Below are 144,179 nucleotides of genomic sequence, written 5' to 3'. Positions count from 1 at the left end.
CTTAATGTAGGATCAGCCTAGAGCATCCCTGACAAGTGCTTGTCCAGCCTCTGCCAGTGAGGGGGAGCTCACCCCCCCCAGGTAGCTTGTTCCACTGTCGAACAATTCTTTCTGTAATTTTTTCTCCCTGATATCTAGTCGGTACCTTTCCTCCCACGATTTAAACCCATTATTTCTAGTCCTATCTTCTGCTGCCAACAAGAACAGCTCCCTGCCCTCCTCTAAGTGACAGCCCTTCAAAAACTTTAAGAGAGCAATCATGTCCCCCCTCAACCTCCTCCAGACTAAACATTCCCAACTCCCTCAGCCTTTCCTCGTAGGGTTTGGTCTCCAGGCCCCGATCATCCTCGTCACTATCCTCTGCACCCGCTCCATTCTGTCCACATCTTTTTTGAAGTGAGGCCTCCAGAACTGCACATAATACTCCAGGTGCCGCTTGACCAATTCAGTGTACAGCGGAACTATGACATCTTGTCTGTTGCTGAATGTACCTAGAAGATGTGGTTCCCAGGACCTCTCAGTCCCTAGTTAAGACATTGGAGGTGGGTGCTAGGAACAACATTTCTTATCATTCCCGACACCTGGAGCACTGAAACCATGTTGTAGGGCATCACCCGTTTTTCCCTTATGGCTGCTACCACCACCATCAGGTAAACTTGGGTGTAGGGAAAGATAGCAGCAGTGGCAGTAGAATGGGCTGGTGTTGGTGTGCTCATTTCAAGAACACTCTGAACATCGGGATGAGTTTGTGCTTGATTTGCCTTCTGGACCCTCCTTTCTTTCTGAAACTCAGGGCCGCCTTTAATTAACAGTTCAGTGATTGCTGTTCCTGTGTAGGCTGTGTGACAAAATATGAGCAGATGTGTTTGGTTTCCTTGCTGTCTGTGTTTCGTAAATTTAGAATGAATCTGGGAGAATGCCGGAGAATAGTCTGAAAGCACATGATACTGTTCTATAGTTGAAGCAAAGCAGGTCTGACTTTTTAAGCTGGGAATCCCCCTGGGAACGACATGTAAGCCATTCAGAGCTCCTTAGGAGAAGAGCGGGGTATAAGTGTAATAAATAAATGAGGGAAAGATGTTTCCTTTCTCTCTTAAATGACTTCATCTGGGCAAGATCCTAATACTTTCCCCCACCTGCCCAGTTTTAGGTGAATAATGTTGTCTTATTCATTCTTTCTCCCACCTTCACTTTCTGGCTCTTACAGTAGTATTTCTGTGAACACATGAAGCTGCCTTATACTGAATCAGACCATCAAGATCCATCAAAGTCAGTATTGTCTACTCAGACCATCAGCGGCTCTCCAGGGTCTCAGGCAGAGGTCTTTCACATCACCTACTTGCCTAGTCCCTTTAACTCAGGGGTGGGGAACCTTTTTCCTGCCAAAGGCCATTTGCACATTTATAACATCATTCGGGGGCCATTCCAGGTGTAGATCTCCTGGTGGGGGGAGAGAGGCTAGGGTTGCCAGGTCTCCGGCCACTACCTGGAGGTTGGCAACCCCAGGGGATGCCGTGCAGAGAAGGCCTGGAGGGCGGCTCCGCTTCCCCAGTCCTCCCCCCTCCCAGGCGGAAGGGCAGCCAGCGGTGGGCCTGAGCAAACAAGGCGCCAGGGGGGCGCAGCCCACGGTCGATCGGCAAGGGAGAAAGGGAGGAAGGAAGGAAAACAGAGAAAGGAAAAGGGAGAGAGGGAGAAAGAAATGGAAAGAGGGGGAGAAAGAAAAGGACGGAGGGAGACAAAGAAAGAGAGGGAGAGAGAAAAGCCTTCCCCCCCACACTCACACACCTGCCGGCCCCACGCAACCTGGCCCCAGGCTCCATGCCTCCCCCCCCCCCAGAGTCCACAAAAGGCCCCCTGAAGCCCAATCGGCTCCTGCATGCATGCTCTGCCGCCGGGAGCCGCGGGCCTCTTTTCCCCCTTCCCTCTCGCTGCTCAACAGCCGACAGGCAGCGAGAGGGGCTTACAGTGTGCCCTGGCGTTCCTGCACGCTGCGGCTATAGGGGGCAGCCTTGGGGGAAGCGTCCCTCCCCCTCCTCTTGCCGACCAACAGCCATCAGTCGGCGAGAGGAGGTCCAAAGGGTGCCGCAGCACCCCTGCAAGCCGTGGCCCCAGGAACACCCTCAGGGAGGGCCACCCTGCACCATGCCTCCGCGGCAGGGTCCCGGAGCTCCCGAGGACCACAAAAAATGTCCTCAGGGGCCGCATACAGCCCTCGGGCCTGAGGTTCCCCATCCCTGCTTTAACTGGAGGTGCCAGGGATTGTACCTGGGACCTTCTTCATGCCAAGCAGAGACTGTACCACTGAGCCACAGCCCCAGTGTGTTTTCATGACACATTGTACCCAGCATCTTTTTCTCATATGGTAGCACGACAACTGGGAACCCAGCTCTCCCCCCCTCCCCCATTAAGCCCAAACTAGAAACCTATCTGGTTTTAGTGGGAGAACATACTTCTGTCTTTTATTTTTACAAACGTCTTTGTCAAGCATCTTAATCCCAACCTGGAGAGATTGCATGCTTTGGAATTTGCTGGCAACACACCATCTCCTTCAAGCTTTTTATATGGTCCGTATCACAAACCAGTTCTTTTAGGAATTGGTACAAAACAGCCCGGATTTGGCAGGCTCTTCTCCAGGGAGGCCAAGGGCTAAGCTAGCATAAAAATGGATTCTTTCCGATAGGCAGTCTGATCTTTCCAGGTCGGGATTAAGATGTTCAACAAAGCATTAAGGCTTCATTAACCCTACCTGGCTTGTGAACAGAGAATTCAGACCTTAGTACTGCCAGTCTCTTTACTGAATCTACAAACATTCCCTTAATAAGGAGTATGTTCTAAACTTTTTTTTAAGAGAGGAATTCTACAGAGAATCTCAAGCTTAGTGATGCAGACAAGGGGAAAAATGCTTATTGGAACAATGTTGTGATATATATAATTATAACACTGAATTCCAGTGGCAGCTCAACCACCCACTGGTTGGTCACATGAGACTTAGTTCTATGGATTTCATGAGGTCCTTGGGCTAGAAAAGATCATTGTGTCCCTACCTTGAGGCTGGCATGTGAGTCCTCTTCAAGTTAACCCTGAGATGCAGTTTGACACTTGCCTGGTCAGCTGTGTCTGAATAGCAGTTGCCCTTTAGCAGACTGATGAGTATGTTGGTTGGATCAAAATAAGAGGTTGCTATTATGATCTAGTGGTTTCTTTGGTATCTTGCTGTTTCCTATGAACCTTTATCTACTTGAAGTGACTGCACATATGTGTATTTCTCTCAGGTCAAGCTCTAACTTCATTTCCCCCCCAGCTCTGTATGCTGAAAAGCATAGGTACATTTGCCTGTAGAAACCTAACAGCCTAATCTTTACTTAGAAGAAATAACCATTAACTTTAGAGAGAATTACTCCAAAGTGTAACTTTTTAGGATCGTTGCCTTAGTTGGATAGAAAATGTGTGTTCTCTGTGAACAAAAGAACAACGTGTGGGAATCATAGATGAAAATGCGTCCGTTTCTTTTCAGTAATGTGTATTATGTCAAGCTTAGTTTTGAGCTAAGGTCACCAGAGCTGTGTACCATGTATGGCATGTTCCATATTGAGATAGTTGTGTTTGATAAAGATGAAGAGTACCGAGGGAAAGTAGCCAGTGTTCTGTAGTGGCTAGAGAGTCTGAGTAAGATCTGGGGGTCCCAGGTTTGAATCCCCACTCTGCCATGGAAACTTTTTGCCAGTCACACACACTCATCCTAATCTATGTTGCAAGGTTTTTGTGTGGGGTAAAAAGGAGGAGAGGAGAACAATGTAAGCGGCTTTGGGTCTCCATTATGGAGGAAGGTGGGATATAAATGAAGTAAACAAAGAATATAGTAAAAAAATATTCACAGTGTTTCGCGTACAGGAAGAAGTTTCTCTATACTATCTTCAGTAAGTGGCAAAGTACCGTACTTCTTTTCCCTTACTTCCTCCATATATCTTTTGCATCATCTTGGGATTTGTTGAATTTTAACAGAGCAAAGTGTTGCAGGTCTTAGAGGCTAAAGTGGTGAACACCTTTAGTTGATTGGGTATGCTGATGTTAGTAGCAATTGCTGGGAAATTTGAATTGCCAGGGAGAGAGGGCTATAAAAAGTCTAATAAAATGAATAAATAAATACATTCTAAAAAGGAAAAAAAATACTTTCTTTGTGAATATATGTGATGAGGAGCTGTTCTTGAGTTCAGTATTGACGATCTTGTGTTTGTTTGTTTTTTGCATGTTCACTTTTCTCCCCAACCAGTGCTGTTCTCGCAGCTCCGCGTATTTTATGCTTTTAATTTTTAAATTGAAGGGAGGCTTATTTGCAAATGGAATGTTATGTTCTATGAACATTATGACCTGCCTTGGGAATCTAGTCAAAAACAGGATTCGGATCCAGTTAAGGAAAATGTATCCATGCATGAATAAGCAGAGGAGAAGAAAGTTTTCTTGAGTTGCCATTGATTATAGAATCCCCCCCCCCCCTCAATGTGTTGGGTAATAGTAATGCTCTTAACAACTGTTAGAATTTGTTACAACTCCTTGAAAGGAGACTCTGAACCAAACGCACGTAGCCTTTAATTGTGTGTGTACTACTCCTATTCTGTAATCCACTGCTAAGCTTTATTAATTTAGCAGGGCCCTTAATCTGTGCTGAATGTAAGCCAGAAGCGTCGGCTCATTCATACATCGACCATTGCAGCAACACCAAAAGGAAGCTGAAAAATAATGGGAAGGGGAGAGGAGAAGATTGGTGGAGACGGTCTGGGTGGTCCTGTTTGCTAAGCTTGAAATTAAAACCTGTGCTTGTCCGGCCTTAATTATCCACCGAGTAGTAGAATAAGAGCACTTGCTGTGTGTTTCAGATGAAGTTATCCAGGACCAGATAGAGTCCAGGTGCAGTAAACAATGGCTTGTGATGCTTTCCATCATCTTCTGCAGAGCCTTCTGATTAAAAGCTGCTGATGGCTTTAGATGATCGATTGTGTGCAGGATTTTTATGCATTTGTTTTTGAAGACCAATATAATTGTGCATTTAGCTGCTGCTAAAAATGACTGACAGTGTGATCTTTAGGCTTTGTCCTACTGAAGATAATTGTGAGCAGTTTTAAAATTTTACTATGCAATATTTTTAGTTGATTAAGAAAAAAAATTGTTCTGCCTTTGACCAAACCTGAATAAATTTACGTTTCCAACACTGAAGAGCTCTCTTGGGACCTACAGTGCATCAATACCATTTCTTGTGTATAGAAAACTTACAGTTTAGTAAACTGAAGTTACCACTCAGAAGGAAAGGTCGTCTTTAGTATTTTATCTCTGGGAGGCTGGAATATAAAATATTTCCTATTTGAGTAACCTATCGAAGCCAAAATGGCTTTGCAATGAACAAATTCCATCAATATTACGGGAGATCCAGATTTTAAAAAGGCTTCCACATCACTTCAAAAACTAGACAGTGTTCAGACATTTAAAAAGTGCTCATGTAATCAAGTAGCCAGAAAAATGGGTGGAAGGCTCCCTGGGCTAAGCTCAGTGACTGAGACAGCAATAGAAAAATATTTTCAATTCCTGGGTGAATTACTGGCCTCTGAGTCTGGCTGCAGTCCTGTATAGGGCTGAATGAAGATTTCCAAATTCCTCAGTGACCGGTTACAAGCTGTGACTTTTTCTAATGTTAGGCGCAAATTTGGACACTATCCGATGTTTTGCATTTACTACCCAATAAAAATCATGTCCTAACTGGTCTTAATTTTTATTGTCTGCAAATGGTCATCCTGGCTTTATTTTTTATTTTCTGATTGAGCATATTAGTGTGCCAGATACGTTTCCAATAAACAAAAATCCGTTTGTCTTGGTGAATGAATCCACAGAGTGATGAGCAAAAGAGCCAATCAACACCCCGGTCCAAAACATGCTTACTTGAAAGTTTCAATTGATTTCAGTGGAACAGCTTAAATGACCATGCTTAGGCTTGCAGTTTCTCAAGGAGGATGTTTGACATGCTTTTGTCAAAGAATAGGGTTGGATGGGGCAGCGCAGGCCCGCTTGCGAAAGCAATAGCACAGGGGCCGCAGCAGCACATGGCGCTTCATGTTTTTTAGTGAAGTGACAGTGTGCACATGGAGCAGTCTGATGTACAGCAGCAGATGGTTTACATGGTTTTATTGAATATGCTTTTGAAATTGTATCAGAAGAAATAACTTGTGCTGTTTTGAATACCCCCAAGTAGATCAGGAGGGTACAGTCACTTTCACTTAGCGCAAGCAGACAATGAGGAGTAATTCCTGCTCTTCTGCTTGCACTAGGGATGTTGCACACACAGCTTCGATAGGCTCCAGCCCACTATCTTAGGAGATGTGGCAGCACCACATTACAACCACTGAAATTGAAGAGCAGGGAGCCTTTTTAGGATGTGGCAGTTTGGCTGGAGCTGCTGTTTGATGCTTGAGCATGTTCCCATGTTAACCAAATATTAGCATGAGCAGACTGATTTGAAACTGCAACCACCTGTTTCTTGGAGTGGGGTCAGAATTGCAGGGTTGCATCTGTAATCGAATGAAAACTTAACAGGTTGGATCCTATAAATGCAAGGGCACTCAACAGATGCAGCTCTTTAGTGTTTCCGTCAGCTACCTCCTGAGCTCTAAAAAGCCAATGCTCAGAGTAATGGCAGCCCTGTGAGCAAGATGTGATGGGGCACAGGGGAGGGCAATGAAGTAGGGTGGCATTGCCCCTGCTCACTCCTTGGCTGATAGAGTTCCTATTGATGCAAAAAGTTCCATTGGTGCAAGGGGGAGAAGGAGGTGATGTCATCCATGGGGTTCCCATAACTCTAAGCATTAGCCTTTGGGAGGACTCGAGAGGGTGCTGAGAAAAAGTGGAGATGAGAAAGATCCACAAGCACCGTCCACTCCTGTTTCGTAGGATCCAGTCCGTAGCTTTGCTATATATTTATTCTGTTGATATCTTTGCTGTGATGATTCAGCAAGAGTTGGCTATACTTACATATTGTGTCTGCTTGTGTGGGTGTCAGCATTTCTGTACAACTATTTGAATTGTTTTGGTTCCCTATGAACGCACTTTTTCGGACAGCATGGAATGTAGACCGTAGAATGAGGTAGAATTAAGCTGCCTTGTGTTGCAAGTGCCAGGAGTAAATTTGCTTTTATCTACAGGAAATCAGATGCTGGCGTTAGATAAGATATTCTTGCAGAGAAAATGTACATGTGAGCTAATTGCTAATTATGCAGCCAATTTGCTGTTACATTTTTTTGCCTTGGACTTACAATCTTCAGACTATTTCAAGAGAAACAGGGTTAGTTCAGATGTAATGTTTTGATTTTTCCAAACTACAGTTGAGATTCTCATGCCCCTTCTGTTTTTGGAGGGAGGATTCTGTCATTTACCATTATAGGCATATTGAACAAACAGTGGTTTCTCTGGAATTCAAATCGTGGTCTGATTGTCATGCAAAAAATGGTTTAAACAAACCACAGTTTGTGTGGAAACCAGATTGCTAAACTGAAATTACAGTTTACTGATAAAGAGGGCACGATGGAGAGAATCCGAGAACATTGGGGTTTGTGTCTGTGGAGGTATTACATTGGGGGTAATTTAAACCTTATGGGGTCACCATAAGCCGATGGCACACAAACACATGTTGACTGTTACATGTGAATCGAGACACTCAAAACACTTTTCTCTTGCATGGGAAGTACTACCATATAAGAAAAGCATCATTTGTAGTAACCATTCCTGCAGGTGTCAAGCTTGAAAAATATAAATAGCCTTTAGTAGTTTTCCTTCTAAGGGTCTCCTCATACAAGACAAACTTCCTGCATAGATTATCATATCCATACATGAAACTGTGCATACCTTGTGTATAAACACTTAAATGTGACAAACAAATATATCTGTTTTGCCACATTTGCCCAGCATAAGAGTGCAGCATCTCCTGTTGCTTGTATGTGTACCATGTACACTGATTAGACCGTCAGACATTTAAACACATGGAATTGGTGCAGTTTCCATCACTGCCCCTGTAAGAAGGACAAATGTAAAGTTCTGCATTTAGGTAGGAAAAATCAAATGCATAATTATAGGATGGGGGAGACTTGTCTGAGCAGTAGTGTGTGTGAAAAGGATCTTGGGGTCTTAGTAGACCAAACACTGAACACGAGTCAGCAGTGTGATGCGGTAGCTAAAAAGGCAAATGCAATCTTGGGCTGCATTAACAGAAGTATAGTGTCCAGATCACGTGAAGTGATGGTATTGCTTTACTCTGCTCTGGTTAGACCTCACCTAGAATATTGTGTTCAGTTTTGGGCACCACAATTTAAGAAAGATGTAGATAAGCTGGAACGTGTCCAGAGGAGGGCAACAAAGATTGTGAGGGGTCTGGAGACCAAGTCCTATGAGGAAAGGTTGAAGGAGCTGGGTATGTTTAGCCTGAAAAGGAGAAGACTGAGAGGGGATATGATAACCATCTTCTTGTACTTGAAGAGGTGTCATATAGAGGATGGTGCCGAGTTGTTTTCTGTTGCCCCAGAAAGTCGGACCAGAACCAACGGGTTAAAATTAAATCAGAAGAGTTTCCATCTAGACATTAGGAAGAATTTTCTAACAGAGCGGTTCCTCGGTGGAACAGGCTTCCTCGGGAGGTGGTAAACTCTCCTTCCCTGGAGGATTTTAAGCAGAGGCTAGATGGCCATCTGTCAGCAATGCTGATTCTATGAACTTAGACAGTTCATGAGAAGGAGAGCATCTTGGGCATCTTCTGGGCACTGGGAGTGGGGGGGAGGTAGTTGTGAATTTCCTGCATTGTGCAGGGGGTTGGACTAGATGACCCTGGTGGTCCCTTCCAAATCTATGATTCTATGACTTTTGCACAACTCCTTATTTCCTCTCCCTGCAGAAGCTTAGGCTGTGTACATTTAATTGGAATGAACATCAGATCTTTAGATCTGGAAAACAGTAGCATAATAGCTGTGTTAGAATCATTATTAAAGTTTGAAGGTATCTGATGGCTTAAACTTTTTATATATCACTATTTGCAGGAGCTAGCTCAAAAAAGATTTAGATAAAAACATTTGGATAATCTTTAGATGCAGGAGAGCATGGGCAATATTAGATTTAAAGCTTTTGTAACTAATTAATTTATGCATATGTCCATTGGGTAAGTCAGTGAATAGATTCCAAATGCTTAGTTTTTTTTCTGCTTAGCCATTATGTAGAAATCTTAAAAGAAACCATCAGGTTAGGAAAAAAACAGATGTTTAAGATTTAATTATTAAGTCTTGTTGTATTTATGTGTAAAATATTTAATTATCAAGTATTCAGCAGTGGATTAAAAGGATATTCTGCGTAGAGAACTAGCCTAGAAATTTGTTTAGCTTTGGGACCATCTTTTTCTTTTTGGAAACTGAAGAAAGTATTTTTCCCCAAAAAAAGTAATAGTAGAAGCATTTTAAAATATTAGAGCCTTAGAGTGAAAAGGATTAGTAGCTCACGCAGGGACTTTAGAGAAGAGTTGTAGAGTGAATGGGATTATTAACATGTGTGGATAAGCTGCCTTAAAATCAACCTGCTTGTTAGGAGATTCGAATATAAATAGATTTGCTGGGTTTTAAAATGGTCCCTGAAGTCAGAGCTGATCTTGATGGTATTGAACTTGGGATTTTTTGTTTTGTTTAACTGCAGTGTCGATGAGCTGTATTTAATAGTTGATTAATTGTGCTGCTTGTGCTCAGCTTGTGGTTTTCCCCCACTTTAAAATTTGAATTATGGCCACACAGTGGTGCTGTTGCACTGTACAAAATATCTTTTTTTAAACTTAAAGAACTAGCAACTAAGCCGCAGTACATATTCAGCTAAAGCCCAACTCCTTACCTCTGTTCTCTCACTTTTCTATTAAGTGCTGCCTCTGACTACTTGTTACCAGGCAAACAAACTTGGAGTAAAAGTCCCCAATGCATTGTTATGCAAAGATCAGCGTGCTATTTTGTTTGGGAGGAAGCTTTGAACTGCATTAGTATTGGCTAATAATGACCAACCTAAAAAGAGGACTTGGTTAACAAGCAGCAGAATGTGCTAAATGTTAACGTTCTTTGTTTGAGGCCTTTGTTAGTCCTGTGTTACTTGTGCCACAAACACTTGGAACAAAGCAATGTCTTAAGAATAATGCAAGATATAATGAGAGGTTTGATTGCAAGAAAGAGACTTTTAATAAAGAAAGGATTGGATCCTCCATATCCAATCTCCAAAGGTTGTTTCTTTCATAAGAATATAAGAAGTCCTGCTGAATCAGACCAGTGGTCCATCTAGTCCAGTGTCCTGTCTCACAAAGTGGCCAATCAGTTCCTCTGGAGGTCCCTAACAGGACACAGAGAGGCCTTCCCCCGATGTTGCCTCCTAACACTAGTATTCAGAGATTTCCTGCCTCTGATTGTAGAGGTTTCCTCCACCCGCAAGGAGCCTTCTGCTGATCCAAGCCTCTTGGATCAGCAGATGACTTCTTGCGCCAGAGAAGAGAGATGCCTGTAGCAGTTGTGGGGGTCCACTTTAGGGCTTCTCCAAGGTAAACTGGTGGATATCTAAAGAGGTGCATTATCCCATATTCCTGTTCCTTGCTGGCTACTTAAAAACAGGTTTTCTTACATATTGGTTATCCTGTCTGTTATTTTTGGAAGGATAAGTTATGGTACCATATAGAGATTTCCCATTTTTAGTCATCATTTAATCTCTTCTGCCTGACACATGCACACATTTTCAGTGATAATGATTCTGGGCCAGTGCATCACTTGGTGTCTTCAATACACAAGGGTCCATACACTGGGAGCCAAGTATTGTTTTCTACTAGCCAACTGTCAATTCTAGCACAGTATTGCTTGTAATTATAATGGTATATCTGGTATAATGGTAAGCAGTCACTGTGTATAATTAAGCCTAACCATCTAACATTATAGGCAACAAGGCTAGGAATCTCTTCTGCTTATGGCCTTGAAGAGCTGTTGCCAGTCAGAGTAGACTTGCATAGATGGGCTAATGGTCTGACTTTATATGTATGGTAGTTCCTTAAGTGCAATAGACCATAAATGTTTGCTTCTTTGACATCCTCCTCTTTGCATCCCCACTCCCCCAAATCTACCACCTTACCTTGCTTCATGACAATGCCATCTCTCGTTCCAGACACAGTCCAGCATTGAGATAACTTCCTGGTAGATTGTTCACCATGTTATTTAGTGGAAGGACTGTATTTGGATTTTATGCTTAGGCACCAGAGCATCTTTCTTTGTGTACAGGTTGAGTATCCCTTATTCGAAATGCTTGGGACCAGAAGTGTTCCATATTTCGGATCTTTCCATATTTTGGAATATTTGCATATATGTAGTGAGCTGTCTTGGGGATGGGACCAAAGACTAAACATGAAATTCATTTATGTTTTATATACACCTTATACACATAGCCTGAAGGTAATTTTATACAATATTTTAAATAATTATATGCATATGGAAGGCGCCTGCAAACCACCTCTGTTAGTCTCTTGCCATGAAAACCCCAAAAGGGGTCGCCATAAGTCGGCTGCGACTTGAAGGCACTTTACACACACACACATGCATATAGGGCATTGTGGGGAACCTGCCGTTGTGTGACCGGTCTGCACATTATTATTACCCTTTGTGGGCCCTCAAAAAGTTTTGGATTTTGGATATTAGAATTCCATATATGGGATCCTCAAATTTACTTCATTTATAGTCCACCTATCTGGTTTTCTTAGCTGGGAGCCGCTTGTTAGAGTATCTTAGTCTTCCTGCATATAGGCTTGAATTTAGAGGCACGTTTGCTAGCTCTTTCTCTCTTTCCCTTGTCAGTTGTCTTCCACCAGCATTCCACACCTTCTGCTCTCCCCCGCTGTGGAATTCTTGGCTTACCTTTAAAGGAAGGCAATAGCTGCTACTGCCCATGCTCAGGAGAGAGCACCAATGATAACTGGAAAAAATGTTGAATAGGGTCCCCAATATTGTCTCATCAGGCCATCACCACTCCATGTAGTCATTCCATTTTAACGATTAATTGACTGAAATCTTTCAGTTGTCCTTCATTTACTGCTGTTCAATTTCATTTGGGTTGGCTTTGGGTTGGCACCAGGTTCTGATATTATGGAAGAAGGAGAAAAATTTCTCTCTGTCCACCACCTCCGCCCTCTTCTAAGCCCATGACTGGTTATCCTTGTCTGCACCTTTTCCAGCTCTATAATATCTATATTGAAATGTGGTGATGAGCGGTACATGTTATTGCAAATGTGTTTGGCCAAGATCTATACAAGGGCATTATGGTACTGGCCATTTTGTTTCAATCTCTTTCCTAGCAACCCCAGCAAAGAATTTATTTTTAGCCATTGCTGTGCACTGAGTCAACATTTTCATTCAGCTATCTACCGCAGTCCCAAGACTATTTCCTAGTTGGTCACCCCAGTTCAGCCCCATTGATGCATATGTAAAGTTAGGAAGTTTTGCCCCAATGTTTTATCACTTTTCACCTACGTTAACTTTATTTGCTATGTTATTGTCCACTCACCTCATTTGGAGAGATCCTTTTTGCTTTTCATCATCCTGAATAACTCAGTGTCATCTACAAACCTGGCAGGCAGCTGCTCACCGAGATACCAGATCATGTATGAACAAATTAATAATTCCAGTTTGAATACATCTAAGTGCAAGCAAGCTTGGATGATTCAAGGCAATTGGGGCAGGAAGATTGCTTGATATCCTAATTTGTTTATCTTTTTTCCCAACTCCCTAGGGTCGCTCTAAATCTGAAGAGGGGCCAGCATGGAGTATATTGCGAGACGACTTCATGATGGGAGCCTCGATGAAAGACTGGGACAAGGAGAGTGATGGGGAAGGCAACATTGGTCAAGATGGGGAAATCAAACAGGAGAGAAAGTGACTTGGACCAACAAAATTGAAAGTGTGTATATTTTTGTCAAATAGGGTTTTTTTTTTCATCCAGGCAGCCTTATTCTACAAAAGCAAAGACTTGCTAAATGTTGAGGGAAAACTGTTTTAACAAAGGATTGTCTAACAATCGTGAAATCTTGTGGTATTTCCTCACTAATTATACCTAATTTTTAATAGATTTCCAAAACATTTTGTATAATCAAAACTGACACCTTCCCAATCAGAAAGGAGAAGGTTTGGCCAAGGTCATTGTAAGTTTAAATTCTGGTTAATGTGCTCACCTTTTCACTTTGATGTTTGCAATTGGTTTAGGTTTTAATCAGTTTATCCCAGTTTCTACAATAAATATTGGAATACCAGAAACATGTATGAAATTATCCATCTCTTATAGACATTTGATTTCTTTTTGCTTAGAAAGGCTTTGCTTGTACTAAAGTGACCATTAATGTGACGGCTTTGTTCTCTAAGCGATGATAGGGGTTGGAGACGACCACGGAAAGTCACTTTAAAAGAGAGAAAGAAATGGAGACATGCCATATCATTTTTGTATGCATATGAGAGAGGAGGGACATAGGACTGGGAAATTTGGGGGAAAGTTCCAATAGAAAAAGGTGTTCACACTGAAAATTGCAGGCATTAAATGTTTTATCTTCGGAAGAGAAAAGGAAAAGAATGGATTGGTGGATCTTTAGGAAACGATAACCGTTTGGGGCCTCTGAAAAATTTGGGGTGGGTAGGGCTCAGGACAGTGCTTTTTGCTACCCAGGGCCTGCAAGGGGATTCAGGGCTTGCTTTTTTTTCCTGCAACCCCAGTGCCTTCACAGGAGCTTGTTTGGGCTCAGTAGCTGAGCCACATTCACATGGGCTCCTGAGCCAAAAGGCTCCCTCAACCCTGGGATGGGTTTGGGATTGAAGGGCAGGAGGATGAACAAGGTCGCTAGCCTTTGCCTGGTTTGAACTCCTCTTGGGTTTTCGCTTTGGCTGAGGGGATGCTACTTGTTTCTTTTTAGCCTGCCAAATATCCTCTCCCAGCTGTCTGAGAGATTGTGCCTGCGTGCTGCTCTCTGATTCTAGGGTTGCCTCCTATGCCAGGGGCCTTCCTGTGCCCTTTGGCTACTTTCCCGAGTGCTACAAAAGACTACAGGTAGTCTCCTTGAACGCACCATCAGATGCTCTATTGCAGTGATCCCCAGCATGGCACCCACTGATGGGTTTCCTGGTGCTAAGTTGCTTAATTCCCCAAAGTAAAGAGCCAATCCTGGCTTTCCTCTCATTAATTTCTACTGCCTTCCATGTACCTGCCTTTTGGCTTGTTCATGAGAAGTGGCTACTGAGGGGGCCAAGGAAGAAATTCTGACAGATCCTCTGTTGCAGTTCATCCTTAAGACAGATGGGATAGCAGTTACATCAGGCAAGGACTAGGGAGACTCAGTTTCAGTTCCCTACTCAGCCACGAGGCTTGCTGGGGAAGTCTTGGGCCAGTCACACTTCACATCACAGGGCTGTTGTGAAGGAGATGGTATGAAATGTACATTGCTTTGAGTTCATTGGTAAAAGGGTAGGATAGAAATGTAATGGATACGAAGGAGTTCAAAAGACCAGTGCCTTTGCATGTGCAGTATTACCACCAATGTTGCTGACACTTATTGTTCTGTATAAAATGTGGCTTAAAAATTATTTACTGACCATCATCATATATTTAAATGAATTGGACTGTCACATTGTACTAATGCTACAGACTGCATACCCCAGATTGGCAAGCTGGAATTTTTGGATGGAGGGTTCAGTAAGTTATTTGGAAGTGGAGTTTGTTCCCAGGTGTTCTTTATAGCTGCCTGAAAACAGCCTCTTCCATCTGTTTTGAGCTGCGTAAGAAATTTACTCATAAAGAAGCCACTGTTGAATGCAAGGGAGACCAATTATTCCTCCCTATGATACTTCTTTGATGCGCTTAATGCATGTTAAAAGGTAAAGGTCCCGTGTGCAAGCACCAGGTAATTCCTGACCCATGGGGTGATGTCACATCCCGACGTTTCCAAGGCAGACTTTGTTTTTGGGGTGGTTTGCCAGTGCCTTCCCCAGTTATCTTTCCATTACCCCCAGCAAGCTGGGTACTCATTTCACCGACCTTTGAAGGGTGGAAGGTGAGTCAACCTTGAGCCGGCTACCTGAAACCGACTTCGGTCGGGATCGAACTTAGGTCGTGAGCAGAGCTTTTGGCTGCAGTACTGCAACTTAACACTCTGTGCCACGGGGCTCCGTAATGCATGTTAAGGGTGGGTTAATCTTCCTCATTCCCAGGGCATGTAGGGAAAATTATATTGAACATCTGGATGGCATGGTAAGTTGCTAGCTATTGCAGAGTGCTTCTCTTACACCAGATGCAGACTTTTTTTTAAATTTGTGATTTATACTTTTAACTAAAGGCTGGTGGCAGGTTGCAACAGTTCTCATAACCAAAAGAATGAACAGAAACAACAATACAATATAAATACCTTTAATGGCATAATACAGTTTTAAAATACGGGTGAAATCAGGTTAAAAATTGGGATGTAGTTCATTCCTTGGTGTTATAGTCTGTCTTCTGACTGAGTTCCCATTGAGTAGCAGCTGTCAGCAGGAATCTAGTCACGTTTCCTGTGATGTCAGTATCCCGATCTGATAGAAACAGCTGAAATGTAAAACATCAGACTAAAAAGCCACACAATGTTGATACCAGAATATAAAATACTGACCACCCTAGGGCAGCCCAAATTAACAGTGCAATTCTAAGCAAAGTTATAGATTTCTAAATCCATTGAAATCAATGAGCTGAGAAGGGGGTAACTGTGCTGAGGATTGTATAGACAGCGAGGTCTTGTGTCTTTTAACTAGAGCCAGGGAGGAGGGAGTGCTATGAAGGCCTCTTGGCAGTCTTGCCCTATGGATTTAAATGGATAATATGGTTAAAAGGGACACACTGAGATTTGGAGGTCAGGAAGACAAAGCAGGGGACTCCCAGTAATGTAGCTGTCTATGAGGTAAATTCTTTTGGAAAAATAATTAAAGTAAGCACTTGCTTAAATATGGATTATGTTGTTAAAAAAACAAAGCTTTTCAGAACACAGATATGGTTTTTTAAAATATATAATTTTTAAAACAAATACAAATATACCACACGTACAACTTACACTCCTTTTACCACAAGATCCTCCTCCAATAATAAACAGAGGCGGAGCTGATTCATAACTTTACACATACAAATGATTCTGAACACAGGTACGTTGACAAAGTCTGCCAAAAAAGATGCAGCCATCAACCAGCAAATATTTCCATGCCCTCAGTCAGCCAAAGACCCTTTCAAATAAAACAGCTATCCAAAAGCCCTTTTCCAAAGGGCTAGGAGCAGTGATAGAACATGTTCTTGAACAAACAGTGGCACTATCAGAAGGGCTGGACACAATTGGTTCATAAATTCATACAGGGAAGCATAGTCCTTCAGAACATTTATAGTTAAAATTTATGGTAGCACAAGCTGAAGTTCCATGCGTGTAGTGTCAGTACTATATACCAAGTTCACAGTGTCTGCCAGTGACTGCCAATGTGGTACTTATAAATACCATAGCACTCACCAATGTATTTTCTGGCACCCACTTCCCCCCCCCCCCAAAGAACTGGAAACCAAGGGGTGTATATTTCTCTAGTATTTTCATCTCTGTGCTCTTTCCCACACTCTTCATCCAAATCCTGCCCCAAGTATGCATCTCTCAGCTAATATCAGTAGATATGGCCACAGAATCTCCCCTTAAGGAAATCCATACCCTTCTTTTGGAGCCACAATGTAACATTTTATGACGTACCGGCAACAACAGAGAGGTACATGGACAAGATCTTTATGAAACTGTTACTATCCTGCTCCTCTGCTATCACGGAGAGTTGGAGGGCGTCAAGCTGAGGAGGTCAGAAATAATCTCTTTAAAGGGACCCCTCCCTTGCCTGATGACCCAATACTCTCTCATATCAAGGTTACCTCTCTGAAGTTGGGGTGGGTGGGCTTGTGGTAGTGAGGGATTTGATCATTAGGAATATAGACAGCGAGGTCTGTGACTGGCATTTTGATAGCATGGTGATTTGCCTGCTGGGTACAAAGGTTGCGGGCATCACATGCTGTATAGATAGGCTGATAGTTAATTGGGGGAGGAGTCAGCCGTCCTATTATGTGACGTTTGTACTGCTTAATGTGTCATATCAATATTTATGCTATACTTCAGTTCTTTCTGGTGGTTCCAGACTTCTAAAATCCTAATACGTTGGTTATTTAATATCCCATTTTGTTGATCATACTGACTTTGTGGAATCCGCCTTGAGTCTCTGTGAGAAAGGCGGACTATAAATAATATAAATAAATAAAAACAAAACCTGAAAACCAATAAGTCTGCAGGTCCAGATGATATACACATGAGGGTTCTTAAAGAACTCGGATATGAAACTTGATCTGCTCATAACTAGAAGTAACTTGTTGGCGTTGCTACAATTAGCCTGTGTTCAGGTGATTGGAAAATAGCAAACGTCACCCCAATTTTTAAAGGGTCCAGAGGGGGTCAGGAAATTACAGACCAGTTATCCTGACATTTGTTCCAGGTAAATTAGTAGAAACATATTAGAGAATTATTAAGCATATTGAGCAACAAAACCTGCTGAGGGAAAATCAGCATGACTTCTGCAAAGGGAAGCCTGCCTCACCAACCTCTTGGAATTCTTTGAGCACTTTAGCAAGCATGTGGATAAGGGGGATCCAGTAGGCATCATTTCATGCATGTGAATTCTCATACAGCCCCATGGCAGTCCTAGACACCCCAATCTGTTGTCGCCACACACCACTCCATAGTCAGTTGTTTAAATAAAGCATGAACACACCCATCAGTCAGTGATTTAGAAACACTTTAAAAAAACTTACCATTTGGTGTCCTTTGTGGAGCTGTGTTTTAGCATAGCTTTGTGGGAGTTGTAATCCTCCCTCCTATGTGAAATTTAATGACCAAAACATCCATTACCCTCGGAGGGAATTGATTCAGCCTACTATGCAGATGCCAAACTGGCCAAGAAGCAGAAGGAAATGCAAAGTGTTTGGCAGCTGCTCAAGTTGGATGGCAGAGGGAAGACATTTGAAGTTTGCCCACGAGTTTTTGCAGATGTGCAAAACAGTTTGTTCATCTGCTGATCATATTCACGGTGAATTTTGTTGGATGTGTATATTATCTGGACTTTCCCAGTGCCATAGTACAGAACTCTGTTTTCTTCAGTTGTACATTCACTAAACATATATTCATAATAACATGGATTCATAATAATGTTAAAGTGTGTCAACATATAGGAGGAATTGAGTAAAGGAAAGAAAATCTAGCTCATAACTACTAGAATGGTTATTGTGAGTCCTATCCAAGCATCTGGAATTTATTGTAGCCCAATTCTTCAAGGAGAACTTAAAGCAAAGAGATGAGTTGTTTACAATTTTCAAGCTGATTTGAGTGTTAAGCATATTAAATACCCAAGGACCCATTAGTTCATGGCCTGATGTCTGTTAGCATACAAGAAGACATAGAGCTAAAATAACATGCAGGAAAACTACTAAATTGAACACACCTTTAGATTTGGACATGTGTGTAATCGTAATAAGAACCTCAAATAGGAGTAGCCGGTTTCATAAACCCAGTTTCACAAACTCCCTGGCCAAACTGCTCCATCCATGATGGCACTGCTGTTCTCCTCCCCATGGGCCTTGGTGGGGGAGGGCTGGTTCCTGGACTTAGGGTTTCCAGGTCCTCCCTGGCCACCAGCAGGGGATGTGGGGGTAGGGTTGCCAGATCCAGTTTGGGAAACTTCTGGAGATCTGGGGATGGAGCCTGGGGAGAACAGGGATCTTAGTGAGCACAATGCCACAAAGTCCACCCTCCAAAGCATCCATTTTCTCCAGGGGAACTGATCTGCGTAGTGTGGAGATGAGCTGTAATTCCAGGGAATCCTCAGGTCCCACCTGGAGGCTGGCATTCCTACCTGGATTGAACAATCTGTGTTAAAGGAGATAATATTCTAAAAGTATCGTGCTATAAATACTGAAGAGAGTATTTGCCAGTGAACATGGAAGCTGAGTGGAAACGCTTGTCATTCTTGGGCCTCACTCTCAGCTGCCTAGCACCCTACCCAGTACTAAAGGAGAAGCCATTTTGAGATAATCCTCTGTTTTGGAATTGGGAAGGATTCTGGGCAGCTCACTGTAGAAGAACAGAGAGGTAAGTGAAGTAGCAGCTTTGGGAAACTGGAATGGAGTTACAGATAGTCCAAAGGCCACCTTTTTTTGCCATCAAGTCGCAGCCGTATTATGGTGACCCCAAAGGGTTTTCAAGGCAAGAGACGTTCAGAGGTGGTTTGCCCTTGCCCGGTGCTGTGTCATGACCCTGGTATTCCTTGGAGGTCTCCCATCCAAATACTAACCAGGTCTGACACTGCTTAGCTTCCGAGATCAGGCTAGCCTGGGCTACCCAGATCAGGGCTCCAGAGACCACTAGTAGTCTAGAATTTGGTGCTAACCAAAGCATAAAAAATTGCAGATGTACTTCATTTACACACTTTCCCCCACAGGCTTTAAATCAGAATATTTGTACAAGTTAACGGCCCTTAGTCAGGGACAAGATTTGTGGCCCCAAAAAAGGGCATGTGGGTTTATAAAGCTTTATAAATTGTCACCAAGTGTAAGGCTTTGATTAGTTGAAGAAGACTGGCTGGCTAATGATTTGGACCCAAGGTTTCTCACGTCTCTGTCCCACATACAATTGGGGCTGGAAATTCTGCATTTTATCTCACCTTTATAGCAGTTGCACATTATGAAACCAGTCCTGGGTGTTCCTGTGCTGAGCCAATTTAGTACCAATTTTCTAAGGAGTAATAGGCTGTGTAAAATGTAATTATTTGTCTACTACTGTCAGCCATTACTATTTAAAATCCTGCAGTTATGATACAATCATGTGAATGCCAGCCCATTCCTCTTCCTAATTAACCTGCTTTCATCATCCTAATAAAGTTATCCACATGGCAATGTATAATTTAGATTAATTTGTTTCTCCCTGCAAGACATGTTATTTAAATTGTCAGATTTTCCAGCAAGATAACATGGGCTGTGAGTGACAATAAATGTAGATATTATGTTACCAGCAAAAAGCCAAAGCGTGAAAGAAAGCCAGATGAATACCACTGGGCCAGGATCTAGGTGCAAAGAACAAAACAGACAGCATTTTTAAAGTCATACATTTGGAAATTAAACATGCATTTGGAAGGCAATAATATATCCAGCTTTTCTGCACAATAAGGACCTAACAGGTAAAACAGCATAATAAAATACATCATAGAACCAATTAAAACAGCCAATATATTAAAAGGACAACAAACTAAAACACAAGAAAGGAAGGAGGGATCATTGCGGAAACACCAGGCTAAACAAAAATGTCTTCACCCACTGGTGGAAGGCAAAAATAGAAGAGGACAAACAAATATCCCTGGGGAAGGAGGTCCATAATTTTTGGTGCCATGACCAAGAAAGCCCTGTCTTGATTTGCCACCCATCTAGCCTCAAAAAGCAGAGGCACCTAAAGCAGGGCCTGAGGCTGACTATAGCAGTCAGGTAGGTACATATGGGAATAGGCAGTCCTTGAAGTATGCTGATCTCAAAATTTACAGGGCTTTAAAGGTCAATATCAGCACCTTGAATTGGGCCCAGAAACAATTTGGGAGCCAGTGTTGATGGGACAGGACTGGAGTGATCCTGACTGCAGCATTCTGTACCAAAAGTGAAGTTTCCAAATACTGTTCAAGGGCAGCCCAATGTAGAGCACATTGCAGTAATCTAATCTAGGTGTTATCAGGGCATGCACAAGAGTGGCCAGATATTTTCTGATATTTTCAGGAAAGGCTGCAGCTGGCTAATCTGTTGAAGCTGATAAAGGACAATCCTGGCTACAAGTGCTTATCCACTAGTAGGCCTGGGTTGAACAGCCCCTCCCCCCTAGCTATGGACCTGCTCCTTCAAGGTGAGTGCCACTCCATCGAGAGGAGGAAGCACCTCAAATCCCAGTTCAGTCCTTCCATTCGCCAAGAGCACTTCTGTCTTGTCAAGATTAAACTTCAGATTATTAGCCATCATCCATCCCAATATGGCCTCTAGGCACCAGTTCATGATTCCTATAACCTCCCTGGGATCAGACAGAAGCGCAAGGCAGATCTGGGTGTCTTCTACTTATTGGTGGCATGACTTCACCCAGTGACTCCATATAAATGTTAAAAATCACAGGGATAAGATGGAATGCTGTAGGACTGTGTAGGCCAAAGGCCAAGGAGTGAGACAGCATGTATGCAGCGACACCTGACATCTACCATCCGGGTGGGAGCCAAATCGCTGCAAAACAGTCCCTCCCAATCCAAAAGGTGACCCAGAAGGATACTGTGCTTGATGGTATCCAAAGCTGAGAAGTCCAGGAGAATCAACAGGGTAACACTCCCACTGTCTCTCTCCTGACGCAGGTGACCCATCAGAGCAATCAAAGCTGTTTCAGTCCAATATATAGGGGTGGGCTTGGCCTCATCACCTGCCTCTAGCCGTATCTTCACAGTCTCCAGTGGGCTGATCAGTGGGCCCATAACCTTCCCAGGAGACTGACAAAGGCAAAGCTACCCTCCCAGCCTCAGGAAAGCCAGACAACCCAAAGAAGCACCAGGGGATGCTAGGGCACCCTGCAGCAGCTGCACGAAGAATGGTTTTTAATTCTTTTTAAATGCATAGTTTACACAATATTTACATACGTACATATGTGCTGTCAAGTCGCGACTGACTTATGGCTACCCCAGCAAAGGGCTTTCAAGGCAAGTGAGAAGCTGAGGTAGTTTGTCATTGCTCTCCTTGATGGACTCTAAATGAAGTACTGACCCTGCTTAGCTTCCGCAATCTGACAAGATCAGTGTATAACTAATTAACTCTAGCTTCCCCAGCCTAGGTTTGCCAGGTCCCTCTTCGTCACCGGCGGGAGATTTATGGGGTGGAGCCTGAGGAGGGCGGGGTTTGGGGAGGGGAGGGACTTCAATGCCATAGAGTTCAACTGCCAAAGCCATTTTTCTCCAGGTGATCTGATCTCTATCGACTGGAGATCAGTTGAATTAGCAGGACATCTCCTGCTACTACCTGGCAGTTGGCAACCCTACCCCAGCCCCAGATAAAGTGTTCCAGGATATGCTTCAGGATATGCTTCAAACAAACCTCTCTGTGTTAATTAGACCCTAGACACTGTGGGGAAAACATGTATCAGTATATCTAATTCTCAACATGGCCAAATCTGTGGATACTTAAATCTAGAGAGTGGAGCCATGAACAGGCCAGGAGGCTGCCTTCCCATACAATTTTATGTAATGCATATCATTTATGTGTACAGTGCATATCTTTAAAGGAAACAATTCAGCATAGAGAAAAAAAAATAATAATGGGGTTGAAAGTAGAAGCAAAACTTGAAATGGCTACTTCGGGGTGTTAACAGCCTTAACAGCTCAATCCTAAGTAGTGTTATACCATTCTTTGTCCACTGAAGAGTGTAACTTTGCTTAGGATTTCACAGTAATCGGTCATGTCCATCCCCACAGTCTCTGGCAACGATGCCTATGGTAATAGCAGTACCGTGTCAAGTTATTGCTGCCACAAGAAGTAGAAAACACAGACCAGGCTCTGCTGGGCCACACATTGCTTGATTGCTTCCTTAGGCATGGAAGAACTGGAGAACTTCATTGTTTCCACGCAAATACGCTCTGAAAGAACCGAAATTTCTTTCTGATAAAATAAAGTTTTAAAAAAATGTATATTGCAATAGAGGTGCTATGTTAAGCTCATCCTGCAATTAAAATTGTGTTTCCACAATTCCTGATTCAGCAAAAATATTAGTTTCCTCAGCCAAAACAGGTTATGTTCTGGAATAATCAAGTTATTTTGGCAAGAAGTCAAGTACCTTCAAACCCTTGTGTTTTGTCTATCTCTGAAGCTAGGAGATGTGTAAATTTAGCCCATTTACCCCTGTTCCAGCCCACTGGCGGACAGTCAGACTAAAGATTGAAGACACATATAGTATGGATTGTGCTTTCTTCCTAATGGCCAACCAGACTGAAATTGTACTAATTGTACTAATAATAAGTATAGCTGAAGATGGTGAGTGGGAAAATGAGAAGGAAGCAGGGGGAGGTGAGGATATAGAGGCTGTCAGGAAAGGATACAGGGAAAAATGAGCCCCCCCCCCCCATAAGTCCTTGCAGGTTCCCCACCATGCTACTGGGCCTGGAAATTGGCATTGCACTACAGGGCCCAGCGACTGCCACCATGCTACTGGGCCTGGAAACTGGCATTGCACTACAGGGCCAGAGTTTTCCCAAGAAAGGACGCCAGGGGGAGGGAAGGAGGGAAAGCTGAAGACAGGGGGGAAGTAATGCTGGGATGGCTGATAGGTGAAAAAGAAGCAGATCTATGGGGGCTTTCAAGCAATGGAAAGAAGAAATAGTGGGGGAGGGGAATGTAATGCCCCCTGCAACTCTTTGCTGGTCCCCCACTTCTCTTTACTAAAAGTCCATGAGATGCATGATAACTGTCATTCTTAGTTGGCTGGTGTTTTACAATAAAATGGCATGTTGCATTTTCTCTTCTGATGGAGTTCAATTTTCATTTTGAGTCAATGGATAAATGTAGGATATAGACAATGTGCTCCTTGGGGTAGAAGCCAGTTTGGTTTTCTGTTGAGAATCTGGAAAAGGGCCAGGTAATACACAGGCTAGATAAAGTATGGTTCTATATGTGGTAGTGAGCAGAGACAATGGAGGGAGAGCATACTTTACCTCCCTGCACCCCAGCATACTTACATACTGTGGTGCAGCATCAACAGTTGGCCAAATCCAATGTGAGTAAACGGTGTGCATGTGATTCATTTATATATTTAATCTTAGAGCTCATAATACCCTATGGTGTTGAGTATTATTATACCACTCCATGGCCAGATGCCTATTGGCATTACAATTGGGTCAAGTGTGCTGGATGAGCGGGCAGTAAGATTCTCCCCCACACATAGGGCTGCGTATTTCTTGAAAGGGTCCACTGTAACTCCCGAAGTGTTTATTTGTTTAACACATTTATCTACCACTTTTCTCTGAAGATCAGGCACAATGTGGTTTGCACATAAAAATTTAACACAGTCCATATCCAGATTAAAACACCACACAGAAAAACAAACAAGCAGAGAGCCAGCCCTTGAGAACTGAACACAATATTCAACAAACCATGAGACCACCCTGGGTGTCAACAATTAAACACCATGAAAGTTTAATTTAAGCAACCCTGGTTTGCAGAACATCCTGAACTGCTTACTCCTTTTGCCTTCTGCAAAGGCTTAGTGATGAGACACTGCCAACTAGAAATTATTTATCCTTCTAATCCTAACATCTTGCTTTTACGTTGTTCGGAATCCTTGTAAATAAATAACCTGCAGTTAAGAGTTGATTATTTCTGTTCTAGAGAATTCTGGCAATCTTATTTCGCCAGACCACAAGTGCATATAAAGCACAGTTTACACCCACTTCGAAACAAAATAATAATATTTAATACATTACAGCTTATATTCACCTTACAAATACAGGACAGGTTTCCAGGTAAAGACCTGTTTCAAGTCATTTCTTCATCCAGTATGTTGCCGGTAACATTATAAGGTATTCATGCTTCAGAGATGCTTTTAAAATGACATTGTGCTGCCTGTTTATTCTCCACAGATTTCCAATGTGCTGGAACTCTGGAGCACATTTTAAGATGACGGAAGTTAACTGAGATGGATTAGAAAGCTAAAAATTAGGCCCAATAACAACATTCTAACTTTCCTGATTCTGCAGTCTACTCCTTTGCCATTGGAACTGTTGCTGATTTTCGACACTGAACTAATAAATCTTAGCTGCTAACAACTATTTAATAACCACGATCTTGCAATTTTTTGAAATACTTAAGCAGTACAAATAATGGATCTGTTCTCAGTATCTGGGCAGTTCTTAAGAACATAACCTCCAATATTTGAAACCAATATGTTTGGTCCTACCATAGATGGAAGCACCATGATCAATCAGTCATTTAAAAAAAATATTTAACTTGCTGGGAAATAGTTAAATACCAATGACACCACAATTTTATTATGCTTATTTTAAAGACAAACGTAATGAAAGATTTTGAATTGAGACAGATTAATAAATTTTAATCTCCTAAATCCTTACCCTTGATATTTAAATGAATCCTAGATATTTAAATGAGTCCTTTCCTATTTCGAAATTCAGTAACAACTTGTATAGTGAAGAGAATATTCATCTCTTCAACTATTAGCCATGAATTCTTCCTTGAGTGATAGTTAACTCTAATTTATTTGAGGAAACAAATTCTTGTAAAAAGAAATGTCTTGCCTTGGAGGTATTGAATGTTTTGTAATATAGTGTTGCTCTCATCCCAATTTCATCTCCGATGATAAAGCTACCATTTATCGCCAATATTGTTTTCTCGGTTGCAGAGGCCTTTAAGACTACCATCTAAATTAAATTTCAGATTTCTTAAAACCGATGCCAGTGGGGAAATACCCAGAGTTAATTTGTTTCTGTATTTCTCCCTGGATTTTAATAATTTAAGAAGTATAACCTTCTGCACAAGTAGCTTATCCTTTTGATCAGTTTCCAACCATGGGAAAACATCCAAAGATTGCCCCTAAACATTATGCTTGGAGAAACAGGTCCTCTACAAATGGGAGTGTTGGAGAGATGCAATTGTGTGCCTATTTAACTATTTAACTGTTGAACTGTTTTCCTTGATGAAGATAATAGAAACTCATTGGGAATTGTTATTGTGACTAACTGGCTAATTGGTTTTGCCTGTTGCATAGGTACTGCTGTTGACCATTTGCAACATAACACAGACCTTCTCAGATTGTGCTTTATCCCAATAAGTGAAAGTGGTCCAGGGAAAAGTTTTGAACTGCTGAAATTCACGCTTTAGTCCCTTGATTTGAGATTCAGCACCATCACTAGCCATATCCTACCTCTGCATTAGATTGAAAGGCGTCACAATATGTCATTTCAAAGTTCAGCACTTAGAGGTTAACCACTGATGGGGGAAGGCAAAGCCACATCCAGTACCCACCACATGCACATGATGATTGTGCATTATGCACATTTCAGTGCTCATCAATACTGTCAGTTTACAGCACTGATCACCTCCCAAGGGCGAAATGCAAGCACCGTCCCTCAATAAAGTGATTAGCATTAAAAAACAACCACTGATAACTCTGGTCATCTATTTAGTGATGAGAGGAACTATGGTCTATCTGCCCTTTTATAGTTGGATCAGGTCAATAGTGCTATAATGTAGGATGTAGTCGATCAAGAATAAAATTATAGACAATTGATACAAAATCAATAAAAACCACTAAAACCTAAAACAGGAGCAGCACTAAAAGAATAGAAACAGATGTGATCCAAACTCAGCACTGTCATTGCCAGGAGCAAAATTGCACTTCTGCTCTTATTTGAAGAACCCAGAGCCAGGAATGGAGTCTTTCTTGCTCTTTGGCACATCCACGGTATCTTTCCTGCTCCTCAGCACATCTGGGTTCACATGAAATAGGCAGATTGCAGAATCAGCTATTTAGGAACATTGTTCCAGTGAAGTATTTTATTTCATTTACTTCATTTGTACCCTGCCTTTTGCCCCAAAGGGAACCCAAAGTAATCTACCCTATGAGGTAGGTTAGCCTGAGAGTTTATGACTAGCCCAAGGTCGCCCAGCAACCTTCCATGGCAGATTGGGGATTCAAACCTTTGGTCTTCCAGATCCTATGAACCACTACACCACACGGGATCTCCAGTTTACCACATTTCCAAATGTTAAGACAAATGTCTCTTTTTAACAGAAGTCAGCAACACCTTTACACTCAACAACATATATTTTCTTAATTTTGTTCCTTGACTTTGGGTTCCTAATGGCAATGGTTTGCAGGCAATAAAGGCAATTTTGCCATATCACATGGACTGGAATAAACATGAGATTTTGAATAAGGGACAGCTGAGAGATAACCTTAAGCATGGGTGGCCTTTGCAGCTGTTTACCCACTTTATTTTAAAGGTGGATTAATTTTGGAATGCTATACAATAATCTCCAAGGATTCTAAACTGAATCAGTTGAACAGCTGAATGAAAGTGAAATGACTACGTTTTTTTCCCTTAATGTGTGTGTTGTGGTGATTCTGAAAGACCCCTCTGTTTTGACAAAGCAAAGTCAGTGCTGCACAATTCCAGATTTCAGTGCAGAGGACAAAATATAGAGAGGTTTTAAAGCTGATCCTTGGTTATATCTAAGATTAAATTGCAAAAATAGGGGGGGAACTGTGTTTGTTACTCATTTACCGGTACTCCAGAATAACTATGGTATTGTTATCAACAAAGGAAAAACACCATATTTTTAATGCAGAGATTTATCTTTGTTACACATGTTTAGGACACAGGCATATTTAATTGTTTATAGCAGTATGTAGAACCAATAAGCTTGCCAAAAGTTAATACCAGATTCACACAATTTATAGACTGCCTGTAAAGTAATCCTGGTGAAAGTTTCACAATTTTCTTGGACTGTATCAAGTAAGGAGGACCGATCTAACAAATTCAACTGACAGGCCATTTTTGCATGATCAATTTTGATGCTCACTCACAGCTCTTTTTAAAAATGCGACTTTAAAAATGCCTATTCATGGTCCCGGCGCAAAAGGAGAAATTCCACCCCCCCACTTGCCTGCTCCTTCGTTCCTGTTTGCATAGCCATTAGCATGTGCGCAGCTAACGCACCACTATTGTTTTGCATGGTTCCTTCAGGGGATTTTTCTGGGCTTCGGCGGAGCAAACACAAAAGATTGCATTATGGGGGCCCTTAATTAATGCGAAGCAGGTATGCGCTGGCTTTGCAGTCACTTCCGGAATGATGGTTCTGTGGGAAAAAGTCAAAAAAATATGCGGGGCACTTCAGCCTGGAACGCGCTGCTAATTACCATGCAAAAATGGCCACAGACATTTCCTTTATTCATCTGCAACCAGATCATCCACCACTGCAACCATAACCAGGTTGGAAACCTGATTGAAGAAAGTCAAGGGAAGGATCCCTATTCTCCCCTTCAAGGTTGCTGAAGGATTGAATACCCAGCTAGAGTCAGCTGAGATAAAATAGATTGACTAGTATCTTCCATCCTGGCTTCAGTCACACATGCCAAGTTAATGTCCTTCTCCACAATCAAATTGTAGAGTATGGACACTGGGTTTTTAACAGATTTGTTGTTTAATAATATTAAGTTCCCATTTGTGTGTGGGGGGCGGGGATGGGGTGGTGGCAGTTCAGGAGAGTCTCTTTATCCATAAATGGAAGGATGGCCCTGGGATTAGATTTTGAGCAGTTTGCCCATAACTCCCTCTGAATTGTTGCCTACCAAACTCTTCCCACCATGATTCTGCACGAGATGCTATCATCATTGTCAAATGGAAAGCCCTTTTATATCATTAGTATCCATCTCCAAGTAAACTACCCACTGAACCAGCACAACCCTTTAAAAATCCATTTGCAACTCAATAATCTTAGGCACTCAAAAACCTATGGACTCCCACTCATAGGAATGCCAGTATTTTCTTACCCAAGGCTCGATCTCATGTTGGAGAGACTCTCTGGCACCACCTTAGTGGAGAAACTGGGATAAAGAGGCAGCCCAGCCTAGAATGGGATCAACTCAGAGCTGCATCTGTGGCCACTTCTGGTTCTGTACTATACTGCAGCAGCTCATAAGCAGAAATGTATGAAGGAGCTCTTACACTGCATATTGTACTGGAGGGCTGTGTTGCTCAACAAGCAAAGCTATCGCTGCTAAAGAAGGGAGGGAAATAAATGCAATATCTTCTTATGCTGGTACCACTGCCCATGGTGTCAGGCCGTAATGTCCTGTTGCCTGACCTCTCACTCTGTTGCCTCTTTTTAAGCATTATTGCTCTTGGTTTCCAGCCCCATGGCACAGAGTGGTAAGCTGCAGTACTGCAGTCCAAGCTCTGCTCACAACCTGAGTTCGATACCAACGGAAGTCGGTTTCAGGTAGCCGGCTCAAGGTTGACTCAGCCTTCCATCCTTCCGAGGTTGGTAAAATGAGTTCCCGGCTTGCTGGGGGTAAAGGGAAGATGACTGGGGAAGGCACTGGCAAACCACCCCGCAAACAAAGTCTGCCTAGTAAACGTCGAGATGTGACATCACCCCATGGGTCAGGAATGACCCGGTGCTTGCACAGGGGACCATTACCTTTTTAAGGTTTCCAGAAGTCAAGAGCAAGGGGAAAGGGGTATAATTTCTACCTTCTGGGGTTTATTCTATTGTTTATTCTAGTGGTTTAGCCAGAGCCAGCATGGTGTAGTAGTGGTTAAGAGCGGTGGTTTGGAGCGGTGAACTCTAATCTGGAGAACCGGGTTTGATTCCCCACTCCTCCGCATGAGCAGCGGACGCTAATCTGGTGAACCAGGTTGGTTTCCCCACTCCTACATATGAAGCCAGATGGGTGACCTTGGGCTAGTCACAGCTCTCTTAGAGCTCTCTCAGCCCCACTTACCTCACAGGGCGTCTGCTGTTGGGAGGGGAAGGGAAGGTGATTGTAAGCCGGTTTGATTCTTCTGAATTGGTAGAGAAAGTGGGCACATAAAAACCAACTCTTCTTCTCCTCCTCCTTTTTCTTCTTCCTTTCCTCAACAAACTGTTACCTTGCTCGCAAAAGCTGGACTTTTTGCAAAGACTATATTGTTAACAGATTTCAGCAATTAGAATGTTCATGAGCATTCCATGACAACATACGGACACCGCCAATGTCTGGAGAGGCTTCAAGAGTGCTGCAAAATTCCGACACAGACTATTATAAGCTAGTAAAAAGGCTTTATTATAATAATTTCGGAGCTTTTATTTTTACAAAGGGCTTTTGCAGTCCTAGCATTTAACTTTCAAGAGTGGGACAGAGAAAGGACAAACTAAATGAATCTTGAAGAACATTGACAAGTTCAAATCCCTTTTGGAACTGTAACCACCTTGCTGCAAGAATGGAAATTGTGCAATTGTTTGAATGCTCGTCATCATGGAGCAGTTTATGAAAATTACCTCTTAAATTCCAAAACATATTTCTCCTCCAGCAAACGTCTTTATAGTGTAGGAAACATGGCAATCCATCTCACGTAATGGTTTGGTCGTCAGCAGTTTCAGAAAGATTATTACCTTTTTTATTTTACACAGTGTATTTGCATTTAACAATGTAAAAAGAAACCACAAGATGGTTAAAAATCCTGATCACAATTGTTTAAGCTAAGAGGAAACATAAAATCCTTTTTCTCAGTGAAGTAAGTTTCCAGGAGTTCCCCCGTTCTTGTCATAAATGGTTAAACAGTTTGTGGTTCCCCCCACTTAAAAAAAAAAAAAAAAAAAAAAAAACACCATTGCATTTGCCTGGAAGTATGAAACAGATAAATTGTGTTCTGTTTTTGGATGAAGTGACCAAATTATCTTTGCTTCAGGGTGGAACTACACATTATCTTAGATAATGCGTGAGCCAAAAAATTAATTCCGGTGGGGGGAGGCTTGCAGTAGACAATTGGTATGAGAGAGGGGTGCAGCTCACTCCTGAATCCATGGATTCTCTCCCGGCCAATGCCTCCCCCCGACTTGTTTTTGCCCAAGCCAGAAGGGCAACCAACCCATCACCCCAAATCCAGACCTACAGGAGCATGTGCAGAGGAAGGGCAGCATGCAGAGAAAGGATTATGTATCCCTTCCCATCCACCAGTTTTCCCCTGCCTGTACTCCTCAGACCCTTTGTTTTATGAGGGAACAATTTGTTTCCCCTGTAACATCTACTACTGTCCTCCTTCACAATGTACCTAATATTATTTGATAGTTTCAGTACCCTTCATATGCAGAACACAAGGAAGTGGCTCCTGTCCTGTCTGGACAGGCTGAACCTCAACCATGCAACACTGTCCTCCCTCACCCTGCATTCTTGCATCTTTTGTGTCTATTTAGACCTTAAAAATCACTTAAACCAATAGCTGCAGCTGGCCTGCATGGTGACCACAATATCTGAAAGGGTGGACAGCTGCAATTACTGGAGCTCAGAGTGGCATACATGGGTAGGTGAGATAGGTTAAGCTTAGGGTGACCAACCTCCAGTTGGGGCCTGGAGTTGTCCTGGAATTACCACTGATCTCCAGAACAGAGAAAAGTTTCCCTGGAGGAAATGGCAACTTTGGAGGGTGAGCTCTATGGCATTTCATCCCTGCTGAGCTCCCCCCCCCCCCCACAAAAAACCCACCTTTCTCAGGCAGGGCCGCTGAATCTCCAGGAATTTCCCAAGCGAGAGTAGACAGATGAGAGAGACTGGCCCACAGCCACCCACTGAGACATGGCTGAATGGAGATGGAACCTGGCTCTCCCAGGTTCTAACCACTCTAACCATTATAAAACACTTCACAGTGGGTAGCCGTGTTAGTCTGTCTGCAGTAGTAGGAAAGAGCAAGAGTCCAATAGCACCTTAAAGACTAACAAAAATATTTTCTGGCAGGGTATGAGCTTTCGTGAGCCACAGCTTTCGTGAGCCACAGCTCACTTCTTCAGAAGTGATCTGAAATATTTTTGTTAGTCTTTAAAGTGCTACTGGACTCTTGCTCTTTTCTACCATTATAAAACACTGGCTCTCACAGCCATAGCGAAGCTACCTTGTGGGATTCACTGCATGTTGCCCACAGCCTTATGTTTGTGATGGCTCCAAGGTTCCGTGTCTGTCAAGGAAGGATGATTCGCATTGATGGCTTAACTTGTACAATGTACGGGCTTTTATACTCATTTACCAGGTGATAGTATAAGAACATAAGAAAAGCCATGCTGGATCAGATCAAAGCCCATCAAGTCCAGCAGTCTGTTCACACAGTGGCCAACCAGGTGCCTCTAGGAAGCCCACAAGCAAGACGACTGCAGCAGCACCATCCTGCCAAAGCAGCTAATATGATAGGCATGCTCCTCTGATACTGGAGAGAATAGGTATGCATCCTGACTAGTATTCCTTTTGACTAGTAGCCATGGATAGCCCTATCCTCCATGAACATGTCCACTCCCCTCTTAAAGCCTTCCAAGTTGGCAGCCATCACCACAGCATGGGGCAGGGAGTTCCACAATTTAATTATGCATTGTGAGGAGAAATAATTCCTTTTCTCAAACTCGGTATCCCAAAGCATCCCCAGCTGGTGACTTTGATAGTCTTTGTTTTCTGACGCTGGCAGCCCTGCCTCTAACATGCCTGACAACATGATTCTAGGACATCACCACCCTTGACAATGGCCAGATCTGTCAGTAGTTCTGAGTCGCTTGGGAAGTTAGCTGCAGAGAGGTTTCTCTCTCTCTTGGAACAGAGACAAATCCAGACACTTGAAAATGAGTCACATTTGGGAAAGTTTTACAGGCTGTAAGTACAGTACGTCCCAATGCTCTCTAGTGTAAAGAGTGAAAATTAGTCATCTGGGACAGTGACCAAGTACGACAACATGAAACGGGCTTGGGCTGTAGGAAAAGGAGGAGCCGAGTTCTTTCTTGTTTTGTCAAATTATGAATGGTCACGGAGGAATTAAATCCCAAAAAAATCAAGAGGCAAAATGCCCAATTCATCAGGCATCTTTGATAAACTAGCATCTTGGCCTCAAAATCCATGCCACGATAAATGTTTCAGGCTCAACGCTCCCTCTGTTTTTCTCCACATACAGAGGATCATCTGTGGTAGCTAATGTTTCCAGTTACCCGATGGCAAAGGTACAGCCTGGAGTTAACACAAAAGTGGGAGGGGCCCAGAGATAGAACAGGGTGCCTGAAATCCAATTATATCCCGAGCTTACGGTATGCCCGGCCTACAGTTTGTGACTCACTAGCAATATACCATGGGCTTGATAAACTGCCTCGTTTTGTCGCCTGCCCCAGTCTGCTGAAAGAGAACGGTTTTCAACCATCTGGCAGACGACATTACATGGCTGGTTGGCTGTGTTTGGCAAGCTGTTCAAGCCCTGCTGCTGGTTGATAGTTACCAGGAATCTTTGCCTGCCTTAGGTAATCGTTAAACAGTTGACAGAGTAGTGGTGGACATTGTAAATTGGAGGGATATTCAGTGGAAAAAAAATCTAATTTCCCTCTCTGATGCAGATTAGAACTCACAGCTGAGCTCCTGGATAAATATGGGCAAATCACTAGCAGTGCTATCCTAAACAGAGTTACATACCGTTCTTTATTTATGAGTTTAGAAGGGTGTAGCTCTGATTATGGTTACATTGTAGGACTCCGCCCTTGGGGCTTAGCCCACAAATTTTCAAGTTTCTTTTGCATCCTCCCTAGGTTGCAGACGAACAGTAGGGCTGTTTTTTTAAATTGATTTTAGTGTCCCCATGATAATAACACTCTAGCCATGTTTAGATGTTTGACTGCATGTTCAGGGAAACAAGATTATCCTGTCTCTTCAAATTCAGCCGAATATCTTCAGTGAGCACCTATGAGAGTTCCTACCTGCTATTGGGACCAACTCTTATCGGCTTGGTTTTCTGACTTACAAAGACCTGGCCCATTCCCTTGTACACAAAGAAGCAGAAGAATATCTGAAGAGAGCATCTGTCCATCACAATTTACTCAAGAGAGCTACCATACAGGATTAAGCCATTACATGATGGCTGTTGCAGCCACACAAGAACAGTACCCATGGGCTGAACTTTTGCTGATATAACTGAGTTTGTTTAGAATGCTGTTGAAGATAATTTTTTTTCATTGGATGCTAATTTCTGCAAGTCATGGACAGCAATACAGATTCACAAGAAACTAGTTTATACTAGGCCAATAGTTCTTCTGATTTGCTCATTTTCGCATTACCCAGACTCAGCTGATCTGGCCACACTGATCCATGCTTCTGCAACCTCACTGATGGATTACTGCAATGTGCTCTACGTGGGGCTGCCCTTGAAGACAACTGGGAAACTACAGCTAGTCCAGAATGCAGCAGCCCAACAGTTGTCAAGGGCTAGCTACCGGGAACATATGTAGCCCATTATAAAACAGCTACTCTGGTTGCAAGTCTCATTCTGAGTTCAATTCAAGGTGCTGGTTATGACCTTTAAAGCCCTTCACAACCTGGGACCCACATATTTGAAGGGCCATCTGCTTCCGTATGTCCCTGTGCACCAGTTGTGGTCATCAGACAGCCATCTGTTGGCTATCTCACCACTTAGGGTGAATCATCTGATGTTGACCAGAGCTGGGGCCATTTCCATCATGGCTCCGGCTCTGTGGAATGGGCTCCCTGAAGAGGTGAGGGGGGGCTCTCCCTGGAAATTTTCAGGAGGCACCTGTTTGCCAGGGCTTTCGAGGGGGTTTAAATGGCAGGCATCTTTTAAGAGGGGAGAGGAGGGGAAGGAATTTGGGGCTTGCTATTTTATCTTTGGTTTTAGCTGGGGATGCTTTAACTATTGCTGTAAGCTGCCTTGAACCAAGAGAAAAAGTGGGATAAAGTATTTTATTAAATAACAAACAATAAATCCCAAAAGGAAATCCAGTTGTTTGTCCTAGAATGATACCACATGATGCTTTCTCATCCTTTTTCATCAGTGCACCGAGGTTGTAGACTTCATTTATTTATATCCTGCTTTTGCCCCAATGGGAACCTGAAGCAGCTTACATTGTCCCTCCTACCTCCATTCTGTCATCACAACAACCTTGTGAGGCAGGTTAGGCTAACATAACAACTGGACCAAGATCATCCATTGAGTTTCCACAGCAGGCTGAGGCCTCCCAGATCCTAGTCCAGTATACTACACTACACCGGCTCTTCTAGATATAAGGTTAAAAAATGATTGTGGAACTGGGGTGAACTGGCCATTATGACCACTGGGAAAATGTCAGTTGCCTGATAGCATGCACCACACATGACTCACCAGTTGGCCTCCCTCTATCAGGGAGGTGTGGTGGGAGGAGGGCCTGGAGAAGGACAGGGTCTTTTCCCAGGTTGTTTCGGCCTTCCAGTTTGCCCCTTTTAGCATCTGTGGACTAGGACTATGAAGAAGCCAGGTTCAATTTTCCACTTTGTTATGAAGCTTTCTGAGTGACTCTGGGTTAGTTACTCACTCTCATCCTAGTTTACCTCACAGCGGGGTTGCCAACCTCCAGGTACTATCTGGAAATCTCCTGCTATTACAACTGATCTCCAGCTGATAGAGATCAGTTCATCTGGAGAAAATGGCCGCTTTGGCCATTGGACTCTATGGCACTGAAGTCCCTCCACTCCCCAAACCCTGCCCTCCTCAGGTTCTGCCCCAAAAACCTCCCACCGATGGCGAAGAGGGACCTGGCAACCCCACCTCCCAGGGTTGTTGTGAGAGTAAAACTGAACAGGAGAAATGGCAGGCTAGAACTCTAATAACTAAAAAAGTGAGATGATTGCTACATCTCCGCAAGAAACCTTCTGGGGACAACGAGATCCTTGTGCAACTAAGTTGTTTGAGGGAGTTCAACATCCAGTACAACCCTACGGCTGTTATACTTTTTCCAAGCAGCAGCAAAGAAAGGAGGGATGGTTTGAAACTCAAGTTATCCCACTGCACAGAGACTACAAACTTTTTTAAAAAAAGTCCTCGTGTGCGTTATTTAGACACTGCAAAGTTGAGTACCCAGCTTGCTGGGGCTAAAGGGAAGATGACTGGGGAAGGGCACTGGCAACCCACCCCGTAAACAAAGTCTGCCTAGTAAACGTCGGGATGTGACGTCACCCCATGGGTCAGGAATGACCCGGTGTTTGCACAGGGGGACCTTTACTTTAAAAACAAAAAAAAAAACATAAGTTGGGGAGCAGTGGATGAACTTCCACCACCATCTCTCCTATAAAATGTATGTCCTTAAGGATATATTCAGCTTCTGTTTTCTTATAAGAAAATACTGGATTTCTTAAACCCCAGTACCTTCCTGTCTTTGATAAAGGGGGGGGGGGGGATTACTGTTCTGAAACCTCTTCGCCGTTCCTTTCGCTCCCCTGCCGACAAAGGGACCAAACCGCCGCAGCGTCTCCTTTAAGATCTGAGCCCTCCTAGCCAGCGAGCTCCTCTTCTACTCCCATCTCCCGTCTTGTTACGGACGCGGACCCCCGCCGGGCCGTTCCCCGGTTTCCCTAGGTCTGCTTGCATCACCGAAGAAGAAGGGGGAGGAGGGGGGGGGAGGACGACCAGCCCGGGTGAAAGGCGAAGGCAATGGTAATTGGAGGAAGCCTCCGCCGCCCGCGATTCCCCCACCACGTCATTTTCGTCGGGAGGCAAACACATGGTGCGCGGGGAGGGGGGGGGAGAGCCCTTATAAAGCCTCCCTCTCCCGGCGAGCCCGTGATGTTCCCGGCTGGCCCAGGTGGCCCTCTCCCGAGCAGCGGGGCGAGCGAAGTGGGGCGCGAGGAGGGACGCGAGCCTCGCCCAGCCGCGGCGGAAGGAGCCCAGCCCAGCCCAGGCAGCCACTTGGGGCGGGAAGGGGCCAAGGCCGGGGAAAAGGGGGGGGGACGACCCCGCGCTTGGCCGAGCCCCCCTGTGAGAAACCTCGGGGTGGGCCGAGCGGCGGCGGCTCTGCCTTGTGGACCGTGGCTTGGCCTTTTTACATTATTGCTGTTGCTGAATTGAGGAGGAGGAGGAGGAGGAGGAGGAGGAGGAGGAGGAGGAGGCAGCGGCTGGCCCAGCCGAGAAGGAGGGAGGGTAGCTGGCGGGTTGGGGCCAAAGGAGAGTAGCGGCGGCCGCCTGCGGGCCACGGGGAGGGGAAAGGGGGGGTGCAGAGAGACCCGACGGCGAGCGTTTGGCGGGAGAGGAGCCAGCCGGGCCGCCCTCGCCCTCCGCCGGTCGCCTCTCCCGGCGCGCGCGCCTCCCTCCACGTGGCCGCCCGTCGCCGCGGCCGGACCCCAGCCCCCCAGGCCAAGGGGGGAGCCGCCGGCTGCCTGCGGGAAGGGGGGGGCGCGTCGTCCCCGACGGCCAGCCGGTGCCAGCTCCGCCGGGGGAGCGCGCGGGGCAGCCGGGAGCCGGGCTCGGGAGCCCCCCGTCGGAGCGGCGGCGGCTGCTGCGGCCGCTCGCGGAGGAACTGCGGGACGAGCCTGATTCCTTGGTCGGGTCGGGACCGTGCCGAGCGGTTTTTGAGCTGCCTGTGGCCAAGGGGGGTGGGGGGAAGCGGCCGCCTGTCCTGTCCGCGCTCTGTGCCGGCGGGAGAGCAGCCTTTGCACCAACCTGGCAACCTGTTGCCTTTTCTTGTGCTTTCGCCCTCGTCAACCTGTTGCAGTTTCTGCGAGCGGTTGCTGGGTTGCGCTGGCAAACGGCCGCTCGCGCTCTTTGCACCGGGAATTGCGACCTGTGGCGCTCCGCGTCTTGCAACGTCGGACCAGCGGACCTGGGCACGCTGGTGTTGGGACTGGCGATCTGTCGTGACCTTTCCAAAAAAACAAACAACCCCCCCCCCCCATAAATACATCTTTTTTTTAAAAAAAAAGCCTCGACTTTCTTTGCACGTCACCACCGGACAAACCGAGCGAAGCACCCAGCTCACCTTTTGGGGGAAGGGAAAAGCGGCGCGATCTCCATGTGGGTTGCCGCTCCCCTCTCTAAAATGCACTGCTACCTCCTGAGCGTCTGCCTCGTCCTGGATCTTGCCACGGTGGCCTTCGCCTTGTCTACCTGCAGCACCCTCGACATGGATCAGTTTATGCGCAAGAGGATCGAGGCGATCCGGGGGCAGATCCTGAGCAAACTGAAACTCACCAGCCCTCCGGAAGAGTTCCCGGAGCCCGAGGAGGTTCCCCCGGAGGTCATTTCGATCTACAACAGCACAAGGGACCTGCTGCAGGAGAAAGCGAACCACCGGGCGGCCACTTGCGAGAAGGAGCGGAGCGACGAGGAATATTACGCCAAGGAGGTTTACAAGATCGACCTGCCTTTTTTCCATTCGGAAAGTAAGTCTCGTGTGTATGCGTGTGCGTGCGCGAGAGACAGAGGGCAGATCAAAATGTTAGAAGGAGGGACAGTGCGTGGAACTGTCTTGCAAGGGGGTCGTCGAAATTTCAGGTGTCATCTTTTCGCGCAACTGGCTCCTTTGAGGGATTTTTGGGTTTTGTTTTTTGCAGCTCTGTCATTGCTTCTGCAATGTCTTTTGCTCTGAAGGGGTGGCGACGGGGAAGAAGGGATTGTCACCCAGGTTTAATGAGACTCGCTTGAACTTTGAAGAAGAACAAGAAGAGTTGGTTTTTATATGCCGGCTTTCTGTGCCACTTAAGAGAGACTCAAACAGGCTTACAATCGCCTTCCCCTCCCCACAATAGACACTCTGTGAGGTGGGTGGGGCTGAGAGAGTGTGACTTGCCCAAGGTCACCCGGTTGGCTTTTGGTGGAGGAGTGGGGAATCCAACCCAGTTCACCGGATTAGCCTTTGCCGCTCATGTGGAGGCGTGGGGAATCAAACCCTGTTCTCCAGATCAGAATCCACCACTCCAAACCACCGCTCTTAACCGCTACACCACACTGGCTTAAGTCTGGGGACGCATGAAATAATAGAGGAGGGTACCTCTGAGCATTGACGTTTGCCTTTGTTGCCAAGAAGAAGGGCTTCCTGGAGAGAGGGCCTGACTCCCAAAGAGGCATTGTTTCTGGCCCTTCTCGTTTTAGAGTCACCTTTGAATGCAAGGGGCAGTCACTGACAGCTATAGTGGACCCCTCCCCCCCATCTTTGGCAGTGCCTGGTGCCTTCAGGTGCCAGACCCTCCTTATCTGTGCTTTGCATTCTCACCCTCGAACTCGTGTTTATTTTTCATAGTTCTCCTTTGGGTGGGAAATCTGTTCTTCCCAATGTTCCCTGGGACGCTCTCCACCCCCATTCCTGCTTCAGCAGCCAGCAATCAGTATAGGCTTCCCCTTCGGGATTCTGCCAGCACCTGGGTCAACAAACCTCCCACAAATAGGATTAGTTGACTTGTCCCAACCCCCCTCCCCTCCTCTTCTTATCAATTTCCAGTCCCCGGTACAGTTGGTAACCTCTAAAAGGGATCTTTCCATGGCTGGTTTGTGTCTGAACTGGGCAGGGTTCCGTTTCAATGTACCTTAGCTGTTGTTGTTTTTAAATCAAATTCAGAAATATTTCCACCCCAAAAGCAAGTCTCCCCACCCCCGAAGATCGCTGTTAAAATTGGTACAACCAAGAAGGATGGGTCCTGGGAAGTGCCTCTGTAGATCCTTTTTTTCAATTGGGTAGTCGCTCTAGTCTGTGGTGACCCTATTTCCAGGTACCAAATGACAATCCCTTCATTAAAAAAAAAAAATCTAACTTCATGGATACAGCCTGTGAATGTTCTAACTGGAACTGATTATATGTGCTCCTTTCTGAAAAATAAATTAGAGCTTGAATGGAGCTGGCTTGATATCTTGGTTGAGAACCAGAGACAGAGTTTGAGTATTGGAGCCCGAGACGTGAATTCGAATCCCAGCCAATACTTTTGACTCCCAGCTTTGCTTTGCTCCTGTGACCATCTTTCTGGTAGCTTTCATTCCCCCAGCTGTAAAATTTACACATTAAGGATTATTGCCAGGGAGTACTGAACTTAGAGTGCTGTGCAACTTACTATCATTCGCTGTGTTAGTAATGTCACACCTTCTTTTTTGTGAGGGGGGGGGAAGAGAAGTTTTCAAAAAAGAACTTGTAGGAAACTTTGCTCCAGGAGTAACAGAAAGAAAACATGCTTTGAACAAAATTGTATCTGTTCCCTGGTTTGTTTCTCCCAGCCCCTCCCCAATAGCTTCTCCAGTACTTGATGCTCAGCATGCTTGGTCTGTCCCTCAAAAGCATGTACCTTTTGTTGAAATAGTAACTTTATCCTAGACTTTCTAATTGCAGCCTCTGCTGTTTATTTTGAATGTAACAAAGGTGTAGCTTTGAGGCTTGCTGAGGCTTGCTAGTGAGAGTCCTAGGATGCCAGCTGGAGAACTCCAGCCTCCCCATTGCTCCTAGATGCCTCCTCTTTCTTCTTTTATTGGTAAATGGGACAGTCTCAGGGTAGAGGACACCCCAGCAGGCAGAGGATTTTATTATTGCAATTAAGACTCCATCCAGCATGGCTGTGATAAATACACTCCACCCTTGTTGCCCTAGGGAAGGAAGACTTCATAAAGTGTGTTGGAGCCAAGGGAGTATGTGCAAGATCCCTAAGCATAATTTGTAGCAACAGCTCTGAGACAGAAAAAACAACTTAAGACAGAAAAAACAATATAGACGCCCACCCACCCACACTGGCTGGCATTTTGCAAAGAAGTCATTCCTTTATTTGCACCCAGGCAGACCCTGCTCTGAGAATGTTTACTGATGGATGAAGACCATAAGGCCCTAAGAAGAGCTTCTTGACCTACACTGATGACCTTTAAAGAAGCTTTTTTTCTTCCTGAGGTAACCTCCCCTAATCATTCTGACCACACTGCTGCTGCTGTTGCTGCTCTCTCCACAAGTGCGTCAAGAACCGGCGCTGCCAAAAAAGACTGAATAAACCCCGACCTTGCTTTCTGGGCAATTAAAATATCAGAATAAAGCAAAGTGTTGTCCCAGTAATAAAAGTCCTCCTATTTTTTGAAAATCAACTTCGGAGCCCAGGCTGTAGAAAAATTCGGCAGAAGACAAGTGTAGATTACAGGTATCCACCAATAGGGAGCATCAGAAGTTTAAGAGCTGAAGGCCTGCTAGCTTCAAGGCAGTCCAGCTGTGCCAATGCTTGATTAGGAAGATCATAGTAAGTGGGTTAACTGTTTCTCCACTGCTGTCTAGTTATATATACTGGGCAGAGCAGTACATTTGGAGGGGGGGAAAGGAAGAAAAAATAACTATATAACTATAACTATATATATAACTATAACTAAATATATATATAATACGTGTGTGTGTATTCAGAACACCAGATGCATATTCAATTCACTAATATATATATATATATATATAACTGAATATGCATTTGGTGTTCTGAAGACTTGGAAGCAGGACCGCTTCACTCACTTTCCTTCTGACTCTCAAGTTCCCGCACTAGCTTGGGAGGCAGTGGTGAGGGAGGGGAAGGGAGATCTCTATGAAATATACTGAGGTCATAGAGTGAAAGGCCTGGAAAAGAACCATCATTCAGAGTTTTTTTTTTAAAAAAATCTTTTTACCACAGAGGAGATAGCATTTGGTAACCGACTGCGGCCCAAGTATTACAAATATGCTCTAATTATACTCACAGTTGGCTATATATCACTGCCCAGATCCCTGATAGGTCTTTGTGGGACATTTTGTAAAGTTCAGTCTAAATATTTTTAGCAATGGAGAGATTTAAAAGGAAAATGCAAAGAGATATTGTATATATCCCAAGGCATATTTTGTCTTAAATATTATCCTTGGCCAACTGTACTATATAAATACAGTAAATATGAATAGTACTGGCATAGTGCCAATCTCCTGGGATGAATTTTAGTCAAGAAGGTATTTATGGGATATAAATAATACTGTGTCAACATTTAAAGAAGGGATCTGATTAGCCCAGAATTTATTCAAATTAATCGTTTCACGTGCTGTTGGTTTAAGGCTCAAAGTGAAGTTGTGCTAAGGTTTTGGTGATAGTTGGCACTGAGGGAATAAGGGAGTGCAGGGCTCCTGCCTGATGGTCTGAGGGGGCTTAAAGACGCACTGACTCGGAAGGCACACAGAAATCGACTCGTGCACCAAATGGGCCAGCCTAGGTTGGGAAAATACCGACAAGGCCGTATCACTGAGTGGTTTTCAGCACCAAAATGTAGGAACGTATCCTCCCTTCAGATGGGTGCCGTCTTCCCACCTACTGATTCCCTGGAAGGCTCCAGCGTGCTGCAGCTGAGGTAATGTGAAGCTCAGAACTGCAGCTCTGTTCACATGGAGGTCAATGGGAAAACTTCGACAGATTTTAATGGATCTGGCTTCCACACAAGGCTACATAGGGCGATCTATCACCAACATTAATCATTCCTACTTCCTAGGGATTTCTAAAAAAAAAAAATGTCAAGGGAACTGAGAATATCTAGCTGAATTTTCAACACCATCCCAAACTACAGGGCCCACACATCACAGTTGAACAGGTATAAAATAATCCTCACAGCTGAGTCCAAATAAGTTTATGTAATGATTAGACAGTGAAAGCCTGAATGATTTACAGGGGGACTCGCATTCCCTCTTTATTTCTTTCCCACCATTTCCTGCTCATGTGCACTCATCTTCCAGCTTTGTGAAGCCTCCCTTTTTTGTCCTGCTCATCATTGCTGCCTCTTCTTTTTCCAAGAGGTCACAACCTCCTAGATCCTATACCAAATCTGCATTGTGATTGCTGTGAAACCCAAATTGGTACCCAAACTGTGTGCAGTTTGCTTTTATGCATGCACGGACATTCCTAGTAAGTTTTTTTTTGGCTTTGGGGTTTGCAGAAAACTGGGTTCTTAACCCTTATTTATAGTTGAGGCTGGTTCCATGTAATGGGATTTTGCTATCTGCATAGGGATCAGCACCTCCTTATTATATATAGTGATACCCTGGAAAAGCTTTTATTAACTGGCTTGTTCATTTAAGTTTATATGAGTCATATATGGCCTAAAAAGGCAATGGGAGTAGTAATCAGACTACTTCTTCTTTTTCCTTTTTTAAAAAAGCTGCCATTATTGCTTGCCACAAGTAATGAAGCTATCTTCAAAGTTGTATGAGATTGATATAAACTTGTAGTGTAGATATGCCCTAAGCCTTTTATTAGGGAAGGGAGTCATGGCTCTGTGGTAGACTATCTGCTTCTCATGCAGAAGGTCCCAGGTTCAACCCCTAGCACCTCCACTTAAAAAGGGTCAGGAGAAGGTGATGTGGCCCTGTCCTGGATAGCTCCAGGCTAGCCTGATCTCAGAAGATAAGCTGGGTCGGTCCTGGTTAGGATTTGGGCAATCTCCAAGGAATACCAGGGTCATGACATGGAGGCAGGCAAACCACCTCTGAACGTCTCTTGCCTTGAAAGCCCTATGGGGTTTCCATAAGTCAGCTGTGACTTGACAGCACAAAAAAGAAGGTGATGTGAAAAGGCCCTGGAAAGCTATTGCCAGGCAGAGTAGAAAATACTGCTCTTGATTACCCAATGGTCTGCTTCATATGTTCAAGTTTGGCAAGAGCCACTAGCTAAAGCCAATTAATATGATGTAGAGTATCAGACAAATGTTTTGCAATAGGTATACAGGGAGGACTACAAATTGTGGCTTCCAACCATGTGTAGTTCTGTCATCTATGCAGATAAAAATATGGATTGGTCACAGTCTGTGACATGCTGTCAGATGTATATGTATCATTGTAGAATCCTAGACCTGAAAGGGGTTGTATAGAGCATCTACTGTAACCCCTTCTCAGTGCAGGAAATCCAGAGCTTGAATGTTCCTGACAGTTGGCTGTCCAGCCTCTGGTTAAAGCCTCCAGTGAAGGAAAATCACCCTCTCCCCAGGTTATTGGTCCCACTCTTACTGTTAGAAGTTTCTCCTAATGTTCAACCAAAATATATTGTCCATTATATCTAGTCTTGCCATCTGTAAATGTTTTAGGTGTACTCCTCAAAAGTGTAATGCAGGGTTCCCCAACATGGTCCCTGTGGGCACCCCCTGCTGGCTCCTTTCCTGACTCCCACCAAGCATTTTTAGAAAGTGCTTGGCTGCTTGTGGTAGCCTTTTTTGGTTGGTTCCACCTATTGTGGCAGCCATTTTTTTTTTGTTAAGCCCACTGCCCTGTGTCATCATTCCAGAGGTGCCAACAGGCAAATGCTTGGAAATTCTTCCCATTAGAGTGAACAAGTGGGGACCTGCAAGGAACATACAGGAGCAGGCATCCTATTCCTCTCACCACTGCTTCCCCCTCTCTCCCTCCGCCCCTTCCCTCACTTTCTCTCTCCTTGTCTTTCTCTCGCCCAATACCTACTGTTATACTCTCCCTCCCTCTCTCCTTCCCTCACCCACCCACCATGCCACTGTTGGCTTCTCCCCCCCCCCCAGTCATTGGAGAAGCAGTGATGGCAACCCAGTAGTGGTGGGGATGTAGCAATGGTTCCTCTGCCTGCAGCGCCACTGCCAGAGAGAGTGCCACTGCTGATTTTCCTACACACAGCATCACTGCTGAAGAGAGGGAATGATTGTAGGGGAGGCGGCATGGTGGTTCTGCACAAGTGCAGAGAAATTCTTGGGGGGGGTGTTAACCCCCCTCCATTTCGGATGAGTTTTTAGATTTTTCTGCAAGTTGGGGAGGGGGCAAGTTTGCAGAAAAATCTCCTGTTTCTCCACCTGGCCCTGATCTGCAGATGTAAATATCCTCAGATGGGGCTAGGTTGAGAGGTATATTGATGCATTTTAAAATATTTGGACATTTTAGACACTTTTTGTATGCCTTATTGTAGCCATATGATCAGGGGTACCAACTGTTGCACTGGACCAAGGTCAGCCATTCAAATTTCATTCACACATTATTTGATTACTGTACACGTGATCACTGAATGTGTGGATTGTCTCTTTTGAAAAGCATTGTATTTAAGGTGAGATAGTGTTTGGCATGTGGTGTTCTGTGTGTGGTGGAGACTTCATACATGCAAGTGCCAATTGTTTTTCAGCCATCAAGTGATGCATGTGCATGTATGAACCAACCTTCTTTACAAGCAGATATACTGGCTTGGAACTGGGTGATGGCGATTTTGTTCAGTCTTGCTGTTGACATGTCTTGCCCCCTTGGCTTTGGTTTTCTGCAGAAGAATCAGTTAAAATTGGGAATTGAGGTTGGATTGTACATTTTGTCTCCAAGAGGTATAAACGGGTCAATTATGTCTTCTTTACTGAGGAAAGCTTTCGTTCGCTGTAATGACAGTTTTGCTTGAGTAAGAACTGGGCTTACGTTTAGAGAATAACTTATCACTTTGATGTTTGGAAGTTGGGGTATAAATTTACAGAGTCCTGAAAAACTGCAACTGTTTATATTTTTCACAGCAGTTCCACATGAAAGTTAAACTAATTTAAAGCAGAACAGCTCAGCCCCCTACCTCTACTCCTTAAATTGAATCTCTAGTCTACACCTCAATTTTATGAGAGCCACTGGTGTGATTTATCCTTCCATTAGCTCTATTGCATGAATATTTGCTTCACATCATTTTTTTCCTTTGCTGAGTATTTTACCTAATGAAAGAAAACATTATAAACCAGCTACATACAATGGCATGTTTCTATTTTATCAACAAGGAATTGATTTACTGGTGTTTATGTGTGTGTGTGTGGGGGGGGGGAGCAGTTCTTACCTTCAGAGGAATTGAGTTACCAGTACAGGACAGAGGAATACTCAAGCAGGAATGGGTAAAGGGAACTGAAGCTGCACCTCTAATAACACTTACTAGTAAGGAAGAAAGTGAAACTCTGGAGAACTTACTTCCAATAATCAGTCATATGCTTGGGCCTGTGCTAGGTAGAAAACTGATGGATATTGTGGTGTTGTAATAAGTTTGATTGGATGTGGAATGGTATAGTATAGCCCAATCTCATCAGATCTCAGAATCTAAGCAGGGTCAATACTTGGATGGGGAAGACTCTGCAGAGGAAGGCAATGGCAAACTACCTCTGCTTTTCACTTGTCTTGAAAGCCCCATGCTGGGGTTGCCATAAGTCAGTTGTGACTTGATGGCACTTACAGACATAAATAATAAGTTTGGCCAGTATGCTTTGAGGAGGGAAGTAAAGAAGCAGTGGGTTATCAAGTTGGGCCTAACAGATATAACGTGTTCTGCTGTGAAATTTTCGAAGTCCTGGCCAACAACTACTTTTAGCAGATAGCTGCTTTGGCAAAGGAGTAGAGTATGATGTTCAGAGTTCACAGCGGCTTGGTGTCATTCCATTGTTTCAGATGTCCATACTTTTCTCTCTGGAATGAGGGTGGGTGGATGGGTGGGTGGGGCAGGTAGAATTGCAGAGAAGGCTTGATGTGTCCCAGGGCTGTCAGCTGCAGCTTTCTATTTTAGACTAAGGACTAGTTCATATAGTCACAACTGTTGAAGGAAATTAAACACAGTTGTACTTGTGCATAATGTGTAACTCGGGTGGGGCTGGAAGCATTAGAAGTTCCATATCTATCAGGGAAGTAGGATGGTTTGTATCGTTGGCCAAGCAGGCACAGCATGCTGACCTTCATGCTCATTCACTGAGCAGTATCATCAAGTTGATAGTCCTCCTCTTTGCCCTGCCTCTAACATGCTGATAACATGGTTCTAGGGCATCCCCACACTTGACAATGGCCAAATCTCATTTTGGAACAGAGACAAATCCAGACACTTGAAAATGAGTCACATTTGGGGAAAGTGCAAGTGCAGGACATCTCCCAATTCCCTCTAGTGTAAAGAGTGAAAACTAGTCATCTGGGACAACGACCAAGTACCTCAACATGAAACAGACTTGGTCTGCCTGAAGAAGATGATCTGAAGTCTTTCATATTTTGGGAAATTATGAAAGGCTGCGGAGGAAGAGCCCTGACCTGGATAGCCCCAGGCTAGCCTGATCTCATCAGATCTCAGAAGCTAAGTAGGGTTGGCCTTGGTTAGAATTTGGATGGGTGACCTCCAAGGACTACCAGGGCTGTAAAATGGAGGCAGACAATGATAAACCATTTCCAAACATCACTTGCCTTGAAAACCCTACGGGGTTACCGTAAGTCAGCTGTGACTTGACGGCGCATGCGCGCACACACACGCACACATGGAGGAAAAAGTGCTTGGAAAAAAAGGGGAAATGAAGAGGCAAAGCCCAGTTCATCAGGCATATTTGTTAAAGTAGCCACTTGGCCACAATAATTGTGTTAGTCTTGAAGGACTTTGTGTAGTTTTGCATACAGTACAGGAGCAGACACCTGTGCCTGCCATACATCACACTTGTATGTGTGTGTAATATGTTAAGTTTTCATTTTATTGAGGGGAGGAGAAAGAAAAGATTATGTGTCTTGGCTGTATCCCATGATACTTCTCCACTATGCACAGGATCTCCAGCTGCCAAATGTCACTACCCTCTGAGGATGTTGTGGAATTTTCTTCCTTGGAGGTTTTCAAGAAAGATTGAGCAAGTCATCTTGCAGACTATAGAATTTCCAACTTCACTACAGCTGGTTGAATGAGATGATCCACTAGGTCTTTTCAGCTGCGTTTGCAGGGGTGGTGATTGGTCTTCTGTGCAGAGCATGGTCACGGTGAAGTAGAAATCTCTCAACACCTTCTAGTTTCTGAATACTTCTTCCTTCCCTCTTCAGTTTCCAAAGAAATGCTTAAACCTTGTCCAGTTGTTCCCATTCTCTCCCTTAGCGGCCTGTATCTTGCCATTCCTTTCAGCAAAGCCTTCTTCCAGCCTAAGTGCCTCTTCAATTGGAGGAAGTCTCCTCAGGCTGAAGTGGCAGAGCGTTAAGATACAGGCTACTGGTCAGCAGCAGGGCTTGCCTGTGCCACTTCAAGTGGCAGATGGGTGGTACTGTTTGAAAGCCCTTTTTGCAAAGAGAAATCTCCATGCAAGAAGAAAACTAGCTTGTTTGGAAGAAAGGTTCTAATTCACTGTTTGAACACATGAAGCTGCCTTCTACTGAATCAGACCCTTAGTCCATCAAAGTCAGTACTGTCTGGCCAGCAGCGGCTCTCCAGGGTCTCAGGCAGAGGTCTTTCACATCACCTATTACTAGAACCTTTTAACGGGAGATGGAGGGGTTGAACCAGGGACCTTCTGCATTCAAAGCAGATGCTCTACCACTGAGCTGGATTTCTGTCTATGGTGTTTCCCCTCCCCCAATATATATGTACAAAAGCCTTGACAAGTATGATCATCCACTGACCATCTGAAATGGTATAGTGCATTCTACTATCTAAAGATTCCCTCATGTTGTACTTTTGCATATATTTCAGGTAAAGGTAGTCCCCTGTGCAAGCAACCGGGTCATTACTGACCCATGGAGTGATGTCACATCACAGTGTTTACTAGGCAGACTGTGTTTATGGGGGGTGGTTTGCCATTGCCTTCCCCAGAGCAAGCTTAGTACTCCTTTTACCAACCTCAGAAGAGTAGAAGGCTGAGTCAACCTTGAGCCGGCTACCTGAAACCAACTTCTGTCAGGATTGAACTCAGGTCATGAGCAGTGCTTTGACTGCAGTACTGCAGCTTACCACTCTGCACCATGGGGCTCACTTTGCATGTATTTACCAATCCACATTACACCTACTTATGCTGTTGCAATATTGATTAGTTAATCATGATGGAACCTAGGATAATTGACTCCGATTTACTTTTGTTGTTGTTTTTACTGCCAGGAATTGTGAGGTACTGGAAGTGGCAATCCTAGGTGAAAGATGGGCAGTGGGAGGAAATCAATAACAGGCCACTGGAGTTCAGACACACACTTTGCTATGTAACACAGTGCTCTTTAGCTTCTGCTAATAGAAACTGTGTTGGGGGGGGGGTCACCTTTCAGCCTTACAGCTGAGGCCTGATGCTGTATCCTAGTGTCCTCAACTATAGCTGCAACTGGCATGGTGTCACACAGTTGTGACACGCAAAATCAATGGAGTATACTGACAAGAAATGAGACAAGGCACTAGCAGCTTGTACATTTTTTGGCACATATAGCTTGTCCCTTGTCGCTATAGTGAGTGGAGTTTGTTCAGAGGAAGAGGTTTGGGGATGCACTGTGTATCTGTGCATTCTGCACGCAAAGATGCACTGTATTCATCATGGAATTCCTTGATTCAAAGGGCCAGGCTTGCCCAATGCTAGTGAGGAACAAGGCATGGGGTGGGTGGGTGGGTGGGGAGGATTGGCTCTTGTCATCCACTGTGCTGTTTTCCCAAGCCAGAATGGTGCTGGGGTGTTATTTGAAGAAGAATAGTTGGTTTTTATATGCCAACTTTCTCTACCTTTTAAGGAGAATCAAACCGGTTTACAATCTCCTCCCCTTCCTCTCCCCACAACAGATACCTTGTGAGGTAGGTGGGGCTGAGAGAGTTCAGAGAGAACTGTGACTAGTACAAGGACACCCAGCTGGCTTCATGTGTAGGAGTGGTGAGGGAACTGACCTGGTTCACCAGATTAGAGGCTGCCACTCATGTGAAGGAGTGGGGAATCAAACCCTCTTCTCCAGATTAGAATCTGCCATTCCAACCACTACACCACGTTGGCTGCCCTGTTGGGGAGCTGCACGTGCAAGCATTCAGTGCATGTGCAGCCCCCTATGGGGCAAATAGTGCCCTCTGCACAGTTTCAGCTTGGGAAAATAATGCAGGGGTCGAGGGAAGTCCCTCCTTTCCCCTGTGCGCAGTCCTGAGCAGAACTGGGCTGCTGCAGCGCTTCTAAATAGAGTTGCCACAGGAACTTGAACCTGCAGTATGGCTGCTAACCCCCGTGGTGAACTTTGTGTAATTGGTAACTCGTAGTTTGGTCCATAAGCACAAAGGGCAGCCATTCACCTCTATAGGAAACCTAGATAGGAGTGCTCAGAGACATCGACAATGAATTTAAATAAGGCGAAAGCAATTAAAACAATCCCAGCTTTACATATACACTGGTGGTATCTGAACTGGCTGAAGCCATCCAGGAAGGAGAACTTCAGGCCATGATGTATAACTGCATGAAAGTGTTAGCTCAGTGTGTGTTAGTGCGGTAGTGTAGAAAAAGAGAACTGTGGGCACATAGTCATGAATGGCGTGAGGACTGTGAAGGCAGGGACATTTTGTTCCTTCACATGGGGTCATATGATGGTATTTGGTTGTAGATTCAGGACAATGAAAAGAAAGGATTTTCTCGCATGATAGTAACATACAACTAACTTACTAAATTTGGTGCCACAGGACGTTGTGGTGGGCTTTGGCAGAATTGTCTGAAAGGAATCTAGAGAAACGAATGGAGGAGCGTCGTATTAGTCATGATAGCTGAAATGCAGTTTCCATTAGAGGTGTACTCTAGAATACCAGGTGCCATGGAATAAACCACATGGTAGGGCTTCTAATAATTAATTTCCCACCCTGCTCTACTACTTGCTTAAAAGTACTGAGAGGTGGTGAGGAATCTGCAAGTATGAGAGAGGAGCTTGCCCACTTGCTCTCTTCCCTTCTATTGTTTGGGGTAGGTTGCTGTCACTCAGACTCTGCCCTTTCCTTGCTATCAGCAGTTTGAGGTGCTGATAGAGGCGACGGTCGGTGTCTTACCTCCTGCGTACTCACTAACTTTAGCCTGGTCAGGAGTTTCGATCTGTGCATGGATGAATGGCCAAATGCTTGGATAAGACTATTTGATCACAGTCTGAGATCTTTTAAATAAAGAAAAAGAACATTAACAAACATTTCTAATATCTAGGAGCACAGAAACATAGGAAACTCAGATCATTAGCAGGAATGTGACAGAAACTAATCAAAAGAAACAAAACTAAGAAGCCAGCTAGGTTGTACAAGTTACTGGTTTTACCTTGACATTTCCTTTCTGAGGAATGGGCACAATCAAAGCCGGAACTTTGAAGCAGATGCTGGTCATGGCAGACTTCGCTCATTTTCTCCCCTTTCCCTGGTCCTTGGCTTGTGCACTTTTCACAATTTTTTAAAAACCTTTTAATTCTTTCAACTGCGAGGGTTTCCCATTAACCTATCCTGAAATTTGGTTTCCCACATATGCTACCCTGCTCATTTCCCCCAATCATAGCAAGGTGCATGCCCTCAACTTTTAGGATTTAACCCAGGATATTCGAACAGCAATCTGTCTTGCTTCTTCTTGGCAGGTGGGTAAAGGGTCATCTCCCTCCGCAGACTTGTCTCCATGAGGGGAAGCAGTCTCCTTTCAGCTTGAAATCCAAGTAGGTTATTGCTTTGTTCCCAGGAAAGAGGGTGACCCTATCTGGGGGCAGCGCCCCTTGTGTGTTAATCAAGGTATTCATTTCTCCATTACAACAGGGCTGCAATGTTCATGCCCTGCTTATAACCTTCTAAAATAGTGGCCTTTAATTTGTAGATTAGCATACCAGTTTCTCTTCATGCTCCAATAAATAAATATACATCCTCACCTTTAGTCTTTTCCCAAATATCTGACAAACATATGGGGGAGGGAAAGAGTTGAGAGAATACAGTAAAAATATTATGACAATTTTTGTAAATCCTAGCAAAATGGCTATAAATTCATCTGCTACCACAAGCTGTTCTCTAAAAAGGTGGCATATAATGTTCTAAATAAATAGAATGACAGTGTGGATGCATTTGAGGGTCATGGGGAACAATCACTGTAGCCCACATGGTGTCCCCAACAGCATCAAAGTTAGGGAGTTTTTTTGCCTGTACTGGAACTGTGCCCCCAAATACAGTCCTTTGCTTTCCCCATAGGAATGGGTGGCTGCCCTTCAGTTGTACAAAAGGAGCTAATGAGCTCAGGTACTCCATTGGATTGAGTCAAAACTTCTCTCTGAGAATCTGGTTTTCAAGAGGTTCCCACCAGTAATTTTGCTGATTGTAGCACTTTTCCCTTACCGTAATAGATGCAAAGGAGGATTGAATCTGTGTTGGGTTCCATTTCTTGGTCACTCTGGAGTATGAGGAAGAGACAAACCAGAAAAAGTACTTTGGATGCGCACACTTATGCAGATGTAAAATAGGGGCCTTCATGTGTTATAGTCTCTAGTTTGAAAATTTTGGATTTTTTAATGCACAAAATTTGCAACTGTTCACCCATTCACTTCTGTGTTGTTAAGGGGTTAAAGAATTGCTTCTCATGCCATATGCTGTTAACTTCACAGGAAGCAGAAATGCTGGCATTTCTGTTTGAAAAATACTCTCCTTTTAGTGACAGTGTGATCCCAAAGAACCTCTTCCAGTTGGCCCCTTCCTTCCTTTGCCTGCACAGTGTCTCTCATCTCAGTCTTTCTGCATTGCAGATTCAGTGGAGGTTCCCAGTGCATCTTGACAAAACAAGTCATTAGTGAGAATACACAAATGTTTCCATTCCCATTACGAAACCATATGTTATCCTTTCTATTTTTTTTTAAGAGATGCATTTTTTTAGCCTGGGAATGATATGCTCTCCAGGTATTATTTTAATTTAATAATGAGTTAGGAGCTCAATAACAGCATTGTTTAGACCAAAGCAATGTCTTTGCTCATTTGTTTAGATTGTGTTTGCTTCCCACTTGCAACAGCAACTTGGTTTATTTTGTTTTGTTTGCTTCTTCTTCAAACAAGGCTGTCTGTGAGTGGGATGCCTAATGGCACAATTCCTGTCAGCCTGCTTCCTGGAATGGCAAGTCATGGTGGCTTCTCCCAAAACCAGCTTTGTCATCTTAAAGTTTTAGAGGTGCAACCACCACAACTGAATTGGCAATAGAGGGCAAGGAAAGAAGAAGGAGAAAGGGCTTGAGCACCAGAATCCTGAACTCTTGAATAACCACCTCACAGGGTTTTTCTGGATTAAAATTAGAGGCACTTTTGATTATTGAACTGCAAAAGAGATATTGCCAAATCCACTCCCAGGAGAATGAGCAAGAATCCTCCTTGCAACTGGAAAATAGCCTGGTTTAGATTCTCCCCCCCCCCCATGTCCTGACCGTACTTTTGCCTACTCAGAGATGGAGCCAGGGGAATGGTAAGAGTGCTTGGACATGAGTGACTACTAGGAAAGAGGGCTATTTCCTCTGGTCCCCCCCCAAGTTTTCTCTATTCCACCATTCATTTCAGTGGAAGGAGCCAATCAATATGTGCATGGATAAGATCCGTTGATTAATCTTAATGGCAAGTTCTGCACATGAATCAGAATGAGAACTGTAGGCTGCAAAGGTAGATGCAAAGTAAATTTATTGCATAAGCTACTGCAGAGTAAGCATGTTTACAATACTTCTTTAAATACAGTGTTTATGTACACATGGGATAGGGACCTGCCTCTAGATTACCAACTCCCCAGAACTCTGATACCCATAACTGCTTCCCAGATACTGTTCCAGGTCAGGTAACTGGGAGTCTTTTTAAAGAATATTTACTGTGTCTGCTTATCTCTAAATGTCAACAACAACTCCAATGGAAAAATCCCTTGCAATTTGGTGCAACTTACCATGGTCTGTTTGTGGAATCGAACTTTCATGCCTTTCCCCCCTGCTGCAGCTCACCTTGCCTTCAAAAACACTGCCCCTTACGTTGAGGTGTGATACCAAAGTCTGTAGTAGAAGGAGAAAAAAGTGAAAACTATCCCCTTGCTCTGTTGGCAGAAGTGCCCTTCAGCTGACAGAAAACAGCCTTTGGATTTCTTGGAACACATTTGCTTTGCTGTGATATTTGGAAGACAGCGGATAGTTTCTGAATGGGCTTTGGAATTGGAAGGAACCACAAGATCAACCACCATGGTAAGGAAGGGCCATCTTGACTCTCAGTCCTCCAGCAGTCGAAACCTCTGTACCTCAAACACAGCAAGGTAATTGCAGAGCAAATAGGTTCCAGGAGGTTTGGGTAGGTGAGCCAAGCCACTTGCTGTAGGGAAAAGTTGAAAGTCCACAAAGCCCTCAGGTTCTCCAACCAGTGTGACTTGGGAGAAGATTCCACTCTATCCTCAATTACGGCAATTAGCCAGACTATTGAGCAGAACCCATCCAAATGAAACTGTATGCCCAGCGTGACTCTGAAATTCAGTTGTTGCAGTTCCTGAAATAGCCATCCTGGGTTTTCCTTCAATGAATACTATTTTCAGTAATGGTTCATGATATGTAATATCTGCATGATGGCATTTGGTTTAAAGGGTAAAAAAAAAAAAATCCTGTCAGAATGAAAATGCTAACTCGCTGCAACATCCTTGTCAAATGTAACAGGATAGAAAAAGGAAATGTAAAGTTGAGCTTGGTCTTGTTTATTTGGTCTTGTTTATTTGGCAAATCCATGCTGTACTGACAAATGTGTCCATATACATTGGGTCTCATGCAAATGCTTATTCATAACACTGAGCTGTTGTCTGAGCCTCATTTCACACTTTTGGATTTCACATTGTGGTACTAAATCCAGACCTCACAAAATGGATCTCAAACCCTAGTTGATTTTCTTTCTCCCTCTACAAAAGTATCCAAGAGGGAGGTCTTGCCTATATGAGAATACAGTATTATATATTTTTAACTATGCCTAAATCTGTTTAAAAGCATTAAACCATCTGTTGTTGCCAAAGCTCAAATCGGAATGTTCTGGGAACGATAATTTAATTTTTAGTGGTTGGATCGGTGTCAGCAATGGCAATTTCGACACTTCCTGGGGAGAGTCTATCAGTGATGATTGTACGTTCACAGCAAAATGTAGCAGTAAATCTCTCATTCTTTCCAACTCCCTTTTTTCACTTGTAGAAATTCATGATATTTTTCTTGTTTGGCCAATGTCAGTATGAGAGTGTTTACACTGGCCTCCTCTCATTTAAAACCCTGCCTTGAATTTTAAAATGCAGCCTGACTTCTGCTGAAGATTTTTCTTTTTTTCTAATTCTGTTTTTGCTTATGCTTAACATTTACAAGTCAGCAACTTCCTGTACTCAAAGTGGGTATTGGAATAAAATGGAGAGAGAATCTGAACCACTGTCTTTCTGGGAGGTATGGAACCAGCAAGTAGTGCACTTGATAAATATTAGAATGAAATTTATCACTATAACAAAAGACAATTATCACAGTCCAGAATACCTCTAGAACTTGCTTAGAGGTGTCCCATATGTGAATGTGCTTTGTGCCAAAATGGGCTTGGAAAAAAAGACAGGAAGAGGGTTCCTGCTGACTAGGTATTTTTCATGAGAGTTTGTTTCATTTCCTTCATTTTTTTACTAATTCCAAGGGGGACTGTTTCATTATTGGGTTGTTTCACATGGTGTGGTTATTGTTATTGTTTCTTTTTTAGTGCTTTTGTAACTCTGTCCCATTGGTTTCAATGGAAGACTACCCTGCTCCTTCTTGGGTTTGTAACTTCATGGTTTTCCATCCAAATTTGACAGACCTCAGGGGGGAATGTAGCACTTCCCTAGGGCATCAACGCTTCCAAATTTAGGACAGAAACATTCTCAATGGGAGAATCAACAGCAAAGATTCCAAACACAGGGTACAACATATAGGAGTGGGGGTTTTGACACTGCAAACCACTTTTCTTGAAGGACAGTAGCACAAGGAAGAGGCAGACAGACAAAGCAAGGGAATCTGATGGGTGAAGGATGGCAAAGGCAGGGAGGCAGGCAGCAGCAGCAGCAGGAGGGCTTCAAAGTAGATTTGCTTGGATGAGGGATAAGGTATGGAGAGCAGCAGGCAAGCAGGGGGCTGCAGACTGCAAGGGGAAATTTGGCACAGCAGAACAGGCCTGGGGAGGACAGTGGAAGGCAAAGTCCAACCCTATATCCTTCAGGATTGGAATGCCTCACATGTATGGAGTCCTAGTGGCTACAGCTTGCAGTCAATCATAACTGGTGTCGCTACAGTGAGGGAAAGGACAGATACAGACTGAAGAAGAGATAACCTTATGGAACTAAGAGAGAAGAAATGGACAGAGGTATGCAACATAAAAAAACAGACTAGTGAAGAAAGAATCATCACACATCAAAGGAAGGTAGAAGGTTAAGAACTGAAGAAGAAAACATTTGGTATCCAAAGGGGGAAAGTAAAGAAAAACCATGTGAGGGGTTTTCCCGATGGTGTTATTGCATTGGTTTTGGCCCCTTATTGCTTTGGTTTATCCCATCTTCCATACATTCTTTAGATCCATTAATGTTTGCCTCACCTTTTTCTAAAAAAAAACAAAAAAAAAACTTGTTCTTTAAAAAAAAAATCCTTGCTCTGCTACCCTGATCTTTCCTAGCAATTAAACTAGAGTCATATTTGTTCTCATATAAAACGTTTCCTGCATTTTTATCGGTTCCTTCCACTTATCTGCCCACTTTCCACTGACTGGATCGTGACTGTGGGCAGGAAGTGACCGGACTGTACCCTGTGCTCTCTTTCCCTCACCTTGGTCTTAGTAATGAGGAATTTTTATCCCTTGTGTTGGCAAGTTTTCAAGTATTTTCTTTTTAAACATTCACCTGATACCTATATATCACTACAAGAAGGCAAAGGTGCAATAATTGCTCTTCCCGCTTGTTTGCTGCGATTGGGACCTTTTTCTTTTTCTGTCTGATTTTTTTTTGTCTCAGTCATTTGCTTCCTTGTACTTTCAGAAGGCACAGGAGTGCTCATTGCCCTTTCCGGCCACTCAGGCTTCACTCTTTACTGCCTTTGTGGTTTGCTTTCTTGATATGCCTCTTCTCCCCACAGAATGAAGGATTTTTTTCCTTGTAAGTACATCTTCTATTTTTTAATTAAAAAACACACAAACTCTTGCTATCCAGCACCCTCCCCCCTTTTGCTGTGTTTATTTTTTGTGGGAATTTGATTCCTTATGGTTTTTTGGGGTGGGTGGGTATGTGTTATCAGTGTCAATTTGGTTAGGGACTGTTGCAGAGTGTGTGTCGTCCCCCCCATTCATTGTTCTTGGGCTGCTAGAGATATTTACATGATTGAAGTTAAGTACCAGCTGCTTGAAAGCAATTAATTAGATGGGGGAGCAATTGGTTCCTCTCCATTTTCCTGCTGTTTATAAACTGGAGAACTTTTAAAAATAATTTTACAGCCCCAATTGTCAAAATAGTGGGGTGAACCTTTGAGTTGAGGGCATTTTTCCACAAGAACAATATGGCGGTTGTCATGTATGCACATGCCAAGAAAAAAGGAGGGTTGGCTCAGTGATTCTGCTCATGAGGACAGCACCCTTGCTGAAAGTTCCTGATTTTTAAAAAAAGGCACGTCTGTAAAGAAACTACACCAACATAGCAACTGGGAAAATGTGGAGAGAGCAAAGACATGTGGAACCCCCACACTCAACACAATTTCAGTGCTTGTGGAGTGAGTGCTTAGAAAAGCAGGAATAAGTTGCATGTGCAAAAAAAAAAACCCTCAGAAGAGTAGAAATTATCAAATGAGAAAACTAATAAGTAGAAATGAAAGATTTGAATGTCAGTGCAAACATAGAATTCCTATGAGAAAAAGACTGTTGACAGCAGTGGAAATGGTCTGAAAGAAACAGCAAGCAATGAAGAAGGTTAACAAAATCAGTAAGAAAGAGACTCATATCAAGACTGAGAGGCACACGCAGTCTCAAAAGGCCTATGAGAAGGAGGGGGAAATAAATGTTGGAAGCAGTGCCAGTGGTACATAAAATGAAAGGCAGTTGACAGTGTATAATCAGCATACAAAATATTTTTTTTCAAATAAAACTTGGTAGAAAATGAGAAACCATTTTTTAAAAGCATGAAAAGGTCTTCATAAACACAACCACAAGCATCAGGATGGAATCATAAACCTTGGTTAAAAAGAACTGAAAGGTGGGTTGGCTGCCATGTGTCTGTTCTGCTAACAGTGGCACCTTTCTTGGGTGCAGGGAGCTTTCCCCTGGTGCAAGGAGTCCTCTTGCATCACGAGGAGGCTCCTTCCACCAGGGAAACAATGGAATGATATGTAGTTGTGTGAGGGGAAAAAGGGGGGGAATTATAAATATTTATAAAGTAATGATTGAATATATATTGACATTAAAGACAGCAATATAGAAAATGTATCTTTTAGAATGATAGAGGGTGAGTATGGGAAATCAGAGCGTTAAGGTATATGTTAACACAATTATTTAAAAAAATTAAAAATGCTGAAAACAAAAAGTAAGTGATGATGTCCCAGGCATGAACATGTCTACACCTTGATAAAGTGGGGAGAGCATTGTCAACTGAACATATGAAACTGAGACTATATGCTGAGACTATTGGTGTATCAAGGTCACTACCATCTGCTTTGATGGGCAGCTGCTCTCCAGGGCCTCAGGTAGGTATTACTTGATCCTTTTAACTGATGAGGATGGGGCCTGAACCTGGGATTCTGCATGCAAAGCAGATGCTCTTTACCACTGAGTTTACTTGTGATTGGTAATGCTATTGTAGATTTGTACCCATCATTTCAAGAAAGAAACACTGTTCCTGGATATTTTGAAAATCCTTTTTGAAATGTGGGGTGGTTTTTTTTGCTTTTGATGAATCACTGTTAGAGCAGTAGTTATACATATACATGAGCTGTAAAAATAAGTTGGAAAAATAAATAGTATGGCAGGTTATTGGTAGCAGTATTTGATAGCAGATGTCAACTGGTAGCAGCATATGGCAACAATATGGTCATTGCATGTGGTTTCAGAATTCGGGGAAAAAGCATGAGTTTATGCGCTGTACCTTCTTGGTATTCCATCCATGCACACCCTTTCCCATAATAAATGACAATCTGACCATGAAGACCTTGCAAATAAACATATTTTAATGTCTTTCCATCATTCCTCCTTTCAAAGCTGTTTCTAATCTGTGAGCCAAGGTGGGCTGTATATCTAAAAGATCCTCCAAGAACACATGCAAAACCACACCTTTAATGTGTATGAGTGTGGAACCTTCCAATTGCTACAAATAAGTGATGATTAGGAATAAAAGCAAGGATGAAATTCATGAGTGAAGTCTTTATACATAATCAAAGTTTGCGCTTATTGGAACTGAAAACACTGGCTGAAGCCACTTGCTGAAAAGAAGCAGTTGGAGTCAAGATGTATACTCCATAAACCATCTTAAAAGGAAAGCAATTTAGGAAGAAGGCATGTGCCAACAGAAGTAATGTGTATTTGGCTTTTATATAGTTGCCTGTTTTGAGATATTGCCAAGAGTCAAGGTGGTCAGGCATACCGATGTTACTTGCATGGATTTGTTTATGTCACCAGGGGAATTGCTTTAGAAGTAAGCCGATACTGTAGAAAACATAGTCTTATTTTCCATTACAGTTCAGATGTATTGGAATCTTCCAACAGAAATTTTCCAAATCATCTATTACAGGGGTACCCAACTTTTTTTGAGCCCGTGGGCACATTTAGAATTCTGACACAGTGGTGGGCGCACCCACATACTGGCGGCAGCACGAGGTAGAGCCAGCTGTGAAATGTTAGGGTGTGAGAATATGTGTAACTCTCATAGTAACTCTTCAACATTTCAGGCAGAAGCTCTCTTTAAAAGGATGCCTTTTAAAATGAATGTATTTAAAAAATATATTTTCTTGCATACACACAACTTTCCTTCACTCATACAGTGAAAATCCTCATGTGTGGTGGCAGTTGCTGTCAAAGCAACTTTAAAATCTGTACAGCCAATCAGAAGCCCTGCTGGGGGAAAGCCCCACCCATTTTCTAAAAACCCTTGGTGGCTGCTGGGAAAGGTCTCAGTAGGTGCCATGGCAACCATGGGCACCATGTTGGGGGATCCCTTATCTAGTGGAACTATGTCCGATATCTTGGAATCCAGAATCCAGGTGTCTGGTCAACCTTTGTTCATGGGCTGATCAAATGTGTCCTGGATAATCTGAAAGCAAGGCTTAATTTGAAATGGGGATTTGATGGGGTTTAATCTTGAAGCCTATTTGCAGTGGCAAGGTTCAGCCCTCCAGGATACAAAGCCCTGTATTTATAGAGTGTCTTTGAGATCGTACAGAGTATATTCCCATTACCACTGAGTAATCACTCACTACCAATAATCACTAAACCAGAGGGAAGGGACTTCCTAGAGGGAGACCTCTGGGTAAAATGGAGCCCTTGACAACTCCCATTTCACAGATTAAACACTATTGGAAGATGGGAGGGGGTGGCAAGTTGTAGACTGGCAACAAGAAGATTTCTCTGAGTAACATTCTCAGGTGTTAATCTTTCTATCCTTCTGAATTGCTTCCATTTCTAACCATTCATATCTGTTGACCACCCTTGATAGATACCTGCCTAGTATTTCCGTGAAAGTCTCCAAAAGCAGAAATTTATAGCTTTGCAAACCATTTTTGGAATGCTTTTTGTACCATCTAGTTTAAATCTACCTGCAAATTGTGTATAATCATTGTTTCTCGTGTCATCATTTTTCAATAAGGAAAAACACCTTTTCTTTTTGTACTTTTTTTTTCTTTACTTAGGTTTGTATACAGTCCTATTGCTTCAGTTATCCAGTCCTTTCGTGTTTGCCCATAAGACCTCCGGTGGAGACTTTATCCCATTTTTTAAAAAAAATCCTTCCATTTTGTTAGCAACGTGGAAAGATATCACAGCAGTTTGATGGTGACCTGTTCATTGTTATTACTTGCATGAAGGCTTACAAGCCATTCTATTTCACTTTTAAAATGTGCATATTTAAAATATGTATATCCCACGGTTCTCTCAATAAATGGAACTGTAAGCATCCTCCACAGGTGGGTGGTAAAGTTCTCCTTAACACTTGACAGGATGATGGACTTCCCAAAAGATTGTGTGCTCTTGAAGATTGTGTGCTCTTGAAAGCTGTTGTGTGTATTTGCTTGTATTTATAAAGACAGATACGGTATCAGTTCCTGTCAGCAGGTTGATATAGGCAAGTGATCTAAACATTTTTTCTCATAATCCTTCCTACACGCTAGCTTTTGTGATGGCCTGGTGAAAGTTGGAGCTCATGCACTGCAAGCACTGGAAAAAACAGAAGCTCAGGCCATAGTTCTGCCACCAGCAGCCTAGCTTTCAATATTTTTTAAAAAAATATTTTTCAAAGACTGACAGCAGCAGTGGGGGAAAAACATTCTTTCAAAAAATTCAAAAGCAAAACAGTGATCGCTATTTTGGCTCTACCTTATTGAGATGTAACCTGTTTTTCTTTCAGTTACATTAACTGCTGCACTTTTTGGCGCCGTGGGTTTGGAATCGTTAGTAAAACTGAGGATGGGTAAATTGACAGACTGGTGTTCACTGAGTGCTGTGGGGAATTGTATCACTGTTATCACGATCGTGGTGTAAAAGTGCAGATAGCTGTTACAGCTTGAGAGAAAAGCATGCAAAACTAAAGGAACGGCTGGCAGTCTATGTTGGGGTGTGTGTGAATATTGGAATATTTGTGGTAAATAGTACTTATAACCCCAGCTGGGGCATTTCAGGGAGAAGGATGCAGTGGGAGATATATATCTTCTCCTCCCCCCACAACACTTCATGCAACTGAGGAAGAGGTTTTTAGTCCCTGAAAGTTTATGCCGCTGTACATCTGTTAATCTTGAAGTTGCCATAAGGCTCATATTGTTGGATGTGGTAACTAACTAGTAACTATTTTACTGGCGGATCAAGTAGCGTTAAATAGACTTGTCTTAACATGAGTCTGTGTGGTTAGTAACTTTTTCTAAATAACACAGTATGCCTTAAAAGGCAACTGTCGACAAAGCAAAACTTACTGTGAAATTTACAGGTAAGTTATTCCACTTCAAGGGTGAAATCAGGCACTACTTATAGTGCATGTTTGTTTGCTCAGTGCATTTTGGAAAGAAAGAAAAGGCATCAGGGTTTTACTACTGTTGAAATATTTGTAGTTTTACGTCTGATTTGGCTGAGAGACATCATCACCCAAGTTTTTTTCCCAAGAATCCCAGGATCTTTCAAATAAGGGGTCTTTGGTTGAGATTCTGAATCCCCTCCAAAGCTTGTTCCCTTTAGACTTGGTTTTCCTTCCCATTTTTATTGCGTTATTTTCTCCTCATGTATTTCCTCCTTACCTTTTAAAACTTCCCATAGAGCAGAAGACTTGAAGCGCCTATAGACATTAATGGCAACACTCCTGTTGGTTTTTAGAGAATTGTAACTTTGGCCAGCCTAACCTGTTTTAAAAAAAAATGACTGACTTTCATTTCCTTCTCCAGCCAGGGAATGGTTTGGAAATTCTGTTCTTTGGAGCCCTGGCTAAATCTCCAAAGCCAGCCATTGCTAGAGAGTGCCAAGAAGAACAGAAGTTCTTCCTGGCAGAGAGGGGGGCAGGGATGGTTTGCAGAACAGGATTTATCTGCGGAGTGGGGATGCACCCACATCCTCCTATCTCTTCGCTGGGTTGCTACAGTTTGTTCAGGATTGTTAGACCACTGTGGTGCTGTTTTTGAAAAAAACCAAACAAAGGAAAACTACCCTGTTTTTTTTTTTTTAAGGTAATTGAGTAAAAATGTTAAGTTAGCCTTTGCCAAGGGGCAAGCATCCAGCACAAGAGCGAATTTCTCCATCCTGAGTGTGATTTTTTGAGGACTCGTTAGGGGAAAAATATGCTGCGCCAAGCAGCTGAAGTACCATCAGTATCACCTTGCATGAACTGTCTTTCCTAACAATTGTGCCACCACTGTCTCTCTGATAATAGGGACAACGTGTAAACTATTACCTTCTCTCTCTCTTTTTGGGTTGCTTTCTCTTAACTGTATGAAATGCAATGCTAACCAAGTCATTGTATAAAAACAAAAGTAAATAAGTATCAAGGCGGGTGAGAGCCCCAAAGTTGGGAATCACTTTTTCCTATACTGTTGCCAGTTATCATAATGGCATAGCAAGGAGTGCCGTTCATATGCACATTTGTGTTTTTAAAAGTCTTGTTACTGAAAGGGCAATAATCAAGCTTCCTTGGATTTGTAGAGGGAACACTAACAAAGGTTCTCTTCTGTTCAAACCCCATCTCCATAGAACAGTTGTAGGGTACATAATACCCCAAATGTCTAGCCTGTGTGGTTGCAAGGAAAACGTTGAAAATGTACATGTCACCCCTGGTCAGAATATTAGTAGGCAGGAGAGAGTATAATATTTATGGATTTCAAGAGATCATGTGCCATTATTATTTACTGTAATTGTGGGGAGGGGAATATTTTCCCTGATGCTTTGAATTTTAACGGTGTAATCCTAAAGCATTGCACCTTTCTAAGCCCTTGATTTGAGTGGATTTAAAAGGTTGTAAACTGTCTTTAGGAGTGCACGGTCAGTCTCATTTCTACATGCTCCATTCTAAATCAAGAGGGGGGAAAGATCTCTGCGTTTGCTCTTATCTGAAATGATTGCCTGCTTACCTTAAATTATCGAGCCTGGAATTAGTTCTTACGGAAGAAGACATTTGGCTCCCACCAAAACAACAGCTCTGTGCCAATTCCTTACACACCAAGTTTCCCATGCCTCCAAAAAGCTACCAATGAAATGGATCAAGGGTGGATGTTTGTTATGTGCAATGTTTGTTATGCTATGTTTTCCTGGGAAGAGAGGAGGGGGGAAAGCTCCTGTTTTCAGAGGAAGCCATGCGTCTCCTGTGATGTGTAGTCCTAGGTTGTATGAAATTCCCTGATACAGGAATTGAGTAAAGTGTAGATTTTTTTTAAAGTAAACTTGGCATATGACACAGCAAGTCACACCAAGGCATGCCATACCAAGTACAATCCACCAGCTGTGCATGGCAGCACACTAGAGACTTGATAATCCTCATGTCATGTGTGTTTTTTCCCCCCTGCTGGTTCCTGATTGGACAAAGAAGAGAAGGGGTTTGGTCAAGAACTTGGCAGGCCAAGAACCTATGAGGTTGTGTTAAGGTTTATGCATTTCTTTGCTTGGTTACTTGTTGAGCATGCCAGTGTTACAATGTGATAGATTTTGCATACAGTATCTGCATCTAGTTACTGTATCCAGCATGGTGTAGTGGTTAAAAGCTGTGGTTTGGAGCAGTGGACTCTGATCTGGAGAACCGGGTTTGATTCCCAACTCTTCCACATGAGTGGCAGACGCTAATCTGGTGAACCGGGTTGGTTTCCCCACTCCTACACATGAAGCCATCTGGGTGACCTTGGGCCTGTCATAGTTCTATTAAGAGCTCTCTCAGCCCCATTTACCTCACAGGGTGTCTGTTGTGGGGAGGGGAAGGGAAGGTGATTGTAAGCCAGTTTGATTCTGCCTTAAGTGGTAGAGAAAGCTGGCATATAAAAGCTAACTCTTCTTCTTCTTACCCATGAATACCTTAAGACTGACCAATTTAAAGGGCTTGACTTAGGTCTCTGCTACCTAGCACCTTTAGTTAGGAACATGAAAGGTTTATACCAGCCTTACTTCCAAGTGTGCTTAAATTTGCAACTCTGGACTATGGTCCTAAATACATATTAGTGATAATTTGGTCCATTGAAATCCACAGGACTAATACTAAGAATACTTTATTAGGAATAAGCACCGTTGAATAGAGCTGAGTAAGATTCTGGGTAGACCTTCTTAGGCTTGCTAATTATTCTGATGCAGCAGGGGTAATCTGCATATGGAAGGGGGCTTACATGTGCACATCTGCAACAGCTGGTTGTAGGCTATACAATTCCTGCTTCTAGCGCCTGTGGTGACCCTTACTGTTATGTATCTTATCCCTAATACATGGTGTGGTCAACTCTGCTAGTGCTAGTTGGGTGGCTACAGGGGAAATGAATGCTGATTCCCTCTTTCTTTCTGCTACCACAACAATTGTTGATGCTGTCTGTGCATATCTAGAGATTATAATTTATCTTTATGCATGCAGTCTACCACTACGCACATATGAGATTGAAATATGGTAGCTTGACCCACTAAATTTACAAGTGAGCTGGGATTTGAACCCCATGTCACATCAAGTCTACCTTCTCAATGTGGATTTAAAGTGCTTTCTATGGTAGTCTCTGTCTTATACATTTACCATCCCAGTCTACACTAACATTATGGTAACATACCAAGGCAGAACCAAAAAGTATTATGTTGGCCCTGATCCAGTGAAGGGAACACTAACACATGAGTATTCCATTGCTATCTGTTGCATACATTGCCTTAGAGACACATGGATCTTTTCCCTTCCATATCTTCTGACAGAGAGCTATCAGCTAGAGAACCTCCACCAAGAAATGAACATAAGACAAGTCCTTCTGATCCATCTAGTCTAGTACCCTGTCTCACACAGTGGCCAACCAGTTGCTCTGGAGGGCCAATAGCAAAGTACAGAGGCTGAGGCTTTCCACTGAAGTTGCTGCCTGGCATGGGTATTCAGAGGTTTACTGCCTCTGAATGTGGAGGTTCCATTCAGTCACCATGATGAGTACTACTGATAGACCTATCCTCCATAAAACTATCTAATTCCCCTTTAAAACTGTCTACACCTGTGGCCATCACTATATCCTCTGGCAGCAAACTCTGCCAGAGGTGGGAGGAATGATGGATGCTACATGATGAGGCCTTGGGAAAGGTGGAATGATTGGATGTCCTGGCTGTGATCATTTAGTTACTTGAGTGGCAGGCTTGACTGACTAAGGCTAGGAGATGACTGATGGCCATGGCTTCACATGTGATTAGGTTTCCAGGGAAGGCTGTAGATTCCTGGATGGTTCTAGGCAGATTCCTGGATGGTTCTTGGAGGCAGATTATTGTTCTGAAAACTTCAGTGGTTAATCATAGCCTGAACTTTAATCAGTCTGCAGGAGGCCAAAGAATAGAACTATTGACAGGGAAGTTTCCATGCCCCCAGAGGAACGTGGCTACTTCCTCATGAGTTTATTACCCTGATTGCCTGTAGCCTGATCTTAATTTCTCAGTTTTAATATCAAATGTTTAGCAATTTTGAATGGGAGACTTCCAAGTAATACCAGAGTCATGACATGGAGGCAGGCAGTAGCAAATCACCTCTGAACGTCTCTTGCCTTGAAAACCCCACCAAGGGTTGCCATAAGTCAGCTGTGACTTGATGGCAAAAAAGGGGCCCGAGAAGTCCTGGAGGTGACCTAAAAACATGGCCCCAAATCCAGGGCTGCTTTTGGGATTACAGAAGAAGGGTGCTAATCAGACGTCAAAAATGAAATATTAATAATAAATAGCAAGAAACTGGCAATCTGGATTCCACCAGATGAGAGATCCTGGTAAGCAGCTCAGATTCTGATAGGAGTGCCCCAGTGGAGCCAGCCTAGGTCTCAGAAAACCCAAAAACATCAATTCAGACTTCTGAATCTGTCCCATGAAATCTGTTTTGGCATGTACCAAATGATTTTAAGAATTGGGGGGGGGGGTTTAACTCAATCAGATGAACAGCTTGTGATACTAGATACATGAAAGAAGAGTTAAAAATAAACTCTGTTATTTGTTATATAATTCTTCAATATAGGTTCAGGCAGTGAAATTGTGTTCTGGTAAGAGAAAATTCTAATACCACTTTCAGAGGGGTGTCTCTAATCTGAGATCACTGCTCTACTGCCAAATGCAAGAGTAACTGGGAAAGAGAACATAAGGAAATCCATTTTCAGTTGTTTATCTGTCATTGGGTGTTTTTATGAGCATTTTGGATCAGAAGGTGCAGTCACACTCTTCAGAATGCTTTTAGTTAAAAAGTGTGGGAAGAGAAATCTTGTCTGTTATGTGCTTGCCCTATGCTTTTTTTTTTTTAAATGGAAATGTTCTGACATTATGTCCCCATTAAGAATGAAGAAAACCTTTGGCACATCAGAACATTCTTTAAGATGGAAATTCCATTTTTGAAGCAGATCTGAAGGGTGTGCCCCCCCCCCCAGTAATCTGAAGGATGAATCTACCCTGATAGAAGCATAAATGGTACTGTTTTGATAGTTGCATACTGAATGAATTCAGCAGCTGTTTAAGTTTCCAGCTGCTGACCCAGTAGTCTCATAGAATATCATTCCTGACCTTGAGCTAACCAAGATCCCTGGAGCCTGTGCCTGAAATATTAACTTTTCATCCACTTGAGGAAAAGGGGGTGGAGGAGGCATTCCCTTTCTGTGGAACAGACTCCTTCGGCCTTATTTGGGGCCTGCTATACTTTGCTTTCACCTTTTCACTTCAAGGGAGGGTTTTTGTTTTCTTTTTCTGTCTCCACTGCTGTGGTCACCATCTTTCTTTACAAAGGACACATAGTTCTTCTTGTCAAATCAGCAGTGTTCTGTTCATAATTCTTTTAGCACTGAGGAAAATGCAGAAAGGAGGTATTTGGATAGCGTTGACAAAATGCACATTGAATTGATTGGCTTGAAAGGACTGAATGCAACTGGAGGTGGCAATTGAGATTTATAGATAAACAATGGACAGAGTTGTTCTAGGATTTTTGACTCAGTGGGCCTTGGTGGAGTTTTTTAAGGGTAGGATTCTTAGAACGGGCTTCATCAGTAAATTATAGTAAAAGAGAATGTGAATGCCACAATAGGCAGGGTGGCTTAAAGATTATAGAAGAGTGTATTCATGAAGAGGGGGATCTCTTGCTAGGGTTGAATGCTGTACTCTAAACCAGGTATTTTAGTTTTTATGTGAGCATCTATAGAGGAGCAGATGGAAACTGGATCATGACTGGAGGCTGGGAGGGAGGGAAGGGTAGCCATGAAGATACAGAAACTTTGTACTGAAGCAGTGAAGCTTTTTGAATAACCCTTCAGTATTACCTTAGAAATCATTCTCCTTTCATTTATAATATATAATATTATATATTAATATAGTTAATATAGTTGATAGTGCTTACACTGTATCAGAGAATAACTGTGAAGGCTTCCCATATTCACATGTGCTCAGCCTGTATTCTTGGAATTCTAGCTCACATGCCAACCACATGCCGTGTGCCTCCTTGAGAGACTGTCTTCCATCTTACTGTCTAGACTGAGGGCCACTTCAGCTTTGACTTGATGACATCCTTCATGGGAATATATCACCTCCCTTTTTATTTGGGACAATTTCATATCAAAACTTAACATTTGATACATTTTAATATGGGACACATTTCTCATTTGGCCATGAATCCTCATGTGAAAAGTGAGGTGGTGATTCTGTTGTTGGCTACCATATAGAAGAAGGAGTTGGTTTTTTTATGCTGATTTTCTCTACCTTTTAAGGAGACTCAAACCTTCTTACAATGTCCTTCCCTTCCTCTCCCCACAACAGACACCTTGTGAGGTAGGTGAGGCTGAGAGAGTTCGAAGCGAACTGTGACTAGCCCAATGTCACCCAGCTGGCTTCACGTGTAGGAGTGGGGAAACCAACCCAGTTCACCAGATTAGAGTCCACTGCTCATGTGGAGGAGTGGGGAATCAAACCCGATTCTCCAGATTAGAGTCCACTCTTAACCACCACACTACACTGGCTCTCCAGAATATACTGCATTCTGATGGGGTTTCATCCTGCTGTGAATATCTCATAAAGTTTCACCTGTATTATCCAAATTTACAAGCATTAAACATTTCGCAGCTAAAGAAAGACATTTCCCCTATAGTAGTCCACCCTGTCACCATCCAACTTTGTGGGACTTTTGTTGGCGTTTCCAGCCATTGGGAAGGTCCAATTGTACAGGAATTCCTTAAGGTGCCACAAGAGTCCTTTTTGTTTCTGCTGCAACATCCAAAAGTAACTACCCAAGTGAGTGAGCCAGTGTATTATAGTGGTTAGTCTAAAATCAGGGAGACCCAGATTCAAATCTGTACTCTGCCATGAAGTTCACTGAGTGACTTTGGGCCAATCAAACTCTCTCAGCCTAACTTACCTCCCTGGTTAGTTGTGACAGTAAAATGGACAAAGGGAGAGCAATGCACACTATCAAGAGCTCCTTGAAGGAAGGTTCAAATAAAAATGAAATGGATGAATAGGACCCTACTTGAACAGCACCAGTGTGAAGGAATATCTTCGCATCCCCTTAGCAACTGTTTCCTTGACCTAAGAAGCTGAGCTAATAAGTCATTAGTGCTTCATAGCGCCTCCCCATTTTTGTCCTGCTGACCTCCAGGTTTTCTGCAGCTCTTCTCTCAGATAACATCCTGACTTTAAAACAAGCGTATAACATTGCACTGTGCTTTGGAGCAGGTTTGGCTTTACTCCTGAGACTCCTGAATTAATTTTGATGACGGTTGACCTGTTCTTGGAGCATGAAGAGTTTTAGAGCGCACATCCAGAATCAGTTTGCTTTCTTATCTCTGGTTTAATCTGCTGTTTCTTGTAGCCCCTTGAGTCAAATTGTGGGTCTCCCCTCTCCATCTTTCCATGTTAGTGGGAGCTTTGCAATGGAGCCAGGTCTTCCTTCTATGTTACTTCAGGAATTCTAGGTTTCTCCAACCTACTGAATGCCAATGTTAGAAATTAATTCTCTCCAGATGTAGCTGAATTAGTGGGCATTTTTCCAGGTCTAGTACACAAACTACACAGGCCTCTATTTCATATCACACACACACACACACACACAAACTCAGCCAAAGTCTGGGGACTTCTGAAACATACTTCAGTTTAAATATTCATGATGCATAGCATGAGTTTCATGATAACAACATTACTTAGACTGCCAGAGCCCCCAAATCTGAGACTTTCCTCTCAAAGGCAGCATAGGTATTCAGTTTGCTAACCTTTGGTCCATTTCCACACTTTATCACCTAGTTGACTAAAGGATGGCCAATTGTTTTCTATAAATCCCTCTCCAGTATAAATACGATGTGTTGGATTCTCTACTTATGTCAACAGTGTGTGTTTATGGAAGCAATTTTTCTTGTATTTCCCTTCTCCCAGTGCCCTCCTGCATCCCCAGAAATGCTACCCTGAAATGGGGGGTGGGAGCCCAGAACAAAATTCTTTTGGCAAGTCCTGGATTAGGCGCCTATGTAAAAGTAACTATTATATGTTTGTGGACTCTTATTGAGTCAGATAATAAAAACTGACCAAGTGAGATAAATCTAAACTTGGTGAAATTCTCCCTTCTATTCAACTACTGCAGGTACACACATCTCTTTGGGTTTGGACTTAGTAGTGTTACATCCTGTTGGCACCATGGTTGCAGGAAGGTTTGTGACCAGTGTTTTGTTTGTGGCTAAGTTAAAAAGGTAAGCACCTGTACAAGCACCTGGTCATTCCTGACCCATGGGGTGACGTCACATCCCGATGTTTCCTAGGCAGACTTTTGTTTACGGGGTGGTTTGCCAGTGCCTTCCCCAGTCATCTTCCCTTTACCCCCAGCAAGCTGGGTACTCATTTTACTGACCTTGGAAGGATGGAAGGCTGAGTCAACCTCGACCCGGCTACCTGAAACCGACTTCCGTCGGGATCGAACTTAGGTCGTGAGCAGAGCTTGGACTGCAGTACTACAGTTTACCACTCTGTGCCATGGGGCTCGTGTGTGGCTAGGTTAGGGCATGTTTATTGTGGAGGGAGGACAATGAGGTTTTTCTCATATCGGAGACTGAAACATTCTCTTTTATCCTCCAAAGGATTTGTATTTGAGATTGAAAACTAAATCTTCTTCGGTCAGCACTTTTGCTTTCTGGCTGCAGAATCCAGATAGCCAGTTCTGATTAATTCAGTCTTCCATTTTAAGATTTGTAATGAAGACAGTGTTGCTTGCACCCCACTTCCCCAAGTGGTGAGAAATTGTGGAGGAAGCATTAGCTTGGATTGGTTTCCTTTAGAAGACACTGTTTGGGGAAGGGCCATAGCTCAGTGGCTGAGCATCTGCTTAAATGCACAAGGTCCCAGGTTCAATCCCTGGCACCTCCAGTTAAAGGGACTAGGCAAGTAGATGATGTGAAAGACCTCTGCCTGAGACCCTGGAGAGCCGCTGCCAGTCTGAGTAGACAATACTGACTTTGATAGACCAAAGGTCTGATTCAGTATAAGGCAGCGTCATGTGTCCATGTGTGATATTTACTTTATTTACAAATATAGTGGAGTGCAGGTGGAGACTCTTCTACAGGGCAGCAAATATATCTCATGTTGAATTCCTGGGGTGGCAGGGAGATCTTGAACCCCTCAGATGCCTGTCTGTTCCTCACTCTGTCTGTTCCAACATTTTGGCCTTACTTTCTTTACACACGGATACCCATCTGACCCTTCCTTCAGCTGGGGGTTGGGGTGTCACCTCTTACAAGGCCCAGTGGGCTTAAAGCCCATTAAGGAGATGCCTACAACTTTAAGACTCATTACCAATACTCTTGTCATATAGAATAGACCAATCCACAGTAATCAAAATCCAAAAATATTAATACATTTACAGATTACCAATTTCAATGTTCCCATCCTAATTGACTTTAAAATTAGAAATGCAAAAACAAGCAGCTTTTCAACAACAGCTGCAACTTTCATTAAAATAGGATATCAATCCAAAATTGCCAATTGTATGTCTTAGAAAATGGAAAAAAGATAACTTTTTGTCATTTTCCTTTTTAATTCCAGCTGCTTTGGTTTATTTATTTTTTCCTCTTCTCACATTTGTAAAAGAACCCTACATTAGCTTTATAACATAGAAAGGTGAGTCAGTACCAGGTAGGGGTTTTATTAAAAGAATTTGATCAGAAAGCATCCTCTTGCCTTTCATCTGCCCTGACTGCATTTGCACGAGATAGTCGAAAAAAGCTGCAGGTTGCATTAAATTCTTAATCTTTTTTCAGTATGCCTACAGGTTTATTCCAGCCAGGGCATTTCTCCAGGTTTACAGTAACTAGGATTTTAAATAGGTCCATTTTAGGACTCCCAAGACTGTCTGGGTCACAGAATGATGTGTGATGGCCAAATGGGTCAGAAAAATAATCTTCTTTTATTAAAAAATAGCATCTAGCCAGGTTTTGCAATGGCAAGCACAATTACACTGGTAAATTTAAAAATATGTATGTCCTGTTTTTTCCCCCAGTGGGCATCCAAAGCAGCTTACAACACCATTCTCCCCCTCTTCCATTTTATCCTCACGGCAACAACAGCCCTATAAGGTAATTTTGGCTGAGAGAGAGTGACTGGCCCAACTGAATTTCCATGGCAAAGTGGGGTGGGGATTTGAAGCTGAGCTTCCCAGATCCGAATCTGACATTCTGCTTGCTACACACTACCCACTACACTACATAAACTTTCAAAGTTCAAAGAGAAGAAGGCTTTCTGTTTCTAGCATTTAAAGAGCCTTTCCTTGATTATTATTATTATAATATATTAATATAATAAGGGTTTTTTTTCTTTCTGGCTTCAAATTGTTCTGCTGCACAAAGCCAACATTGTAGTGGTGTTTGTACCTTTGAACAACCGCAGTCAGTAGTATACATATATCTTGATTTAGTTTAGATTGAAGGACTTGCAGGGCAGAGGTTGTGACTTAATTTGCAATTAAGACCTGTATATGTAGGAATCTTTTGCCAATGTGATATTTGTGACAGTCCGTAGCAAGATTTCACATGCACTTTCTGAAATGTGTGGCAAATTTGTTTGTAAGAACTTCAGGGTGCCTACCTGTCTGGACCGGCAAAATACTTGGTGCCTGGTTGCTTGAGCTCCTAGAAATCCTATGTTCATGTTTAGGCATTTGATTTCCCCCTCAGTCTTAAGCAGGGCTGAGTCCTCAAGATTTAATATGGCTATTAGGGATCTGAAAAGGGTGAAAAGATTTGCTACATGGCCCCACCTGAAGGACATGTATACAGCAGTGTGGTGTAATTGCTACAGCTTGGATAGGGAAGACTCAAATTCAAATTACTTCATGAACTCAGGAAAGTAATTCCCTCTCAGTTCACCTTCCTTACAGAGTTGTTGTGAAGATAAGAGGAACCCCATGGACAGCGGTCTGAAGTGCTTTGGAGGAAGACCGGGATATTTGATAAGGATAAATATATATCTGACATTTAGTGCACTCTATATTTGTTTTGGAGAGCCAACGTTGTACCTGATACTTTAAAAAAACTCTTTAGTATAAGCATCAACAAGCAATACTGGCATGGTTAATGCATACTTTGGAAAAGGCATTTTAGGTGCCCAAAGGAAATGCCAGACGCTGGGCTCTCCTAAGTTGTCAAAGGCTGCCCTTTGAGCTTGGGCTAGTTCTGTACATCCAGGGCGGATTCTCAAGAGTCCTGTAGAAATCCTTTAAAAGATACCATGCAAATAGGCTGCACTGTGAAACTTCAAAGGTCCTTCTGCTCGCTGGGCATAAATTGTACCTGTGTGATAGCAACCGTAGCACATCGACTGTGTGTCCTCTCTGCTTTTGTGAGGATGGCACAGAAATGAAATATTTCATATCAAGTGGAAAGCTGTGCTTTAATTTTAGTCCTAGGCGAGAGCAAAAATAGTTTTTGCCTAGAACAATTTGTGCAAGGTCTAGGATCACAGTGTAAAGATCCTTTCTCATTTCCTCTAGGAGGGCACTTCTCTTTGAGTGGGTAAACACAGGCACTGCTTGATGCAGCCAAAGGTTCAGTGTCTTTATCTGAATGGTGTGCAGCCAGTTGAATACAGTCTGGCACCTGGCAACCATGTCTGTGTGGTAAGATGCCAAGAAGAGACTCTGCCCGGATGCTTTGCATTCCAAACCTGTTTTCTTGCAAGTGTAATATTTACCAGGTTTCACTTTAGCTAGGAATGCAGATTGCAGAGAAGGGGGAAGGGGACACAAAGTATTTTGTCTGACACAGAAGAGGAGAAATTCTGTTGACTTTGGCTAAAATAGTGATCCCTCATTCACCACTAGTTTTGTCAGAGGGCTATCAAGCAGTGGCAGTCTAAGCCCCCCTTTCCCTACTCATGCCTTTTGCTGAGTCCTATTTCCACAAATGCCATACCTCTACATCTTCCCCCCCCCCCAAAGAGACCCAGACGTCTCTCAGATTTGACTGTGGGGACAGGGTGTGGTTTGTGTGTGTGTGTTACACGAAAGAGCAAGAGAGCATTCACATGGGAACTTTGTGATCTTATTTCAGCCCTTTAAAATAAAGTTGAAATGAAGGTATCTGTCATGTAAAGAAAGGAAGAAGATAATCATGTGATGGGTAGTTTCTCATTCCAGCATCATAGCTTTCCTTCAGTAGTGTGTGTCACCTGTATAGGTAGACTGTAGTTCCTGATTGCTAGTGTATGGTCAGGTGGAGTTAAGAGCTGATTAACGTTACAGAATTAGTGGCTATACCTTATGAACACTGTATACATGAGGTATCCTTTTCCTTTTATCCCTTAGAAGCTCCTTGATCAATTGATCTTGAGCCGCATATATCTAATGTTGGAGGGATATAAGGACGTATACATGAGGTATACCCTGTAACATATGAAAAGGGTGCATGCTTCTGACAAATGAGTCTACTGTGTGCTTTAGTTCTTATTATTAGTCTCAGCTTCCTAAAGCATATAGTTATAGGGAACATGTGGCCAAAAAGAGGTATATGTATCACACACATTACAGAGTATACTACAGACACTTACTTGTACCTAATGAATTTGTACATGTGAAGCAGTGCTTGACAGAGGCTGTGTTCTGTGAGGCCCCTGGGGATAAACAGTGCTGTGTAAGCTCAACTGTATTCTAAAACCAGCCTTTTCTGAGCATACCCAGATGACAGCTTCCTGCGCTGCTGGTTAGACAATGTAATGCAGAATGGGAGTGTCAGGGCAAGGAGGCTGTGGCATGGTTCACCTGTAACAAGAAACTGTGGTCTGTTGGTAATGGAACAAACCCAGGGAAATCCCTCAGGATTCTGAGTAATTTGTGGTTGGTGTAATTTACCCATCCTCTCAACTCAGAAATTAATAATTTCTGTATTCATAGCAAACCATAGTTTGTTGTTACCTACAAAAAAAGATTATTTATTCTCTTCCTTTCAAACCAGTGTTAAAGCATAATTGGAATCCTCATTTAGAAACAAAGAACTAACCATAGTGTGTGGTTTGGATGGGACACCAAACTATGATCTGCTACAAAAATGGAAATTATTCACTTACAAACGTTATGCAGGAGGAAGAAGAGGGAGGGACTGAAGTCCCTAATCCTCCAGATTCACACCACTAATGACAGACTACAGATTTTCATTGGATATGGATTCTATGTACCTTTTGCCCTGATATGCCTGTTACCCTAAGTAGGCAGTCTCCACTTTAGTTGGGGGAATTAGGTGGAGACAGAGAGTGAGAAGGGGTAATTGGGATCAATAACCTATGTATACTAGGATAGTCCTGGGTGAAAACTCTCAAATGAGCAGGGAGCGGTTGTATAATTAAAAGTGGTTTTACTAAAGAATAAAAATAGTAAAACAAGAAATATATAAAGCAATGAACATATGCACACAAAGCATACAAAAGAAAAGGGAGGAAGTTGGATAGGGTTTCAGGGATGGGCGATAGTTACCAGTCTTGAAGGGATGTTCATAGGAAGCAGCACTGAAGTGTTTTCAGGAGCCCAAATGCAAGTGGGAGTACGCACATGGTTCCAAATAACACACCCTATGAACGGCCAAAAGACCAATATTTGTACCCCAAAATGGGTCCTGGGGTGGTCTGAGGTAAGCTGGCAGGAAAGCCAAAGACAAAAAATTGATTGCTTTTCTGGGGTTCCAACAAAAAGATAGGAGAGGCTTGATGAGTCGTCAGGAACCAAGAGAATCCCTGGACTATTCTCTTGAATACTGTTTGATTGCTGGGATGGGTGCAGATAGAATAAGTATTGGTCTGCTTGGAGCACTGATTAAATCACCTTAGGGTGACAAAATGGGGATTAGCTAGCCCCATTGTCCAGCCAGGCACACCTTAGGGCCACGGGAAAAGTTCAGTGGCCAACTGCCTTCCTGTCCAGGCTTGATATACAAGATGGATCCCAAAACCCTCTGAGAGGCATCCATTTTGTGGGGAGCAGTGTCTTGCTCTTATGCCAATCTTTGGTCCCCGTGTCTCTATGGCAACCCTTAGTGGGAGGAGGGGTCTAACTACTTACATGCCATCACATATAAGCATGAAAAGTCACAGTCATGTGAGGTACTGCTCTCTTTTGGCTTCATTATTTCCTATTGGACCAAATGGTAGAGTTTCCATTGGAGAGCTAAGGGTCTCCTGAATGGTACTTAATGCCTGTATCTGTAATAGTTATATGATGACTTTGCATGAGATCCTCTGAATGTGGGAGTTCGGTGTCATCAATATGTTGATAACGCTCACCTCTGTATAACTTGAACTAAAATTAAATCCTGGCAAAATGGATTTGATGTTGGTTGGGAAAGTTGACCCTTTGCAGGGTGTGATCTTGCCAGTGCTAGATGGTGCTAATTTGGGATTGTCGGCAGATTTAAAGGTTATGTGTGCTCTTAGATCCAGTCGTTTTATTAGAGCAGAAGGTTAGTGCTGTTGCTAGGAATGTTTTCTTTCATCTATGCTTAGTATTTAGGCTTTTGTTCTTCTGCTCAGTTGATTTAGCTGTACTGATCCATGCTTCTTGTACTCTGGATTACTGAAGGATCCCCATATAACCCTGTGCATCAGTTGCACCTCCTTTTTCCTGCTCTAGAGTCTGCACTTTTTGTGTGTGATTTCAGCCACATTGTGAAATGGGCTACCAGAGAGTGAGGAGGGTGTGAGTCAATGGCATCTGCTAGAGGCTTTAGTAGGTTTGATTTATAGCTCTTGGTAGTTGATAGATACTTGGTTCACTTATATGATATTTATTATATGGTTATGGAGCAGATTGTAAGCCACTTTGAACCCATTTACAGGGAAATGCCTTCAAGAGAAAGAAATCAATGAACCAAAATAAAAATCCCAGTCAGAGTAGCTTAAACAGGAGAAGCACTACTCTTGTAATCTCATAAGAACATAAGAAAGGCCATGTTGGATCAGACCAAGGTCCATAAAGTTTAGCAGTCTGTTCACAAAGTGGCCAAGCAGGGACCTCTAGGAAGCCAACAAAGAAGATGACTGCAGCAGCATTATCCTGCCTGTGTTTCACTGCACCTGATATATTAGGCATGCTCCTCTGATCCTGGACAGAATAGGTATGCATCATGACCAGTATCCATTTCGACTAGTAGCCATGAATACACCTCTCCTCCATGATTATGTCCACTCCCTTCTTAAAGCTTTCCAAGTTGGCAGCCATCACCACATCATCATTTCTGTACGTCTCTAATGATCTAAACTTTAATCCATAAATTTGTTTAGTTACCCTGGAAGACTGTCTAGCCACCAGGTTTCCTATGGGTGAATATGGGGGTGGGTGGGTAAGATTTGTGGACATTTGGATGTTTAGAAACAGTCCCAGGAAATTAGATGACCACTAAGATGATTAATAAAATACAGTTTTTGAGAAAAAAACTGAGGACGTTTTGCAAAATCACCTATGTATTTTGAGTCCCAGTAGATGACACTTTCAAGCAGTTCCTAGTAAAACTGTAATTTTAGAAGGAGTTGGTCCCAGTTCAGCTGGACTCAAGAAGGCTTTTTTCTCTCTGAACGTGTCTGCAGATTTTTTTTAATGCTGTAATTCCAAAGACAGTGTGATACAATTATAAAGTCTATAATCCTTCCCATTTATTTTCATAGTAATTAAAACCACAAAACAGGAAATGCTTGCCATAAGCAGCTTTCATTCGCAATATCCTAGCGCATGTAACAAACTTTGCATTGTATTTCACGAGCTTTCTATTCTGAAAGAAAATCAGTCTTTCCCTTCATTGATCTAGTGATAGCATCTTCTATAGCAAGTTATGGCACACTATCATGGATCAGACAAGTATACTGGATTTAAAGACTGACCTTTGTGGAAGATACCACAAAAAACATTTTATTGGAAGATTAGCTGGTAAACTAAAGACAAGGGAGTTTTTTTTTTGTTTTTGCAGTGGATTAATTAAGAGGGGAAATGACTCAGTGGATAAGAGGGAGGAAAGAACCAGACTACAGACTATCCCAAATGAGTCTGTGCTCATACCTCAGTCCTGCCACAGTTAAAGTGCTAGAATTAGATGACTGCTAGAATTGACCAGACCACTATAATATTTATAGTGCCCCAGAGGCTATTACTTTTGATGCTATGACCATTGTTGCCACTTCCACAATTTCTACTATCAACGTTCGTACAAAGTTACTCTCATCACACAGTGTCTTCTATTTATATTGTTTGGAACTTGTGTGGAGGAATGTTAATACTATACCACGTTATTATACAAATATGAATATTGTGCTATACAATTAAGGTGTATGTTTATTCTTTATATACATAGACTGAAATTGAGATTTACACAATAAAGCCAGGCTACCAGCAGTCTTGCATATATTTTTTATGATGTCCATTTACCAGTTTATGCTGTTGTGTGTTGCAACTGGAGAAAAAGCTGGAGACCTGTCATTCTGATTTTCTTTGCAAACAACTATGAGGAACCTACATTTTGCCTAGAGTAGACCCATTCCCCAGTAAAAGTTGCTCTCCTCCCTGAGTTGCCTGGTAGGGAAGGAAGACAGGAAACCAGTCCTCCCCCACTTTGTTGGAGCTAATAGCAGTTTATGAACTATATTAAATTACAGTTTAAAATTACTGTACACCATCCAACCACAGGTATTCCCCTTGTGCCCAGGCTTAGAGTGTCCTCAAAACAGGTGTATGCTAAAAACCAGAAAGTTTGAAAAAGGCTATAGTGGGCCTAGAATCTCCTTTGCCCTGGTCTTTTATGTTTGTCTGGGTGTTTGCTACTCATCCAAGAAAGGGATTGTGAAATAGTCATGACCTCATTATTGCAGGGGAGGGATGTTTGAATAAAACCTATTATTTTTTATAAATGAGCTCTATAAAGGAAAGTTCAGATACAAGTACAGTAGCTCCTGTGTCTTCTGTACTCATCTCCAGCCACCCCTGCTGCCCTCGTCACCTCCCACATTTTTTCTGTCAAGCTCCTGCTTCTTGAGAGCCAGTGTGGTGTAGTGGTTAAGAGCGGTGAACTCTAATCTGGAGAACTGGGTTGGTTTCCCCACTTCTCCACATGAAGCCTGCTGGGTGACCTTGGGCCAGTCCCAGTTTTCTTAGAATCTTAGAATCCTCTCAATCTCACAAGGTGCCTGTTGTGGGGAGAGGAAGGGAAGGCAGTTGTAAGCCACTCTGAGACTTCTTAAAGAGCAAAGCAGGTTATAAAAACCTACTCTCCTTCTTCTCCTTCTTCTACCACTTAGGGAGGGATTACCAAACACACACCTACAGTCAGCCCTAATAGTCACCCCTGCTATAATGCTGCTGCTGGAAGGGAGAAACATATGGTTTAGAACAGGAAGCAAGAAATCTGCAGCCATGGAGCCATGAATTTAGAGTGGCTAGTATAGTTGAGTTCAGTTTTTTGTTTTGTTTTTTGCTCTGCAAGAAAAACATCCAATATATCCACTGGCAAGATAATATTATCAACGGGTAAAAAGATTGACATGTTTGTAATGGCCTATGGCTAAATGCAAATAAAACCATTCAATTCAACAGGTAAAAAGATGTATCCAGTTATCAGTAAAACCATACTTTTTTCCTGTGAGCCACAGACCTTGGTTTAAGAAAGTTCCAAAAATATTTGATTGAGTCTGCTTATTTACCATATTGAGTTCAAACTAATTTCATTGGGGTTTATATTTTAAATATTTACCAGGGCCATATGTTTGTGTTTTTAGAGCTTTTCTATTAGTACTAATTTATTATTATTCAAAGCTTGGACACTCATCATGATTTTATTATCCACCAATCCCACAAACATCCATTTCCAATTACCTGGAACTCCCCATAGGTTAATCAAGAAAAGTTAAAATAGAATGTTTCTATTTTCTTTTCTTTTTACAAAACCAAGAACATTGTGAAGGTTGGATGAACCAGATATGGGTTGGATTCCCCGGCACTAAGGTGGAGACGCATAAACACAACAGTCCAAGGAGCCCAAATTGAATTGTGAAATAGCTTGAGAATGCCTTTTTACTGCCATTACTTGATTTCAATGATAGTAAATGTGTTATGCATGATGGCTTTGTGGTTTGTGTGACACTGTTGGAGAAAACTGGATTTAGGAAAAGTTTATTTAGCTCTCTTATTAATTTAAAATGTTTTCAATTTAGTTTTCCCTCTGCACAGCGTGTTTCAGTAGGGTCATACATTTCATACAGCAAGAAGAGTACCTATCAAATCTCTTCTGATTTTGTTGTTAGACGGTTGAAAGCAGTGCCTTGGTTGTATAAATGCACTTGCAGTTACTGTTTCTTTGGCACAGTCAATTAAAATGTAGGTAGAAATGTTTTGTTCAAAGAAGTTTAAAGCTGTTCCCTGGCTTAACTGAGGTATAGAAAATTTCTGATGGGTTGCCTTGCAGGTATCTGTAGTGCTTTTAAAATCAGGTTATGGGAACCAATTTCAGCATAATAAAGTTGTAGATTTGTAGAGTCTTATCATCATAATGGTTTAGTAAACTGTGTGCTGCAAGAGAACTGTTAGTATATGACAAAAAACCAAGATGAAAGAATCCACTGCTCACAAAGTCCTACCCATATAAGAAGCAGCCTTCTTCATCTCTGAATGGTTCACAGCTCTTGTTTAGCCTGCATGTCCTTACTGGAAGGAAGCACATTTTTTAGCTTTAAAGTCCTCCATGGCATTGCCTCCCCTTTTATCCTTTCATCTCCTCTCATATACTAATACACCCCTGCTGGTTCTTTCACTTTTCCATCTCCACCTCCCCAAAGTCTCCTTCTCCCACAAATGGCTCCAACCTTACTGCCCCTCATGCCTGGAACTGCTTCACAGAACACCTGCAAGATACCACCATTGTCCAAAGCGTGCGCATGCTCACAGGTGTCCTTGCGGTGGGGAGGGTGGGGGAACGAGCGAGCTCCTCAGGTGTTCGCTGGCTGTGACGTCAGTCGGACTCCGAACTTTGGGAAAGATGGGGTGAGGAGGCGCTTTCTTTAGCGTAGAGACGTCCACATTCGTGGGAGAGCCAGTGCGGAGTAGGGTTAAGAGCAGTGGTTTGAAGCGGTGTGAGGGGCTGTGGCTCAGTGGTAGAGCATCTGCTTGTCGGGCAGAAGGTCCCAGGTTCAATCCCCGGCGTCTCCAGTTAAAGGGACTAGGCAAGTAGGTGATGTGGCTTCCTAGAGGCACCTGGTTGGCCACTGTGTGAACAGACTGCTGGACTTGATGGGCCTTGGTCTGATCCAGCAGGGCCTTTCTTATGTCTTATGTTCCTTTCCTTCAAATCCTTCCTCACAACTCGTCTGTTCCATGAAGTGTTTCACCCAGCTCCCTTCCCTTTGGAAGTAAAGCCTATAAATGCAAACTGAAATGAATGCATATTATTTTCTTCTTAATCCCTGCCTCTCCTCCCTTCACTGTCTCTTTTGTGCTGGATTTTTTTACCTGTAAACTACTCAGGGCAGGGACCTCCCTTATATAAATATATATATGGGTTGGTTTGTGTGTGCATGTGTGTGAAAGAGAGAGACAAAGAAATGAAAAGTCTAAAGTCTAAATTCAGAGATGGACTCCTTTGAGGCTGGGTTATTCATATTCCTGCCCAATCTAAAAGCAAACACTTTTCAGATCACAGAGTGAAGCGTGGCTTCAATTTTAACCCCCACCCCCATGTATGCCTCAGCCAAATCCTTCACATCTTCTGAAGCAGGCTAGGGTGGAGAGGAGTGGTACAAATTTTTGAAGTCTTCAGGAAGTTTCCTCCCAGACTGCTGGATGGCCATCAGAATCCTCAAATATTGTGACCTAAATACTGAACTGAGAATGTTTGTGTAAGGTTTAGCCTAGTTCTGAAAGAAATTCCCAGTTCCATCTTGCCCTTCTCTGATTCACAATTTTTTATTTGTAGGCTATTTTCGATCAGACAGGAAGGAACTAGTAATAATTAATGATTAAATATAAAGCAGTAAATAAGATGGGTAGTACTGCTAACTCAGTAGCCTGAACAAAATGCAAGTAGCTTTTCTGAAATGTAAGAAAAATAATTTTAAAACTGCATCCCAGTTCCTACACTCATGGACTTTACATCATATTCCTGACACGTATCATATCTACATGTAACATCCCCTAAAACATCCACTTTTTAATTTTCATTGCCACAGACCTTCCATGTATCTTCCTGTGACCACAACCCATCCGCTAGAGCATCATTCCCATCCTACATAACTTCTTTACTCATCTGCCCACCACTGCCACCAACCAAGTCTGCAATTTCTACTTGAAGTTGCTTTCTGTGTCAGCTTTCTTCACTTTATTGCATATGATATCAAGGGCAGTAAAATAATTGGTGATTAATGTGTGTTTAGAGTGCCGCAGTTAAGGTTGCCAGCTCCAGGCTGGGAAATACCTGGAGATTTTGGGGGTGGAACCTCAGGAGGGCAGGGTTTGAGAAGGGGAGGGACTTCAGTGGGGTATAATGCCATAGAATCCACCTTCCAAAGGGACTGTTTTCTTCAGGTGAACTGATCTGTCGCTTGAAAATCAGTTGTAATAGCAGGAGATCTCCAGCACTTGGAGGCTGGTAACCCTAGCTGCAATACTAGGGGCCAAAAAGCAAATGAGAAGGGCTATCCAGTACATTTTATTTGATTACATTGTTGGAACAGGTTCCTTAATGGCCCTTTAGATTTTGCAATCACAACAATGAAGAGGTTTTTACTACCATGGTGGTCTACAGCAGGTCACTCTTATTGGATTGCAGTCTGTGACTTTCCCAGATGGACAAGAATTTCTGAGATAGTGTTTGAATAGCATGCTTAAGTTGTGTTTGAAGGGCCAATTGGTACAACCTGATCTATTAAGAAGAAGAAGAGTTGAGTTTTATATGCCGACTTTCTCTGCCTTTTAAGGAGAATCAAACCGGCTTATAATCTCCTTCCCTTCATCTCTCCACAACAGACACCTTGTGAAGTAGGTGGGGCTTAGAGAGTTCAGAGAACTGTGACTAGCCCAAGGTCACCTAGCTGGTTTCATGAGTAGGAGCGAGGCAGCCAACCTGGTTCATCAGATTAGAGTCTGCCACTCATGTGGAGGAGTGGGGAATCAAACCCGGTTCTCCAGATTAAAGACAACCGCTCTGAAATACCGGGTAGATCTAGAGTTAATTGTCTGCTGAAGCCATCAACTGACTGGTTCTCGTAGGTTATCTGGGCTGTGTGACCGTGGTCTTGGTATTTTCTTTCCTGACGTTTCGCCAGCAGCTGTGGCCGGCATCTTCAGAGGAGTAACATTGAAGGACAGTGTCTCTCCTCTGAAGTTACTCCTCTGTGTTACTCCTCTGAAGATGCCTGCTGGCGAAACGTCAGGAAAGAAAATACCAAGACCACGGTCACACAGCCCAGATAACCTACAAGAACCAATGAACTCTGACCATGAAAGCCTTCGACAATACATCAACTAACTCCTCCAGCATAGATCTATTCAGTTCCTGTTTCTAGCACATCAATTTTGATAAGATTTCCCAGGATCAAGTTCAGTTGTCTCTTCAAATGTATTTCTGTGGTGACTAAACCATCTCACACAAATTAAGGTCCTATGGCTTTCCTTGCAATAACTTGATAGTGCATATATCTGAGGGCCTGAACAGCCTCACCTAAAGGTCAGTAAAGGCTCCTCAGAAAACACTGAAATCTGTTGCTTGTTGAGGTCATGAAGAGGTAACTGCAGCCACTCCACTGTGTACTTTGAAAGATGTAGACATAGTTGAAATAACATTGTTGTCTTTCCCCCAACTAGTTTTTAGTTTATTAATATGCAATAGCAACATATCCTCTTGGAAACTGGCCTGAAATGCGTGAAGTACATTCTTTCTGCTTCAGAGCCTGGCTCAAGAAGCCATACTGGCATCAGATCCCTGTCTCCTACGGCAGGTGCATCCTGTCCATCTCTAACAGGTTCCCCATGAAGGCTGCTAGAATTCCATGGTTCCTATGAGTCTGTCTCCAACCTTCTTCCTCTGCTCCAAACGTTCTAAGCCTCCGGGGCTTTGAAGAAAGGAATATGCATAACATACTGAGTTAAATATGGATGTGCCAAAAGTTTCATATTCTAAACACCAAACAAGATAGATTTATAATAGAAATGACATATTATGTTGGTTTGTTGGATTTAACAACAGATTCAGAGTGCTGTATTTCCCTGAATACTTTTTATTAGTAAATTGGCACATCCCAAGGCCAATTTCAGTTTTGCTGCCCAGAGTAACAGCACAAATGGAAATGTTAGGAGAAGTGACAAGAAGAAAAGTGACAGTACTCCCCCATAAACCCTTGTAATCTGCTTTTGAAAGGAGCAGTAGGAAATACCTCTCTTCGGAGGACGCATATGATGTTCATCAATGGAAAAATAGTTACATGGCCATCAACATCATAAGAGAGGCAACTGTCCATGATCTCCACCACTTCAGAAACTTTCACTGCAGCATTCCAAACCAGACCTTTGTGACTGTGGGAAAAAATTATATTGTCAAATATTATATTGTTATATTTCTCTCTTTACTACGAAGACCCGATTGCTATCTCCTTTCCCTGTGATGCCACGTCTGGACTGAGCCCTTAAAGAATGCTTCAGCTTAAGGCCCATGCATAATCAGTGATCAGACAATAATGCTTTCTCAGTTCACTAAAATACCTTATTTGTTTGCATGGCCAGGGGGTGAATCTGAGGTTGAATGAAAGAGACCTGACCAGGTCCAGTAGTAGGGTTGCCAGCCTCCAGGTACTCACTGGAGATCTCCTGCTATTACAACTGATCTCCAGTTCACCTGGAGAAAACGGCTGCTTTGGCAATTGGACTCTGTGGCATTGAAATCCCTCCCCTCCCCAAACCCTGCCCTCCTCAGGCTCCACCCAAAAAACCTCCCACTGGTGGTGAAGAGGAACCTGGCATCCCTATCCAGTAGCCATATACTGTAGTACAAAACTGAGTAAAAAATCTTTAAACTGGCCTTCGGAGGCTATTGACTTACCTCTTCTTTTATCCCAGGGCTCTTTCAGATCTTTCTACAGGGGCGCTTCCTTGTAGCTTCTTTTTGCAAAGCCATAATCATGTTTGAAAGCCAAAAACACTTGGGCAGTCTCAGTCACGTGCATCCTTCACAACTGGTTGAGAGGATGACAACATTCTGGTGGGTAGTATCTGCATAATTTGCGAACACTACCCCTGCAAGGTAGGAAGATACCTTGGGGAAAGAGCTCTGATACTTATGCAGTAATAAACGGGGAGGCTCTTGTAATAGGAGGGTTCTGATCTCTCTTTACATTTCCATAGAAACACAGCAGTCTGAGTATCTCAAGTTAGTCTCTGGGACCCATGGATGAAAATATCCTGGGGTTCCTTATTTGGAAAAGGGCGGTTGTTAGCAGCTCTTGAATAACCACTTGGTGATTCTAGGTTTGCTAATGCAAACCCATAGCCACTCTCATCCATTTCAGGTATGATTTTTTTTTAGCAGAGGTCTGGTTTACTGAACCAAGTGGGCCAAGGGAGAAAATCAGCTAAGCAGACAAGGGCTGCGTTGTGCTCAGCAACTATGTGGATGTTTCCCAATGAGCACAACAAGGAAACACTTCTACCTGTATGTATTTATAGTATTAAGTCCACCCTAGTTTAATTCTTTTGCATGCTTAATTTTGATGGGAGTGTAAAACATACCATTAAATTTATTTCCCTTATATCTGGTTCTAAACCCCCCCCCAAGGTGAGTCAACTAATAGAAGAAAGGTCTTCCGTGGAGATTACAGCTTTACAGGTTTACAGCTTAAGCCTATGCAGTTTGAGTCGAATGTAAGTCAGCTTGATTTCAATGGGGTTTCAGAAATTATACCATAATGTACAATAATCACATTGGAGTGTGCACGTTCCTGTTACACATCCCTTTTTGCGAATGTTATTTTCGTTCCCATACCACCAAGCCAAGAAGAAAAAGCTTTAACTATTTAAGTCAGCCTTGCAAATGTGATCATAGGTAACTCATTTTTTTAAGCCATGACCACCTCGTCTTTCCCTGTTCGATAAAGTCAAATGATCTTGCCTTTGACAGAAAAAGGAAAGTCAATTTGTATCTTTCTTCTCAGTTTCTTAAGAGCAGAAAGGAGACAGGCCTGTGACTCAGGCACATTAATCCAAGTTGGAAAAGGAGCAGCAATTCATGGAAGGAGATGAAAGTGTTCTGGGTATTTTTTTATTTGATTTTAAAAAAAAAGATTCCAGTGTAAGCAGCATAGCAAAGTGCATACCTGAGAATTTTCCAAACACAACATACATCTAGTTGCATATTTGATTTCAGCAGTGATACATGAGAAGCTGGGATTTTGATCCAAGGATGCGAATCTGATGGTGATTTGGAAGGGTCTCTGCCTTTCTCAGATGTTCTGGCGAAAACCGACGATTTTTTGTTGTTGTTGTTGCTTGTCTGAAAAAGTGCAGAAGAACATGGAGAGCCCACGTTACATTACAATACATTACAATACCTTTCCTTTGATTTACCAACTACCAAGGACTTGGCTTGGCTTTATGGCCATTAATATCAACCCTTGCTCATTAGCAGTAGTGCATCTGCCATACCTTGTCTTGCTGCATGAATCGTCGGACGTTAGCAACCAGTAAGGAGAACTGGTTTTCAGGACATAGAAACATTACTGGGTAATTATCGTATCCCAGGAAACAGCAAGGAAGGAACCACTTTCATTCACACTCCCCCCCCCCCACCGTACCCTACCTCTTTCCTACTTTCGCTGAATTTGCATTAAGAACACTGGAAAAACACGATTAAGCCAGATTTGCTCAGCCAAGCTGGCTGAGTGAAAAAAAAGGGATGGAGTAGGTATGGGCTGCTCAATAACCATGTATATGTTTCCCCATAAGCAACTCTACCCATGTTTATTTATATTATTTATTTATTTAGATTTATATCCCGCTCTCTATCCCAGCCTGGAGCCTTGTGGCGCAGAGTGTTAAGCTGCAGTACTGCAGTCAAAAGCTCTGCTCACGACCTGAGTTCGATCCCGACGGAAGTCGGTTTCAGGTAGCCGGCTCAAAGTTGACTCAGCCTTCCATCCTTCTGAGGTTGGTGAAATGAGTACCCAGCTTGCTGGGGGTAAAGGGAAGATGACTGGGGAAGGCACTGGCAAACCACCCCGTGAACATAGTCTGCCTTGGAAACGTCGGGATGTGACGTCACCCCATGGGTCAGGAATGACCCGGTGCTTGCACAGGGGACCTTTACCTTTACCTCTATCCCAGCCTAGCCAAAGATAATTCTTTTGTTCCCATAATTTTGTTAAGAATGTAAAGCAAATACATTAAATTTATTTATTTATGGCTCTAAAAAACCCCAGAAGAAAATAGAAGAAAGCTTTTGCATTGAGATTAATAAGATTTACAGCTGAAGCCCAATAAAGGATTATTACATTTGCATCCTTGCAAGTATTTAACTTTGGCTAGCTGCTAGATCATGGCCATTATTTGCTTGCTGATGATCAGTACATTCCTAAGCAGAGTTTCACCCTTCTAAGTCCATTGAAGTCAATGAGCTTAGAGTGGTGTCCCTTTGCTTTGGATTTCACTATGTATGCCCTGCTTTCCTCACCAAAGCCCAAAGTGACTGGCCAGAGCAACTTCAAGCCAAAATGGTGATGTGTGGTGGGGTTGAACATAAGAAAGGCCCTGCTGGATCAGACCAAGGCCCATCAAGTCCAGCAGTCTGTTCACACAGTGACCAACCAGGTGCCTCTAGGAAGCCCACAGACAAGATGACTGCAGCAGTATTATCCTGCCTGTGTTCCACAGCACCTAATATAATAGGCACGCTCCTCTAATCCTGAAGAGAATAGGTATGCATCATGACTAGTATCCATTTTTACTAGTCACATCACAGTTAGCTTTCCACAAGCACAGCTCAACAGACATTTCTCCATCCACTTTTTCCAATCTGCTTGGGCCATGGGAATTGGCTCTCAGAGGTATTTATTTCCAAACTAACTGGGAGGCAGCAGCAGGACACACGAAATCATGTGTGGATTGTCAAGATTATACAGGTGTTCGCATAGTGGCCTTTTGGTTATGCAAAAGAGGGAGTTAAAAGACTTATCTAAAGGCAGTAATTGTTAAAACCTCCCATTCATGCTTTCCCTGTTCTACTCCGCAAGCAAAGTATAATGCAGGAAGGCAGATTCATAACCTGGGACAGACTCCACGTTTGTTCTGAAGAAACCAAAGCATTCAGTACTGACCAGGCTGAGCCAATGCTTCAATCTGTCACAGTGCCACCAGCAGTGATTGCTTGGTCCCAGATGTATTCAGTGTGCACTGAGCAAGAATATAGAACTTCATTAATCATTCTGTAATCCCCGAGATGTAACCTTATCCATCACTCACATGGCAAATATAATAGTCTAGTGTAGTGGTGAAGAAAGATGAGGCCTAGAAGATTAATAACTTGGGAGAAAGAAACCGTTTTTCTGGAGGAGAGTACAGACAGTTTCCCACTTCAAATTTTAGTCAGAAGGAAGAAAATTTAGACCTGGCACATGACTTCAGCAGTGCTGGGTACAGAATTTTGATTAAGGTCTTTCTTCGTAATCATGAAAAAACATGGGGTTTTTTGGTACCTGTAAATGTTTTGTCCGAGAAAAATGTTCTACACATATTGCTTAAGCAAAGAATATTTGTTTTCACAGAAAATGGATTTTTGTTTGCTGGAAAATACACAAAAATCTTATTTATTTACAAAATTTGTATTCTGTCTTTCTTCCATTTGTCTTGGTGGGATAGAAATTAGGCATGCAAAGGATCATCTATGCATTTGAGCAGATTGAGTACCACATCAGGTTCAAGGTTTTGGTACTGACCCTTAAAGCCCTAAACGGCCTGGGACCATATCTGCAGGACCGCCTCTCTCAATATATCTCCCAAAGAGTTCTGTGCTTGACTGGGATCAACTTGCTGGTGATCCCTGGCCCAAGACATATCCGGCTGTCCTTAGCCAGAGCCAGGGCATTTTTGGCCCTGGCCCCAGCCTGGTGGAATTCTCTGTTGAGTGCGACCCGATCCCTGCAGGATTTGGTTCAGTTCCTCAGGGCCTGTAAGATGGGGATGTTCTGCTGGGCCTATGGTTGAGGGCAGCGATGGTTTTGCATCAGTTTGCCTTCCCTGCAGGACCTTTCTATGGGCTTTTATCCTCTGCTGTTCCTGCTATATCCCTTGTTGCTGTTGTTATTGATGCTCGATCACCTCTATGATAAGGGGGTTATTATTAGGTCATCATCTTTTAAGTATTTTAGATAAGTTGTTAGTTGAGGTTTTAGAATAATAGAAATAGAGTTGGAAGGGACCACCAGGGTCATCTAATCCAACCCCCTGCACAATGCAAGAAATTCACAACTGCTTACCCCACACATGCCCAGTGACCCCTACTTCATGCCCAGAAGATGGCCAAGATGCCCTCCCCCACCTCATGATCTGCTTAAGGTCATAGAATCAGCATTGCTGACAGATGGCCATCTAGCCTCTGCTTAAAAACTTCCAGGGAAGGAGAGCTCACCACCTCCCAAGGAAGCCTGTTCCACTGAGGAAGCGCTCTGTTAGCAAGTTCTTCCTAATGTTTAGACGGAAATTATTTTGATGTAATTTCAACCTGTTGGCTCCGGTCCGACCTTCTGGGACAACAGAAAACAACTCGGCACCATCCCCTATATGATACCCCTTTAAGTACTTGAAGATGGTTATCATATCACCTCTCAGTTGTCTCCTCTCCAGGCTAAACATACCCAGCTCCTTCAGCCTCCTTTTATATTGTTATTTGGGTTTTGTGTAGTTTTGTGCTTAGTATTGTTAGCCACTCAGAGCCCAACTTCTGTTGAGAAAGAGTGGGATACAAGTTGAATAAATAATTTTTTAAAAATCTTGAAAATATTTATTAATTGTAATTGTAGTTTCATGTTATATTATAATTTTAAAATTGCATGCTTGGTAGACCCTGCACCCAGTGCAGGATACCCCTTTCAGAAACTTGGGGGAGGAGAGTCAGGTGTTGGAAACTAATGGTGGGCAGGTGAGGAGAAAGGAATTATGACCTTTAGGGAAATTAGAAAGGAGGCTGGCTGAAGTGGCCCCCGGGGCCCCTGCCTCTCTTGCTCCCAGCCTCTATCCAGCCTCCTTGACTGGCCACTGAAGGGTCTGCCTACCCTCTTAGGCCTGCATCTTATTGGGGAAGGTCCAAAGCCATGCCCACTCCAGCGCTGTCAATATGGCCCCTCTTGCTGCGGAATCCCAAGCAGCAGGTAAGAGACCTGCATGCCTGTCTCCCCACCCACCCCAGACTTGGCCGTGCCGGCAATGGGGGAAGGTACACACCAATTCATCCAGCAATAGAGGAAGCCTTGCCAGCCATGGAGGAAGGCATGCTGGTACTCAAAGTTTTTTGGGACACTGGCTCAAGTGGCAGCTCCTCCAACAACTGCTGCACATGGGTAGGGGGATGAATGCTGCCAAGCCAGTTGAGGTGCATTGTGTGTGCAAGCTCATACAACGTCTCCTCTGTTTTAGGATTTTTAACCCCCTTGCCACATTTTTTTAAAAGTTTTAGATTTTTGTGCAAACCTGGGGGGGTCTTTTTCCTGGGTCCCCCAAGTTCGGAAAAAAATCTCCACCTGGTCCTGATCTGTAGATATAAGTATCCAATAGCTTGGTCAGGGTTGACTATTAGAATATATGATACACCAAAACCTCAAGATCTCTTTCCTGAGTAGTATGTGCAGTCCAGATCCATTAGGACAGGGGTTTCTAAACTGTGGCTCCAGAGCCGCATGTGGCTCTTTGGCCCATTGAGTGCGGCTCTCCGAACTTGGTTCGGAGCCCCTGCTCTTGCGCCCGCTCGCGCCGGCAGCCGGGCTGTGGAGCCAGCGCACCTGAGAGAGAGAGAGCGAGCGGGCGAGCGGGCGCACTGTCTCTCCCCCCCCACCGTGGAGAATGGCCGGGTCCCCCTTTCCCTTGCCCTCAATGGTTGGGAGGCTAAAGCCTCCCCTCCCCTCTAGCCGCGTGATTGCTGGGCGGGCAGCTCCGCGGTTCCTGCCCCCCCGCCTATCAACTGTTGGGCAGGGCAGGCTTTCTTTGGTAGACCTGGCCTCCGGCTGAGTCCCATTGGGAGGCCATGTCTACCCACTGGCTTTCTTGGCGGTAGACCTGGACTCCGAGGAGGGGAAAAAGTCCCTCTTCAGAGGCCAGGTCTACCAATTGGCTTCTATGGGCCACCGGAGCCAGGTCTGCTGCCAAGAAAGTCAATGGGTAGACCTGGCCTCCCAATGGGACTCAGCCGGAGGCCAGGTCCACCAATAGGCTTTTATGGCGGTAGACCAGGCCTCCAGACGAGGACTCCGGACGGGGAGGGGGAAATGGCAGGGACTTACAATTTAATTTTTAGCAATAAATAAGATCACTATTAAGTATGATATCAAGTTTTATTCAGTGTACCTAGAGTTTAATTAAGACTTAAAACTTTAATTAAAGTTTATTAAGTTAATAAACAGTGTACCTACCTATACAGTTTAAGTTTAAGAAATTTGGCTCTCAAAAGAAATCTCAATCATTGTACTGTTGATATTTGGCTCTTTTGACTAATGAGTTTGCCGACCCCTGCATTAGGACCAAACTAAACTGCATGTAGAAGCGTATTGTATTTCTCTACATCCTTCTTATAGACCGGAAAAGCCACTTCCAGAGGATCGAGCAGAACTGGAGAAATGATGGGAGAGGAGTGCTTAACCCTTTGATCACCTTACCCTCATTCCAAATGAGTCTTACTAAGTACCATTTCTGTTCATGGGCTTGAAATTCTGGGACAGGGGAAGCCACTTGGAGAGTAATTTGGAGTGAGGAAAGAAGAGGAAATGTCGAAAGCCTTCCTCTTGCACTTTGCCAGCACCCAAACGCCCTCCTGGAAGTTGCTTTTCCTGTTGAAAAAGAGTATCAGGGGAACATTTACACACATCTGCACATAACGTTTGGTTTGACCCTGAATGTATATGTGAGATTTTTTGAGGGGAGGGAATTGCCCCAATATGCATTATTGTGCCCTTATTTGCATTGAACCTCATCCAATACTGAGTTATCCATTCACATCAGGGACACAAGAGAGAAACAGTGTTAATTAGCAGTTAGTTTTGGGAGCCCAGCCATGCTATACACACTTTTCATTTCTTGGAGAAGGCCTCCCTTGAAAGGGCGGAGAAGGTTTGTGACCCTTGTGAGCCTGACAGCAAGGAGAGGATCCTGCTGGAAAGACTTACGGTGACAGCATGATGACCTCTCCCTTTGGATTTGCTTCCCATGCAAACAATGTCAGTTCTCAAATTTCATTGTTACTTAAGGAGGAGACTGTTCTGGACTGAAGCCTGTCTGTAGATCAGGGAGTAAACTGTAAACAGAGAGGTGGAAGAAATTATTTCACCTTGTACCAGAGTGACTGGCTTCTGCTCATTTGGGTTTTCTTTCTTTTCTTTTTTATAATCTGTTTTTGTTATCAGTTGAAACTTAAACAGTCTTACTAGGCAGAGGTCTAGGGAAGCCAGCCAGAGTAAAGAAAGCATCGCAACCGCTTTTAATCACAATCAAGTAGCACTTATAAATATTTGCATCGACTGCATCAAAGCCGTAGCCCATGACTTATTCATGTGATTTGGTCATAAAAGAGAAGCGGAAAAGCAATGGGACCTCCGTGGCTTGTGGCTGCTGTAATTAAAGATGGGCAAAGTACCAGGAAAGGAAACTTGGTGAGGGAGGGAGATCCCTCTAAAGTTTAACAAACACAAAAGGAAATAAAAATAAATCTTCTGAACATTTATTACCCACTTTTGTTGGCAGGGTTAGATTGGAGCTCTCCCCGTTTTTCCAGCATCAGTGCATATCTTCATGTGTGAGAGGGAGCAAAATAACGAAAGCATCCTGGATGCTTTGTACAAATGAGAAAAGCTGTTTATGTTTCCGCAGCAGCAGGAAACATATTGAGTTAGTCCCACTCACTTAGGATGGTCTGTCAAAGAATATTTGGTGCTTCTGCTCTCTAGCAAGAAATCTGGGCTCACAGTTGAAATGGACCAGACTCTCTTCAGGGCTGCTTCATATCAGGATTGGTAGGCTGTCATCAGAAAAGTCTTAAAGACCCCCATCAACATCATTTTTATTGTTGTTGTTGCTTATATAGTGCCATCAGTGTTTATGGTACTTTATAGCTAGGGTTGTCAACCTCCAGGTAGTAGCTGGAGATCTCCCACTATTACAACTGATCTCCAGCCGATAGAGATTGGTTCACCTGGAGATTGGTTCACTCTATGGCATTGACGTCCCTCCCCAAACCCTGCCCTCTTCAGGCTCCACCCCAGAAACCTCCAGGTATTTCCCAACCCAGAGTTGGCAACCCTATTTATAGCGTATCGTAAGCAGAAAGGAAGACTCTGTCCTAAAATGCTTACAATCTGAATGTCAATAGTGGAGAAGGGAGAAGATTAAACTATACATTATTTGTAAGATTCATTATTAGATATCCTGATTTGTTTTTAACATTAAAAAGTAGCTGGTGGAGGCAGTTTGAAGAAGCAACAGCTGAGTAGTAGAGCCCAGGCTTTGCATGCAGGAAGTCCCAGATCCAGTTCCCAGCATCTTCTGTTAAAGCAGGGGTGGGGAACCTTTTTTCCCTCAAAGGGCCATTTGGATGTTTATAACAACATTCTCGGGCCATACAAAATTATCAACTTAAAAATTAGCTGACCAAGCCCCAAGCAGGCAGCTGCCCCAGATGACCCCCCCCCTCCTGCGCATGCGCGGGCAAGCAGGCAGGCGTCCAACCAGTGGCACACTTGCCCACCTGGTGGCACAGGATGGTCTGTTGCATCCAGCCGCACACCGGAGTTGCTCCTGCTCCGCATGGTCGGGGTCGAATTCTACAGCCGGCTCCTGCTACCTCTGCCTGCAGGGATGAAATGAGGACACACTGGCTAAGAACTCACCCCTGCGCATTCTGGCCCTGCCTCCTTTAACCCCTCCATTGTCGCCACTTCCACCCCCAGCCTTCTTGTAGTACAGAGGGAATACGTTTCTCCATGGGCCAGGTGGGAAAGGGTTAACACAGTTAATGAAGGGCCAGACCAAATGATTTAGCGGGCCTTAAACGGCCCCTGGGCCTGACATTCCCCACCTCTGTGTTAAAGGTTCTCAGATAGTGATTACTAGAAAAGACCCTTCTGTGCCCGAGAACCTTCCAGTGCTGCTGCCAGTCAGCAGAGACTCTAATGCTTTGTAGTGAGTAAAGGCTGTGGGTGGGGCATGCCCGCACCTGTCACATGACAACATCAGATAATGTGACATTATGAAGATATCGTACGTGAAGACAAATCCAGCCCAGTAATGTCTGCTTTATGACTGGCTCAAGCTTTCTGGGGTTACAGATGTAGGTCTTTCCCAGCCCTCCTTTTCTACAAGTTTTAACCAGGAATGACAGGACTGAACTTATGGCTTTCTGTATGCAAAACATGTCCTTCCCTTATGCCAGAATTACCTTGCTGTTGTGAATGCATCACAGACTGGTAGCGCCATGCTAGCTGCTTAGAATTGGATGTAAGGGTATGCAGAGGTCTCATCTTTTCTGATTGGATGCACCGAGTCAGCTGGGTTTTCTTTGTGCAAGGTAGAACTAAGCTCAGGCATTTCTGAAGAGGCAACACAAAGATCTAACGTCCATACCCGACCAGTTCTTGGACAGCTCAAATACACCCACAGGGAAGGATCTGGCTCAGGATTTAATTCTGGTCTTACTGGGTATATGTACACATGGTGCTGCTTGAGAGCATCAGACCTTGGGTTTAAATGGATTTCAGCTGGTTTTGGTTGCACAGGCATCAACAGGATTGTTAATTTAATTATCAGTTGTACACAGATTTGTACCTTCCTTACCTCCCAAAGTTTGCAGTGAACCTTTGATTTTTTTAATTTAAAACATTTGTTAGGCACCTTTTCTTACCTTGTAGTACTCAAGGTAGCTTACAATGTAAATTAAACAGTTATTAAAAAACACACACATAAAAGACCACAATTTAAAATCTCAGATAGGACTGCCAATAAATAACAATTACATTAATGAAATGCAGTCCAAAATAAAAATGTCTTCAACTGCCTCCTGAAGATCAAAAGTGAGGGGGCCAGGCACACCTGCCTGGGGAGGTTGTTTCATAACCATGGGGCTGCCACTGAAAAGGCCCTCTCTTGTGCGCTCACCAGATGGGCTTCTTTGATTGATGAGACAGTCAGGAGGGCCCTGCCCTCTGATCTTAATTCACCATAATCTCTGATGGTGAAGTGGGGCAGAAGATAACAGGAGAGGGGCTTGGCTTGCACCAAAGCTGACTGGTTGTGGTCCGGAACGTTCTGAAAGGAATCTATAATGGTAGTAGCAGAAGTAAATGTAAATGTCAAACTCAATCTGTACTCACTTCTGCCACTGCCATTACATTGGAGACTGGAGACAGGGAAGTGGTACCCCAGATGGGCTGCAAGCTGATGCAGCGGTTTCATTTTCTTCATGTTAAGATCTGTGTAACATTCTGGATCTTTTGGCCATGCTGGTAGAGCAGGACAGTGGTAGAGTACATCTGTGTGTTCCAAAGCCTATGAGTTATTGATCTTTGAGCAGGTAAAACTTACTTTTGGAAGTGGTAACTTGCATTTCTTACAGGTATTTCTGGAGCCCCACAATAACATGTTGATTCAATCAAATGTACATCTGTAAACATGTTATAGATTAATACCAAGTGGTGCTCATGGCTAGAATTAGATGTGACAGGGGATGTGTGGCTGTTGCTGAACAAATTCCTAGGTGACAGAAGACTGGATCTTTTTCTTCACTGGATTGCTTGCTGGCAGTTTTTTTTCCTGGAATGATGTTTCTCAGTCATATTCTACAGCCTCTCATCCATTTGTAGAACTGATTTGATTGTACGGACCAGTTCACATGTTACAGAGTAATGTCCTGTGTAACAGTCTCACATGACTTGACAGTTTTCCTTAGTTGGCACATGTGAAGTGCCCTGTTTGGGTTGCATCAGTGGTACATGTAGAGAAGTGACTTCAACCTTCCCCTTCAGTATATTCCTGAAGTGCAGCAGCTCCAGGGGTGCATCTTTTGGACCACTGTGGTAGTCCACAAAAAGAAGAAGAGTTGGTTTTTATATGCCGATTTTCTCTACATTTTAAGGAGAATCAACTCATCTTACAATCTCCTCCCCTTCCTCTCCCCACAGCAGACACCTTGTGAGGTAGGTGAGGCTGAGAGAGTTCAAAGAGAGCTGTGCCTAGCCCAAGGTCACCCAGCTGGCTTCATTGTAGGAGTGGGGAAACCAAGCTGGTTCACTAGATTAAGTCCATCGCTCATGTGGAGGAGTGGGGAATCAAACCCGGTTCTCCAGATTAGAGTCCACCGCTCCTAACCACTACACCACACTGGCACAACTGTATGGTTTCCCCAGCAGGCCACATAACAAATCCCAGGAACATTTTAGGTCAGGAAAATGGTTTGGAGTAAAGCTAAAAGATCAACTTTTCTGCCAGGAGATGGCCAAATGTGTATATGGAACACTACAGTAAGAGGAGGAAAATCACTAGGAAATGTGCAGCAGGGAAAGAGTTAAGAACTCCTCCTGCCCACCACCTGTCTGATCTTGGTCGTCTCCCCACAGGTGGATTTTCCCATTTAAAACACTCCAGTAGGGTAATGTTACACACATCTGCTTGTAAATCTAGTTTGGCCTTTAATATTCACTTATTCAAGTCAAGACTCATGACATTTGAAATACTTAAAACACAAAACACATTGTCGAGGGTTTAGATATTTTTACTCTAGCAGCACAGGGCGAATGTCTTGCCATTAATTCCTATTTTCTTGGCAAGTGTGATTAAGCGTATGTAAGTCTGAAGTCATTTGTGAAACATCAGCTGTCATGAGTTTCTTCCAATTTATAATCATCCAGGATTTTCCACCATTGCTTTCAAAGAATAGGGTTAAATGCATGCCCCTGACAGAAAGTTGGAAATGATTTGCTGATCACAATTAATCTGCTGTTTCTGTAATCAAACACATGTGTTTGTTTATCTGACTACATTGTTAATGATACCAAAATTGGATGCTGGAAGCTGCATCATCCTTCAGACATTTCCGTCACTGTTTCTCGAGGATCTCTTGCGTTGCAGTCTACTGAAAGAGAAATAAGCATATTTACAATTTTAAACCGTTATTCTACCTTCTTGCAGACAAGATTCCACAAAAATCACCTCAACCCAGCGCCTATTTTAAGCGAGTGAGATTTGACGTCTCAGCAATGGAGAAAAATGCTTCCAACCTCGTGAAGGCAGAGTTTAGAGTCTTTCGCTTGCAGAATCCAAAGGCTCGAGTATCAGAACAGCGGATAGAATTGTATCAGGTAAAGTGGTGATGATTGCTGCACTTTACTGCATTGTCCCTGTGTGACAGCTAGCGTTGATCTGCACTATGGACTTTTAACTGGTTTAATAGCGATTCTCTTCTCCCAGGGAGCCCGGCTCATTTTAGTTCTGTCATGAAGGGCTTGGAATTTGGAACAGAATTCTCAATACTTCTCACTGCTCCATGATTCTTTGGAGAAGCCATGACAGTTGAATAAAACTGACAAATTTGTAGTAGAGATATGCCTTAGGGAGCACGTTTGAGCCTCTCTTCTACTTTTTGTATGATATATGGATGCTGTTAATGCAAAAGAGAAAAAAGGAATGTAGATGGCAGAAACGGAATTAAAACAAACCCCAGTTGTTTTGTATGAAAATGACCCTAGTCTATTATTTTAATGACAACTCATGTGCCACATTCCTCTCTTGACTTTTCTCTAATTTTCAGTGAGACCTCTTTCATGTGTATGAGAATACTTTGCCCTGGGCATTTTTGCCCTGGGTTCAGTGGGGCTAGCTTGCAGGTCAGTGTGCACTGCATTGCCGTTGAAAGGCACTTGTAGAATATAAAGTTGAACCAGTTTGTAATAAGCAGGCTGGAGCTATAGTTCTATTCAGGCTTTGTTGGAGACCCTGTTTCCTTAGTAGAGACCTTAACAAAGCTAAAATTTCCAGGGAACCTGGGCTAATAGTTTCATTTAAAATTGCAGTGAGATATCCTGTGATTAACGTGTCCTAAGGACACTTAGGAGGGAGCATAATAGAAGTTCATAAGATGACACATAATGTAGAGAAAATGTATAGAAAGGTTTATATTTCCCTGTATTACAATATTAGAACATGGACACCCAGTGAGGTTTAGCAGATTTTCAGAAATCTGTAGAATGCACTTCCACAGAATGTATTGACAGCTATGGTCTTAAATCTCTTTAAAAGGATAGTAGATACATTAATGGACGATAGGTCCATCAAAGGCTGTTAGCCAGCCTCTATGCATGGAGGAAATACACTTTTGAATAGCAGTTGCTGGGAGGCGAGGACTGAAAATAGGCTGGAGGTGCTTTGTTCCCTGCTGTGAGACTTCTAGGGCATTTGTTTGGCCACTGTGTGAAATGGAGCGTTGTACTAGATGCACCAGCTAGTTTGTCCACCAGGGAACGTCTTACCTTCTTAACAAATTAGCAGTGTTGCCAGAGCCCTGAGTATCTGCTTTTTGGGGGGGAGGGGTGGGGGTGGCCACAACTTTGATTCCTTTAGGTGGGGGCTCATTGTGTAGCAAAACCGATTTTCTCCCCGATTTTCTGCCTATTTGCACGTTGGGCATCCTGTTGAAAATAAGGGGAATGATTGCTAATGCTAATGGTCAGTGTTTTTCATCAGACATTTGAAAAAAGTATTTTGAGTTGTTCATTCACTTACTAAGGCAGGGAACTTTCAAGCCTTGGAAAGCTCTGGAACCATAATCATCCCATAATCAGTCCCATAATCATGTCTGGGAAGTCGTCAAGCATCATGCCTATTTTTCCAGATGAGACAGAGGGATTTGGCTGAATCCTTCCTCATGCCTTTAATAAACATTCAATGCCCATTTGACCTTCCCAAAAAAATGCTTTCTCAAAGCAGGGATTTTTATCAGGCCATGTGAGTGTGTGTTTGTGTATACACGCACACATATATTTCAGAATCTTACATGAGATTTGGTTTTTTGGGTGTTGAAGTACATCAGGGGGAAAATCATGTGTAAAAGAAATAAAAAGAAAACCTGATGCAATTATTTTGTGAGAGATGATAGGCCTGAGCAAATATCTACTCTAGGTAAAGTACAACACAATGTTGTTCTTTATGTTGCACTTAACACTGCTCTAGGTAAAGTACAAGTATCTGTGAAGGGTGCTTGAGTTTAGCAGAGAACTGTCTTCATTCTGTGCTGTGTTGGTGGTGGCAGATTGAATTAACAAATTGGCAGCTGCTGCTCTTGGGATGAAGTACATTATTCAGCACACTTCTTCGGACCTTTCTTTTGGCAGATCTACACTGACTTAGCAAAGATCTGAGGTTTCACATGACAAGCCCCGCACTCAGCTGACTTTCAGAGTGTCCCAGTGTCTGCACAGTCACAGCTGAAGTAGCTACCCTAGGGTTACTTACCATTTGGGTTCAGCTTGAGCAAAGAGGTACTGAATATGAAAACTTCCCCATAGTGTGGATTCGGGTTAGAGTTTCATGGCTGCTGATAGGTGTTCTAGAACAAATCGACGGTGTGCACAATAGTGGAATTTTGTGAAGTGACACTGGCTGTTACCACATGTGTATTCCCAGCGCTGTATTAAGAGTTTGAAAATGTTAAGAAAAATACTGTTCGCACTTTCTATGTATTCCCACCAATGTATTAAGAGTTTTAAAACGTTATAAAAAATACTGTTCACACTTTGCTTGGCCCCTTTAGCTGTGAAGACGTCTTCCAACCATTTATAAGCCGTGGTATCCAAAAACCCTTTTAAAGCGGTTTTTTACAACATTTTCAAACTCTTAATACATCGCTGGGAATACAAAGTGCGGTAACCCCCACTGTTATTTTGCTCTTTACTGATAAGATAGCTCAGCCAGTAACTTGCATAATCATGTTATCCATTCATCCTTCCTAGAAGGCAGGAAAAATAACACAGGAGTCGAGTGGCACTAACAAAATGTTTTCCAGCCTATGGCTTGATGAGTCAGAGCTCACTTCATCAGATGCATTGTTTGTCAGGTACTCGTTCATCCATGTGTGTAGGAAACTAGATGTCAGGGACTCAGGGAGAAGGATTCTGATTTAGCCCTCTGCCTGGCATTCTAATTTCCTGTACAGTGTTTTATTTTGGGATTTTTGTTTTGTTTTTTAATGAAGGGTACACTCATGGGATCCCTTCATTGACAGCCTGAAATAAATCATTCCAGAAACAGATTTGCCGTTTCACTGAGAACTAAGCCGGCGTTCTAATTGGACACCATCCTTCTCTTGTCTACCTTAATCAGAATCCTGAATGTTACAGCAGCTAAGGAAAAGGACAGCAGCTTACTTGTAGCACTGTGGCCAGGCGGAGGGCAAATTACCCTGGCAGAAGGAAGAGCAAATTTCCCTGAATACCCACAAGGCTGAGGGCCACCAACATATTGGTTCATATTGCCTAACATTAGTGGACAAACAAACAGGGCTGTGCCTGTCCAACCTATTCCCCTGTCTACACTGACCTTTAGGTCATAGTCAGAGAAAGCAAACCTCCGAATACCAGTGCTAGGTAGTAACATTCGGGGAAGGCCTTGGCCCATATGCCTTGTTGTTGGCCCTCCAGGGTAACTGGTTGACCATGATGTGAGACAGAATGCTGAGCTAGATGGATCACTAGTCTGATCCAGCAGGGCTCTTGTTATATTCTTATGACATCATTGTATTACAAGTCACATGCACACACCTCGCTGAAGCAGCAGGCAATGAGAAGAAGAGGAGTTAGTTTTTGTGTGCCGACTTTCTGTACCACTTAAGAAGAATCAAACCAGCTTACAATCACCTTCCCTTCCCCTCCCCACAACAGACACCCTGTGAGGTAGGTGGGGCTGAGAGAGCTCTAAGAGAGCTGTGATTAGCCCAAGGTCACCCAGCTGGCTTCATGTGTAGGAATGGGGAAACCAACCCAGTTCACCCGATTAGCTCCCGCCGCTCATGTGGAGGAGTGGGGAATCAAACCTGGTTCTCCAGATTAGAGTCCACCACTCTAAATCACCGCTCTTAGCCACTATACAACGCTGGCTCAATGAAGTGGAACAGAGGTGGGAAATTTGTAGTGTAACAGCCATTATACTTTTTGTATCACTATCGTAGGGTGGGGAGAGAAGAATGAGATTCAGGGCTCTGGATTTTGTTGGGGGCAGTGCCCCCCTCGAGTTATCCAGTTCTGTCTTTCAGCAGGCAGGATTCACATTTCTTTGGTACCTGGCACTAAAAAATGAACCTATGAACTTGAAAACTTTTGAGTGAGCCTTCCCCCCCCCCCCGTTCCCTTGTTGAGCTCTCTCCATCTGGCCATTAAAGGGAACGGATATAAAAGTCCCTTCCTCCTCCCCAATGTACACTCAAACAAAGACTTTAGGTAATATCAGAAGGATAAAAGTATTTTAAAAGGAGGAAGGGAAATAAAGTTATTAAATAAACAAGCTCAAGCATCCACCCTTGTCTCTTGCTGTGTTTTTAAAATTGATGCCAAATGCAGGATTTATAGGAATTCGATCAGATAAAATGTTGTGAGAATGTCTTTGAACCTGTCTCCTCAGCGGCCCTTTTGTAGGCCTTCTCACATCTTTATTTTATTAAGGTGCTTCTGTATTTGGAAATTAGTCTTTGCCACACTTTTATTTTGTGAATCAACATGCCAAAAAGAAACAGACACTGTGGCAAACGAGGGCGAACAGGGGGGAAATGGAGCAGGGCAAAAATCCTATCCATTGTTTGGAGTGGTTGTAGTGATATTGTTTTTATGGTAGTTTATTAGCTACAGACTATAAAACAATAATGTGTTCTAATAACTTCCTATGGAAACGGTGCCATGTTTTGGTAACACATCATAAAGCATCATGAAGAACGGAGCTGAAATTCTGGGTTTTATTACTACTGTTATCTGAGGCTTTTGCATACTTTGGTACCCGATAGTTTGCTAGAAGGGGAGGAATGTACTATATGATATGGGAAAGGAGGAAAATGTTGAGCTGCAGAGAGCGCCCAGCAGCAGTTCAGACCCCCGGGGGGGACATTATGGAAGGAGACGAGGAGGCAAAAGGTTTAAGGCATATTTCTGCTTTCATTGGTGTGGTTTTGGATCATTTATATGATCCACCACATTTTATTGTTCCAATCTTCAGAATACACCAACAGCTGCAATAAGACAGAGCTTGCTCAGGAAGTAGACTTTGAGTATGGCCTTATTTCATTTTCACAGTTCTCCAGTGTTGCCATACTGATTTTCCTTCAGGCTTTCTATCACATTTTCATCCCATCCTTCCTCAGAGGAGTTCAGGCAGCATATATGGCTCTTTCCTCCTCATTTTTGTCCTTACTACAACCCTGTGAGGCAAGCTAGACTGAGAGAGAATACATGAACACATGAAGCTGCCTTATTATGAATCAGACCCTTGGTCCATCAAAGTCAGTATTTTCTACTCAGGTTGGCAGTGGCTCTTCAGGGACTCAGGAAGAGTTCTTAAACATCACCTACTTGCCTAGCCTCTTTAACTGGAGATGCTGGGGATTGAACCTGGGACCTTCTACATGCCAAGCAGATGCTCTACCACTGAGCCACAGCCCCTTCCCAATGACCAGTCCAAGGTCACTCAGTGAGCTGGGAGTTTGGAGTGGAATACAGATTAGTCCAGCAGTCTTAACAGGTTACTCCACCACATGATGTAGTGGTTAAGAGGGGTGGACTCTAATCCGGGGAACCAGGTTTGATTCCCCACTCCTCCACATGAGCAGGGGACCCTAATCTGGTGAACCAGGTTTGTTTTCTCACTCCTCCACATGAAGCCTGCTGGGTGATCTTGGGAGAGTCACAGTTCTCTCACAACTCTCTTAGCCTGTCCTACCTCACAAGATGTCAGTTGTGTTGAGGGGAAGGAAAGGCAGTTGTAAGCCTGTTTAAGATTCCTTAAAGGTAGAGAAAACTGGAGTATAAAAACCAACTTTTCTTCTTCTAACCAATATTTTTGGACTCTCCAAGCAAGAGCTAGATCCTCCCTGAGATCGATTAAGAAAACAGTCCCACAGAAGTTTCCTTATTGCACCCAACATCAAGGCACATGGGAGAGCAGCAGCAAGATCACATGGGAAGAACTCCTTAACCAACAGGTAGCATTTTCTCCACTTTAACAATGGAGAGCTGGAGATTAATAGGGCGTGGGCAGCATTAATGCTGAGCAGATCCCCTTTTCTATAAATGCTCTTCCTTGTACATGTGGTGCAGAGTTTGGAAACACGTAGAAGCTCTTTTTGCCGTCACTTTACAGAAGTTTACTATGAGAAAGCAATGGCTTCTCGTGCTGCACCTCAGCTAACCCCAAATCGATCTCTGGTATCAGGGGCAAGGTTTGGAGTCAAGCACATGTATCCCTTCCAATCAGTGTGCTCCATACACCACCGTCTCCTTCCTGAGAGTTGCATAAGCAATTGGAATATATTTCTGCATAATTGATTAATTGTTCATGTGTAAATGTTAAGAAGGGGATAAAGAGACATGAATTGAGTATGCCGTTGAGTTAATACAAAAGCACACTTAACACATTGTTACAGGGATACAGGAGCCCAGTGGTGCAGAGTGGTAAGCTGCAGTACTGCAGTCCAAGCTCTGCTCGCAACCTGAGTTTGATCCCGATAGAAGTTGGTTTCAGGTAGCCGGCTCAAGGTTGACTCAGCCTTCCATCCTTCCGAGGTTGGTCAAATGAGTACCCAGCTTGCTGGGGATAAAGGGAAGACAACTGGGGAAGGCACTGGCAAACCACTCCATAAACAAAGTCTGCCTAGTAAACGTGGGGATGTGACGTCACCCCATGGGTCAGGAATGACCCAGTGCTTGCACAGGGGACCTTTACCTTTTTAGGGATACAATTCTTTGAGGTGGACTGCTCTCTAAGGAAATTGGTTCTGCCATTTGCAGAAGATGACAGTGCACAGCACTGATTTGTGGGCACTGGTGACATCACAACCCATCTCACCTCTTTCCAGAGAGGTTTAGCAGTAGTTTTAAAATTGTATTTCTTTTAAAACGGTATGTCTTTGTTTAAACAAACAAAAATTACATAATTAGTTCATGCTGTATTCTTTAAAAAAGTAAAAAAGCAGACAAGCCGTTATAAATATTGAAGTGGGGGGGGGGAGCAAGACAGAGATCAGAGATGGTTAACACCAAAGGTTGAAGGAGCTGGGTATGTTTAGCCTGAAAAGGAGAAGACAGAGAGTATATGGGCGAAAACGCATGGTCGCTTTATCCTCCTTTAATCCCTGTTTTAGCCAGGATCGAATGCACATTAGGCGAAACGCATGCATTCGATCCTGGCTGAATCCTGGCTGAAACAGGGATTAAAGGAGGATAAAGCGACCATGCGTTTTCGCCCTTTGATAACCATCTTCAAGTACTTGAAGGGCTGTCATAAAGAGGATGGTGCCGAGTTGTTTTCTGTTGCCCCAGAAGGTCGGACCAGAACCATCGGGTTAAAATTAAATCAGAAGAGTTTCCATCTAGACATTAGGAAGAATTTTCTAACAGTTAGAGCGGTTCCTCAGTGGAACAGGCTTCCTCAGGAAGTGGTAAGTGCTCCTTCCCTGGAGGTTTTTAAGCAGAGGCTAGATGGCCATCTGTCAGCAATGCTGATTCAATGAACTTAGGCAGTTCATGTGAGAGAGGGCATCTTGGCCATCTTCTGGGCACTGGGTGTGTGTCGGGGAGGTAGTTGTGAATTTCCTGCATTGTGCAGGGGGTTGGACTAGATGACCATGGTGGTCCCTTCCAACTCTATGATTCTATGAACACATTTGTGCAGTGAGTTGAGAAAGTAAAATCTTTCTCCACCAGAGACAAAGGCCTTTTATGCATGGTCTGTTTCCGCTGGATCTGCTGCTTTTTAACTGCATACTATTTGCAGTTGAATTCTCAGAACACTACGCACAGGGGCTTTTTGCCCCCAAGAAATTCCAGGAGTACCTTGTGATCCTTATGCATCCCCAGCGATATGTACCTTATGCATCCCCAGCGAAAATGTGAAGCTCCTGAACCATGTGTGAATCCCTCCCCCTGAAAACACTTCTTTGTAATTGGTTGTAGTGTATTTTTTGAAATACATCACCATCCTCCGCCAGCCCCACAGCAGGATTCTTTCATTTAATCTGAACCGAGTGGCCATTTTACAGCCAAAGCAGAGAAGGGTCCGGACAACCCCCCCACACACACACACCACCAATTTGTTTCTGGCTATCTCAATGCAGGGGTCATAAGAACATAAAAACACTTGCATGGTCATTTGTGACATTCATTGTTCCCTCGGTAGTCTTGCACTCGCAAAAAAAAAAGACTTTCATTCCTATAAGATGATGTGTATAAAGGCAGGGCAGCATATCAACCCAGCTCTGTTCCATCCTGTTAAGAACTGTAACTGACCAAATAACCAACCACATAGGTTGTTTGTGATTATTTCAGCCTTCTCTCAACTGTTTGATCTGAAACTTACCCACACTCACTGTGAAACTGACCAAATAAGCAGCGGTATGGTATTCCAGCATTATTCTCTTGCTAGTGCACTCACAAATGTCTTTGAGGAGTGGGATTAGATGAGGGGGACAGACACATGGGAGGGAAAGGTGGGCATGGAGAGAAAAGGCCACAGTGACAAGTATGTACAAGGCCAGCTTTCAATTTGGGATTGAGGCAGACTTTAAACTCGGGATAAAACAGCAACCGGAAAACATGAGCAGAAAGCAAGGCAACTTCTGAAAGTCAGAAAATACATGCATAATTAAAACAAAGCCCTGAAGTAGTCGAGGGGTGACCATGATGGAAACAACCCATGCATGAAAGGCCAGAGAAAGTGGCAAGTCCTGTTATAAGTATGGATGTGCTAAACACATGAGGCTACTGTTAGGCTAGAATATGGAGAAACTGAATGGTTTCCAATTGGCAAAGGTGTCAGACAAGGATATAAATAAATAAAGAAATAAATTTTATTTGCGGCTAATATGCCAGAGACAAGGATGTATTTTATCTCCCTATCTGTTCAATCTGTATGAGGAACATATCATGAAGAAAACTGGATTCGATTTTGATGAATGTGGAGTGACTTCCCCCTATACTTTTCTCTACCTCCCTAAGAGAAGTAATAGGCAATATCTGGGGGAATCATTTCCAAAACCAGCCAAAATTGAATACTCTAACCATGTAGTAGTTAGCAATGAATATTTTTTATAGTCATACAAATCTTTACTCAGTTAGCAAAATAGATTACACTGCACATTTTGAAGTTTTGGTTTTTGCAGAAATGAGATATTCTTGATATAGTGGGGCTCTTCCATAAGTATATTTTATCCAGGAGAAAAGATAAGCATAAAGCAGTTTTGTGCCTCTAATTATTAGACAACTTGGAAATAACAGAGATTGAAGCTTAATGTTCATATTGGCTAACACAGAGAGAGAGCCAAGAAAAGAAAAAAACACTGAGAACTCGCTAGAGCATAAAAGCCCCAACATCACTGCCCCCTTGTAGTTTTCCATGTTTTTAGAGAACCCTGTGCACATATTTAAAATCTCTTCTCCTCAGTCATGAGGGCGAGAAACGTCCATTTTAAAAAGCCTGCCAGATTTCACAATTGTTAAGCATAAATTTAGAGGACAGAAACAACCCACAGATGTGATTGTGACTAAGGACTAATATCATCCCTTGCAGCTGTGTTACTTTCACCTGAGCCAGAATTTGGTTTGGGCTGTGTATGTATGCTTTATTTGCAATCTTTCATGATGAACGTGTTTGGCAATTTCTCAGGAAGCAGATCATAGAACTATAGACTTTAAAACATTTGGCAAGTCACATGTACCTTTGTATTTTGGCAAGTATACTGCACCTCGTACAATAGTTTATAAGGACCACATTCAGCTCTCAGTTACTGCCAGATCCAAAAACTCATGGAAGCCAAAGAAGAGACCCCTGTTGGCTTCCGGGTCATTTCCCTTTGCAGCCCCATAGCATCACACAGGTCAAGTTTTAGGAAGAGAATGAACAGAAATATTTGGCAGCTAATGCCTGTTGCCAAAAAGATCCTGCTTAATATACCACTGAAAGGTGTTAATGCAAAATGTGCTGGAAATAAACTTTTCAGCAAATAGGGCTCCCACTCTCTCTCTTTCTATGTGTCCATGTATGTATAGATATAGACAGAATTTCACTATGTTATCAAAGTGGGAAGGGTTTAGGGCACGTTAATGTATTACACCCAACAGCTGCAAACCAACTGTGGACTGTATCAAATCTCATGCTGATCCTAATCCAAATGTAACACTACAGTACTTAGGCAAGGGCACATGGCACCTCGCAGGAAAAATAGTGGGATTGCACAGGCAATGTTGCAACTCAGAACAAGGATGTGTGAAATTTCCTAATCCTGGACAATACCATGTGTTCATTTAGCCTTGTACTGCCCGTTCCAGCAGAGACCAGCTCCAAGGCCTACTTCCGCGTAGTCCCATTCCCATCTGATAGAATGTTGGTAACTGGCTTTCATAGACACAGATCCTGCTTGAAATGATAGAAAAATGATAGAAAACCAGTAAAGAGTATCTTTCTGCCACTGACAAATGGATGTTTACAAAAGTCAAGAAAATTGGCTGGTAATGAAGGAAGGATCTGGCCACATTTTAGGATGCTGATCTAGCACAAGAGAGAGAGAGGGGGGGGGGATTTTCTGCATTGTGATGGCCAAGAAAGATATGAAGGACATAATAATGGGATTTAAGATTGCCAAAGAGGAGGAGGGAAGATAGTTTATAGGCTATTTTTTTTTACTCAGTAGTGAAGCAATTGCTATTATATGACAGCTAAATCCCAACATACGTTGATTAGAGACCAGCAATTATTGTATTACAAAACAGCAAGTTGGCAGTCAAGGTATTTTGCTACAGTGATTCCATTTAGGATTTTGAGGCAAAGGCAGAGAGGCTCACCTAAGTGGCTGTGTGTGTGCTGTGTGCTCTCAAGTCACTTCCAACTTATGGAAGCCCTATAAATGACTTTAACCCATGGCATAAACAAGATACCATATCATGACTTCCTGATTTGTAGCACATGCTCTTCATCGCTGTGCTACTAGAACAGTACAGTAGCTTTTGTATTCTTCCATTCTCCACTTTCTTGGGCAATTAGCAGTTCCTTTACAGGTCCCTTTGGTTTTTAAAGTAAAGAGAGCTAGAATGTTAACGATGGTCTTTTATGCATGGGCACTTTGACTTACTTTCTCCGCTGGTCCGGCTCAGTTTTTCGTGGGGGTTATGCATGAGTTTTCTATCCCTTAGAGATGACCTCGTGCCCAGCCCACACAATGTCTGGGCCTTCCCAATCCTGTAGTAATGTAATTCTTCAATCTACCCTGAGATCGGCCTGGGTCAAATCATCCCCATTTCCATGCATAAGACAAAGTGTAGGAGAGGGTAGCTGCGGGGATGGGGGACAGGACCTTTTTCTCACATTAAGCACTACAGCCAATTACAAGCAGCGTTTTCAAGAGGCAGGGACTCAGATGCTTCCAGATTCTGCTGGTGATTCTGTGGTACTCCAGAAACCCCAGGTCTTTCTCCAGGGCAAACAACAACATGCATAGCATTTTTAGGATTCAGATCAGAAAAGTGTGGGTCAAAAGAGCCTCGAACTCCAGGTAAAACTCCCATGCATAAAAGACCAAAGTATCTTAATATTTTTGGTTCTTGTAGGTTATCCGGGCTGTGTAACCGTGATCTTGGAAATTCCAAGACCACGGTTACACAGCCCGGATAACCTACAAGAACCAATGAACTCTGACCGTGAAAGCCTTCGACAATATCTTAATATTTTGTTTATTTGCCTGTGGAGCACATATTATTGGGGCATGTAAGCAAGTCTACATCAATATGTTGTTGCAAAACAATACCAGCATGTTGCCTGCTCAAGAGCTGCATCCACCAGCTAGATACATTTGGGAAGCCTTTATAGCCAATTCCAAAGTGAGGTTCCATGCCCATTGCTGGAACTCTGCAAATCTGCAATCCCTCCTGAAGCCATCACTATCTCCCGACTCAACCTACCTCACTGGATTTTTGTGAGGATAAAATGGGACATCAGTTATGTAGATCACCTTGGGCTTCGTTGAGAAAGGCCACAAACAAGTGAAGTGTGACAATTTTTTTAATGTATTCAGACTGGACAAAAAGGTGTGTCACCTTTTCCCGACTCTGTGAGTGTGTTTGACCCAAATGGCCAAAGGGTGATTTCAGCAGTTATTGACTGAATATTCCTAATGGGCAAGCCATACTAAAGGGAAGCATTGCATAACAGGACAGGATGGCTGTATAAGTCTTAAAACCAAAGAGCTGCACCAATGACAACATAAACAAAAGAAAAAATATAGAAAAGGCCCTGCAGAAGACTAGTTTTATTTTCAGAATAGCCTCCAAGTATTATGTTTAGATCTCTCATGGGCATCTTCTCTTTTCAACACAGTTTAAGAGTGTAGGGTTTTCAGTTCCTTCCTGCCTTTTCTAGTTTTCCTGTGTTTTGAATCCTAAGTGTATGAATCACTGTTCCTATATGTACCAGCATGGAAAAATTCTGTATTGCATGGGGATACTGTGAAATATCTGTAGAATCTTTGGTAATGCTTCCTACGAATAACTGTACTTTTATATTTTGTATATGATATTGGAGACATTGTTCAAAATAATTTAAGACAAAAATATATAGTAACAAATCAATGGTTCTGATATGCAGATCTGCAAAAGCTTTAATGCATATACCGAAATCCTTCAGGCCAAGATTCCCTCATTTATCTAATTGTCAGGGTCATTTCCACATGTGCAATGGAATGTCTCTTCTCTCATTACTTTTGTTACCCTGAAGCTTGTTGTAAAACTATTCCAGAGATTATGGCCTTTAGTAATCTTGTAAACTATTAAAGCTAACCGCATATTCTCATATCAATAGCATTTTGTTAGTACATGATAAATCTGCCTAATATAACATCTGATAGTATGTGATAACTCTGCCTTTCTACCAACTAACAAATAATAGTATAATTTTTCCTTCCTTGTTTTATCATCACAACAACCCCATAAAGTAGGCTAGGCTGAAAGCATGTGACTAACCTAAGGTCACTCAAAGAACCATACAAGAACGGGGGCTTGAACATGGGCCTCCCAGATCTCAGCCCAGCTGTTATACTAAATTGGCAAGGTCTTTGAGATAGATAGATAGATAGATAGATAGATAGATAGATAGATAGATAGATAGATAGATAGATAGATAGATGAAACATAACCTATTAGCATCTATCTAACAGTCCACTGGCAGAAGCAACATAAGTACATTTAGATTCAAAGAGTCTAGTGAACTCAACAAATCCCGTTTCCTGTGAAGAATTTTAAATGAATTTTTAAAAGCTAACACTTTCCAGCATATAGCAATAATAAAGAAGGTGAAATAATAAAGCCACAGCAGCCACTAGAAGATAAAAAAAATAAGGCCAAGGCTGATGGTGCAAAATAAAGTAAAAATATGTTTTATTACGCAGTTAAATTTCCCCAAAAATTACTGATCTTGTACTCTTTATGGAAAATTGCTGCCAGACTAACAGATTCCCCTGAAGAAGCCTCTTGGCGAAATGCATAGGGAATTTTGGGGATTTTAACTGAGGAATAAAATACAATTTTTATTTTGCACCATCACTGTTGGCCTTTTTTTAATCTTCACGATAAAGAAGGTAACACAGAATAGGGAGGCTTAGCCTGTGTTTGAAATGGACATCCATTCTTCTACAGCATCTCATTGTGAGGTAACCCTGACCCCCTTCACGGCAGCCTGCCTGCACTGACTTCTGACCTCTTCACTCTAGATCATAGCCCTGTTCCACTTGTAGGAACAGCCCTAATCATTTGAACCACAAAACTCCATTAGAGCCATAAGATAAAACTATGGCCCAAGGGAAGCTCAAAGTAAATGCTTTGAACCAGTGTGGTGTAGTGGTTAAGAGCAGTGGTTCGGAGTGGTTGTCACTGATTTGGAGAAGCGGGTTTAATTCTCCACTCCTCCACATGAAGCCAGCTGGGTGACCTTGGGCTAGTCACACTCTCTCGGCCTCACCTACCTCACAGGTGTCTGTTGTGGTGAGGAGAAGGGAATTGTAAGCCAGTTTGATTCTTCCTTAAGTGGTAGAGATAAGCGGCATATAAAAACCAACTCCTCTTCTTCTTCTTCGTCTTCTTCTTCAAATAAAACCTGGTTCACATGTGCAAGGTGGCAGTGTGGTAGCCTAAGAAGGTCGAATGGACTGCACCATTTGAGACTGTAGGTGCAAGATAATGCAAGATCATATTTTGGAATGATTCCCTATGTTAAAAACCACTTTCAAACAGAAAACCAGAATAGCAAGCAAAGAAAACCTTTCCTCCTGCTGTGCTAGTTTTCTGAAGCGGTACAGTCTGTTTTTCCACCTCAGTGCTCTGCCATCTCCTTTCTACCGCCTTCCACATATGTGAAGTCAACAAATAGTGGCTCCCGGCGTCTTTATTAGCCTGTCTACCCACACATAGGCTTAATTCAGGCATAACATGAAATTATGGTTTAGTGAAACCACTATAGTCTGAACATGATCATTCCACTTACTATGATTAGTTGTGGTCCATAAAACCAAGATCCTAAATCAGGGTTGAAATTGGTATTTTAACCACAATTAGTCTTTAACTGTAGTTTTGGGAGACATGCAAACACGGACATCCTAGCTTAATTCTTGCTGATTCTCTGGTTCCGCCCTCACACACTGCCTGCCTACAGAGTCACCTGGCCTGACTGAAGGTGATAAAACCAGCTCAGAGCAAGTCAAACCAGGATTTGAATGGCCATCCCAAAACCCAGTTTCACAAGCGAACCATAATTAAAATAAACCATGGTTAACCCACTATGCCTAAACCAAACCATACCAGCCCAAATGACAGAGTCTGCAAATGTTTTTCTGGTCTCCTGGATCCAATTCTAATTCTCCATAGTTGCCCAGTTAAAAAGCTGTTTTGAACATATTGAACTGTACACAACCACTAGTTTGGGTTCTGCAGTTATTTTGTATAACGTTGCCATTCTGCTCTGAGGAATTTTTCACTGTCTTTTGTTGATGCCTTACTGAAAGCCCAGAAGCTGCACATTGTGTGTTCTCTTTCTGTCTTGCAGATTCTCAAAAGCAAAGACCTTACATCGCCAATGCAACGTTACATTGATAGCAAAGTAGTTAAAACAAGAGCCGAAGGTGAATGGCTATCTTTTGATGTAACTGACGCTGTACATGAATGGCTCCATCATAGAGGTGACAGACAATACCGTTCTCTTTTGTTTATTTGTTGCAGTCTTTCTATCCTGTCCTTCAATAAAGCCCCAAGGCAGCTCATGCCATTGTTCTTTTAAATCACAACAATAAAATACAATTAAAACACTGAAACAAAGACTGTAAAAAGTCCATCATTTCTCATTTAGAGCCTCCTTATATTAATTGTGGGCCACTTCAAGTCTGCAGCTGATCTAAAGGCACTCTTGTGTTTTGCAGACAGGAACCTGGGATTTAAGATAAGTTTACATTGTCCATGCTGCACGTTCGTGCCTTCGAATAATTATATCATCCCAAACCAAAGTGAAGTGCTAGAAGCAAGTTTTGCAGGTAATAACCACACTTCCACATTAAAATTTTTATGTCATAAGTAAATGTCTATAGCCTGCTTAAAACAGGAAACCAAAACAGTATAAAGGGTTTGAGAGGATGTGTATGTATGTGAGGGTAGAAATCCTGGTTTGATCCTCTTAGGAACTCTGGTATAGCAACCATTTCTCAAATGGGCAACTGATCTGGCACATCCACAGTAAAAGGTTCTTAAGCATTTGGAGGGGGCAGGCTTATCCCCAGCTATGCTGGGACTCATCCCAACCATTCTGCCTGCTGTATCTGGATTTGTCCTGTAGCTCTCTGCTAACAACAAAGGTGCAGAATTTCATTGACTGAAATCAGTTAATGAGGTGGAGGGAAAAAACCATATTTCCCGTAAATAATTAGCCTATCAAGCAATTCAGCCTGAACCTATATATACAAAAATGTATACCCCTGGTGATGCTCATGGAAACTCAAGGAGTCAGAGACCTCATTTGCAATTTGAGCCCACTCCAGTCTCTACTGTGAGCGAGTCATGTGTCATGTATCTGGCAGTTGCAACTGAGCTTGCAGTGCAGATGGGGAAACGCTTTCCCATGCATGTTTTCAGCTGAACCTACTCACTCATCCACAAGGTTGCTTCTGCATGTGGAACTTCATAAGAAAGGGCACGCTGGATCAGACCAAGGCCTATCAAGTCCAGCAGTCTGTTCACACAGTGGCCAACCAGGTGCCTCTAGGAAGCCCACCAACAAGACAACTGCAGCAGCCTTATCCTGCCTGTGTTCCACAGCACCTAATATAATAGGCATGCTCCTCTGTTCCTGGAGAGAACAGGTACCAGACAGAATCTTTTTTTTCTTTATTATTATTTTTTATAATAAAGAAATTACAGAAAAACAGTAAATAAATTACAGAAAAAACAAACGTACAGAATTAAAAGTGAGAATGAATATCCCTTTTACCTCCCTCATATTCAGTGCCCACCCTCCACCCCTTGTGACTTCCGGTGAAGTAACCCTTAGCTTTATATAATCCTTTATTTGTCTTTTTTCCCTTTCACACAGTATTTTATTTACAACTTTTTCACGGTATCCGTAAAATCAATCTTTGCCATGTTAGCCCAATATACAAAGGCCTTATGCCAATCTCTTTTAAAATCTTCTACATCTCCAGACAGAATCTTTGATGTGTGGCTGCTCCTTTCTTGTGGCCACTCTCTTGCTGCGTCATTCATGTCTGCATTCCTACATCATGTGGGCTGTTTGACCTTTATTGGTGCATCTTGTCATGGTTTGTGCAGCAGCTTGCACTATGAGAGGAAGGAAAGGTGAGAGAGCAGCTTCTGTAGCCCTGTTTTGACTCCTCCACTCCAGTGGCCTTTACTGTACCCACCTGAATGCCTTCCCCTGACAGCCTTCATAACCTTATATAGGTTTCTGATGCGACCCAACTGATACACAACTACCAGATAAAGGGGAAAGCAAAGCTTCAGAGACAGAGAGAGGTAGACAACCTTTTTGGCCTGAATGCTGGGCAGAAAAAAACCCCACAACATCTACATGTAGATATGTTGGTGTGCTGGTAAACAAAGAAGGTGGAAGAAACGAGCCAAGCCACATGCTTCCTGCCAGTGCCTCAGAAGCTTGTCTTGAACCCTGCTAGTCTGGGAGCCTGTTGCCTTCTCCCATGCCAATAATCCAATGCCAATAATCTCAACAGCAGTGCCTCCATCTTGCATTAGTTGCCTGGGCAGAAAACTGGCCCTGTGGACTGAGCAAAATGGTTTGGTGTGATGCTGGTCAGTGTGCGTGCCAGGAGTTGCCCACCGCTGATCTCTAAATTAAGATTCACGTGTGTTATTTGTGCCATGAAGGCAAGCAGCATTATAACTTGTTAACTAGAGAAGTAACATGAGCAGCTTGAAAGTTTGGGCCAAATACTTCTTTCATATTTATCACACACACACAGCGTTTGACACTTGCTGGACCACCATGTCTGGAGAATATCCCATTCATGCTGGGCCAGCAACCAAGAACAGTAATCCTAAGTCTTCCAGCTTTTCACTTCAAAAGCAGGTGCATTCTTTCTTGCCAACCCACATGGGATATTCATTTCTGCCTTCCAAAATAAATGGTCATGTGATCCTTAGTGATAGCATTGAGCACAAGAAGTGGACCCTGTGCTCTCTTTTATTGGCTGACTGCCAGACAATCAAGTGGCACCTGTTCATGCTGGAAAAAAGTCAACAGCTACATGGCCATGGCCCTTCCTACCATTCAGTTTGCAAGTAATGGTAGGAATATACAAGCAATGTAACTATTCTCCTTTTCCAGTATGGCCCTGCTTGCATTCAAATTAGATGGTCTTCATTGATCTTCCGCCAGGATCTAGGAAGATTAATTTCTGTGAGCACTGCCACCACCTACATTACCAAAGCACTTTCAGTGAAATAAATTGTCCTTAACTCTGCACATTACTTCAGTGCATTGAAGATGGCAAACAGTGTTGTGCAGGCATTTAAAGAAGCAAATCCTGTCTAATTGTTACTGGGGTTCTAAAAAGGAAGAATGTGTCAGGAGAGGTGCAAATCAGCTACAAACCCAAGCCCATTTAAGTAAAAGGGACTGTTCTAGAGCAGTTGTGTGTCACACTGGTTGCTGAGCGCCAGCAAAGAGGGCAGCTTGTACCTTTCAGTGCAGCCCTAATCTGTGGGGGGTGGGGGTGCAATTTACAGTACAATCCTATACAGAGTTACTTTTGTCTAAGTCCATTGCATAAGATTGCACTGACACAGTACAAAAAGAGGCGTACTGGTGGGTGAGAGAGGCCAAACTCTCTCTTGCCCCCTGCTGTTTCTCCCAGTTGCTCTTTCTCAATTGAACTCACTTCAAATATTGAAGCCTGGCTGAGGGAAAAAAATGACCTTGGAAGATGGATTCCAAGGGAGGGGGAAGCTGCCGGTATGTCCTGCATTCATGCCCGTACATACCTTTATCCTGTAAACTTCACCCCCACACTACATATGATTTGGACAGACGGTTGGTTAAAGACACAGGTTTGCTGATGTCACATGTAGTTTGGCCACAGTGTCATGGGTATGAGGAACTGGGATAATATTTGAGTGTGTGTGTGTACATTTCTTTAGTGATTCTTTGTTGGATTTTTATATACTGCAGAACCAAATTTTCTGAATATCCTACTTTGATGAAATCCAACTGCATTAAAATCCATGGTTTTCTGGGCGATTTCAGTAGTAGGCGGATTGCATCCAATCAGATTGTCCATAGTAATAATGTGTTTCTTATGTATGTATATTCTAGATGTGCAGTATATTCTAGATGATAAAGAGTTTCAGATCATCCAAATGTTTTCAGTGTCCTCTACTCAAATTTAAAATACGGCCATGGTTTTACTTAACTGGGGTTCATGAGTTGTGTACATGGTTGACACAGCAAGTATTCTAATGGTGATGAGAAGAGTTAAAGCTCCAGTCCAGCTAAAGTAAGTCATGATTGAGTCCCAACAAAACCAAACAAGCAAACACAGCTTGATTAATTTAAGTCCCATTGCTTTCCATTTTAATTAGGACTTTATTTAGATATTTATACCTTTCTTTCCTTCCTAATTGAGGCCCAGTGTTTCCCCCTTCTTCATTTTATCCCCGCAGCAACAATCTCGTGAGAAAGATTCAGCTGAGAGAGTGATTGGCCTAGGGTTACCAACCATCTTCCATGGCAGTGTTGGGATTCAATCCTGGGCCTGCCAGACTCCAATCTGACACGCTACACCTTGCTTGTGCTCATGACTAAGTATATAACCATGACTAACTTTAGATGGACCATGGCCTGTAAATATATGAAAGTTGAAAAAGAAAGAAAAAAGAACATCAGAGCAATGAATTTTAAGTTTTGATTAAATAAATATCAAGGTGCATGATAATTACAGACGAAGTACTGTATATGAATATCTGGTGTTTGTATTACATTTGATCAAATGAGCAATCATTAATATGCATGAAGCCAGCAATATAAATCAAATTCTTCTGCCTCTGATTTCTACTGAATTACATACAAACTAATTATTTAGATTGACTGAAGATAAACACAGGCTCAATTTGGACAATTCTGCAAACCACAGTTTGAAGGATTGCTGCTGACTCACATACTCCCTGCCTGTCCTCTCCTCTTAGTATCAGTTACCTCCATTTCTGGGTTGTTCTAATCATGATCTGCCATTATGTTCAAATTGGGTAACTTGGGCTAATAATGGTAGGGAAGCTAGTAGCTTGTCCAGTTTGGGCATCAAAACAAGTTGTGGGTAGAGCAAGTAGTAGTGAATCACTGTGTTAGGAAGTATGAAGAGGGGGTAGCATATGAGACCGCAGCATGTTACCAGTCTCTGAACCATGGTCTGAAGAAACATCCATTCTGAGCCGTAATGATAAACATGAGGGTCAGTGATCTTCATTTAATCCTGTGTGGGTTCCATTCCACACTCACACAAGCATACCAGCATGTTATTAGTGCATCCAAGTGATACCAGCATCCCTGATTTTCCTGTGAATCAGGTTTCTTAGATGGTTTATATAATTTGTTCCAGCAAAGCAACACAATATTTATTACCAAAATGTATTTTTTGAAGGTCTTGAGGACTACCACAATGCTGAGAAAACTTTAAAGTCCAATAGGAAAAAATACAGTGGGAAGACCCCACATCTTCTGCTAATGTTGTTACCCTCCTACAGACTTGAGTCGCAACAGTCCAGTCGACGGAAGAAGCGTGCTCTAGATGCTGCCTATTGTTTTAGGTAACTATGGATGGAGATTGTATTTATGTGCAAGCATAGAAATATGTTGTTCTCCACATGCTAGCAATGTACCCAATACTTCCTCGATTGCATTCTTTATCAGAACTATCGATAAGTATGAACAAGGGCTGCATACTTTTGCAGCAAAGCTCTTACCATCTCTGTTCACAGTTCTCAGTTACCTGGCCACCTCCCCCACAAGAGGCTTCACATGTTCAGAACTGATTGATTGTGACATGACCTTTTGTATTGACCCTTGAGCATGGAAGGCAAGCAGTATTAAATATTTCTGAAGACTACCTTATTTTGGTACTGATCCACCCACATAAGCACTCCCCAGCACCGGCAATGGTGGCCTGGTGCCAGTGCCCATTCGCACAGCCCAAGTGGCATTTATGCTGCAGTCATGCTGCCTCCAAAGCCCTTTTGCGCCCTACCCCAGGATTGCTTTGTTAGAGTCTCAGTATATCCTGAGAAGAAAGGTAAAAATGAAGATTAGATTTATCTTTTTAGAACCACAGTTATTTGAATGGACTGGTCGATGTTAGCAAGGCTGTAGTCCTTAGAACAATGGAGAGTAAGCCCGATTGACTAAAATGGGTCTTACTTCTGAGTTAACATGCATAGGCTTGTAGTGTTAGAGCATCCCGCCTTTAGCTCTCTTCCCATCAAAAGGCAGAGCAAGATTTGGTATCACTGTTTTGTAGCGCACAATGCAAGGAAGAAGATAAACTGTAAAAATATAACTTCTTTGGATCATAGCCCTCTAATAAGGAGGAGTTGTGATTCAGTGGTAGAGCATGTCCTTTGCATACAGAAGGTCCCAGTTCCAATCCCTGGCATTTCTGTTTTAAGGATCTCAGATAGCAGGTGCTGGGAAATGCCTTTCTTTGTCTCAAACACTGCCAGTCAGAATTTCGTACGTCTTTTTGTCTTTTTCATACTACTCTTCTGAATTAGTGAGAGATACTTATACATGTTTAGTTGACCCCAATAAGTGACCCCAAAATGCTCATCTTTGAATTCTACCCACATTTGATACATGAAATTGGCACTCCAATTCAAATAATTGACAGCTTTGAAAGGAGGTTAGAGGGATTCTTGGAGGATAGTTCTGTCAGTGGCTACTAGCCATGGTGACCAAAGGGAACCTCCACATTCGGAGGCAATAAAGCTCTGAGTGCCAGGGCCAGGAAGCAACATCAAGGGAAGGCCTTGGCCTCTGTGCCCTGTTGTTGGCTCTCCAGAGTAACTAGTTGGCCACTGTGTAAGACAGGATGGAGGACTAGATGGACCACTGGTCTGATGCAGCAGGGCTTTTCTTATGTTCTTAATTCAGAACTGAACTTTTAAAAAATGAAATTTGGAAGTGCTTTAGAAAAAAAAACATCACATTATTAATTTTGAGATTTAATATTCTGATTTGAAAAACTAGATTTCAGATATATGGATGACATTTATTAATTTTGTGAATTTTTCCTATTTATTAATTTAAAATATTTCTATGCTGTCTTTCCACCCAGACAGGGCCCCAAAGCGGCAATTATCAAAACATAAAAAAATTTTAACATTAAAACATGTAAGACATTAAAACAATATTTAAAATAAAGTATATATAAACTATTTAAACAATTCAATAACACATATAAACACACATAACAACACAACCAGGGGAGGAGGGCCAATAATAGTTACTTGGGGTACTCCAAACCAAAAAAAAATGTCTTCACCCAGTGGCCAAAGACAACAATAGAGGGAAACAGCATATATCCCTAGGGAGCGAAATCCAAAGTTTTGGAGCCAATACCAAGAAGGCCCTTTCTCAGGTTGCCACCCATCTAGCCTCAGATGGTGGGGGCACTCAAAGCAAAGCCTCCAAAGATGACCAGAGTGAATAGGTAGATTCATATGGGAGAAGGCGGACCTTGAGGTATGCCTGGCCCAAGCCATATGTTGTTTTAAAGGTCAATACCAGCACCTTGACTTGATCTCAGAAGCAAATTGGGAGCCAATATAGATGGAGCAAGCTTTGATTGATATGGTCCCTGCAACCCACTCCAGTCAACGTTCTGACGACAGCAATCTGTACTAGCTATGCCTTCCAGACAGTCTTCAGGGACAGCTTCATGTACTGATCTAATCTAGATATTACCAGTGCATGCTCTCAACCGCTGCAAATCTACCCCCCCTTTCAGGATTGCGCTCATCACAGATCTGTCCAACCTCCTCTGAAATGTATTTTGAATCTCACACATCCATTTAAGCCAGTGGTCATTACTATATCTTGTGGCAATGAGTTCCACTAAACTACCAGTTGTGTTAAGTAGTACTTCTTTTTGTCTGTCTTGAATCTTTTTCCAGTTAGTTTTGTAGGGTGGCCCTAAGGTCAAAGAGAAAAAAAATTCTCCCTATGCCCTTTCTCTACACCATGCATAATTTTGTAGGTCTGTGTCATGTCTCCTCTCAGCCTCTTTGCAGAAGATCAGTGCTCATTGTTCCTTTGTCATCTGTGATTATTCCTCAGTGCTTGTGTGAATGGGCTATCTTATTTCTTTTGCTAAATGTGAAGTAGGGTTGATAAGCTAATAGTGATAATAATGAGCATGAGTAAGCACTGTTATGACTCATTGATTTCAAAGAGTGCGCAGTTTTGGTTGGATTGGGCCCAGTAATAATAAGGAGGATATTCCAAGAGCATAAATAGCATATTTGAAGAGCTCTGCAAAGATAATCTTGGCTTCCAGCTTCTTCCTATGCCTAAGCCACATGATACTGGCTCACTGCAAAGCCGGATGAGTATTTCTCCATGCATGCTAGAGGCAGGCCATTATCATATAAAGACACTGTGTGGCCAAATGGCCTGCTCAGTTCTGGGATGGCTCTCAGGTAGCTCTTGCTTCTTTCTTTGGTCAATCCACTTGGGCATTTTGGAGCTACATATTCTAAAGCAAAGATGAGCTGATCATCCTACACCGTCTTTTTTATTATTATTAGTATCCCCACTAGTATACCATTGTGCTTTAAATGGTAGGTGCTTAGGGTCTCTTAATAATTAAGGCATGCAATATGACTGATCTTGAGTATTCTCCATAAATGAGCCTTGCTGCATCAGGTCCACAGTTCACCTAGTCCAGGATTCTTTGCAAGAATCCCAGAAACTAGCAGCGACTAAAAAATGTCCGGTGGTCCATCAATGATCCTCTGCCTACCCTTGCTATAGCTCAATTAACATGAAAATGAAAGAAGGGAAGGCAATTTTTTTTAATCCACTTAGGATCATAAAAGAATGTTGAGCCAGCCCTAGCCAGAGGTGAATGTGCTGAGTAGATGTAGACATAAATTTGACAGTGTATACCACATTGTAAGACACAAGCAAAAACTTGGAATACCTCCAAACGCCCTCAGCTTTGCACATATGGATATAATTCAAGATAGAGAGGAAAAAATGGCTACATGAAGAAGAGAAGATCATTTCAGGAATTTGAGATTCCTTGTGAGCAGAAAGTCACGATAGAAATAGAACTTTAAGTTATCATATATAAACACAAGCAGGAGAAACCCGAGGATTTGCAGGGGGGAATCTCATTTTTCCCTGTATCCTCCTCCCTTATTATTTTCCCCCTTCCTTAGCAGCTCCCATAGCCTTCCCCCTTTTCTTGCTTCCTTCTTCCCATCTACCAGCCAACCTACCTTTATCTGCCCTTCTGTCCTCAGCTTTTCCTCTTTCCCTCTCCTTGGCAGTTTTTCCCCAAGAAAAGTCAGGACTAGCTACATAGTGGTCGCCAGGCCAGGCCCAATTGTGTGGTGGCCACTGGGCCAGGTGGCATGGGTAGTGAGTCTCCTGTGGTCACCTCTGAGCCTGTGCCCAGTGAATGCTCCTCCATTAGAGGACATGACAGGAGGGGAACAGAACCCTTTCCACAGCTGTTTTGGCCTCCAAGTCCACCCCTGCTCCTCCCACCCCCCATGGCTTGGCTTTGCAGAAACCAAGGTTTGGAAGGCTCAGCAATATTGTTGTGGTTGCATAGCAACCTCCAAAAGAATAGAGCTCAGTGGGCATTTTTTTTCATAAAGATACAGGCATTGCTTCTGTTATTTTTTTTTGGGGGGGGTTATCTTTTATATACAGACATAGAAATTTTGGATTTCTCTGAAAATCTTGGACTTCAGGTTTGTAGAGAAATGCCCTTATCTGCCCCAAGTACATTTTGCAGATTTATTAATCCACACTCTATGGCCCAGTTTGGAGTTAGATAAATTATAATGACTCGATAGCATAGTATCTGGAAAGCCTTTGCTCACAAGATTATGAGGAGGACCAATGCAGTAAGGATTAGGTTAGTTCTTCTGCATAAGTACCATTAGCTTTAGTTAAAGATGTAATGCCGGATGAGATTGATAGAAACCTGGCCTTTTGACCAGTATTTAAGCATATGTACAAAGCCACTATAGTTAAAGCATCTGATATAGTTGCCAGTCTGTTACTTAAAAAACAACAACACTCCACTTCCAATTCAATTTCAATACCTTTATTGGCATACCAACACCCCACTTCCATCTTCTTGGTAGAGTGAATTAAATTACTACTTTTTAGTCATGTATTTGAATTTCTCTACTTATCTCCTTGCTTCTTTCTGGGATATGAAGATACAAAAGGCAGATCCCTAGGGGGGGAAAATGCTGGGTGATCCAATTTTTTTAGGAACCAGAAAGCTAGACAAGGTTGTTGTGAGGACAACATGAGGGGACTGACTACCCTGCCATGATCTCCTTGGAACAAGTGTGGGCTATAAAGAATGGGATTCTGCACATACACAATTATTAGACTGTTTGTGCTAACCGTAAGTCATGGGATTTATTTTCATGTGATACCTGGCTTGTCTAGAGGATGTGAGGAAGGTCCCTGAGGGAACCTTTTTCTGGGGGCCCTTAATGATTCTCAGAAGGTCTGAGAGCTGGGAGATCCCAGTTACTTGAAATGGCTTTACTGGAACTTATTCTCAATGTTTCTTTGAATCAGACTTTCTAATTTCATGGAGACCACATACAATTAAATCTTTTGACCTGTATCTTTCTCACAAATAGAACTTGTTTTCACACATTTCACAAAGAAATAATGATATCCATTGCTATTGCAATTACCACATAATGTTATTCTAGTGTATGTTGTTCTTCCTCTAGCAAGCTAAGAGGAAGATACAGGGGAATAACCACTAATGCTGTTCACTTCCCTTAAAAGCTACACATAGAGTCCAAATATTGCCACAATCTGGACTCATAGAACATTCCTGGCACCAGCTCTCTCTCACCACAGCTGCCGCCTTCCCTTTTTGTCTAGATTTACCTGGTGGCAGCTGCAGAGGTGGTGGGAAGGCTTCCTTCCTTGCTTTGGGGCCCATGGAGGTGCTGCAGCAATGGATCTGTGGAAAATATAAATACATAACTGGGAACTGCCTTCCCATGCATCCTTGCCTCTTGGACACTACCAACAGATAGATTTCTTGGGTAAGGAAAAGGTGCAGCAAGGTAGAATTGCAGAGGGTGGCTAGGGATGGAGAGGCCTTCAAAAACCATAATGCTCCCAATAACATTAACAGGAGAGTGACAGGGTTTACACTCTCAGAGTACCTTCATTTACCTCTGGTCTACTTTGAGGGCAGGTAATTTTACTAGTATTCCAGTCAGCATATCCATCCTCATGGAGGTTAGCTGGAAGGAGGCAAGGCCAGTAAAGTGGGGAAAAATGCCCCAGCTAGTGGCCACATGGGAGATTTTGATTTTATTTTTTAAGTTCATTCAGTTTTGGCACCACCACTAAGAGTTCATTTGTGGCACATTAGTGTTTCCTGACTGAAACACCTTTGGCAAATTAAAATAGGAGACACTTCAGCCGTCAGAAGTTTAGAAACAAAGAGTCTCTTTGAGTATTTGATTGAATTCCCCTTTAAGCTACCCAATCAGCACACTGCTACTTTCTCCAGTTTGGGGGAGCATGAGTGTAACTACATATTTGTCTGCCATTCTGTTTACAGGAATGTGCAGGATAACTGCTGCCTGCGACCGTTTTATATTGACTTCAAGAGGGATCTTGGATGGAAATGGATACATGAACCTAAAGGATACCATGCAAATTTCTGTGCAGGAGCTTGCCCTTATTTATGGAGCTCAGATACTCAACACAGTCGAGTAAGTCTCTCCTTTTGTTTGATTGTGGGATATCTGAGGCTAAAAATGTAACGGTGCTCTTAAGCCTGCCGTCATCAAAGTTGTCATTGTGGGACATCATTCTTAATATTACAATTGTGGATGCCATCTTTTCAAAACAAAGAGATACCAGAAGCCCAAAGAATGACAATACCCATAAAATGTTAACAATCAAAACATAAAGCCTCCAGCTCTTCTGGGCTTCTCTTCCCCCTGTTCTCACATGAGAAAGACCCATCCACCCAAACTTATCCATCCAAGGTGTTCCACCACACTGAGGGACAGTGAGTGCTTCCCCTCCACTCACACAAGAGAACCTTCTATGAATACAACTCTTTCAGTCCACGTCCCCTTCTCTCTCAAAGAAGTTGCAGTCTTTTTCCTAATCAGTCACTCTCCAATCACTGCTTGACCTCTGCCGTCCCAACCTCACTGCCTTTTCCTAGCTGAAGCAGAGCTCTGCTGACAAGGAGAAAACTGGATCTGTACTGTTCAGGTTAGATCTCCCTCTAAGCCAGGTCTGAATCACTTAAAGCTGTCCTCGTGCACTTATCCAGCTCATGGAAGTCATTGTATGTCATACCTGCACAATACATGGACTGCTGGTTGGGCAGGCATGTTCTGTGGTAAGGATTTTTCTGGGAAACGGTGGTCCGGATTGTACACATTGTGAAAAGTCAGCACAGAATTTGGTATTTGGAACATGATGCAACCTTCTGAAAACCCCGTCTGACATTTCTTATATGAAAGCTTGGTTGTAAAGAAAAAGTTTGAAGAATTTGGGGCAGTGGCCTGCTTAGAAGCCAGCTCACTTTGCCTGATGATAGGGCAGCCCCAGCTCCAAAGTTCGAGGAAACCAACTCAGTGATGTATGGCAAATTTGCAAAAAAACTTGCAAGGCATATAACCCTTGTAGGATACTGGCATGGTTCGTGACAATTGTAATTACCAAATTCACCTTCTCTTGGAAGAGCATTCTGACCATGTAAATGAATAAAAACAGTAATAGACCTATAGAAAGACATACTGAATATAACAGTATGATTAACTAATATCAAATGCTGTATCTGAACAAATACAGTGTCTTTTCATTACTGTTTTGTTCATCGAGAAAGGCAGACTAGAAATGTTCTAAATAACTATAATGCGATATATGAAATATCTTCATTGCCCTTTCTTTTACCTCTAGGTACTCAGCTTGTATAACACCATAAACCCAGAAGCATCTGCCTCTCCGTGCTGTGTATCCCAGGACCTAGAACCCCTCACCATCTTGTATTACATTGGCAAAACGCCCAAAATTGAACAGCTTTCTAACATGATTGTAAAGTCCTGCAAGTGCAGCTAGACAAGATTCCAGGACAGTACGGTGTGTGCATTTTTGGTTTTCCCTGAAAAAAGGAGGAATCAACGTAAATACAAAGAGGAAGAATCAAAAGAAAACATAGGATCAGCAGTGTTTTAAAAAGGAAAAATAAGAACGGTACTTGTCTGAAACGTTTGAGAGTTTGTTTCATTGTTTCGGTTAGTGTTTTACTTTCAACTGGCGTTTGAAGCAAAACCGTGAAGTCCTTATCCAACATTTCACCTACTTGGTTAGTGAGGTAGACAAGAGGCATTTAAAAAAACACACACACACACATGCAAAATTAATAATACTAACAAGATAGAAAGAAAAGGAAAAGAAAACCTTTTAAAAATAAACACTGGAAGAATTTGTTAGAGTTCTTATGTGAAAAGGAAAAAAACAGGAAAAAAAATCCCATTAAGTGGAGTTGCTGTATCTATCCCATGGCTTACTTGATCTCCATGTTGTTATGCCATAGACTCCCTATCTGTTTCTTGTAGTTTTTTAGAATAAACAGTGCCTTATTTATTTTTTGTGTAATACGATCAAACGAGAACATGTTGCCATTGGGGGGGGGGGGAATGCAAAAGTTGGAGACCAAATAAACTTCTACAAACATGTTTAATGCTTAGGAAACATGTGCTCAGAAGTCCTGAAAACAATGATTAGTTCAGGTCAATTAAAATAGTAGTCTGGTATTAGATTGTAGGGAAATCTGCTTTTTTTTTAATAAGAAAAAGCCACACATGCCTTGGTTGTTGTTTTTGTTCTAAGATCCTAGGAGAGCTTTCTGCAGAGCCTCGTACCCTTGTTTTAAATACTGAAAAGCTTGTTAATAAAAGACATTGTGTTTCAGTCTCAAAGACAAGATTTTTTTTTAAGGAACTATAAATGAATAAACTATCCGATTAGTAAACCAGTAAAATATTTAACATGTACTGGTCTAATCTTCAGACCCTAATATGTTGCTGTATAATGCTTTGGGATTTTTTTTTTTTTTTTGGTATATGTAACAATACCTATAGTATTACAATAGGTGGGTAGTAAGAAGCCAGCTTAATTGGAAACATATCTGTAGATGTCTATTGTAAACAATTAAAAATTTAAGTACTTTATGTGTAATGTGTAAATTTTCACCATATTTTTGTATTCTGTAATACTGTCAACTCTGAAGAATTTGAATTTGGGGGCTCTTGTTGATCACTCAGAATCATGTCTTTCCCTCTAGCTGGCCAGTATGAGTAGAGTCCCTGTATTTTGACTTGCACTACAAATACATGTTTTATAATATTTGCGATACACATGCTTTGTATGTTGTCTTTCATCATCATGATATACACTACCCAACTGGGGCTATGGGGGTCATTTTACCAAAAGGTAGATTAAAATATTATTTTGCATAAAATACTCCCATCATCTGTGCGACTTTACAATAGAAAGCTTCAAAACAATTTGGTTTTTTTTTAAAAAAAAAAATCCTATTTTGAGGTTTGGTGGGAAGAAGGAATTACACAGAAGATAATTCACTGGGTAGAAAGGGACAGGTAGCCAGCAGGAAACCAAGCAAAGACTTGTGGATATCAGTCGGCTCAGTATTTGGCAGTCACAGGTTATCCTCAAGGAGGAAAATGGAGAAAAATGCTGAAAAGAGCAACCAGGATAATCATAGGGTTGGAGTGCCTCCCCCATGAGGCAAGAATAAAGCACTGGACTTTTTGATTAAGAAAAAAAATGGGACCAAGGGATGACATGAAAGAAATCTACAAAATGAGACACGTTGTAGAGAAATACTCCTTGACTATGGGGGTCACCCTATGAAACTTAAGGCAGTAAATTCAAGACAGGAAAAAGTAGTGCTACTTTATACAATGCATAGAACCCACTGCCATGAGACATGGTGAAGGCTGCTAAATTAGATGGATTTTTAAGGGACAGATTTATGGAGGATAGCCAAATAAGACCTCTGGGTTCAGAGCAGCGTCAGATGCAGGAGAGCAATCAGTAGGCGAGGGCTGTTATCTGCAATCCTTCCTTGTGGGCTTTCTTGTAGCATCTAACTCGCTACTGTAAACTAGAGGTTGATGGAGTAGGTTGAACATTAGTTTGATCTAGCACAGGAACTCTTATTTCTTATGAGTATCTTGAGGGTCAATTCAAACATTGTCATTTTTATGGTGACTGTAATGTGTAAAAGCTGCTTTCCATGCGGTTCAACCTAATAATCTGGAAACTGTCCACACTGGCACCACACCAGTCTTCAACCACTGATTCTAGTGTGGAGACACCTTCCAATTAGGTCAGACCACAAGAAAAACTTTCAGCCTTTACAACTGCCATGTTGAAGTCATTTTTACACACTTTACATAGGAATGGAGGTCTAACTATGAAGTTTCCTTAAGAGATGCCTAGAAAAGCTTCTTGGAAGGGAAAAAATTGAAGGTACCTGTAAGTGCTTACAGGTAACTGTATTTTAGGATGGCAAATTTAGGATTCCAGCATTGCATTTTTATTTTCAGAACCATATCCAGGCATACCATTGAAATGTTTTAGGTCAGTTGACTTCAGAAATAGTTTGGTTTCAAAGAATGGCACAGAAGTATGTAATCAAAACCATCCATTTGCTATTTAATTCTCAAAACCATCCTCTATGGAACCTATGGGCTATTAGAAACGGGACAATGAAACTCAAGTTCCTATATCATAAAAACACATCTTAAATGACTCAGCCTTCACCTGATGGGTCTCCACTTATTTCTTTTAATGTAACATACCGGTAGTTACACTAAAGCAGGAAACCAGATTATGAGCTGGATATAAAACAACAGGTAGTACCTTATAGCAGGGGTCCCAACGTGGTGCCCACCAACACCTTTTCTAGCATCCACCAAGTGTTTTAGGAAGTGGGTGGGGCCCGATCAGATTTTTGCCCAGCAAGTCTTCTGGTTGGCTATTGGAGATTTGAGTGGCAGTGCAGATTTTGTTAAATGTTGCTTGGGCAGCAGCTGCCACCACAGCACAAGAATCTGCACTGTGTTACTGACGTTAAGCGGTGGCAATCATTTTGTGGTTGGCTCCGCCTCTTGTAGCAGCCATTTTGTTGCTGCCCCCAGATGGAGAACAAATGCAGGCCCATAAAATTGGACCCTTTGACCCAATCTTCACCAAACTTGGGGGTTCCTGTAAGGAGAGTCGCCAGCAGCTATGCTGCAAATTTGGTGTCCCTATCTTGAAAAACAGCTCCCCCAGAGCCCCTCAAAGATCCCTCATTGACATAACATTGAGCTATGTCAGAACTGGGAATCACAGAGAAAATTTTCCCAGCATAAAAACACTACTGGAAAATCTTTGCAGGGCTCAGGGGGCGGGCAGTGTTTTGACGTAGAGACACCATCTTTGCAATGTGGGTGCTGGTGACTCTAATCCTCAAGTTTGATAAAGATTGGGTCAAAGGGTCCAGTTTTATGGGGCCCAATTTTTTGTCCATTGGAAACAAAGGAGAATAGATGGGGCACCCTTTTGGGGGCCCATAAAATCGGACCCCTGACCAAATCTTTACCAAATTTGGGGGTTCTTCTAAGGAGAGTCACCTGAAGCTACGCTGAAAATTTGGCACCTCTACCTCAAAACAGAGCCTCCCCAGAGCCCCTCAAATATTCTCCTTTGGTAAAATGGACCTGAAAAAAAATCTGCTTTTTTCAGAATTGCCTTTTCAACTCCATTGAAATGGTGCCTTTTATCTGGTTCCTCCTTTTTTCTGGTTCCGCTTATCCAAATGCACACCCCTAGTCTGGAGTATGAGAGGAAAATTGTTATCCAGTTCTGCCAAAAGACCCTTGAAAAAAACTCACATTTAAAATGAAATGCTTAGTCCTCCTCTACACAATTGCCTTGAGCAAGGTAATATTTGTTACTCTTCACAATTAGATTTAAAATGGAGGTTAAGATGGAGCAATGATTTCATCCAGCTTCTTACTCAAGGGTCTTGTATCATTCTGTGCCAGATGCTAATAGCCTATTGGGAAAGACAAACATTTCAGACTTACCAATTCCCCATTAAATTTGCAGTACCAAACACTGATGGAAGGGGAGAGATCAGACAATTCAGAGCCATTCCCCAAATGAGACAGTGCTTGTGTGTAATGGAATTCTATGGATAGTAATAGTTTAAAAGAGGGTAGGCAACTGTTTTGGCCCAAGTGCCCTGCCCCCAATGTAACATCTACATGTTGGAGCAAGCTAGTCCCCAGCAGTGCTGCCAGCTGGTGTCTGTGCAGGTCTGGAAGGCAAGGATGGGCATAATCCAGGTAAGTTGGCTTCTGCTGCCAGTGACTCGGCTGCTTGGGTTAACATCTGGCCCTGGTTGAAAAGCAAAGTAGCCTGCTGTGCCTGTGCCAGTACATGTGTAGACTGTTGCCTATCCCTTGTTTTAAGAGAAAATTCTCATAGGAGAAACTGCGTTGGATTTTTGTGACTGATCAATTTTGTATTTTTAATTAAATGCATGCCTGTGTTCATAGCACTCTAGTGATAAATAAATAATTTCAGTTATATGCTGATTCCTTTCATAACATAAGTTTCCCTTTTGCCATTGGAAACTCACCATAACTCATATTAAGTGAATGGATTATGCATTCCCATTTCCCCCTTTGTAATTCATATACACCAAAAGGAAAAAAAATCATTTTGAATACATCCCTCCTTTGGCTGCAATCCATAGCAGAGTTTTACACTGTGAAGTCCCACTGAAAAGTTCAGTGGATAACTATGCAAACACAAATAATTTTCGTAGGGATCCACTGTGATGGACAGGTTAGGTTCCACTTTTCCCTATGAGGGACCGATGGGAGATTACAGAATGTTTGTGAGAAGGGCAGTTAAAAGCAGTTTAACTGCCCTTGCTCTTCTGGCTCTATTGACACATTAGTCCATGCCCTTTTGGAATGCCGCTTTTACGAGGAACTTCGATCGCACTATATTTCCCTCCTTTTAATATACAAATCCAATGCCTCTGTGACTGACATAATGCCTTTTTTACTAAGCAACAGGGACCCCAAGGCTACATTGTCAGTGGCAAGATTTGTTTCAGTCCTTATATCCCCCCAACACTAGATATATGCTGCTCAAGATCAATTGATCAAGGAGCTTCTAAGGGATAAAAGGAAAAAAGGAAAAGCAGTTTAAGAAAGTCGAAGACAGCAGTTAGGGAGTTGAGAGGGAGTCTGGCTGAGTGAAGCGGTGGAGAAGAGCAGCTTAAAGCTGGCTGAAAAGGGTCAGTCTGTAAAGAAGGATGTAAAATGCTGGAATAGGGAAACAGTTCAAAAGTTCTATTGGAAAGAAACTTTGCAACCTCTACCAGACAACCCAACCCCAATAGCTCTGTGCAGTGTCTGAGTGAAGGGCAATTAATAAAGGGGACTTGGCTACTCTGTCTGATGATGTCTCTGTGAGTGAGAGAGAGGACCTGGGATATGAAATGGCCATGGCTCTCTATATATTTTAAAAGAAGAAAGAAGGATAGCAATGTGTGACTGCCTGAATTTCCTGTAACCCTGAACCTGTGGGAGAGAGGTTGTGCAGGGTGGTAGACATTCTGTGTGAGTGAAAAAGGTTGTCACATAGAGTTGCTACATAAATCCAGAAAGGAATAAACTAATGAAAGATTATCTGTAAGGGCCACTTCAGACATTATCACTTCTCACATGGATAGAGATCGTTCTATAACAATATCTCTCTTGGTTTAGGTAAAAGGCGGCCACATGGTAAGAATCTGGCAATCACTAGAAAAAATGTGTTTATTACACTACCCTTCCTCTAGGAACTCAAGGCAGAATACATCTCTTTCAGAGCCAAACTAGACAGGATGGCATCCACAGATATGACCAATGGAGGTTGATGTCATTTTAAAGCAATGTAAAAATGCCACAAGGATGTGGCTGGCTAAGGCGTTCTTGTCCCTCCCCCTTGCTCCTTTTCAATTGCTCAAATAGCTGTGAGGGGGTGCAACCATTTCAGCACTTTGAAAAGGCCCGAGAGTGGGGGACAAAAACACTTTAACCATGCACTGCCAGCCTGATCAAGACTGGGCCCCTGTGGCATTGGTGTCCAAGGGTCTGACCCATGGACACCCTCTCATCTAGTTTGACCCTCATCTCCTCCATTTTATCCTCACAAAAAGTTAAACTGAGAGATAACAGCTGGTCCAAGATTGCCCAGTAAGCTCCGTGGTTGACTGGGGTGTACTGATCTCCCCAAACCTAGTGTAGCCCTCTAACCACTACACCATACTGTTGCCCTCCTAGTTGCTACCCACAAAGACAAAAGATTACATATGAAGAGCACTTAAAGCAATGGGAGAGGCGGCAGGCCTTCAGGTTAGCATGGATGCTTGAACTGCATCCTCCATTAGTTGTACAAAGTGCCTCTTCACAAAAAGTAGTTGCTGACCAGGAATTTAACTTGTAAAGTTTGAAATGCACTGTATGTATTGTCTCTCCTGTGTAACTGTATCAAAAAGAAAGCCATTCTAAATTGAACACCATGTAAGATATTTACAATGCCTGAAGTGGTGATTGCTTGATGGGAGAAATATATTGCCAAAAAGATCTCATTTGACATTCTTGGAATGCCAAGATTTGGAATAATCTGCCTGCCACAAACTATGTTTTGCCTTTACTTTCAACTATACGTTATATTTGCATTTGCTTTCAATTGTATTTTTCATGTCATGCATAGTTAATTTCCATGTTGTCTTTATTATTTAGTGTAATCAAGAGCTCATCTCTTCAAAGCCACACGATTGTGATCACTCATTCATAAATACCATGTGATGCAATGCCTAGCAGCGTGTGGTAGTGCTACCATTAAGACTGCTATTCCATGTGACATCACAAGGTCCCACCCCATGACATTACTGTCATCCTCACACGCCACACCCAGGGGATCTCTGGGTTTGGCATCCCAACTCTCTCACTTCAGTGTATTCTTACACCTTCTCATCATAGCATTTCTAGCAGGTCAACCTTGGAACTGCTTTACAAAATGGTAGTCTGATTCAAAATGTTTTGACCTTCCACAACCAGGATGCCCATAACTTTTACAAAAGGATCAGACCTTTAAGCAGTAGCATTCTGATCACATTTGCGGTCCTTCCTCCAAGCCTGGCCTTGGTCGGGGAGGGGCAGGATACAAATCAATCAATCAATCAATCAATCGTTACTCAAAACCAGTATTCTGGTCTTACCCAGAACACAATAATCTGGTAAACTGAGTTAGCTCCACTTTTCAGATGCTCAAAGTGTGTATTGTGAGTGTGCATGAAGATCACAGTGGCAAGTGTCATTAAGACCTATGTGAGTTAATTGGAATGTATTTAGAGAATTAATGTATATATGTGAGTATGCATGTATTTCTATTTTGTGTGATTTGATCTGCTTTTTCAGGGTTCCTGGTTGTGAGGAGAGAATCCTGTGTATCTACTAGGTCAGGGCGGATCTTGCCACCACAGCCTCTCACCCTGCAGGTCACTACACACTCTGAGCATCTGAAAAAGGCCAGTGACTTGCCCAGTACGTTTTATGACTTTGAGGGATTTGAACCCAGATCATTCTGGTTCAAGTCCAATCATCTGCCTGCTACAGAAAACAGGCAATGCATATAAACTAGAGAGGGGAAGATAATTAAGGGAACAGAATGTGCTCTGAAGAGTTTATGATGTAGGGCTGGAAGCATGATAACTGTCCCATCATAAAGCAATGTGTTCAAGTAAATATGTTTTATTAAAAGGTGGCTGCTTGTGCCAAATTTTCAACTTGTTGGGCTTGTCTTTTATCCTACACAGTCTGCACAGAACATTCCTGCTACATTGGTTGAATCAAATCAAAATGTGGTTAATAAAAGTAGAATATTTGATATAGGAGGAGAGGGGGAAAACCCTAATTGTATAAGTGTCTTGAAAACTAATTTTATTTTTAGTCCAAAATCTGCCTCTTAGATCAGACTGAACAGAGTCTATCAGGAGCCATGAGTTCTGGGAGAAAATAAACTGCGAGGTTATGTAATTATATGTGGTTATAAAGTAGATGTGAAGTCATGTAGTTGGCTTGTCACTGGGTATGGGTGTAACAGTAATTTCTTCATCTGTATAAAAAATAAAATTAAACTGAACAAAAAACTGATGAGAACTCCCGATCAAACTTGATATGCTAGTTTAATGAAGTAACCTGCTGGAATCTAAATGTAAAGCCCATGGGCATGAAACAAACCATGCTGTGGTGGTCCAGCAATCTAATCTTGCCTTTGAATGAACCACTGAAAGCCAAACCAAAAAGTTGGCAGGAGCAGATCGATGACCACTAGTTCCTGGGTTTTTGTTCTGTTTCCACGTACTTCAGTATTATTTACAGTTTCTTTCAGCGTTTGGAGTTCTTTGTGATGTTTAACCAATTATCTTTGCATCTTAATCCCATGAGGCTGGCCAATATTATTTAGGCCAGTGAAAGGTTAATCAAGCACCGAGAATAAATATGGAAATATGTTCTAGGAACAGCTCAACCTTTTGTAGACGCTGCACATTTCACAGCAAACTCATTCAGCAGTCAAACGTGCCCTGGTCGGCATGATCAGATTATAAACAGACCAAGGACAGTAACACCAAACTCAAACAGCTGCCAATGGTTGCAGCTGCTGGTTGGTCAGAAGTTGACTTATGGCTGATCAGGGGATCAACTGGGTTTGGGGCTCTAATCCACTCTCCCCCATCAGTAAAATAGCTACATATTAAAGAAGATCAGAAGCAATGCTTTCATTTCTATCTCCCCAAGCTGGGCAGCGAGAGAAGCAATGTTTTTGCTTCCACCCACTGCAAAAAGAAGAGGAGAAAGAGGTAGTTTCTCTCCTTTTCTCTACAGTCCAAGCTGACACTTTGGGGGTGGGGAGAAGACAAGGGAAATCACCTGGGCTTCTGATCACACCCCTTCATCTAAACTGCTGCATCTCAGCACATCTGGCACAGAACAAGGTTTCCTGTGTATATGCTCCTCTCTTCTTAAGTTTTATCTTCACAACAGTGCTGTGAACTAGGTTAGGTGGAAAGAGAGGCACAAGCAGCCACTCCTACACATGAAGCCTGCTCGGTGACCTCGGGCTAGTCACAGAGCTCTCTCAGCCCCACCTACCTCACAGGGTATCTCTTGTGGGGAGGGGGAGGGAAGGTGATTTTAAGCCGGTTGTTTCTTCCTTAAGTGCTAGAGAAAGTCAGCATATAAAAACCAACTCTTCCTCTTCTTCTAAAATCTAATGGGAATATGCAGGATACATGTTGGTTCTGTAAATTACCAAATGCAGATTATCTGCACATGTGGTGGACATGTTGTAGAGCATAAACCTATTGGTCGTCTATTATAGCTTATCTAAAAAAAGGCTTTGATATAGATTTCCCCTTTTCTGCCAAGGTCATGCTACTAAGCTACACCGCCATTTTTCCAAAAGACAAACATAATTTAATTACACATCTGTTGACAGCTGCTAGACCAGTATTTGCAAGATATTGGAAATCAGACCTAAATCCTACAGTTGATGGGTGGATACTGAAATGTAAGGAGATCTTTCTCCTTATCAAACCGACAAATTTAAAGAAAGGATATGATGTGTCACAATTGCAAAGAATTTGGGAAATATTTTTGTAATATGTAATATGTACATATTATAGCATACTAGTAAACTTTTTTTCTGGAAAAAAAAATTAACCAAAACCTTAATTTTAAATTGGCCAGGAAAGGACAGCCTATAAATCAAAGCATCACCATCATCATCATTGTTATTGTTATTTTGTTAATATTATTATTGTTGTTGTTGTTATTGCTGCTGTTGTTAATAATAGTGTTGTTGATGATAACTATATTCTCTCTCCTGCGTAATATTGGTCAGGCTTAAAATTGGCCACCCCACATTCTCAGTTCAAAAATGAGGAGAATTTTTCTGTCTTTAAGCTATGACAATGTATCTAGGAACATACCTGACAGTTTTCTGCTTATGAAACTCTATAAAGCCCCCATATGCACTGAGGATCTGTATACATAACAAAGGACCATAATGGCAATACTTTATAATGCACATAGTTGTCACCAGCAGCCCTTCCTTTCTGTCAGCAAATGGGAGGGTGTAGCATGCGGTTTGAAGCATGAAGAGGCATCAGTTGAAATTGCTGTCCCCCACCATTTGTGGAAGAGCATGTGCAAGAAGGTTTTGTTGATTTCCTCTCAGTTCTCAAGAGTTCCCAAGCCTTAGGAACACTTTTGGAGTATATGAGGCTGCAGGGGGACAAGGGAAAGAGATCCAGCCTATTAACCCTTTCTGTTCATGGTTTATACAATCCAACCCATTGACTTTATCTAAACCAGGGTACCACAAAAACTGTTATGGGCTTATAGCCAGATACATTGTGATGAGGCCTATGTGTACGTAGGGATAGAAATCAATGCCAAGCAGTCAGAACTTGTATATGGAATTGTTTGTAATATGTCAGTGCACCTGGGAAAATTTCACTTGTGCCAGGAGTCCCAGCTATACTTTCCCGTGATTGTTTGTAAATAGCTCTAAGAACAAGTAGAAGGTTGTCTCCTATAATGTGGTTGGAACAGCACAAAAGACATGTTGTGCTTAGCTATAAAATATCTCTCTCTCCATAGAGTCCAATTGCCAAAACGGCCATTTTCTCCAGGTGAACTGATCTCTATTGGCTGGAGATCAGCTGTAATAGCAGATCTCCAGCTAGTACCTGGAGGTTGGCAACCCTATAAAGGAAAGGGACAAAGGCTGCCATGTTTTTGGACTCCTGTGTTGTAATTGTGCAATGGCCATCAGATACAGCTTGATCCCTGCCTTCCAATGGCATTGGAGAAGGAAGCAGAAGAAGGCTATTGGCAGAGGTTAAAGTGTTGGTGAAGAAGCAAAGAAAGGTGGGCCAATAACAGTAAAAAGTACTCAAGTCAGCTATGGTCAGATTTTCAGTGCATTCCTGTCATGTGCTGAGCCTCAGATATTTGGATTGGTCATCATATATCCTGGAAGAAATGCCCCAAATATTGAGCATCATCTAACAATGGCATCTTCATTGACCTGACATTGGTTCACAAAGAGTCTTCTTGATCGTGCTCCCAATCTCAAAACTGAGCAGGCAAGCCAAGCTTAAACAAAGGATCATCTACTTTATTCCTACTAGTTCAATGCTGCAAGTGAACTGAGATCAAAGTGTCTTGAGAAGCCCATCTAATTGCCATTGCAGCCACAAATGGTGGAGTAAAATGGGACTCGTTCCTAAACGAAAGTGCTGGGGAACGATATTATGCAGTGTACAAATTCCATCAAACCACTGTACAAATAAACAATGCTACTGAATCACACAACAAATCATCGTAGAATTAGGCCACACAAGACCATCTGGTTTACAAAGCAGCCTCTGAGCCAGAGGAGAAAACTTTGAAGATAAATATTCCCATATGTGAAAGGCAAATAAAACAAAATTGCTACTTGCATGGAGCATCATTTGGTAATGCAATTCTCCATGGGAATGGAAGATTTCGTACAGGGGACTGCTCCATTTTGAATGAAACTTGACAGATGCAGGGGAAGATGGAGTTACAAATTGGTTTGGGCGCCACAAGAGCTTGACTAACTGGCAATGCTGTTGGCTCTTTTGTTTTTTGGTTTTTTGGGTTAAGTGTATCATTGTGGATATTTCTTTCTCAGACAGCTCTAGTCATATATATCTTCAGTAGACACAGACAGCAAGCTCCTCTCTCTAGAAATCCATAGTAATAAAAACAGCTGAATTCCCTTTCTTGAACACATGAAGTTGCCTTATACTGAATCAGATCCTTGGTCCATCAAAGTCAGTATTGTCTACTCAGACTGGCAGCGGCTCTCCAGGGTCTCAGGTAGAGGTCTTTCACATCACCTACTTGCCTAATCCCTTTAACTGGACATGCCAAGGATTGAACCTGGGACCTTCTGCATGCCAAGCCAATGCTCTACCACTGAGCCATGGCCCCTCCCCTTCTTGAACAAATGTAAAATAGAAAGCTAGCCCACCTTAGCCTTGGTGGATGACCTCTACTGAGAACTCGACGGGGAAGGTGACCTTGCTAGCTCTGCTGGATCTCTCAGCAGCCTTCGATACTATTAACCATAATATGCTACTGAGTGGTTTCTCAGCACTGGGTCTGGAGGGACACCGTATTACAGTGGTTTGAGTCCTATCTAAGGGGTCAGTCTCAGAAGGTGAGAAATTCCTGCTCTGCCCCATGGCTGTTGACCTATGGGGTTCTGCAGGATTTGATCTCCCACGCTGTTTGTTAACATCTATATGAAACCACTGGGAGAAGAGGTTTGGGCTGCGGTACCATCTATATGTGGATGGTACCTAGTTTTACCATTCTTGGTCACCTAATTCCAAGGATACTGTTCTTTTTTTAATTTATTTTTATTTTTTAAAAAAATTTGTATTGATTTTTATAACATAAAACAAAACAAACAAATACAATAATATTAAAAAATTTAAAAAAGATAATACAAAAGAGTATCTATATATACTAATTAATACATTCATGGTTACAAAATTATAAAGTTCAAAAAGATCCCCCTTCGACCCTCCACCCACCATAAAAAAGTGACCCATCACCCAACTTCCAAAGAAGTGTCTAAACAGTTTTAAAAATATCTATTAACAGTAAAATATAAAAATATTAAAACTAGTTTCTATAACTCACTAATCAAAGTAGTAAAATCCATTTTTGCCAGTTTATCCCAATATGTGGCGGCCTTTGCCCAAGTTTTTTTAAATTCTTCCATATCTTTTCCATGTAGGAATTCCATTAATTTGGCCATCCTCATATACATCCATAATTTCTCTCTCCAGTCACTAATTGAAGGTTTATTCAATTGCTTCCAAACTTTAGCTATTACAATTCTTGCAGCAGCAAAACTATATTGACAAATAACCCTGTCATTATTACTCATATTTTTTTGTGGAATTCCCAATAAACAAAATGCAGGCTTTCTTTTTACTGTCGAAGGCTTTCACGGTCAGAGTTCATTGGTTCTTGTAGGTTATCCGGGCTGTGTGACTGTGGTCTTGGTATTTTCTTTCCTGTCGTTTCGCCAGCAGCTGTGGCAGGCATCTTCAGAGGAGTAACACTGAAGGACAGTGTCTCTCAGTGTCAAGTGTGTAGGAAGAGTAATATATAGTCAGAAAGGGGCTGGGCTTGATACTTTTTGCAGGACAATGATTCAGCAACAAACGATAATACATCAAACTGTAAAACTGAATTGTTCAGGAGCACATTTTCATAAGGGGAACAAGGCTATAATATAACAGAACAGGCCAGGAAAGCTGTTTAATATAGGGAATTAGGACTGTGTAGTCTATGCCACTGCTTATGGAATGTATTATCGTTTGTTGTATATGCTTTTGTGCTCTTAGTACATTGCTTTCTACTTTTGCAATTCCGTTTTATGCATTGTTTGACATATGTCTGATACTTTTTTACATCACCTCTAATTTTGTAATCCTAGTCCTTATTAGATGTTTTTTGCCATTTGACTGCACTGTGTGCAATTCTCCTTAAGTCTCTGTGAGAAAGGCAAACAATAAATAAAGTATAGAATAAAATAAAAGTAGGTTCCATACCCTGTATATAGCCATACACGACATACTCTGTATATATCTTAGATGACACAGAAGACATTGTTAACCACATTCAGCCACGTGTACAGATTTGCTAGTATGAAGAAACTGACAGCAACAGTTACCATCCACAGCATTCCATGCATCATAGAAATTGATTCTGGATCAGGGGTTTCCATCATCTCATCCCATTTTGTCATACAAGGACACAGAGGTGATTGTTTCACAGAGCAAGGCGCATTAGAGCCAGTGACACATCCCATATGGGTGACAACAATTGCAACTTCAATGAAGGCCAACAACGAACATCCATACCTGTGGGAACTACAAGTGCATCCATGAATAATGCCCTACAACAGCATCCATCAGTGCCAATGGTGAGTCACCTTCATTATTAGAAGGGAGAATCTTTGCTAGAGAGGTTGGGAAGAATACATTGAAATTTGGCAGAACTGCTGTGTTTCTTCCCTTCCTTTCATTTCTGTGGGGCCTGACATTGTGTGGCATTCTTTTTGCTAAAAAATCTACTCAGAATAAAGTAGGGTTGCCAGGTCCCTCTTTTCCACCGGCAGGAGGTTTTGGGGGTGGAGCCTGAGGAGGGCGTGGTTTGTGGAGGGGAGGGACTTCAATGCCATAGAGTCCAATTGCCAAAGCAGCCATTTTCTCCAGGGGAACTGATCTCTATTGGCTGGAGATCCGTTGTAATAGCAGGAGAGGTTAGCAACCCTAGAATAAAGGTTGCCTAGGGGCAGTGCCTGGCAGGTTGTGCCCTAGAGCTCACTAGACTCAGAGCATAGTTACATGTGACAATCAGGGAAACATGCCTTCTTTTCAAAGAGTATTTGCAAAAAATGGTTTTTCTGGAGTTTCCAGAGAGGCTATCTAGTACAGCCAGGCTATCTATTACATAGATTCCATGCAATTGTAAAGAATCTAAGAGGTCCCAGTATAGAAGAATGGAAGAATAAATTGGCAGAATATGCTGTGATGGTGAGACTTAACTAATCTAGTAAATAAAAGACCCAGAGAAGAATTTTTTTTAATTGGAGGCTTTATTATGCTTACGTGAGAACAGCATAAGCTATGAGGAGTTTGATATGGATAATAATTAAAAAGTGTTATTAAAAAGTATTTTTGTTAAAGCTTAACAGAAACATAGAAATAGAGAAATAGAGAACAAATACATTATACTCTAGAATGTTAGAGACTGAACTGGGACATAAGGTATATTCACACCCAGTGTAGATATATAATATTGTAATATAATTGAACAGTGGATATAAGATTTTTGATACATTATTGTAATCCCCCATCCCCCTTACTCCCTTTTTATGTTCACCCCTTTTATTCTTAAAAATAAAAACTTTAAAAAGAATCCATCCGTCCATCCGTCCGTCCATCCTTCAATCAATCTGTCTATCTGTCTGTCTGTCATCTGTTTCTTCTCTGTTTTGATTGGGGGGAGGGAAGCAGTTACCTCATAAATTTTGTTTCTCTTTCTCACCCCCCCCCCTTCATACAACTCCATATAAGCTGCATTTTTTCTCTGCAAAGGTACTTGAGGAAGCTTGCAAAGATTTTCCCTCAGGCTCTCACTAGCTGTACAACAAGTAACAGGAAATGTGGAGTCTTGTGATGTAGATTGTTCTACCAGATGACAATCTTAGCACATGCTATTTGTGTAGATCGGTGGTGCAAGTGAGTCATCATCCAGAGCTGACCTTAGCTGCTATGAAAATGGGCTTTTCAGTCATCATTGCCATAAAAATTCCAGCATCATTGGAGCCAGCGCGGTGCTAGAATTTCAAATCCTCTCCAATAAGCAGTTATAATTCATGAAGATCCTGTTGTTATGCCCCTGAAATGACTGGGGAGATTTTCAGGAAGGATGGGGCACCAGCCATTAAATTTGACCTGTGATCTTGGCCTAACTAGACACCCACTCAACAATCTTGTCTCTCAGTTTTTATCTCTTTCCCTCCCATGTCACACCTTACCCTGGAGAAAGACTGAAATTACAGGCGTAGTGCAGCCTCTGCTGCCTTGGACATACTTGAAAATATTCAACTGGCCTCCAGAGCTGATACAATATATATGAGATGGTGGCAGTCATGAATCTTTTACAGACAATGACCAATTGACTCTCAAGTGCTTTGGAGGAATCACTCAATTATATAAAACCTAACAGATAAATCCTTGGATTTTTGGAAGCGTTCATGCAGTGTCCTCTTCTGTTTCCATCACAACTTTCCTGTGAAAACAATCATTGCTGGGTTCTCAATTTCCCAATTGCCAATTTCACAGTTAGCATATTTATGGATTTTATCCATTTGTCCAAGCTGGGTCATGACAGAAGCAATACTTCTAACCTCTGAATTGCAAAAAAGAAGGGACAAAGGGCTGGTTTCTCCAAGCTGGCTGGGGACAGAAGAAACACTTCTGATCACAGATTTGCAAAAAGGAAAAGACTAAGAGCTGGTTTCTCACCCCCCACCCAAGCTGGCTGAGGACAGAAGTACGGTAATGTTTCTGAGCTTCCCATTGCAAAAGGGAGAAGAAAATGAGCTCTTTTCCCCTCAAGTCAACAGTTTGGCATGGGGAAAAAGGAAGGGAACTCAGTAAGCAGCCTCCAACTCACACACGAAATTTGCTGCATCTTAGCAACTCTGGGAAGAAGCACAGTGTCCAGGATGTGACATCAGAAGAACCTGACTTCCAGCTGCTTAGCCTGAAGTTGGCTCCTGATTTCCCCCCTACCAAACTCTGAACAACCCGTGGACTAATTGGCTGCCTTATCACCCCGGGTGAATGGGATGTGAGCCCAACTGGCAGGTATTTGAGCATCTCTAGTCATTTGATAAAATCTACTTTAACTAGTGTTGCCAGGTCCCTGTTTGCCACCGGCAGGAGGTTTTGGGATGGAGCCTGAGGAGAGCGAGGTTTGGAGAGGGGAGGGACTTCAATGCCAAAGCAGCCATTTTCTCCAGGTGAACTGATCTCTATCAGCTGGACATCAATTGTAATAGCAGGAGAATAGCTAGTACCTGGAGGTTGGCAACCCTAACTTTAACCCATACATAGCTGTCTTGTGTTTTCATTTGCAGGTGAGTGAGGGGTTTACAGTTGCTTACCTCCAGGTAGGGCCTGGAGTTGTTCGGGAATTATATCTGGTCTTCAGACTACATCGATCAGTTTGCCTGGAAAAAATGGTAGTCATATCCCTACTGAGCTCCCTTTCCTCCTATACACCATTTTCCCCAGGGTTTCCTCCCCCACCCCCAAATCCCCAGGAAATTCCTAACCCTGAGTTAACTTGAGCATAAATTGAAATTGTTATGCAGGTACATCCAGAGTACTGTTGCTTTGCTACATGAGAAAAATCAACCACTGTAATAGTTTTACATGAAAATGACTCCAGGCTTTTTGTAATAAGCCACACCTTTGCAGACTATTGCTGCTGTCCCAAAGTGCACTTAGCAATACTTGAGCACTGATACTAATTCTCCATAATCAGATACCATATTGCCTTTTGTGTTTCAAAAACATCTGATAATTTCTGTAAAGGCCTTCCAAAAGGGCGAGCCCAAAAACCACAGCATGTCAAACGTCTAAACTACCACTGCAGTCTCCATTTGCGAAGTAGATCGAAACAAGCTAAATAAATTCCTTTTAATTTCAAAGCCACATTGTTCTTACTTCTTTTGAAGATCTCATAATCACTGTAATTCAGAGTGTTACTCAGTATCTTCCTCAAAGTCTCTTTCTGTATCTTATTTAATAAGCAGAAATTATCTCTACGCATGCAATGAACTATCCATTACAAGGAGTGGAAATTATTCAGCCAAAAAAGTGTCCTGTAGAAGTCTATGACATTGAGTTAAAGCATAAGCAATAAATTAGGACCTGTCAGTATGAAGCAGTGGTCACTGGTGGTCATTCACTTCTAGGGTTGTCAGGTCCCTCTTCGCCACTGGCAGGAGGGTTTTGGGGGAGAGACTTTAATTCCATAGAGTCCAATTGCCAAAGCAGCAATTTTCTCCAGGTGAACTGATATCTATTGGCTGGAGATCCGTTGTAATAGCAGGAGATCTCCAGCTAGTACCTGGAGGTTGGCAACCCTATTCACTTCTATGGAAAAAAGGAGCAAAGCCTGCCTAGTGTGCCAGACAAGGGTGAACAGTAGTAAAGGTAATTGGGATTACTGCTTAGGTCTCACTTGGCAAGCTCTCTCATGCCAAGTTTAAAATATTGGCAGGCTAAGCTAGCACATGCTGGTAGATGTATCTGAGCAGCGCCCTAGTTAACCTGCCATTTTTAAACTTCCCTCTTTCCCCCAGTCACGGCATGTTTTGAAAGTACATATGTTCTTACAACTTATTTACTTGGGATGGTTCAGTGCACAGGCAACATCTGGTTTCCAGTTGAATCCAGGGCTAACTGACACAGAGTGAGCATCGTATGACTTGCCTGAGGTTGCGCACTGATTGGTGCCTCACTCTCTGGTTGCGCGCAGCAGTTCTCTAGCTCCCATGCACAGAACTGAAATGACTGGACCACACATGCCTTTCAAATCCACATTTCCCACGATGAGGCCATTTCCTCCAGCTCTGCTCCATTCCCTTCCTTTCTTGGACGCTTTTATCTGTCTTTCACTCACATTGGTTGTGCCAGACCATATAAAGGAGCTTACCATTTGACACTGGTGTCTGGCTCGGCTTTTGCTCCTAATCATATGTTACTGCAAAATGTCGAGCCACTTGTACAAGATAAGGAAGATGAATTACTGCTTGTGCTTTTCAGCATGCAGGCAAGACTCAAATGGCCTTTTGCTCAGCTATACTTTCCTGGGGCCTAACTGGAGTTAGAGCTCTGTAAGATTTCACCCCAGACCCTGTTCAGGCCAAGTACTATCAGTTTAATAATGAACTGTGTACCTGAGCATATACAAAGTATCTTTTCTAAACCCCAATTTGAGGTGAGGGGAAAGGGCTTCAAGGTCCAAGGACTCAACTTTCAGGAAAATTTACAAATTAGAAAACAAACACTGTCCATTCCTGGCATTACTATTGCTTTCTTCCATCAACAGCATCAATGCAGAATACATACAGTTCCTCAGAGTTCTCCTGTCAAGGCACTTAGCTCTGACAAGGATGCTGCATCGTTAACCTTCTGACTAGACCTTGGGATGCAATGCTTCACCTCTCCATCATCTTTACAATAAACTTATAAAGTTGGTTGGGCCTAAGCCAACCAGTGAGTTCATGTTGAAAAGACTCTCACTCTTCAGGTTATCTACTCTTTCTCTGAAGGGGGAGGTATACTGAGAAGGGTCTCTCCAGAAGGCTGTGTCCCAGTAGGACTCTTGGGGAGAAGATAGTCCTTGAGATATTCTGGTTCAAGACCACTTTAAAGGTTAAAAACAACACTTTGAATTGGACCCAGAAACTAACTGAAAACTAACTAGTACCGCTGATATAGAATTTGAG

The 144,179-nt window shown here is 42.7% G+C and overlaps 2 protein-coding genes across 2 annotated transcripts in view; both read left to right on the top strand.

The window, feature by feature from the left end:
• Window positions 1-13,005, top strand: part of RRP15 (ribosomal RNA processing 15 homolog) — a 280,684-nt gene extending 267,679 nt beyond the window's left edge. Inside the window, exon 5 of the mRNA XM_056852856.1 lies at window positions 12,811-13,005. Within this exon, the coding sequence (XP_056708834.1) occupies window positions 12,811-12,957 (147 nt within the window). The 3' untranslated portion in view covers window positions 12,958-13,005. The remainder of the gene's footprint in view (window positions 1-12,810) is intronic.
• Window positions 13,006-37,721: 24,716 nt separating this feature from the next.
• TGFB2 (transforming growth factor beta 2) lies at window positions 37,722-125,082 on the top strand. Its single transcript, XM_056852958.1, has 7 exons — window positions 37,722-38,077; window positions 97,044-97,213; window positions 112,185-112,317; window positions 112,555-112,665; window positions 117,295-117,460; window positions 123,493-123,646; window positions 124,854-125,082. The coding sequence occupies exons 1-7, from the start codon at window positions 37,735-37,737 to the stop codon at window positions 125,010-125,012; spliced, it is 1,236 nt and encodes a 411-aa protein (XP_056708936.1). The 5' UTR covers window positions 37,722-37,734; the 3' UTR covers window positions 125,013-125,082.
• Window positions 125,083-144,179: the final 19,097 nt, after the last annotated feature.

This window comes from Euleptes europaea, chromosome 7 (genome assembly GCF_029931775.1).
Source record: "Euleptes europaea isolate rEulEur1 chromosome 7, rEulEur1.hap1, whole genome shotgun sequence".
NCBI classification, from domain to species: domain Eukaryota; kingdom Metazoa; phylum Chordata; class Lepidosauria; order Squamata; family Sphaerodactylidae; genus Euleptes; species Euleptes europaea.
This window is presented reverse-complemented; position numbering and strand designations above follow the sequence as displayed.

Bases quoted from the DNA above. Each gene is read 5' to 3' on its own strand.
- TGFB2 (XM_056852958.1), top strand. From the start codon at position 37,735: ATGCACTGCTACCTCCTGAGCGTCTGCCTCGTCCTGGATCTTGCCACG. The intron at 97,214-112,184 runs GTAAAGTGGTGA...TCTGTCTTGCAG, and splicing joins AGCGGATAGAATTGTATCAG to ATTCTCAAAAGCAAAGACCT. The intron at 112,666-117,294 runs GTAATAACCACA...TATTTTTTGAAG, and splicing joins GCTAGAAGCAAGTTTTGCAG to GTCTTGAGGACTACCACAAT.